Here is a 141,273-nt window from a genome sequence, read left to right on the forward strand (position 1 = left end):
AGAGACATGGGTTTGATTTGGCCGTGAATTGTACCAGCCAGAGCTTGAACACACTCACTCCTTGGCCTCGTTCATCCTCGCCCTCAGTCCTGTGCAGCAATTCTGATAACGATGGCTTCTTCTGACCTGGAGGAGGAGGTCTGCAGGGAGAAGGGCTCCTGCATTCTATGCAAAGCCTAAATGACTCTTTCTGAAGGCAGGTGATGAAATAAGCCCGCCAGCATAAGCAGAGACAAAATAAGCATAACCAGCAAGTGCTCAATGCTCCATAGCCATCCTTATGTCTCTGTCAGCTGTACCTAGCCTGATATTTAGAAAGGTGTGAGGAGCCACATGCACGAATGCCACACTTAGTGTGGTGAACAGTCAGTTGGGTGTGAATTGTAGTTAAAAATTCACATGAACAAAGCAAGTTTCTCAGCATGGCCTTAATTCATCAAGCATGTTGAAATAAGTAAAAATATCTCGAGCTGGCAACCAACCCCAGAACTCATCAGCTTTTGACCAAGCCTGGGAACCAAAATAACAATTCCATGCTTACAGTTTACCCAGAGAGCACCATGCAAGTTTGATCCAACCTGTCTGCAGACAGACACTAAGCAGCCTCTGCTTTCCATCAGAGAAAAACTGCACATTTTTGAGCAAGAGAAATGCCCGAGACGACATGAGATGATCAGCAGCACCAACCAGACATAAACCTCTCCCAGAAACACTAAATTCTCTTCTCCCCACACTCTGGCAGCCAGGACATGGGTGAGTCTAGCAGGAAGACTCAAAGCAAGCACAAGGGTCACTTTAACCCTGGCACAAGCAGAAGCAGGAGCACTCCTGTGGCATGAATGAAAGAGCAGAGGGGCTGCAGAGAGCAGTGGAGCCTGCATTCTGCCAGGGAATCCAGCTAGTTATGGGCTGTTGTCCAATGCCAGAAGCTGCTTTTGGCCTAACAGACGATGCCTATTTTCCAAAAAATGTGTGACAATAGCTTATTATTGGTCTGCTTTCTCCTAACAATAGTAAATTCTCCCTCTTCCTTCTGCTCCTCCCAATATTTGTGCAGCTCTGGTGATTTTATTCTTAAGAATAAAGCCGGTCTAAAGATGATTTCATCTCTGTGTGAAGAGGTGACTCCTACAAGTTGTTGGAGGCTCAGAAAGCACTTTGAGGAATCACTGCTTCCTTTTCCTCCTTTTGATATCAGCTTTTGCCTATGTTTGGGGACGAGATGATGCCTGATACAGACAGGGAGACAACAGGAGAACTGGGGAGGTGACACCTGGTCTGGGGAGGCACCGTGTAATGAGAACCTGAAGGCAATGTTCCTCTAAGTAATAGGATTAGCTTTGTGTGTGTTTGCTCTCTGAGTATGTAGTTGATTCATACGTACACGAGGGTGCTCGTGGCAGCAAGGAGTCTTCAGCTGATATTGCTGGGTGTTTTTGTGATGGGATGTTCTGAAGTCATCATCTTAAATATTCATATCTGGGAATTGCTCCTGACGGTCCTTTGGAGCCTGATCTGAAATGGATTGAAGGGCGGGTGCATATTGTTTTCATAGAGGTACAAAGGAAGAGAATAGAAATAGTGCTAATCTACTCCAAACCCGTCAGATGCTGTAAGTACAGACATTATTGAAGACAGAGAAATTATCTAGCAAGAAAAGCATGCCAGGAATAATTAAGGAAACTGACCCTGTAACCAGCAATCTGAGAGCAAGGAACAATGCAGAGATAAATGGGTGTAATATAAAGGTTTCCGTCAGCCTAAGCTGTTCAAAAGCCTCCAGTGTTCTATGAATGCAGATTAAGTAATGACAGAAAAGTGTCTTTGGAAGCATTATTCCTGAGAGCTTTTTGTGCATTAACTCTGCATCCTTCAGAGCAGATTGCTGCAAGATGTGCCTGCTGATTTCCTCAGCTTCCCCTTGGCTCCCAAAGAGACAATAGACCTGAGTCTTGGGTCACTCCTTCCTGAACTTCAAGCAGACGAAGAGCAGAGACGCTGAGTTTTGTCTCAGCTGTTGCCTCTCATGCAGCAATTTATGCCCAGCTCTGTAAAGCAGATGAGGAGCTGCCTCAGACACAGGTTTCCCAGAACTGCCCTTGGTCTGTGTCATTTTCAGTTGGTGACTTCCATGTCCACCACTTGCAGCACTTCACCGATGGCTTTCCTGATAATTCACGCACGTCCCTGACCAAACTTCATCCTCTACCAAGGTGCAAAATCACATGGATGCTCCTGGCATCCATGGTACAGTGTGGGAATGCTGCATAGATGACGTTGGAAGATGTTCTTCTGGCAAAGTCTGTTTAGAGGGAGGATGTGAAAATTTGCTTTCGCCAGAGCTGAGAGTGAGAGGAAATATCACAATAATTTTTCTGCAGATGAAAATGGTTTTGCAGTGATTTGCAAATGTGGCATAATTAATTCTTCAAATGAGTCTAGAGTTACAATATGTCCAACCTGGCAAACGATGGGACTCTCAGATCTCAGCTGAATCGCAGCTCTTGCCTCCTCACAGTGTTACAGTCTGTGTTTGGGGTCATACTGGTGTTCTCATTGTGTAGTGGGGAGACCCACTGTGATTCTGTGACACACTGAATATTGGTCTCAGGCTTCATCTCTGACCTCACTAACCAGAGGTTTGTGGCAGTGGGTTGAAGCTGCCTTTGCAGGCTAATTGTATTTTCATCTTGTTTGGTAAGGCTGTGGGCAACCAAGACAAGAGCAAAACAATTCAACTGGATAAACACTTTGATCTGAGCCCTTTCTCCCCACCATGAGTGCAGCCATCCTTGCACTGGAAACCCTCTGGAGGCATCCCACTCTTGCACCTCCACCTGCAGGCATGGGAAGCCAGAGCAAGGCTGCAGGATCTCACAGTCTCCCCTGTATGTTTAGTCTGTCTTTAGGGCAGCAGGAATCAGTTAGACATTGCTGATGGGAAGCTCTGACTTGGCTCCAGTTCCTCATTATCCCTGCTAGAGCTCAGGCCAGACGATGTCTGCTCCTGCCCAGCTCCTCATCCCCATGCACAGAGCTCCCTGGAGCAAAAGGGAGCTGGCCCCCAGCTCTACCTCACCCATCCCTCTGAGACCTTGGCCAGCTCTGCCTGCAGCAGCTCTGCAGGGACAAGGCAGGGTGAACCAGGTGCCCGGGAGTTGCAGGGGGCTGTGTACAGGCTGCCACTGCCAGTAAGAACATGACCTGCCACTGGCCCCCCAACAGGGAAAAGCACAAGGCTGGGTTCTGCACCAGAGGAAAAACCAGTTAATTGGGCTGGTCACCTTCTCCCCACCTCCTGGAAATGTATCTAAACATAACAACAGCATGTACTTTCTAATTTGCTGCAATCAGCAGTGAAGATGATGCAGATATTAATCATACCCCATTGAAGGGGATGACAGGGACCCCTCTGAGAAAAGGCAGTGTTCAGCAGCAGGGTATGGGGATCAATAGATCTCTTCTGCAGAAAGTAATAAAAGTGCATGGAAGATGACAGGTTATTCACAAGAAAACAAAGAATGCAGTTTTAAAGCCAGCTGAATAATATTTGACCCCAAACTTCCCATTAATGTCAAGCCAGAGAGCAATAAATGGAACTGAAGTAGGTGCCTGGGAAGGTATGACTGAGGACCTGACCTATGGACCTGCAGAGGACCTTATGGTCCTGCAGAGACAGCTGTGAGGAGGAGGGAGAGCCAAGCCTGTGGCTGGGATATGCAGCAAGGGCATATCCTGTGGGCAGGTCTGGGCAGTTCCCACAGAGCTGAGGTGAGGAGGGCTTGATGGTCTCAGCTTCTGGGCACATCCAAATTGTGGGCAGGGAGCCCCTGGGCTGGATCTGAACTGGCTTCACTTTCTGGCTGCAAGACTTTGGCCAGGTGATTTGAGTGAATTGTTTAAGAGGTTAAAGGTTTCTTTCAAACAGTATTTCTTTATTAATGACCAGAGAACACAGAGAGGACAATGAAAGAACAGTGGGAGCAGTGAGATCACCTTCCCAATGAAGTGAGGTGGTGCCCCCCAGGGCCGCAGGGTCTGGGAGACCCAGCTCAGCTCCTCTTTTTCTGCTGACATGTCTAAGGAAGTGAAATGTCCATTCACACAGCTGAGTGTGCTTCAACTGGTGGTAACATCTGCCCAAGAAAACATACTCCCCTTGGCAAGCAGCCTCATCATTGTACATTGCACGGAGAGGAAAGCAGACAATCTGTGCTGCATCTCTCCTGAGAAGGATCACTTCCCTTGGCAAACCTCTCCACTGCCTCTCTGCAAGCTGCCCTTGGTGGCAGGAGCTGCATCCCACCACACCATGTGCCCAAAGCCACTTCCACACAGTAGGTCCCCCACAGCTGGGGCTCCCCTCTCTCTTGTCTTCCTGACACCCCCGGGGGTGATGACTGATGGTGAGCTGCAGCCCTGAGCCAAGCTGGGCTCCTCTGCCCCACACTCTAGCCCCAGCACCCCTCCTCACCAGCCTCAGCTCTCCATTCAGCCCCATGTTCTGCCCTGCCCTGGGAAGGGAGTGAGAAGGTGAAAGGGGCCTTTCCCCACCATCTGCTCTGCTGCCCTTCTCCTGCAGCTCACTCATTTTCCTATGTGACACAGACATTTCTCATCTTCTATCCTTCTCCTCCCCTCCACTTGCCCAGTCACAACTGAACATGCCTTCTCTACTCCCTGCTTTGCTCTTGCTGCTCTTCTGCCATGCGCCTTTGCTCCTCACACTTGTCTGGTCTCTGAACTAAAGTAAAATGCTTTAATCCTCCTCCTTCTAAAAGAATCCCATCCCTGATCCCATTTGTCTTCCCAGCCATAGTTCATCCTGCTTTCACCTGGAAAATTATTTAACTAGACTGAGCAGGGGCTAAATATAGCTGGTGGTAGCTGACATTGGCCATGCATGCTGAAACTGCTCCCAGCAAAATCCCCAGGGAACAGTTCCCTGATGGCTCTGAGTTCCAACACTTGGCCAGCCACCTTCCCTTCTGCTGGTCACAGAACTGAAACCCAGGTGATTAGGTGAAATGTTATTTTTTTTTTCCACATTTCCAAACCATTTTACACTATTGCTGGAGGTTGTGTTTCTGCTGTCAGTCAGGCATGCTTCTCTGAAGCAAGTCTAATGAAGCCAGCAGTAATCAGGATAAACCCAGGCTTTTGTGTTAGTTTCCCAAGTCAGAAAAAAAAACCCAAACCATAATTCAGCACTAAAAGAAGAAAAAGAATCAGCAAGGCCCCCCCCCCCCCCCGACTTGTTTATGTCATAATTCACTGAGTCCCAGGTGGGCTGAACACTACAAGTCAATGTGCTAAAACACTGTGAGGGGATGAAGGACCAGTTGTTCCCTTGCCCCTCCATCATCATCCCTGTCTGCTCCCTGCATCTACAAAAACCCTTGGCAAAGAGATGTCATTGTTCAACTCCTCCAGGTGCCTTAGGCAGGACCTGAGCAGATCAGGGCTTCCTGCTTTTTGTATGATGAGCCAGAGAAAGCCCAGCAGGATCTTTGTGTGCCCACCGCTGTAGCTAGAATTGGCAGCAAACAACTTCTGTAAAAGCTGCAGCCCATTAATGTCTGATGAGTAACACCAGGCTCAGAAAATGAGGAATGTCCTGAGTGTGCATCTGACATGCTCAGTGGGACAGAGAGCTGATAAGCCAAGCTTTCTGGCAGACACAGATTATTTCTGAAGCTCTGTATTGCCACTCCTTGTGGACAGAGTCAGTGAAACTTCCACTCTTAAAACAGCTGCTGTGTATGGGTTACTAAGGCCTATGGCATGGTTCTTATGTCATTTCATGCTGAAAAGAGATTTTTTGGGTTTGTTATTCTGATGCTTTAGCTCCCAAGGTTTTGTTCCTCTGTATGTTAGGAAGAAGTTCTTCACAGAAAGAGAGATTGGCCATTGGAATGGGCTGCCCACGGAGGTGGTGGAGTCACCATCACTGGAGGTGTTTAGGAAGAGACTGGATGGGGTGCTTGGTGCCATGGTGTAGTTGATTAGATAGTGTTAGATGATGGGTTGGACTCAATGATCTCAAAGGTCTCTTCCAACTTGGTTAATTCTAATTCTAATTCTAATTCTAATTCTAATTCTAATTCTAATTCTAATTCTAATTCTAATTCTAATTCTAATTCTAATTCTAATTCTAATTCTAATTCTAATTCTAATGTGCAGCTTTGGAGCAGCAGCTCATTCCCGGTACTGACCTGACTAAGAGAGAAGACCCCTTCAGCCCTGTATCTTGTGCCAGGAAAGTCAATACTGGTGAAAATCATGGGCTGTGGCAGGAAGGAAGCCTGGGTAAGTCGTCTTCTTGTCACACCCATTCATGAGGCTAATGAAATCTCTGAAGGTAGTGTGTAGTGTTTAAAGGGAATCACACTGGAAAGCTAAGGCTCTTGGCATAGGAGGATGCACATCCAGAGAATGCTCCAGTGACAGCAGTGAGGAGATGGCAGATCCTCACAGTCATGTTATGTGTAATGATCATCACTGAGGGCAGCAAGAGCAAAGCAAGAGAAGAACTCACCTACTGTGTTGGTGGTGGAGTCACCATCCCTGGAGGTGTTCAAGAAGGGATTGGACGTGGCACTTGGTGCCATGGTTTAGTCATGATGTCTGTGGTGACAGGTTGGACTTGATGATCTTTGAGGCATCTTCCAACCTTGGTGATTCTGTGATTCTGTGTGTGTTACTTGGTGAAGGACAAGCAAAATAGCTTATGGGTGATGTGTTTTAAAGTACAAGGAGAGAGACCCATGAGAACCCAGAGATTTGCTCTGGGGGATCTCCGCCCCACCAGCCTCCAGAATAAGGCTCAGATCAAACCCTTGTCTATAAAATAAATGATTATACAGACCATCATGTACCAGACATGAGTACTGCTGATTCTGACACCTGCAGTGTTCTTGCTTTTGGTAGTAATACAACCCAACAGCTTACCAAGACAGAGCAGGGAATGCATAACCCAAGACCTCCTCTGGAGAGCTCAAAGGCTGGCAGTTGCCTTTGGGACCCACAGAGATTGCTGGGCTGTGTGAAGGACTTTTATTCAGGAAGTACAGACAAGGTAATCACAGGACAGAAAGACATATCACAGCTTTGGGCACACTCCCAACCTTTCACAATGTTTCTGGGTAAATTAGAATAACAATGGATTTCCAGGCAGAGGGCTCACAAACTGCTTGGCACCCAGGACTGCACTCCCAGAGAGAAGTCCAATGTTTGGAACCAGAGTGTGTAATTAAAGTGGTTAAACAGCCATTACAGAGGTGTGAACGCTCTGCAGCAATTACACAGCTGTTTGTTCATTAAAGGAAGAATTTAATGCAATTATAATATTTACAATTCTACACACTAAAAACCAAAACAAAATTAGAGGTTTTAGGGGTGGTTCAAACCAGTCCTGTCTGCTCTCCAGATTGGCTTTTAAAAATCAGAGCTTACAGAAAACTTATACTCAGGTCAATGCACTTGGGGCATTACCTGGAACTCTGCCTGGAACTTTCAGGTGGGTGAATCCAGGACTGAAAGCACAGTATCAGAGTATCACAGTATAACTAAGGTTGGAAGAGACCTCGAGGATCATCGAGTCCAACCTATCAACACAGACCCCATGACTAGACCATGGCACCAAGTGCCATGTCCAATCTCCTCTTGAACGCCTCCAGCACCACTGACTGAATGGTCTCTAGTCACCTTTCAAATGGCCAGTGCACTGCAAAAGGCTTGGGATGGGAAGTCAAAGGGGAAGGGACTCTGGGATGGAGTCCTGTGGACACTCAAGACTGTGTCAGCCTGTTCTGTCTAAACCCTCTCCCAGAGGAGCACAGGGCTGGAGTACAGAGCAAGAGGACACAGTCTCAAGCTGCACCAGAGGAGGTTTAGGCTGGATGTTAGGAAGAGGTTCTATACAGAAAGAGTGATTGCCCATTGGAATGTGCTGCCCAGGGAAGTGGTGGAGTCACCATCACTGGAGGTGTTTAGGAAGAGCCTGGATGGGGTGCTATGGTTTAGTTGATTAGATGGTGTTGGATGATAGGTTGGACTCAATGATCTCAAAGGTCTTTTCCAACCTGGTCTGGTCTATTCTATTCTATTCTATTCTATTCTATTCTATTCTATTCTATTCTATTCTATTCTATTCTATTCTATTCTATTCTATTCTATTCTATTCTATTCTAATACAGGACTTATGCTGCTCAAGCTCTTGTCCTCTTGCCTGAGCTCAAAGAGAAGAATTTCTCTTTCTCCTGACATGAGCAGAACTGTTCCCAGGATCATTTTCCACCAGGAGGTTAGACCCAGAGTGCAAAGTGTTGGCACAGAAAGGGAACTCAGAGAAAATGAGCAGCACATTAGAGGTCTGGCTGTGAAGGCGATAGGGAGGCACTTCAGGTGCAACCCCTCCAGATGTGGTTGAAATTTTGCTGAAGGCACAAGCAGTTTGGAACATGCTAAGCTGTGCCCTCATACAGGATCCTACTTTGGTACCAGACACTTTACAAATGGCAAAACATTCATTGCCTGAGCAGGACAGCAAGGTGGAGGAACAACAAGATCCAAGTAAATAAATGGGAAAAGGACAGGTGGCACAGGAGCTAAGCTGTGCAGAAAGGAGACTGAAAGTTGTGCTGCCCATCTGGTGGAACTAACCTTTCAGAGTCACCAGTCTGGCACATGGCCACTGAAGGAGCCCAGGCTTGGAGGAGCTCTCTCTACTCAGAGGTGCTCACAGAACACCAAGGACATCTCTGAGGGTTCTCAGTCTTCTAGCACAGCCCCTCTCAGAGTTAACTGGAGGTAAATGAACACAAGTCCTGGAGCCTGCCTCTGAAACCAGTCAGCACTAACCCAAATCACTGCACAGGGGTGCTGGGAGTAGAACTCCAGCACCTTGGGCAGAGTGGGATTTGGACAGGAATCAGAGCAAACAGTTCCAGCCCCGAGGGTCCGCACCAAGTCAGGGCTAGAGCTGTGTGATAACATTTTCCCAGTGAAGAGTTCCAGACTTTCCTGCAGCTTCAGTTTTCATCCATTTAGACTGGGCACCTTTTCTGTCTGTGAAACCCAGTCTCAAACCCGTGTCTTTAAGCAAATTTTGGAATTTTAAGCTCCCTAAGGAAAGGGTTGCATTGTTTTAATGTGGTCCCCCAATTTTTAGCAACAAACTCACTGCCGTATCCCATCTGAATTTGCAGGCAGTTTCACGGCACCTGAACTTGTATTTCTGTAATTATTGAATTAAAAATGTAGACCAGATGTTACCAGGAGGTGTCAGAATGGTTTAAAAAAATAAAAAACCCACAAGTTTTTAAGAGAGCTTTGTTGATCAAATCTTTGCACCCGCTGCTGAGTGAAGGGGTTGTGTGGAGGCGGAGTGGGGAAGTTTCCCGCACAGAACAGAGACTCTCTGCTGCTCATGCACCAACAGGGTCATTTATTATGTGCTTCGGCTTGTGGGTAAGGAGGATGGTTGTGATCCATTAGCAATGCAGATATCAGCCACTGCAGGGCGAGAGTCAGGCATGGCAGGGAGCTGGCCCTGCACAGCTGGGCAAGTCCTCCTGACAGGAGGGAGGATAATGAAGGCTCAGGCAGGGTCCATAGTATTTATTAGATATGTTCCTGTCTAATGCCTGGAACCTTTAGTTCTGTTTCTATTTTTTTATGCATTGGCTGAACCACTTCTTGTTTTCCAAGCTGGCTTAAAAGCAAGAGAGAAGAAAAGCCTTTCCTGGACACTTCTACTCCTGTTTGCACAGTGAAAGGCATCCAAAGGTCACACTCCATCCTTCCTCATCTGCTGACCTCAGAAATCACCCAGGAGATGCAGACAATAAGCATCAGTGCTTGAAAGGCAAGCACTGTTAAACACCCCTGGCAAAGTGAAGGGACAGAGAGATGTGGATAAATCATCCTGAGTTACTGCCAGCTCTTTACTTTTTTTGGTTTAAAGTGTCTAAGGTGGAATAAAATAAACTATTGCCTGGAGACTGCAGGGTAAACTGAGGAAAAATTGGCACTGCAGCTTGGGCAGTCATGGTATTTAACTTTAATAGTAGTTGCTAATGAAAAAGTGAAATTAACTGCACAGCAAAGGTTGCACTTGACTTAGATGAAGTGGATGCAAATAAAGTGTCTCTAGTACATCACTTGGTCCTGAGTACACAGTAACAGGAAATCAATTAATCTCCACCAACATTTGCTCTTTCTAGTGTGAAACAGTTTTAATTACCTTATTGTGAGTGGCCAGCCACTGCTTTCTCTGGAAGGACCTCACAGATTTAACAAAGCTCCATTCTTACTAAATTTATGCTGGAAAAGTGACAATGACAAATTTCAAGGCTGAATTACTCAGTGTATGTGATCGGTTTATGGAACATCTTCCCCATGCCTGTTATTTAATTCCTGCCCTATTATTTTTCCCCAATTAACCAGGATTCTTCTGGCTTTGAGTCCAGGGGCAAGCATATCACTGTCACTTAGCAATAAAACCATTTGTACACAAGAAAATCACTTTGCTACAGGTCACAGCCCTCTAATATTTGTTTGGTACCATCTACAGCCTTTGAGGTGCTCAAAATAAATCAGAGTCACGCACAGCTGAGGGCAGGTCCCTAACAGCAAATAAAATAGGGTCACAGGGAGTGTCTGCAGCTGTCCCAACTGACCTCCGTGGGGCAGCCGTGCGCTAGGTGTGTGCTGGGGTCCCTGCCAGCTGCCAAAACACTTGTCCCCTTCCAGGCAGCAAATGGGCATATGGAGAAAAAAGGACAAAATTAAGTTTTTGACCTCCTGATATTAAGAAAAATGTCATGGGCCCACATCTGCTTGTTGCTGTTTGAGACCACCTCCCCCAGTCTGAACAATTGCAGCAGGAGATGAGCTGAGCAGGGACAGAAGCTCCCCCTAACTGCACTTATTTTCCATGGTGTTCATTTTCTCCGGACGTTCCAAACATTCCTCGAGGTGAGGAGGAAGTTCTTCACGGAGAGAGTCGTTCGTCATTGGAATGTGCTGCCCAGGGAGGTGGTGGTGTCACCATCCCTGGAGGTGTTCAAGAGGGGATTGGATGTGGCACTTGGTGCCATGGTCTAGTCATGAGGTCTGTGGTGACAGGTTGGACTTGATGATCTTTGAGGCCTCTTCTAATCTTGGTGATACTGTGATACTGTAACATCACTGAGTTTTGTGGTCTCAGACAAGATTTTGGTACAAAATGAGAAGACAAATCCAGTTCCTGCTAGTTGCACTACAGCTCACAAAGTACTAGGCATGGAAGAGCTCTGAGAAGCTCTGAGGAAGAGCATGTGAGCTTGTCCTCTTACCTTTGCAGGTGTGAGATGCCAGCAAAGGCTCAGTGCTTCAGCTGAGGGATGGAGCTGCTGAGCACACCAGAGGCTGTAGCTGCCTGCTGGGCCTTCTAGGCTGCACAGGAATGACATCACAAGAGCACTGGGCAGAAAGGCTGGGTTGAAACTGGTGTTTAAACCTTTGCAGTACTCCTGACTTTCACCTGCATCACCTGTAGGAGCTGTCTTGTTCCCACCTGAGCCAAAGTCTCACCACTGCGAGGGATGGCAGAAACACACAAACCTTTTCTCCAAAGGTAGTTTAATTAGGTGACATTTTAAGTATCAAGCCAGAGGTTTCATGATGACCATGGGAGTACTGCACAGATGTGCTCAGGCATTGTTGAAGCTGCCTTATGCCTTTCTAATGCCATAGAAGTTTCTGTCTGTACAGACAAAGTCCTTCAGCTTTATCTTCCACAGGTTGGGGATGTCTGTGCTGGAAGACAAAACACTGCTTATGAACAGAAGAACTTTGTGGCAGATTCACTAGTCCATTTCTACACTTGTGGCAGAAACATTAAACAAAATACCAAATAATTCAGCCTGTGCACTCATCAGCATCACCCAGTGGGAAGCGTGTGGTTATTTCTGTGTTGTCAGCTAAGAATCAGAGAAGCTGACCTGGGTTCCTCATGCAAGAGAAGACTCTCAGAAGAGATGGGAGAAGCTACAGCAGTGCAGGACAAAATGTATATAGCCTTTCCAGGAGAAAAGTTGGCAATGGCAAAAATCACAAATGGTGAGGTATTGTTCTGAGGAGCCAACTCTATGGCTTTTAGCAGTGACTTGATGTGATGTCTGCAGGTACTGCAGGGTTCAAAGGCTCCATGCAAGTGACAGGAGAGAAAGTCAGTGGTTAAACACCTTACAAAGATGGCTCAGGATGGGGAGATGAAAGCAGGAATTAAAAAAGCCAAACCTTGTGTAAAGGTTAATTAAAATATTAATAATGCAAGCTTTCAATTATTCATGCATAAATAAGATGTTTAATGATAGACATACAGTGAGCATTAGTTCAGTGGACATGACATTGGGATAGAGAAGGAACAAAGGAGAGCTTTGACTCAGAGCAGAAATCATTGGCCCAGGTAATGGTTTGAGAGAGGAAGTGAGGCTGTGAGGTGGGGGGCTGCCAACAAGGGGGTTTCTGCTTGGTCATGTACAGTCCTGTGTGTCTGCAGCAGCCCTCGTGGGCTACATCCAGGCTGAGAAGCCAGGAGAAGTGTTGGGTCATGGTCTGAGTGGACAAGGCAGGGCTGCCCAGGCACAGGGACTGCATCCATCAGCTTCTGTGGCTGTGTCCCCAGGGGCCAGTGACAGTGTGTGGAGCCAGACTGCAGCCTCTGTGGGGCTGGTGGCACTGCTGTGTGGTGAATGCACACTCAAAACAGCCATGTCTCATAGAATCACAAAACCTCATTCCAAAGTAGCATATTTACCACATCTCAGCTGTTCTTCAATTGTTGTCATAAATGATTGTGTTCCCCAATGTTTCTTTTCACTGTTAGCAAAAAAACCCAAACCCCAAATTACTAAGAAAGGCAAGATATGAGGCACCTTCATTTGCTTTGATGGCCACCATATCTGATCTGCTCAGAGGTGACTTAGAGCCTCCTGGCTCTGGACACATACCCTGCACTTCTGACCCAGCTTTCTCTACACCTGCCCTGCTGCAGCATACCTGTGCAAATGCCTTGTTTCTGTGTGGCCATAATTACCTTCTCAGTTGCTCTCTTTAAGCTGTCCTTGACAAGTCATTTATATTTTGCCAGCTTTTATAGTGCAAGAAATTTGGCAGGCAGTTCTCACCTATCCTGCTTGTCTCTTGTCTGGCTGATGATTGATTTCCAGTGGGAGTAAGTTTTGATATCTGAGAAGATCCAGACTATTATTATTGAACATTTGAGCTGTGTAATGGAAGTATCTGTCTGACAAATCCAGAAGGATCTTTGATCGAAAGGATCAAAGGCTCATGGAAATTCTGGATCATGTATAAAACATTGTCCAGTGCATTGTATCTAACATCAGACAGAGAGTGGAGAGAGGCCACAGTGCCAGGAGAGTGCAGCCAGGTTGAGGAAAAAAACAGAGGCATGAATGGAGTACCTCAAAAAACTAAAGAAGAGTATTATATTCTGTGAAGACTGACAGCTACAACAGACAATGGGATGAGAAGGAGCAGTCCTGACCTCTACATCCAGGCAAAATCCCCACTGACAGCAAGGAAAAACGATGGCTCTGATCTGCAGTTGATATTAAGACTTTGGGCAGAGAGAGTGGGATGAATACTGCAGCAAAGGAAAAAAACTCACACAAAACCCAGTGCAGACTGGCAAAGAGGCCAACTCTGCCCCTGTGAATAAACTCAGTCCCCAGCCCCAAGCCTGTGACATTGGTGCTCTGAGCCATCTCATCATTGAGCTGGCCAAGCAAAAGCTGTGGGTGTAGCTGCACGGGGGTGACCTGGGTAGCAGCACACCAAAACAGAAGAGAAATGACCAGAAATCACCTTGTTTCAGGGCTTTGAAGGAGACAGGGACAGCACGTGTGTTACCTGTGATGTGCCACTCCCTGTCTGTACCTGGTGTGGGCTTCTGTGCTCGCAGGTGTTCCTCCTAGCTCCTGTAGTGCACTAGGGCTGGGTGACAGACCTCAGGAGAACCAGCAGTCCCTAGCCTTACCCAATCCCTGCCCAGTGAAGCTGTTCTGTGGTCTGTATCCATCATAGAATCATAGAATTGTTAGGGTTGGAAGGGACCTCAAGGATCATCAAGTTCCAACTGCCCTGCATGGGCAGGGACACCTCACACTAGATCAGGTTGCTTACAGCCACATCCAAACTGGTCTTAAAAACCTCCAGGGATGAGGCTTCTACCACCTCCCTGGGCAACCTGTGCCAGTGTCTCACAAACCTCATGGGGAAGAACTTCTTCCTAACATCCAATCTGAATCTACCCATTTCTAGTTTTTTTTCCATTCCCCCTAGTCCTATCATTATCTGACACCCTAAAAAGTCCCTCCCCAGCTTTCTGGTAGGTCTTCTTCAGATACTGGAAGGCCACAATAAGGTCTCATTGGAGTTGTCTTTTCTCCAGAATGAACATCAGCTGGTCCCATTGGTTTTTGCCTAGAAAGGGGCATCTTGATCACATCTACTGTGTTTCAGGGTATGTGCAAGGCATGGATGGCTGCAGGAGAGGGCATGCTCTCTGCCAGATGTGGGTAGGAGGGCAGAGTAACCAGGAAGCTCCTTCACTGCTCCTTGAGCACAGTGGGTGCTGAGGAATGGGGACAGCACCAACTACTCAAGCCTTCCCAGCCTTGCTGCTCACTGCAGCCAAGATCCAGGAGATCCCATGTCAAGTTTCTGGGGCTGGTGTTCCCTGTCCTAGCACAGGAGCAGCAGCAGCTCCTCAGTCCACAGGAAAAAAAAAAAAAAAGTTTGATAAAGCCCAAGCAAATCCAGATTTTACCTGTTGCTTCTAAAAGGCTGATCTACTGTTTTTCATCCTTGCTAGTTCTCCTTCTCCTCCAAAGTGGCAGAGACCACTCTCGGGAGGGAAGACCTACAGAAAGGCTCAGGACATGCTTCAATATGTTAGAAGGATGGGATGTCATCCAGAAAAACCCAGGCAATCTGGATGGATGGGCCCAGGTTCATAGAATCATAGAATCAATAAAGTTGGAAGAGACCTCAAAGATCATCAAGTCCAACCTGTCACCCAACACCTCATGACTACTAAACCATGGCTTCAAGTGCCAAGTCCAATCCAATCTTGAACACCTCCAGGGATGGTGACTCCACCACCTCCCTGGGCAGCACATTCCAATGGCCAACATATCTCTCTGCGAAGAACTTTCTTCTCACCTCGAGCCTAAACTTCCCCTGGTGTAGTTTGAGACTGTGTCCTCTGTCCTCTTGTTCTGGTGCTGGTTGCCTGGGAGAAGAGACCAACTCCCTCCTGGCTACAACCTCCCTTCAGGTAGTTGTAGACAGCTGTAGACAACCTCCCCTGAGCCTCCTCTTCTCCAGGCTAAACAACCCCAGCTCCCTCAGTCTCTCCTTGTAGGGCTTGTGCTCAAGGCCTCTCCCCAGCCTTGTTGCCCTTCTCTGGACACGTTCAAGTGTCTCAATGTCCTTCTTAAACTGAGGAGCCCAGAACTGGACACAGTACTCAAGGTGTGGCCTAACCAGTGCTGAGTACAGGGGCAGAATGACTTTCCTGCTCCTGCTGGCCACACTATTCCTGATGCAGGCCAGATTTGATTTGGGCTGAATTAACAAGGCAGGAGTTACAGAAATGCAGTTATCTTTATTTTGTCCTGAAAACCCTGCCCCCAGATTAGGTATAAAAACTTATTTGATTTTTACAGGTTCTATTCAGTCACAAATTCTACCAGGATGCTTATGGGCAACTTTAGTACAATTTAGAGAATTCAGAAAATGGAAAAGGCTAAGCCACAAAATAGCTTCACCCCACTTATAATCAGAGGCAAGCCAGGAACCTTAGGGAAAGCTGATGAGAATGCCAGGTTGCACTCACGAGGGTGGAGCAGGAATTTGGTGTCAGTCCCTAGGTATCTCCTGGGTGGCAGGCTCCAGGAACTGCAGATTTTATCATCCAATTTGTGGGTAACGCTGAACAGTCCAAAGGAAAAGGACCTGCCAGAACCGAAGTGTCCATAGACACGGCTGCTATGAGGCAAAACACTGCAAGAAAGCCGCAGGTTTCACGGCTGGCAGGGTTGCTCCACAGCAGGTAGGGAGCAGGACCTCAGGAAGGCAGGGTCCGGGGAGAAGCCAGGTCCAAGTGGAGGGAATAAGATGAAGGCCAGAGCGAGAGCAGGACAGCGAGAGAGAGGGCAGGGGCAGCAGTGACAGTGGCAGCAAGGTGATGGTGAGAGCCCTGATCGCTTTCTGGTCACTCTATTTAAGGCATTTCTAGACAGTGTGTCCAAGGCCAATGTATAGTGGGTATGAAGCACCCCACTTAATCTTAGTTCCCAAAGCCAGCAGACTTCCCCCCACAGGGAAGGAATCTATACCCTGGAGGGAAGAATGGGTGCTAATTACCTGTCCTCAGGCAGTTTCACACCCTGGAAGGCAATTTGGTGCCTTTGTCTTTCCCCATTCAAACTTCCACTGATGGAGGTGGGGGAAGTGGGGTTTGGAGTGCACTGTAACAGTTCAGCATGAGTCCTGCACCTGAGTCAGAATAATCCTCATTATCAATACAGACTGGAGGAATGAGGAGATAGAAAGCAGCCCCACTGAAAAGGACTCGGGAATTCTGGTGGATGAGAAGCTGGACATGAGTCAGCAGTGTGTGTTTGCAGCCCAAAAAGCCAATGGCATCCTGGGTTACATCAAAAGAAGCATGGCCAGAGGATGGAGAGAGAAGATTCTGCCACTTTGCTCTGGTAATACCTCACTTGGAGTACTGTGTCCAGCTCTGGAGCCCTAAACACAGGAAGGATGTGGACCTGATGAAGTGAGTCCAGAGGAAGGCCACAAAAATGATCAGGGGGCTGGAACATTTCTCCTATGAGGACAGGCTGAGGGAGCTGGGGTTGTTCAGCCTGGAGAAGGCTTCAAGGAGACTTAATAGTAGCCTTCCAGTACCTGAAAGGGGACTGCCAGAGGGCTGGAGAGGGACTGTTTCCAAAGGCATGTAGTGATAGGAAAAGTGGCAATGGTTTTAAAATAGAGAAGAGTAGATTTAGATCGGGTGTTAGGAATAAAACCTTGAGGGTGGTGGAAAACTGCAACAGGTTGCCCAGGAAGGTAGTTGAGGCCCCATCCCCGAAGGTATTCAAGGTCAGGCTCAAGAAGCAACCTGATCTAGTGCAAGATGTTTCTGCTCACTGCAGGGGGGTTTAGACTGGATGATTCTATGACATCCCACCCTTTCCTTGGGTGCCTCAGGGAGGGCCTGGGACATCCCACCCTTGCTTCCTGAACCAAGTGGGTGCTTATCTCATGACTGCAAAGACAGCTGCCAGCCCTGCCACCCTGCTCACACATCTCCTGCAGTGCTGAGTGGAAGAATCAGCTTCCTGAGATGCTCTGCACACAGCACCACGTGGGACAGAATCCATATGTCCACGATGATTATCCACCTTCTCTGCATTAAACCAAGAACAACATCTGTCCATGGCAGTGCCTGATATTAATGAGCAGCTGATGTTAATAGCCCTTAGCATGAGCTGGGGACCATTAACTCCTCCAAACGAGGTATTTATTCCCCAGGAAACACGTTGTGCTGAGGCTGTTACCACTTGAGCGTGGCAATGGGCTGACAGCGTGGGAGCTGCTGCTGGGAAGGGATTCTCCTGCTGTCCTGAGCGGAATTTGGACAATGGTCCCTGCCTCTTTGGGATGCACTGCCACCTGGGGCTGGGCCACCTCTGGGTACTTTGTGGGAGGTATTTTGCTCCTTGTGGCTGCAGTATGTGGAGTCAAAATACTCTGTCACATTTAGACTTGCTCCTGTTGCTGTTGTGGCCCGCATAGGCTTTAGTTCAAAGTCCCCCTAGATCTCCTCACACCTACTCTTGTTCAGTCACTTCTGATGGTGTTCAATGTGCACGGATATGCACACATGACAGAGCAGAGGCAGAATCAGAGAATCATAGCATGGTAGGGGTTGGAAAAGACCTCTGGAGATCAAGTCCAAGCCTGCTGCTAATGTAGGTATGCCTATATCAGGTCACACAAAAACATAGGCTAGAATTAATAATTTAATAAATAAGGTTGGAAATGACCTCAAAGATCATCAAGTCCAACCTGTCTTCCAACACCTCATGACTACTAAACCATGGCACCAAGTGCCACATGCAATCCCCTCTTGAACACCTCCAGGGACAGTGACTCCACCACCTCCCTCGGCAGCCCATTCCAATGGCCAACAAATCTCTCTGTGAAGAACTTTCTCCTCACCTTGAGCCTAAACCTCCCCTGGTGCAGTTTGAGACTTTGTCCTCTTGTTCTGGCGGTGGTTGCCTGAGAGAAGAGAACAACCCCCACCTGGCTACAACCTCCCTTCAGGTAGCTGTAGAGAGCAATAAGATCTCCCCTGAGCCTCCTCTTCTCCAGGCTAAACAATCCCAGCTCCCTCAGCCTCTCCTCACAGGGCTTGTGCTCGATTCTATGATGCTATGATTCACATACCCAGGTGGGTTCTGTAAGTCTCCAGAGAAGGAAACTCCACAACATCTCTGGGCAGCCAGCACAGCGTTATTTGTTGCTGTCAGTTGCCAAAACCTGAAAAGGAGCAAGGGAAACAATTATACTGTTGGATTATAATTGCCCAACAACCTGAAGTAACAGTGTAATTGTTGACTCTTAGTAATTGCTTGTGACTCATGGTGGATGAGGTAGAACAGGGACTTTGCAAAAGAGGCATTAGAATAGCTGTAAAAGCCGTGACAGGGGATCTGGGAAAGCCATTATCACAGCAAAGGAGACATGCAGCTGGTGGAGTGTGGCACTTGCTCTTTTAAATTGTGTCCAAACCATGCCATTACTTTTCATAAAAGAGCTGGATTCCAGGTGACAGTTTGCACTTGCTGTGGTTCCAGGTGGTTAGGACACTCCCAGAGCATAACCCTGCTGGATTTATAACATGAAGATTTTCAAGGATCCCTGTGCTCAGAAGCGTGACTCATGGGCAGCAGGCACCCAGTGAGGGGAAGCTGGAGGAGCAGGGTGGTTTGCCAGGAAGCTGGACATGGTCATGCTGTCTGGTGGTGTGGGAGAGGGCTGGGACAGATGGAAGTTCCAGGAATATGGATGAGGGCTGGGACAGGAGGAGGCACTGGGGCTCTTGATGTTACACACTCCCACATCCTCCTCCTGAGGGAGCAGCCCAGATGTCCCCAGCCTTTGGGGGAGAGATGACCCCAGGGGCAGGGAGCTGGTAGAAAAGCAGAGTTGCTTGTGAACGCTTCCACAGTGAACGCAGGTGAACATGCTCTGTGGTAGAGCAGGCCTCCTAACCTCTGACAAGGACATTGGGGTTGGGGAGAAAAGGAAAAAACCTGAGGAATAGCTGCATCTCTGAACCTGCCAGAGGTGAGGCACATCCTGGGTCAAGTTGTCTGCAAATTATACAGTGCATGCTGTTATTTTTGTCCTATTGTCACCCTGAATAATGCAGCACTAAAGCCACAGGGAACTCTTCAAAGTGTTCCTGCTCTCTTGCCAGACTCATTGCTAAACAACTTCTACTGACAGAATTTGAACCTTAGATGGGCTGAAATGTCTGAAGAAACCTGGGGTGCAGAGGCTGCAGGACCCAGATGGCCAGGTCCCCTGCCCAAGGACTCCGCTTGGTCACTGCCACTCCTCCTCTGTGGGGTGCCGCAGGTGGAGGGTGCAGCTGGTGTGGGGTGTTGTTGTTGGAAGGTGACACTGATGTAGGGTGCTGCTGGTGGAGGGTGCTGCTGGTGTGGGGTGTTGTTGTTGGAAGGTGACACTGATGTAGGGTGCTACTGGTGGAAGGTGCTGTTGTGGGGTGCTGCTGGTGGAGGGTGCAGCTGGTGTGGGGTGTTGCTGGTGGAAGGTGACACTGATGTAGGGTGCTACTGGTGGAAGGTGCTGTTGTGGGGTGCTGCTGGTGGAGGGTGCAGCTGGTGCGGGGTGTTGTTGGTGGAAGGTGACACTGATGTAGGGTGCTACTGGTGGAAGGTGCTGTTGTTGTGGGGTGCTGCTGGTGGAGGGTACAGCTGGAGTGGCATGGTGTTGTTGGAGGGTGCTTCTCGTGTGGGATGCTGCTTCACATTGTGTCCCACTGGCTCTGGACCAATGACCACTGACCAGTGATCACCCTGTGGAACCTCTGAGCAGCTCCAAGCAAGCCATGGTGCCTTCCCTGACCCACGATGGGTTACCCCTTTGCTGAAGGATGAACAGCTGGAGCCTCACTGTAAAATGCTGGATATCGGCTTGGGAAAACCAGCCCCATCATGTATGGGGACCGTGAGTGCTTCCTAAACAAGCTGGGCTGCATGTCCGATTCCTTTTATCTGATAAACAGAGTAAAGTAAAGCAAATGCAGCCAATTACAAAGACTTAGCAGGCTTTTAGTTCAGCAGTGCTGAGGCCTGTCCGTTTATCCCTGCATAGAAGGGTTTGCAGTGGTAATTAAGCCTCACTTTGCTATTGTGGCCTGCAACAGGAATGTGTTTCCCTGCCGTTTCCAAACCTTGATGGAGCTCCCCTGTGCTAGTGCCGTGAACATGGTGAGGAATTCACATTGCTTCTCTGATTCGTCGCCATCATTTCTGCTTTCAAACAACTGGTAGACAGCTCAAATCCAGCACGTTTTCCTGGTGGGGTGAGAGGCTTGTAGCATCCAGCACGTCTCTGCTGCTCAGCCAGAGCTGCTGAGGACAAACGGACACCGCAGGGCTTGTTACAGCTGCATAACATGCTGGGAGCAGAATAATTGCCTTCCTTTTGGAAGAGCTGCCACTTTCATTGTGTAGGTGCTTTTATTTCGCTGCCCAGAGCTATCAGTGAGGCTGGTGACTTATATACAACTCCAAATGCAGATTAGGCATTTGTGCAGACAGCAGGATATCTGCACTGGGAATGAGCCCAGAAGCTGACAGAGGCCATCACCTTTCCTGGGCTGGAAGAAGTTCCTGGTGCTGCTGAGGGGGCCATGTGTGCATCCTGGTGGAGCCTAGCTGGATTCTGCCAGGAAATCATGGGCTCCTCCCCTAGTTTTGGCTGGGATAGGGTTAATTTTCTTCCTGGTAGATGGTTCACGGCTGTGTTTGGGATTCAGGATGAGAATAATGTTGATGACATGAGGATGTTCCAGCTGTTGCTGAGCACTGCTTACACAGAGTTAAGGAGTTTTCAGCTTGCTGTTGTGCTTCCTGGGGTTTATTTCTTTCTATCTTTTTGTTATGTTCATCTTTATTACCATTATTATATTTTATTATTGTTGTTGTTATGTTTTATTTCAATTTAGTTATGAAACTGTTCTCATCTCAACCCATGAGTTTTACTTCTTTTATTCGGATTCTCTTCCCCATCCCACTGGGAGGTGGGGAATGAGTAAGCAGCTGCCTGGTGCTTAGCTGCTGGCTGGGGCCAAACCATGACAGCTCTCATGAGGAGGAGGTGTGCTGGAAGTGTGGGGACTCCTGCTCAGCCCAGTGCTGAGGCTGCAGGCTCTGGCCATAGCCCACATTTGGGCTGGAGTGTGGACATCCCTGTGCAGCCCAGGCTCTGTGGAGAGGGGCTATGGGGGGCTCTGCCCATCCCTGCCATGGAGTGGGACACTGGTTTCCCCCACTATCTTTGGCACTTTCAAACCCTGCTCCTGCAGCCTCTAGCTCCTTGCTCTCTGGCCACAAGCATCCCTGAAGCCCACAGGGTTCATGAGAGCCTGGAGCTCAGGCAATGTCTAACCAGGAGCATGAGTGGAAATGCTCTGCTGAGCTGTCCAGGTGCCCAGCTGCAATGGCCTGCCCAGACCTGGGTCAGCCTGCCATTGCACACCCCAGCACAACCTCATGCTTTCTCCTGCCCTTTGAACTAGGGGAGAAGAATCTCAAACATTTCCTGTTGGCTGCAGTCTCCAGACACTGGGTAGGCTTCAAGCGTGTGGCCCATTCACACTGCAGCAACACTGCACTGGTCTCCTCATCCCTGCCCAACAGCAGTCTCCTAAACTGGGTCTTAGAAGCTGGTGAGCCACAGCAAGATAAGGGAACTTCTTCATCGGGAGGGCAGCCTGCACAGTGGGACGTGGTGGAAGCTGCTGTGGGTAAAGACCCTGAAGCAGAAACCCCAAATCTTCCAGAAACCAGCAAACTCTGAGAGTGGGAAGGGGGCTTTGTTTTCCTGCAGCTGATGAGCCTGAGCTTAGAGAGCTGCAGTGTCATGTTCAGGCACAAAGAAGGGTGCTGCAGGAGATCTCATTAGCATACTCTGTCTACTAATCAAGTCAGTGTGAATAATTTTGCTTATGATTGTGTTTGATTGTATTAGTGAATTAGAGATTTGAAAAGTCCTCTGTAAGTCTGCAGAAAGCAGCAGCATTATCCCTGAGCTATTTTTAGAAGCTTCCATAGATAACATACTCTGCTCTGTTAGTGGCTCATTATAACAGGATTTTACTACAGAAAAAGGAAACCTGCCCTGCCCAGGTGGCTGCTGGATGGCTTTGTATGAGGAGCAGGTACATCTCCTGAAACAAAAGCCATTTCACAACCTTGTGCTGTCTGCCACACAGCAGTGGGGATTCCATGCCAAGAGTGTTGCCCCTGCTGCAGCTATAACTCCTGGCAATGCATTGACACAGCAGCCCGACCTGTGCCAGGGCTTAAACCCAGTGCTGATGGCTTCGAGAGACTCTGCCCTGTGGCTGCTCTTTTTCCTGGGTGGGAATTGTGTTCAGGGAAAATCTGCTTTGTTTAACTGGGGTTTGTGAACTGGGTATGTGCTGGAATGAGATATTTGTGTATCCTGGAGATCTTTTATACTCCATGTCTGAAATAAATTTTCATGACAGTTGATACTGCATTGCTTCAACAGAGCATACACAACTGTGTGTCACAGAATCATAGAATCAATAAGGTTGGAAAAGACCTCAAGGATCATCAAGTCCAACCTGTCACCCAGCACCTCATGACTACTAAACCATGGCACCAAGTGCCATGTCCAATCCCCTCTTGAACACCTCCAGGGATGGTGACTCCACCACCTCCCTGGGCAGCACATTCCAATGGCCAAAACCTCTCTCTGTGAAGAACTTTCTCCTCACCTCAAGCCTAAACTTTCCCCCCCCACATTGGGCAGATCTTCTATCACAAAGTGTTGAACATTACAAGAGTTAAGGCAAAAAAAATATACTGTGTTGCTTTAGCTGTGTAATTAACAGAGCCTGCTGTTGATTAGGCTCTGTTAGTCAGTAGCACCCTGTGCCAGAGAGTGGCTTGGGTGCTGTGCAGTGGTGTCAGCGGGAAGTGAGGGCTGTGCAGGTTCTGATCACCATGTGAGGGTTGTGGATTCACAGACCCTCTTCTAGGACCAGGTGAGTAATGCCAGGAAGGAGGCAAAAGCAAAATGTCATGACTTCTGGAGTGATTTCCAACAGTTCAATTAACCCCCGAGCCCTTCCAGACAGCTCCAAAGTTAGAGGAAGCACAGAAGAGCTCCTGCGCTGCCACTGCTGCATCCTCAGGGAAGCTTGTGAGAAATTCCCCTCCCTTTGGCCTTGCCAGGTATTATCACCAGTCGCTGAGAAATACAGACAGTAACTGGGCAAAGAGTAACCCTGCTCTGGCTCTCAGATCACAGTTATACCAACTGCATTTGTGGTTTGGTATTTTTGGATCCCTGAAGTGAAATGGAGCTGGGTTGGAAGGGAGGTTTACTCCTAGTCTGTGTGCTTACTGAAGGAGGAAAAGGCAACTCCTACCTCCATTCTGTTCTGCCTGCAGTGCTGCTAAATAAAACCCAGTGCTGCCACTCGAGTTTTAAAGCTCACAGACAAAACTGCATTTTTAAAATAACACATAACTTGCCTGCACTTACAGTACTCTGAAGTGAACGGGGGATGCTTTCTGCTCCAGTGACAGAGAGTGATTTATCTGTCAAGCCTGAAGTTATAATTACAGGTGAAAACTGTGAATGTGGAAAATAGATTGTCTTTGTCATGCTAAATCTCAGTGACAGACCATCCAGGCCAGAGGTTTTGAGGCCATGACACAGCACAGCTTCAGCCCTTAGCCAGAGCTGTGGGGAAATGCTCACTTTCCAAGTAATTTTGCACTTTTCTACTAGCCCACCTGGTCTGACTCCCAGGGTGTGGGGCTGCAGAGCCCTAGCACGGGCTGGGCATGGCTCCAGCAGTTGCTATCCTCTGCCTATAGACAGCATTGCCACCAAGACCAGGAGAAGATCTGCACCAAGAGGACACAGTCTCAAGCTGCGCCAGGGGAAGTTTAGGCTCGAGGTGAGGAGAAAGTTCTTCACTGAGAGAGTTGTTAACCGTTGGAATGTGCTGCCCAGGGAGGTGGTGGAGTCACACCATCCCTGGAGGTGTTCAAGAGCGGATTGGATGTGGCAATTGGTGCCATGGGTTAGTCATGAGGTCTGTGGTGACAGGTTGGACTTGATGATCTTTGAAGTCTCTTCCAACCTTGGTGATTCTGTGATCTAAAGAGCCAGCCTGTCCTGGGAACAGGTGAGGAAGCCTCCAGGAGCACAGGACAAGCTGCTACTGGGGGTGGTGGAAACAGGGTGCTTCCCAAGAGCTCTGCTCCCTGATAACAGCCAAGTGTTCATGAAGCTACACAGGGAGAAGAAAATTCCATGTACTCAGTAATTCCATAAGCTTCTTGGATATTTCTATAAGATCTATCAGCTGTGCAGGAAGTCATGGCCAGCTATGGATGGGTGAGCTATGTCTCCCACACCACAGCTGCCATGAGCAATCAGGGCCTCATCTGATCCCATCCAGCCCTGGGCCTGTGGCTTCTCCCTGGGGCTGAGCTGGTTCTGAGTTGTGGCCAGTTCAGGGGCCATGGGCTGTGGCCATGCCAGGGAGCAGCAGGAGGAAGCAGGAGGTGATTTTCCTCTTATGAGACTAACAGTGACCACTGCAAAGTGTTCTGCTGCCTGTGGTTTAAAGGACACTGTTCCAGATGAATCACCAAAACAATTTGAGGGGTGGGGAAACATCCTCAATCTGGCAAGAATGAACTGCCTGGAATGCAATAAAATGCTGACTTCAGTCCCTGTCTAGTATGAAGAAAGTTTTTAATCTAGTTGATAAAACAAAAGAGCCTGACTGGAAGGGAAAACAAAATTAGTTGGATTGGCAAGAAGCCACAAGGTTTGAAAGTGCTAGGGATTGACTTTGGGTCACACAGCCAAGGTCAGCAGTACCTGCTCCAGCTAATGCAGTGAATCCCCTGTGGCCAGGTGGGACCTTTTCTAGGAGACACGTGAGAGAAAGCCCAGGCTGTTGTTTCTGCTCTGGGGCATGCTGCACAAGCTGCTCAGTGTGTTATGAAGGAAATCTATCAACCTGATCTGCACAGGGCAGAAGCAGGCTTTCATTCCAGGGCAGGAGCCATGCTGGAGCCTCATGCCAGTCACTGCAAAATGCTGGTGGGATGGTTCCCCTGAACACCATGAAGTCACAGCTTCCTGTGATCCCAGTTTGAATTTATCTTCCACAAGAGTCACCTACAGCTTTTCAAATATCCCCTGGATCTTTGTATCCATTCATTGTAGAAAGGGCTCTGCCACCTTCATACCCAAATGTTAGATGAGCTCCCCCATGAACTCTACCTCTTGGTATCTGTGCTGTTGTTTGTAACAAAGATCACACTCTTTGAAACAAAAGATGGGGTAAATTTCTTCTGTCTGGCCTCTGAGACTCACAGTTTCCTGGGAAATGACCCATCCTGTTGTGCTGGAACAGAGATTGATGATCCGTGACAAGCTGTGCCACGTCCTCAGTGTGCTGCTTCAGTCACAACTTACACAAGGAAGTTCCTGCTGAGTGCACTCCCCAGGCCCTGCGGTGCTGACGTGAGCTTGGAGCGAGCTGCTCCAGATCAGTAACCCCAGGCACCCAGCCCCATCCTGGGACATGGCCCCACAGGGCTCCTGCCTACCACGTGTCCCAGATCTGTCCCAGATCACAGTGCACCACTCCATAAGGGCAATCACTGGCTGACACATGGGTGTGGGGAGAAGGTCTTATTGGTTTAGCTGGGAGCAAAGGCTCACTTCTGAAGGCATTTAGGGACACCTCTGCCTGGGGTGCTGCCTTGTAGGAGCCTTGTGGGTGAAGAGGAAGCCTGAGAAAGAGCGAAAGATGACCTAACTCTTCAGCAGAGCACACAGAGAGAAAACTCCTATTTTTCTCCAGTGAGTCCAAAAGAAGAGCTTATAATAAGATTTTGAGCAAACACTGTTGTTATGGATGTTGACATCAACACTTCCCAGGCGCATGGGAAGAGTGAAAGGAGATAAAATGCAAAATGGTTCTGTAATGGGTGCTGAGCATCTTTGGGGGAGGAGATTTTTCTTTTTTTTGGTGAGGTTTTCAAAGATAACACTGACATTTATCCAAACAGAAGGGGTTTGTTTCCCTTGCAGATAAAATGCTGCAGTCTCCTATAGCGAATTGTCACGTGGGTACTGCTAGCGCAGGTAACGGGATTGCTTCCAGTCATACCAATAGCACCCAGCACGACAGAAGTGTGCTGGAGTTAATTACAGATTTAATAACAGGCAATTATCAACCATTCCATCACCTTCACTATGGCTTATAAGCGGCAGCTTTGCTCGTTCCTTGGGTGGGTGCAGGGAGATGGACTCCGCCTGGCAGCACACCTGCAGCAGCAGGAGCAGCCTGTGCACCTCACTGATCTGTGCCTCGTGTGTTGCCTGAGGGATGGCTGACACCAGCCTGGAAGGGGCCACAGTTGACTGTGTGGTTTGTGGTCCAGGATGAGGCAAACAGTAGCCTTGGCTGCCTAAATGTGCCTGCAGCAGCTGCGGCAGCATTCACACGCCAACCAGCATCAGGAGGGAGGAAGAAACAGGAGGGCTGTGAGATTGAAGGTTGCTCTGTCTTTCAAGAAAGGTACATTAAAGCATCATGTTGAGTAGTGGTGCTGTCCTCACTGAGTCCATCATCAGCTGAATTCTTGGGCCTCACAGCAGTGCCAGGCCAAGGAATTAGTAATTTCATTCCTGTGGCCCATCAAAGAGCTCACGAGACAAGCAACACTCAGAATGGTGCAGTTGTGACAGTTTTTACACCACCACAGCAGTGTCTTAAAACAGTGAAAGCTCAAGTTACCTGTGCTGGCACAAATTGCTCCAATTATCCATGTGATGTCCTGACTTAATGTGAGTTGTATGTCAGGTTGTGTGTCCCTGGGGCTACCCTGGGGCTGGCACCCACAGCTTTGTCTGATGGCAGCCACAGCAGAGTAGAAACAGCCACGTGTCTGTCAGCCTGTGTGCAAGGCTCCAGCTGATGATTCTGTGAATTAATAAGTTTTACTCTGGTTCCCCCACAGAAGGAAGATAAGAAGCCAAAAAACCAAATAGGAAGCACAGCCAGAACAGTAAACATGTTTGCTTTAAGGAGTGGAAGCCATGGTTAAGTTTCTAGACCATGAAGCTACAGGCTTCCTCAAATTAATTTAATTTAATGGTTTACACATTTGTTCTGTGGAGATGTGGGTACTGAAATGTACATCTCCAGAGGGGTGTAGGAAAGATGTGGCAGATACTCCTGTCACCCCTCAGCAGGATACAGATATCAGGTCTGCATCAGAGACAGGTGGAACAGCAATGGATGCTCTGGGCAGTGCCTGGTGCCAGCACCCATAGCTCTGGCCCTGCTGGCAGCCAGCACCACCCTTCCCAGCAGGCCTGGCCAAGCTGCTGCTGTCAGCAGGTGGGGGCTGGAGACTGTAGAGCCTTCCCGAGGAGGGGTCTCCAGAGCGATCTGTGCCCACTGCAGGCATCCCTGCCAAGCCCAGACTCCCACCTTCCCCCTGCTTCTAGCTTTGGCTCCTACCCAGGGCTCCCTGTCCCATCTTCCCCATGCTGCAGATTGCTTTGTACTCGTTTGGCCAGGCCCTGATTCATCTCCTGTCACATATTTTCTCCTGATGTCAGAAGCAAGGCTGCTATTTCTCCGTTCCTCACATCCGCTGCAGCCTGATGGTGTCTGTAAATAACAAATTTGCATAATGAGCAAACCTATTGCACTCTGTGTAGGTGACCTTGTGACTTCAGAGAACGGAATAACCTTTGGAGTGCCGACAAGACGCTGCAGGGACGTCTCACTGCTCCTTCAGATGAGGAGGCACTGGTCACCCACAGCGCTGCAGACGAGACCGGCCGCAGCTCAGGGGGATAAAGCTGCAAATTGGCTACGGGAGCTGTGTGTCCAACTTGTCCTGCCTAACTGATCAGCTGAACACAGAGGCATGAAAGATTGGAGAGAGGAATTTGCTGGACAAAATCACAGCAATCATGGTTGAATAGGGCCTGCCACAGCCCAACCAGTTCTGTTTGATATCCTTGTCGATGATCTGGGTGAGAGGACTGAGGTCCCCTCCGTAAGTTTGTAGATAACACTGAGATGGGAGGGAGTGCTGATCTGCTGGAGGGTGGGAAGGGTCTTCAGAGAATCCTGGGAGACTGGGTAGATGGGCTGAGGTCAGTTGTATGAGGTCCAACGAGGCCAAGTGCTGTAATCTGCACTTGGGTCACAACAACCCCATGAATGCTCCCTGCTTTGGGCAGAGTGGCTAGAAACTGCCTAGTGGAAAAGGGTGTGGTGGTGTTGATCAGCAGCAGCTGAAGATGAGCCAAGATGTGCCCAGAGTGCCAAGAAGGCAAAAGGCATCCTGGCCTGGATTTGGAATAGTGTGACCAGCAGGACCTGCTGCTCCTCAGGGGCTGCTTCAAGCCCTGTTTTCTGCTGACAGCCCCATTCTGACTTGTGCCCAAATCACCTGGCTCACCTTGGCTCAGCTCTGTCCCCTGTGACAGGGCTGGTGGTGTCTTGTAAGGACAGTATGGTTTCTGTGGCATTTCCAGCCCATAAAGTGAGCAATGTAGGGCAGCTGTGGCAGTATGACAGCAAGACAGACCGCTGAACTATCCCAAGGGATAAGAGAGCCTCAGCAGCTCCCACCATAGCAGGATCAGCTGCTGCTGCTGCTTGATGTCCTCCACAAAAGCATGTTTGCTTCTTGTGGACTTAAATGTGCACTTGGAGTAAATGGCTGCAGGCTCATCACTCTAATGCCTTCAATCAGTATCCATCAGCCATCTCCTCAAAGCAGTGGAGCTCACACTCATCACTGATCCTCAGGGGACACTGCCACTTTATTTATTTGACAACTGCCAAAGAGCAGAACTTCAGCTGGGCATTAGCCTAGCAGAGGAGCTGGTGCTGCGACCTGTTCAGCTGGGACATGGCTGGAGCTGCTCCCACGCTAGGCTCATGTCCCTGTGTTCCCATCCCTCAGGACTCACCATTTCCTGACTGGCTCTGGAAAACACCATGAGCTCTGGGGTGAAGATGTGGCATTGTGGCATCTTGGGCAAGCTTACAAGCCAAGCCTTTCAAACACATTGTGAAGGCCAGCAGCCTGTCCCTTCCTCTCTCTGGCAGACCTGCCCTCTTCACAGAAAGCTTCCCAGAGTTTGCTGTCATTTTAGATGTCCCACTTAAGGGCTACTGGTGTATAAATGAGCTTTATGGGACCACGGGCTTCCATCGTGCCCTAACAATGGGAAATGCTGGAGCAAAGAGACATCAGTGTGCTGCTTCTGAACAGCCTTTCCATTTTAAATGCAATCAACAAATTGCTCTTTCCAGTGAAGCAAGAGGGGAGCACTAAGGAAATAGTAAATGTGCATTGCTCATGACACTTAATCCACTGAACCAGCCTGCAATTATTATTAGTTCTGACAAGTCATAAATAATGTAGCAAAAGAAACAGTCCTGATGAGAGGAAAGGGATCCATGTCACTTTTGTTTATCAGCTCTGCCTGAATGAGGAGGAAAATGTTGTCTTTGGCTTGGAGCCTCTCCAAGCTGTGTCTCCCACAGAGGTGCTGATCTGGTCCCTCTGCTCGGGGCTTCACCATGGCTGGGTGGTTGGGCAGAGCAATGGCTGAGGGACCCTCATCCACACCCAGACACAACCTGATTGATTGATTGCCTGCAAGCTGCTAGCACCAGCACTTGAAAGAGAGCACCTGGTCAGGCAGCCCTTGCTCCACTTCAAGACCTGCACCACTTTTCTGGGAGTGGTTACAGAAGGAAAAAACTTCATGTCTAATGATTTCCACAGGTTTACAGGAAGAGTTTCCAAGAAACTGCCTCAGCCCTGAACCAGACAGGCATTTCCCAGACATTCTGGGAAATAATGGGGTGGGTTATGTGCTGGACACTAATGGGAACAGCAAAGCTCTGAGGTCTTATAGTTGTGTAATGCCTAAGAATAGACTAAAGTTCACTCCTTGGGCTTGGCAGAGTTCTGTCAAGGAACCTAAAACCATAAGGAACCTAAGAAGGGAGTCAGAGCATCCACTAACGGAAGTCCTTTTGCAGGTGGGAGGTTTGGAGTCCAGGCCTGTAGATGAACTGTCTCCAGCCCTTGCATCACCAGCAGACCATCATTAGCAAGTGATGACCTCGATTGCATGTAAAACGAACACAGGTTTCCCTGTGAGGACAACGCCCCAAATTCCTTGAACAAGGTGTGAGAGACTAAATCTTGTCTCTCTTGATGTGACTCAACAAAGATAAAATCACCTTTGATGCTTGCCCAGACAACAGCTCATGTGTATTGGGCAGACACTGCTGGAATGGCTCTCTGGAAGGAGCATAGATAAGGATTGCTCAGGAGACTGCAGCTGTCCTGGAAATAGGCAGAGATACTCCCTGGAATATACATACCTAAAAACCGTATAACAGACCTGAGCAACTACTGGCTTGGTGAAAGAAAAACACAGGAGAAGAAAAACACAGAAGAAAAAGACCTGGACAATGCTGCTGATAAGGAAAACACCAGGGCAATGCTGCTCTGAAGAAAAATGGAGAGAATACCAGGACAGAGACATCACCATGTAGCCTGGAAGAACCCTCTCTCCGTGTCCCAAGTTATGCCTGCTGCAACTCATGGAGCTGAAGGGGGTGCTCAGAGGACAGCAATGACCTCTTCTCTACAGCCGAAGATGCAACACCTCTCCTCCACAGACCCAAACTGTCTTGGGGGGTAAGGGGTGTATAATTCCTTTCACTCTTCTCTCTATTCTCTCTCTCCTTCTGATCCACCCACTTTATTTGTATAGTAAATAGCGTCACTATTGATATTTTGGCCTCATTTGTGCCTCTAATTTCATAACATGGGAACATTCAAAAGAACTGAGTCTCTTTCCCTCTCTGGCCTGAGACACAGGGGAACAACCAAATGTTCTCACAGGCTTTTTGAAGAGTTAGGATAAGAATTTGTATGAACAAGGGTAAAGGTAAATAAAAGCATCTGGTAGAAAACGTTCAGGATTTCAAACCAGTCATTCATTTTGGCTTGAAATAGGAGGAAAAGGTTACCTCTTCCCATTCTTTTTACAATGGTTTAATGAATTTCCATGACGAGCCTGCCTCATCTTTATTTTAAGTAATTCCGTAAGTGTAACATCAACGTGGAGAACTGCAAACCCTGTCATGTGTAAAATGTCATTCCTGACACCTATGAATCATGGAATGGCTTGGGTTGGAAAGGACCTTTGAGATCAGATTACTTTTCACTGAGATGATAAAACTTGGGCTGAAAACTTGAGCCACTGGACAAACCTGATGCTTCTCTGGGCTTTGCTGAAAACTGTGGGGCTGGCAGTGAATGATGGCCTGGCCCTCACAGGCTACCTAGAGCAACTTAATTCAGCCATGGGAACCAAAAATATTCTGCAAATTTTAATCTTCTTCAAATCATAGAATCATAAATAGACTGAAAGAATTGGTCTGGAAGAAACCATTAAAGGTCATCTCATCCAGCCCCTAAAATATGTTTCCCCCAAATCATTGTAAACTCCTTATCATTACAACATCAACTCCTGCCTTTATTTCTTGCCTCCTCAGTTTTCCATTTGCTCTCAAGAGCAGGGAATCCCCTGCTGACAGTGAAATGTGGTGAATTAAATTTATCACTTAAAAAAAGAAATCTGTGTTTGAGATAAAGCTGTTAGCTCCAGCTGAAGCAATTCTATAGATTCCTCTTGCATGCAAAGAAATTCAGCCAGGAGATTGTGTCTCTGACTGTGTGAATCTTAAAGGTACCAGCTGATCAGAAGGCTCTAGGGATGTCAGCAGCTCTGATCAGGGCCGCGTGCCAGCTTCCAGTAAGCCCTGCCTGAGCCTGCAGGCACTAGGGAGATGGGATGCCAACCTTGGGACAATCATCCTTTGGCAGTGCCCCTGAAATCCCACCCTCTGGGCTCAACAGGGCAGGGAGGGTCACAGGACATGGCGTTCAGATGGAGCAGATCTGTGGGCACAAGCCTTGATGCATGAAACCCATGCTGTGCCAGCCTGTACCCAGGGTACTCTGACAGGGAGGGTTCAGCCAGAGCAGCTCTGTGGGCACAGGTCTCACCTACATGGGACCCATGCTGCACCATCTTTGTCTCAAGAACGTGTGCAGCTCTTCCTGGACCTGTCTGTCTTCTGCTGCCTGAAGAGAGCTGATTGAGGAAGTGACCACCTTTCTATGTCACAACCACCAACATGTAGCCCTGATAACCTAAAGGTATAAAGCACAATCTGTAGGTAGAAGTTGGATTTTTTTTTGACAGAACCACTAATACCGCTGGTGAAATTTCAGCTCTGAAGAGCTTTTGTTCCTGAAATACTTCTTGTTTTCTTCAGGTGGTGAGATAAAAGATTCTGTCTCTACTGCAATCTTCCTGTGCTTGTACCTGTAGAGCATGGTAGCTATGGCCCTACTGCTGCACCACACGAGACAAATGACATCATTGCTGTCCTCTGAGGGGAAAGAGTGGCTGGTTTGGAATCTCAGTCAGTGGTTTTCAAATCAGTCTCAGGAAGCTACTTATGCAGATGTTAATTTAACAAAAATCCACTGTAAGACAGAAAGGCTTCTGTCCCCTTCCTTTCAGTTTACATAACAACATGGTCAGAGAAAGCTGTGTTACGTCAGCTCTGCCCTGAGCCGTTGGTAGCGTGCGAAGCCTTCCACACACACATTCCCTGGGCTAACTGCGTTTTGAGCTGTTTTTGATAGCAAGCAAGAATAAAGCAGATGAAATGCCATCAATACAGCACATTTCAGGGGTTCTTTCAACATTTACTGAAGCCTTCTTTTGTTCTGCTCCAAGCCAGGAGATACTGAAGGTGAAGGTGGTTGTTACATTGCCTGTGTAGCTCTGCAGAAGCCCCAGGGAGGAGCACAGGCAGCCCTGGCAGGGGCCTCACCTTGCAGAAACAGCATCCATCATGACACAAATGTTATTTTGAGCTTCCAATTGCTGACATAATGAATGGAATACAAAGCACACCCCATGCCAGACGATACATCAAACAGGATCTGATGCATTGCAGACATTGCAGAGACTATTACTGAAGGCAGGCTTGTCCTTCACGTTCTTCTGAACCTCACGGTCCAGTTTGGGAGCTGTGGTGCTGTGCAGTTTTGCCTGTTGAGGTGTCCCCTTTGTGATTTATTGATTTTTTTCCCGGGTTTTATGCATTTATTCAGTCTATACCAAACAGTGGTGGTTATTTATCACTGGACCACATGGCAGTGAACCCCGCTTGGCTGGTGTTCAGCTGTCTGGAGCCACCTCGTTTGTCTTGCATTTGCCTTGAACATAAGTCAGAAGGCACTGTGACTGCTCAGAAATACACCCCATTTCTCTGCAGGATAAGTACATAATTCTGCAAAGCAAACACACAATAAAGTGTAAATTGCATTGGGTTTGAGTGGCCAGGTTTCAGTGGCAGGGGGGGCTGCAGGAAAAAAACAACCCACCACAAAAAGACCGTGGGTGCCTTCAGCGCCCCTGTATCCCACACAGTCCCTTCCTGGTGCTGAGCTCTGGGAGTAGCAGTGGATTCTGTCCAGGAATTGGTGCAAGAAGGATGTGGAAAGGGGCACAGCATTTCTATCTGGGGCTGGCTGGAAGGAAGGAAGGGGAAGACCACAAATACTGTTTGTTTGCCACTGGAGTCTTCCCAAAAGGCCTGGGCCAAGGGCTTTCCCCTGGCTTGTTGGGCATCACTCTTTCACATCACACCCTTCCTGTGCATCTTCTCCATCAGCTGCGTGCCCGAACTGCTATTTCCTCCTGAGGAGATGATGCTGGTCTCTAAGTTTGACTTCCCCACTGAGATGCCAACCCTTTTCAGACACCGAGCTAGCAACCAGCTGGCCAGCCCATAGACTCGTTTTTATGATGCAAATGCGATCCCTCCCCGAGGAACGGGAGCCCTTGAGAGTGGTTATACAAGTCTTAAATTCATTATTAACAACGGAAAGCTGCTAATTGTAGAACTGGAATGTAGAATTTGGTAATTGCTTACTATACAAACACTTTAAGGATTTAAAGAATGTACCTAATTACTGGCTTTTGACAGAAAGCAGGCTTGAAATAAGTCCAGGGCTGGCAAAGTGACTAGCTCAGCATCCTCACAGAGAGTGTTAGCTGAAGTCACAAGCCAAGGCTAAGTGGATCCACCAGAGAGCTGCTACTGAAAGGAGAAATCTTGCTCACCCTCTTCTTCCTCATCCTGCTTCCACTTCTGAGTGTGTTTTCCTGCGTAGCCCTGGAGGCTTTTAGGGACAGGCTGGATGTGGCTGTGAGCAACCTGATCTAGTGTGAGATGTCCCTGCCCGTCGTAGGGGAGTTGGAAAGAGATGATCCTTGAGGTCCCTTCCAACCCCAACAATTCTATGAGTCTGTGACAGTGGAGAGATCATCAATGCTGTTCCTACCTAACCGGGGGGCCACCAGGCCCCCCGGCCTTTGTTGTCACCACGACCATCACCCAGTGTGCACCATGGGCACTCACCAGTGATGAGAGGAGGATCCTCCGGCCCAGATGGGCTCAGCTTAGGGCTTCTGCCTTTCCTGGTGGGGATTAAATAGGGCAGTGGGTGGGGAGGGCCAAGTGGCCACACCTGGGGTGGGAGGAGACTCCAACAGAGCCCAGGTGCTCTGGGATTTGAGGAGAAAAAGGGAGGAAATGGGGCTGGTGAAAGACTTTTTAGGGTGTCAGGTAGTGATAGGACTAGGGGGAGTGGAACAAAAAATAGAAATGGGTAGATTCAGATTGGATGTTAGGAAGAAGTTCTTCCCCATGAGGGTGGTGAGACACTGGCACAGGTTGCCCAGGGAGGTGGTGGAAGCCTTATCCCTGGAGATTTGTAAAACCAGACTGGGTGTGGCTCTGGGCAACCTGTGAGGTGTCACCACCCATGGCGGGGGGTTGGAACTCGGTGATCCTTGAGGTCCCCTCCAACCCCACTAATTCTGTGATGCTATGATTCTAAAACAATTTTGCGGTTTAGGCTGGATGTTAGGAAGAAGTTCTTCACAGAAAGAGTGATTGGCCATTGGAATGGGCTGCCCAGGGAGGTGGTGGAGTCACCATCCCTGGAAGTGTTTAAAAAGAGACTGGATGAGGCACTTAGTGCCATGGTTTAGTTGATTAGGTGGTGTTGGGTGATAGGTTGGACTTGATGATCTCAAAGGTCTTTTCCAACCTGGTTAATTCTGTAATAATTCTGTTGGTGGTGTTGCCAGAAGGCATTTTTTGTACAATTTTCTGGCCTTAGTGGGAGTTTAACTTCAACATTAATCCAAGAGTAGCCTATGATTCTTGTTAATCACATGGAAGCAGCATTGCAGATTATGGAGAAACTGTGTGTGAATTAGCAGTGTGCTGGTTTGGGCTGGGGTCGACTTCAATTTCTTCACAATGTCTTTCACAGTGCTCTGGATCAATGCTGGAAACATTGATGGTGACACAGGGACCTGCTGGTTATTGGACAGTTACAGGGGCTGCTCTGTTAATCCCCTGTCCCACCAGGGAGCTGGCTGGGGGTGCACAGAGAGCTGGGAAAGGGCATAGCCAGGACAGCCCACTCCAGGTGACCCAAGGGATGTCCCTAGGCAATAGGATGGCATGGCCAGTACATAAAATGGAGAGGAGGAGGAGGTGGGGAAGTTCAGAGAGGGAAAGATTGTCCACTGAAGGAAACTCCATTTTGGAGAGAGTGCAAATCTTACAGAAAGCAAAGATTTCCAGACAAAAATAAAGAAAAGGTCTTTGCAAAGCATGTAGAACACGACACATTTGCCTTCCCAAGTCACTGTCACAGCCAATGGAACCCTTCTGTCCTGGGGGAGGATGAGCACCTGCCATGGGAAGTGGTGGGTGAATCCCTGGCTTTGCTTTGCTTGTGTGTGCAGCTTTTGCTTTGCCTGTGAAATGGTTTTGATCTTTACTCACCGCTTCTACCCTCTTAACTCTCTTCCCATCCCATGGGGGTGAATGAGTGAGAGGCTAGGTGGGCTGAGCTGCCCACCACAGGGAAGCCAGGACAGTCAGACAGGTCAAGGCTGGATGCCTACGAATGTCCATCACTGGGCTGCTGGCTGGAGGGGCATGATGCCAGGGCACAAGCTGATTGTGATAATTTTCAGTGTCCTGGCCTTGTCACTGCTCTGAAACTATGGTACCAACAACCATGGGGATGCAGCCTGTCTCTGCTGTTCCTAGGGTGCTATGGCAGGGCTGAGATCCCTCTGGCCCCAGCACAGCCCCTGTCCTATGCAGCCCCTCTGGTGGGGTCTGCAGGAAGTGGCTGGGGGCATGCTGAGCCCCTGCCTGGTGGGGTCTGGCTGGGAGCCATCGCTGCCATGAGCATCATATGGTCCTTGGTATCTCGTGCACGGAGGGAGCAGCAGAGCTGTGTCTGGCCAGGATGGTGGTTTTACACATTTTTCATTAAACCTGTGTTAAATACAGAAATAGTGCAGAAATGAGGCTTGGTATTTCCTGTGTGAGCTCTTCAGCACATTTTGGTGTTTCTCCTGTTTGGAGATAAAATCAAGATCAACAAAACTCTCTGCTGGCTTTCTTCTGGCAATGCACCTAGCTTCACTGAAATGCCATGACAAATTTGCTTTAAAAAACTAATCTAAAATCAGATAGAGTTAATAAAGTCTCTAGAAATGTTTTTCCAGTCAGATGAACAAGGTAAAAGATGATTTCTTTCTTCTTCTTCTGGTTTCCTGAGAAATGTTAATTCATTGGTTTTGTTTCAGTCAGAGCTCTCCTTGAAGTGCAGTTCCCTCGGATGTGACCAGCAACACAATCCCATCCTGGGCTGGGCTGGTGGTTCAGCAGGCTTGTCCTGGAAGTGAAGAGGTATTTGGTAGTCACGCATGGAGCAAATTTTTGGCTCTGCTGCCTGAGAGCCTCTTATCCATAAGTACCTGTTGTTCTCCAGAAGGCAAAAAGCTTTTCTGGCAGCAGGTCCTTTTGCTATGAGGTTTGAAATTGGAGAGGGTAGTGATGAGAGAGAAAGCTGAATGGAGACAATTGTGTCTATTTCTTTATTGCCTATGAGATCTTTCCATTGGAATGAATAAGGATAAAAGCCTCACTTGAATATTAAAAATAAGCCTTTCTGAAACATTGCTGTGCACTGCTTCCTTCTGATTCCTCCACAAAAGGGAGAAGTTGAGTGAAGTTGCCCCAAATGGATGAACAATTTTAAGGGGGAGGAAGGGGGGTGGGGGGGGGGGGGAAGGAAGATTATCCACTGAAGTGAACTACATTTTGGAGAGAGTGAAAATCTCAGAGAAAGCAAAGATCAAAGATTTCCAGAAGAAAAGCAAAAAGAGGTCTTTGCAAAGCATGTAGGACACCACACGAGAGGTCGATGAGCAGCACAGAAGAGTGTAATATGGCCCCAGGGTGTTATGGCTGGGGCAAAGGCTAAAGCAAATCTGCTCAGGCACACAAACTGAGTGGCCAAGTCACTTTGTGGTTACAAGGCTGGCATGGCTGTGGGGCTGAACAGTAGTGCAGACAGCTGATGGGGGGAGGAAATGAGGTCATGGAGGTACAGGCTGTGGAAATGGCTGAGAAGCAGCTCAGACCACTGAGTTTCCTACACACAGAAACCAGGTCTTCATCCCAGGGTACTGCTGTGACAGCCCAGAAATGAGCACTGCAATACCTGTCAAACTAGCAAAGGTATTATTGGGTGGGGGGAAAAAGCTGCACCTGTTTCTGTGTTTTAAGAAATAGGCTGAAGTGAGCTGATACAATAGGAATTGATAGGTTGGTCCTCAGCAGTGTGCAAAGCTGCAGGAGAAACAGAGAAGAAATGACAGATGAAGATAAGGGGTATGGGTATCAGAGAATCACAGGGTAGTTGAACATTCAAGCCAACCAGGTCTGAGAGGCAAATTTCAGCAGAGTTCCCCAGCCAGAAACATTCCTTAATGACTGATTCCCTGAGCAGGATCACTATGAAGCTAGTAATGCAGTGCAAGGGCTTCAGGAAGGAAAATGTTGAGTGAAGCTTAGCAGGATGGAGACACCTGACAAGGGCTGGGCAGGCAAGGAACTGCCTGTGCTGGGAAGGTAGGGCTAGTGTGGGTGAGCTCTTTTGGGGGGACCACGGGGCTACCACACCCAGTTCACAAGAGAAGCTGTCATCAAGAATTGAAATACATGATCAGTGCTTGGTGAGGACAGCAGCAGGGCCAAACTCTCCAGAGATGAAGGTCCTAACAACAGAAAATGGTCTCCATTTGCACTAAAGAATAACAGCAGGAGCAGATGTGAGCCTTGCAGCCTTGCTGTATCTGCAATCTTGATGTTTCTGCTCCCTGTAGCCCTATCTGGTGGACTGGGAGCTAAACTTTGACTCTCTGCTTCTCTGTTGTGCCCACCCAGCACTGAGCCATGGGGACAAGGGCACTTGGAGGCACCTCCACATCCTGCCAGAGTGTGAACAAGAATTGGTGTGACAGTTTCAGGCTGTGCCTTCAAAAAGACCATCACAATTGGGAACACTGAGAGGGACAAAGGCATCTGCAGATTTTACTGTTGTGTGATCAAATGGTGAGCAGCAGAGTGGTCCCTTGGTGGGAGTACAGAGGAAAGTGCTACACCAAGCAAAGAGAGCCTGCTGCAGGTGCTCCTGTGCCACCTTCCTGCAGCACCTGGAAACTGGACCATGGCAGACACCTCTGGGGATATATCTAGAAGAGAAATCTAAGGGAAACTCAAGGGGTCCTCTTCTCAAAGCAGAGGAAAATAGAATGCCCCCTGGACATTCACCAGGGTGGGGTGGTGCAACAGCTTTTGTGGTTCAGTTCTGGGAGTAGGCTAAATGGAGACATATTTACAGTCCTCCTCCTGGACAGCAGAACTGGGTGAGACTGATGCTTTAGTGGGGAGAGACAGGCAGGAGAACAGGTATTTGAGTGGTGCAGGCTGGTGCTCAAGAGAAAGGAGCATGGTGGCAGCTCCAAACCTCACTGGGAGTGGGGCTCAGGCACCTAGCTGTAGGGACCAGACCCTGAGTAGGAGTCAAGGGGCTAACCCTCTGTCTAGGGGTGTGGGGAGCACCTGGCTCTGTGTGCTGGTGGGTGAGGTGTCTGGTTCTTGGGCTCTGTGCCAGCACATTGGGTTCCCTGGGAGCCCCTGATCTTCCCAAACAGCAGCCTGGGCAGGGGGCTATGGGGCTGGATGATTTCCATATCCTGAAATGTGCCCTCATAGCAGCCAGGCAAAGCCTGGAAGCCTTGAGCTTCTCCCTAGACATGGGTAGAGGCTTCTACAAAACCTCTTCCTAGGGGCTGAAGTGACTGAACCCTTGTCACTCCTCAAAAGTACTGGGGTAGCTCTCTGGGCAGTGGGTAGTGTGACTCTAGGAGCAGCTGAAGTGTCCTGGAGCCAGATCTTGCCCTGCAAATGTGACCTATTTCCAGAGGGGCTAAAAATGCAGTGCAGTCTGGCAGTACTGACAGATGGGGAAAGCCATCTGATAACTAATTTCCTCCTATCTGTGGAGTTTCTCAAGTGTTTCAGATGATAAGTCCCTTTCTGGCAGCCACACCTACTCAACCCCTGTGGCAGCATCACTCCTACTTTCACTCCTCAGCTTCCCTTGTATGAATTTCCAGAGCCGGCAGATGTGTGATCTTGCAGGGCAGGACAGCTTGTCAGGGGGTTTTGGCTGGAGATGGCAGTACAGAGCTTGGTATCTCCTGACCCCTTCCATGGCCATTCACAGCACACTAGGAAATGTTGCCCAGTGCCTGAGAAACATTCCACTTTGGGGGCTAGACATTAAAGAAAAGGAGAGGTTAACACCTGCATCTAGAGGCTGGAGTAGGAAACTTAAAAGCAAGATGCACTTTTTTAACACTAAGGATAGCAAGGTATTGGAGCAACTTACCCAGGGGGCTGTTCGAGTTTTGTCTATTGAAGTTGGTTTTCTTTATCTCAGCCTGGGTTCATCTCCAGAAGAACTTCAAACAGCAGCCAAAAGCATGAGCGTGTGGCTTTTGGCCTGTGCTCTGCAGCAGGTCAGGCTGGGGATGGTACACCTGCCTTTTTTCCTTAAGGATTGAAAATCCCTGTTTGCTACTTTTGAAGGGGACCTGGGATGCAGCACTTGAACCTGCTGCAGCTGTCTGAGCGTGGTGGTGTGACGCTCGGAACCAGGCAGGACTGAGCATCCCATCCCTGCAAGGTCACCACCAGCAGAAGCTGTGGAGAAGCTTGTGTTAGCAGTGGGAGGAGTATAAACGGTAATTAACAGTGATGGTTCTTAACCCCTTGTCCCTGATCTCCCTGACTCTTGTAAAGGGAATTATTAGTCAAATACAGTGCCTCTGTGTGAAACAATTATCACTAATTACTATCAAGTCATGGCATTCTGAGGTTTTTAAACACAGCATGGAAATCTTGTGCGATTAGAGAGACAGTCGGGGTGAGGAGCTTTCTAAGGCAACAAGCTAAGTGTTCTCCATGCAGCATTTCCTGAAAACACAAGATGATTCTGTGCCAGTCAGGTGACTTTTAATGCCCTGTAATCTGTGCAAAACATTTACAATAAGGCAGGCTGGCAGGCTGAGACCAGGAACGGGCACAGGTATATGGCAGGCAGCCCAACCTCTCCCCTTGCCCCCTCAAAACCCAAAGTGTGATTCGAATCCCTGTGCCTTGTACCTGTTCAGGCAGCTCCTGCTTGGATTTTGGCTAACCCAGCTCATGTTCAGTCTTCATGGGAACGGGGAGCAGCATCACTGGATCAAAGTGAGGCAGAAAAGGTGGCCAGAATGAGATAAAGGACATCGAGACTCTTGGACATGTCCAGAGAAGGGCAACGAGGCTGGGGAGAGGCCTCGAGCACAAGCCCTATGAGGAGAGGCTGAGGGAGCTGGGGTTGTTTAGCCTGGAGAAGAGGAGGCTCAGGGGAGACCTTATTGCTGTCTACAACTACCTGAAGGGAGGTTGTAGCCAGGTGGGGGTTGGTCTCTTCTCCTAGGCAACCAGCACCAGAATAAGAGGACACAGTCTCAAGCTGCACCAGGGGAAATTTAGGCTCAAGGTTAGGAGAAAGTTCCTCACTGAGAGAGTTGTTAGCGATTGGAATGTGCTGCCCAGGGAGGTGGTGGAGTCACCATCCCTGGAGGTGTTCAAGAGGGGATTGGATGTGGCACTTGGCGCCATAGTCTAGTAGTCATGAGGTCTGTGGTGACAGGTTGGACTTGATGATCTTTGAGGTTTTTTCCAACCTTGTTGATTCTATGATTCTATGACAGGGCTATAATGAAGCTGCTATGCCCTGCAACCAGCATCTTTGAATATCAGGAGTTGAGTGGTTTTGTCAAAACCTGCTAACTTTTGGAAATGGTATCTACCCAACCTCCAAGCTGGAGATCAAGCATTGCCTCACCCAAAAGGCTTTGATACAGATCCAGCAGCAGCCAGGCTCAGGCTTTGTGTGTCCTGGAGTGTTGCAGAGGACAGAGGAGGAAGCATGAGCCCTCTTGTCCTTAGCTTAGGGAACTGTGCTGCTCATAGTTGCAGCAGTTAAGAGTTGTGGGTTGTAAGTTATGGAACCTCATGCCTTGAGCGGTATGTGAATTTACATCAGAGCCAGTCAGGGCAAAGGGCATGATCCCTTGTTTGGTGTGGGTTTTTTTTTTTTTAATTTCTTAATGAGTTCCCAAAATAAAGCTTAATTTACAGAGTATCTTGTCCTGTAAATTGGATAGATGCAAGGGAACTGCGATACAGCACTGCCAGCTCTTCTTATCACATGTGATAAAGCCTGCTCAAGGAGCCGCAGCAGGTCAGGGTTGCTGCTGTGTGTCTTCTGCTCCCACTGTGCAGGACAGCCCAGAGCCAGGGGTCTGATCTGCACAGAGGTGCTGCAGCAGTGCAGGGTCTGCCAATGGGAGAGGAGGGTGAGCACCAGGGGAGCAAGGAAGAGACTTGCACGATGTCTACATCTCTGGGAAGGGTTAAAGCCAAGTCTGATTTGGGACCTCCAACCCAGTTTGTGCAATGAACATAAATGAGAACCAGCTACTGAACGTCAATCCTCCTGCAGAGAAGCCTGTAGCAAGCCACAGTGTGAGCCACAGCATGAGTCCTGCTCCAGGCATGGCCCCATGGCATTGCTGCAGAGCCTGAGACCCTGTTCTCCCCAAACCATATTTCAAGCCAGCCAGGGACTGCTCTGCCTCGGTTGCACTAGGGTGGCAGGAGAAACTGCATGGGAAGGACACAAGTGCTCTCTATGGCAGAGTGATGCATCTGAAAGGCCCTGACAATGTGGTCACTGCACTGAGCAGCCAGAGGAGTGAATCCTAGGCTGGAAACACAGGATCATGGTTAGACTGAGTGACTCAATAGTGCTGGAAATTGCTCAGTCTCTTCCTTATTAGATTTATCTCACAGCTCTTCCTCCTTCCTCTGTAGGGCTCTTTATTCAGAATTTGCTCAAATATTTTCCTTCAGAAGATTTAATATCTCGGAGTGCAAATATCCAAACCCTGTATCATTTTGTAATTTCATACTCCATGGTCCTTTCATATGCATATCACTCATTTGCTACCCCTTTGAAGAATGCAGCTTGAGTAATGGAAGTGAAAGAAAATCCATTCAGTGTTGATTTTAATTGAACACGCTCAGAAGCGGTGGGGCTCCATGCCAGGCTCCAGCTCACTCTCTTTTGAAGAGTTATTGCTAGACTTCTTTTGCCTGCATCTCTCTGGTTTTTTTCCAATTAGCTACTTCCCCAAAATATTATTTACCCTATTATTGTTCCAGCTCTGCTTGTTTGGGATGCTTGTGCCTAATGATCATTGAATCTGCTTTCTCTTCCTGTTCCAGTGGCATATTGCATTCCTTGTCTGGGGAGCAAAACAGCAGCCTGCATCCAGGAGCAATCTTTGCAGTGACAACTGACTCATTTTTGGTGAAGCTTTTTTTCTCTGCTTTTTTTTCCCAGTGTGGTTATGGCCATGGTGAGCTTCTGTAGGCTTTAAAGTGTGATTGCAAAGACTGTAAAGACTGCAAATTATTCCTTCCCCCCCACCCCTTGTGTGCACAAATGATGTTTCTGGTAGCTCTTCATTTTCCCATTCCAGTCAGCTGAACATGAGCCCTCAGCTTGTTGCTTGGATATTAGGGAGGAGATGGGACATGTAGAAGAAAGGAGTGCAGATGGCTTGCATTACTGGATACCCTTCTCCATGCAAGATTTGGCTTCAGGAAAACAAATCAGCAACTGGTAGAAGAGCAAACAATTTTCCAGTCTGTTATGGAAATGAGCTCACACAGCAAGCTTACTAAGGGGAACGGAGCAGGCTGCTGATGTCAACTCTGGTTTCTGCTGAGAAGTCACCAAAGGAGCAAAGGAGGTGTAAATTGCATAAGAAAGGCATGTGAGTAAGGGAGAATTTTCAAAGACCAAAACACACAAACCCAACACAAAGAGCATAAGTGTTAAGGGAAAGTGTTATTAAATACCAAGGGCGCACACACTTAAACAGTTCCAGAAATAGGGAGGAAGAAACTAGCAGTGGAGAGCATCTTTGGCTTGGTTCTTAGGAGGCACACCAGACTTTTACTGGTTGTGACACAAGAGCTTTCCTGGACTAATGTCCTCATACAGTGCAAAATGGTTGCATCTGCTGGACCACTACTGCATGTCCAGCACTGATTTGTCTTAATTCTCCAGCTTGTATCTACAGCCCAAAATGTACTGAAATGTACAAACCATTTTGAAAGCCAGGTATGAGCTGGCATCAATCTTCAAATAACCATGTGGGTCATTTGCCCCAAAGTTTGTCAGTGGTTTTTACCTCTCAAAAGGAAAATCTGTTGAAAGATCAGACAGTGCAATTGCTGCAATAATGAATTACATCATCAACTAGTTGAACTACTTTTTGAATAGATTAATCAGCAGTGTGCCCAGAAGGCCAAAATTATCCTGACCTGGATCTGCAGTAGTGTGGCCAGCAGGACTAAGACAGTGATTGTTCCCCTGTACTCAGCACTAGCAAGGTTACACCTCGAGTACTGGGTTCAGTTTTGGGGCCCTCACAACAAGGACTTTGAAGGGCTGGAGTGTGTCCAGAGAAGAACAAAGAAGCAGCTGAAAGGTCTGGAGAACAGGTCTTCTGAGGAGCAGGTGAGGGAATTGAGGTTGTTGAGCCTGGAGAAAAGGAGGCTGAGGGGAGATCTCTGCTCTCTGCAACTCCCTGAAGGGAGGCTGGAGCCACTTGGGGGTGAGTCTCTTCTCCCAAGGAACAAGTGATAGGACAAGAGGTAATGGTCTCAGGTTGCATCAGGGAAGGTTTAGGTTGGACATTGAAAGAAACTTCTTCCTTGAAGGAGTTCTCCAACACCAGAGCAGACTTTCTAGGGAGGTGGTTGAATCCCCAATCCTGGAGGTCCTTAAAAGACACGGATGAGGTGCTGAGGGATGTGGTTTACCACCAGACACTGTGGAGTTAGACAAAGTTTGGACTTAGTGAACTTATGAGTGTTTTCCAACTTGTGTGATTCTAATGTAACAAGGAGGCACCCCAGCTGTTTGAGGTCTCTTTACTTTGGTTTCACTGGATGCACTGAGTCTACGTGGGGACAAACCTGGCACCAGTCTCCTCTCCTTGTGGTTTGGGGTGCGACGGTACATTCACTGGCAGTGCCAGCAGTAGGGATGACCACAGAGACCTCCAGCAACACCTGAGGAGCAGTAAATCAACCCTTGCTGGTGCTAGCTTTACCCCTCACAATATACCCTGGGTAGAAACAATGCCAGCTCACTTGAAATAAAACCAGAAATAGTGATGAGGAAGGGGCCTCTCCAAAGCACGTTTGCTGGGCCAGGTTTAAGCACTGCTTGCCCTGTACCCCCCAGCTCACAAGGGTGATACATGGGTGCTCCACAGTTTTGGAGCTCAGCATCTGGGGAGGCTTCCACCTACTGCAGACTGGCCACACAGAGCCGTAGTGCCCAGGAACTGGGAGGAACAGGCCCTGCTATTTTTTTGTACAATGCAACAGCTCCCCCATCTTACAGACTAAAGAACTTAAAACACGGAAGAAAAAAAAAATCCCTGGGAAACAGCACCAGGGGAGCTCAACACACTCCACTGCTGCTTCTGGAGGGAGAGCCTTGTGCCTGCAGTGTTCCCTATTCCCAGGTGCTCTGAGGAGAGAACCCACTCCAGACAGCACCACACTTGACATTTTGGTGATTGAGGCACTGAGGTTTCTTCTAGTAAGGATGAGTAAACACTGCAGTTTCCGACTACTCTTTGATGAGATACAACAGTCTGCCCTGGAGAGAAGCACCGACTGCCTCTTGCCTTGGAGCTCCAGTGCGGACAGCACGGAGGCTCTGCTGCACTGCTGTCGCTGTCCTTTAGGGTGTACACGCAGCACGCTGTACTGCCACCTGTCTGAGATGCGTGGTGGGAAAGGGCCACACCGGTGGATGCCAGGCCTCTGCACAGCCATTCCTCACCCCTTACCCCTCCCCCCCACGGAAGAGGTATTTCTCCCTTCTTGACCCATGACAGTGCTCAGGTTTGCTTTTCCATCTTGAGGGTGCTCCCCTCTTCAGCTGCAACTCAAAGGACGGCTCTAGTTCATGAGCTGGGGCCAGGCAGGAGGTCTGAAGCAATGAAGGAAAAGCAGCCCCCTGTGCCCACCAAGGAGGGCAGATGTGTGGGTTTGGAAAGTGAGAGGAGCCAGCTCAGTGGGCACAGCAGCACAAGCAGCCAGCTGCAGTGAGGTGGCACTGTGCCCAGGCCTGAGGTACCTCCTCTGTGAGGTGATTAAGGGGTAGGAAGCGTGCTTAAAAGCAGCTCTATGCATTATTTGTGCAAAGCTCTTTCTTTGGGAAGCTCTCCCTGTTTCAGCCAAAAAAAGAAACTATGAAATCACTTTAAAATGGTGTCTGTACCGAAGGAAAGATTTTAGGTGAAGGTGTTACTCACTCAACCAGGAAAAAGGCGTCAATGATGTGCTTGGAGGCAAGGGTGACACACAACTCCCAGTAAGGCTGGTTAGGGAGGTAATAGGTAAGGTATGTGGGGCTTGAGCCCAGTGTGAGTGAGGGAGCCCCAAGGCAGGGCTAATCTTGGACGGAGTTATGCAGGAGCTCAGCTGAGTAATCCTGAGCATCCTCAGACCTGGGGCCATGCAGGCTGGCACCATCCATGGGGATACACAGCCAGGCATGCTGTGGCTCCCTGGATGCAGACCTTCTGCTTCCCAGGGCACTGAGGTCTCTCCCAGAATAGCCAGGCTGGGGAACATACAAGACCTGCAGCAGTCACATGGTGTCCCTTTGGCCAATGTCCAGAGCCAGACTGCCCAGTAGCATCACCCACTGAGAAGCTGAGCTGAAGGCAAGTCACCAGATAACCATGGGTCCTCCAGACCCAGAGTCTCCAGTAGCTGCAGTGGTTTGCATTCTGCAAGCAGGTCGCAGCCAAGAGCATCTCAATGCTTTTGGGGCTGCACTGCTTCCAAACCAAGACCCCAGCATCAACTCCTGCTGCCCTGGGACAGTGCCCAGAAGGCAGCCCAATTAAGAGGGAGTGGAAGAGACATGGCTGTGAGTACTCTAAATCAGAGTCATCATTGCTTACATCCATGACCTGATGGAACTGTCTGTCCCTCTCACCCATCAGGGAGAGAACTTCTCCAGTACATCCACAGCTCCCCACATGCCCTCATGCTCCAGGGAGCAGCAGGTTTCCCATGGTATGTTAACAAGGCAGTGGCACCATTTCAATGCCAACGCCACATCCAAGGTGGCAAAAAGCTGCTGCAGTCCCCGCTCAGGAAGTGCAGGATATTATTATTGTAGCTGTCTGCAAAGACACATTGTTTCTGGGATGTGCTGCAAGCAGTTCAGAGTGGTCCTGAGCCAGTCCTCATGGGGTATTTGTGCTGGTTGGTAGCAAACTAAGGCATCCTCAGGTATGTAAAAGACTGTCCACTGAGTTTCCTGTGGGCTTTGCCATCTCCCTTTCCCCAGGGAAGCCATACCAGACTCTTGCTTGTTACCCCTGCCAGCCACACAGCTGGTGCCACCATCCCACCATTCATCCTGCTCCCTGGGTAGCAAAGGACAGGGCAGCACATGCTGGCACATGGAGCCTAGGAAGGCTGTCTGGTCTGGGAAACATCAGCTAAGATAACAGACACTGTGGCACAGAGCATCTTTTGCTCTCTCCAGAGGAAAGTACACTGTGGGAGCTGAATCACGGCCGAGCACAAGATCATCTCCAGCTCCTGAGGACAGCTAAGCTACAGCTGTGTGTGAGGGAGAGGAACCTCAGAGCCAACCTTGGCACAATAAGCTTAATGACATGAGTGCTCCCTCAGGACAGCAGGACATTCAGGCTTGTTCCCCACCCTCACCACCACTCCAGCCTCTCTACCCCTGTAATGTAATGTAATCAGCTCTTTGACACAGTAGCTGTGACTGCAGATGAGCACTAACCTAGAAGCCCCAGTCTGGTGGCCAGGCCCTGGGCTGTGCCAGAGGTGGTCAGAAGGGCAGAGGGTGGCTGCTGCTCTGGAAGGCCCCTTTGTCCTTAGACCAGGGTCACAGGCTGCTGCGGAGAACACAAACCCAAACTTCCTTCCCACCTTGGAGTTCGCAAGGAGAGGTCTCCTGGGAGCACTACAGTGTTCCTTTTTCTCACCCATACTGAGACCAGACTTTGCATCCTGGGGCACACACGTCTTCTGCACAGGGTCAGCAGAGAGGCAAGGACTGTCACTGCATCCTTTTCCTGGGATAGGGCTCCCCACACATGTCTCCCAGCAAAGCACCAGTGTATCCCAGCAGCATCCCTTTGAGCAGTCGATGAACTCTTCTCTGTGCCCGATGTGCTTCTCCAGCAGCAGCAGAGATCATCCTGAGTGCTTGGGCTGGCAGATGGGCAGCCCTGGGCAACCCAGAGGGAGGCTGTCCAAGGAGATGGGGCCCATTGCCAAGGTGGGTGCCCACACCTCCCTTAAGGCCAAGGTCCTTCTGCTCCTCTTCAAGGCTTTGCGAGCACCATTCCTCTGCTGCTGATCCTTCCGTATCACCAGCACCTTCCCACAAAGGAGCATCAGAGAAAGGCGCCAGGCAGCATGGAAGGGTCTGTCTCCTTCTCCGGGATCCCTGGGGACAGACAGCGACCTGGACATCTCCACATCTCCCAAAGACTGACCCCAGAGCTGACCCAGCCTTTCTTTTCTGCCGGGATCTTCCTCTTCTGCAAGGCGGGTGTCTGGGGCCAGGTGTCCCAAGGCCGGGCAGGGTGCAGGCAGGGAACGGTCAAAGTGTAAAGCAAGGAGCAGGCAGCTGCCCGCCTCCCGGAGGTGCACGGCAGCCGATCCACTGCCATACAGGGCAGGGACGAGCCCCCTCTCGCTGCCCCGTGTCCGCTCCTGCCGCCGGCGGCTTGGTTCTGCGCTTGCGGGATAAAGAACCAGGTCAAACCCGAGCGCACCGCACCGTCCCCCGTCCGGGGCCGCGTCCCGCCCGCCCCGGCGCTGATCCCCGCGGAGCTCCTGGCGGAGGGACGCTTGGTGAGCCCCGAGGACAGCTCGGTCCCCGTCACCTCAGCCCAGCCCGGGCGTGGCGGGGCAGGCGCAGGTGTGTCCATGCTGATGCCCCTGTCCTTGCTGGTGCCCATGTCGGTTCCCATGCCCGCTTCCCGATCCCCGCCCGGAGGAGCGCAGCCCGACGCCTGCTCCCCGGTGCCGTTGCCCGCCCGGCGGAGCGCAGCCCGGTACCCGGCGCGGCGGGGGGCGGCCCGGCGGCACGTCTGCGCGGCGGCCGGGCGGCTGCGGCTCAGCCGTGCGTGCGGCGGGGCGGGGAGGCGCCGGGCTGCTCCGGCCCGCCCCGGCGCGGGGGAGGCGGCGGCTGCCTCCATGCTGCAGCGAGCGGTGCGGCTGCCCGGGGCCGGGGCTGGGGCCGGGCGGCAGCCGGCGGCGCGGAGAATGGGCGCAGCAGCCGCCGCGGCGGGGCGAGCCGCGGGCACCGAGCATCCCGCCCTGCCCCGCCGCAGCCCCCACCGCCGCCGCGGCCGCTCCCCCGCCTGAGCGCCGGTCGCGGAGCCGTATGGCCCCACCGCTGCCTGCTCCGCTGTAGCCGCCCCCCTGTCCCTAGCACCCCCGTGTCCGTCCGTCCGTTCGTCCGTCCGCCCCTCCGCCGGTCCGCCCGGCGCGCAGGATTCCGCCTTGGCGGCGCGGACCCGGCAGCACTCGCAGCGAGGATTGCCCGGCGCAGGTACACGGCAAGGTCAGCGGCCGGCGGGCGCGGGGCCGGCTGCCCGCGGCGGGGCGATGCGAGCGGGCTCCCGGGGCTGCGCCGCTGCGTGCCCCGCGCCGCGCCCCCGCCTCCCGCCCGCCGCCGCCCGTGCGTGTGTGCATGTGCGCTGCCCGCCGCCCGCCGCGCCGCCGCTCAGCCGCATGGGGCCGTCCGAGCGGGCTGCCCTGCCCGCCCCGGCCGCGGGCCGCCGCCGAGCCGCTCTAGGATGCGGCTGGTGAGCGCCGGCACAGGGCGGAGAGGCGGCCAGCCTGCCCGCCGCCACGGCCCGCAGCCCGCCGCAGCTCGGCCGCACCTGCAGGGGAAGCGCTCCGGACGCCGTCCTTCCCCGGGAGGCGCCAGGTAATGGCGGGGGGAGGGGGGGTGCGTGCCGCGCCCGGCCCCATCTGCATTGCAGCCCGCGGGGCGCGGGGGAGGGGGGGGGCAGGCGGGGGGGCGGCGGGGGTCCCGGGCAGCGCGAGCCGCAGCACCGGCACGGGGGTGGCGGCGGTACCGGGACGCCCCTCCCGGGAGGGCGGCGGCCGCCGGGTGCGCGGAACGGCGCGGAGGCTGCGCGGCGGGGCGGGTGCCCCGCGGACGGGCCGGCCCGCGCTGCCGCTGCTGCCCGCGGGACGGCGCCGGCGGCCGCCCGTACCGGGGGTGCTGCAGGGCCGCGTGTGCCACCGCGGCCGCCGCCCCCCCGTAGCCCTCCTCAGCCGCTGTACTGCCGCCGACCGGGAAGCGCCGGCACGGCCGGGCCGGGTCCGGGGCGGGAGCGCGGCGGGGCCGTCCGCGTCTGTGCAATCTCTGCCCGCGGTGCCGCCCGCGGGGCGAAGAGCGGCCGGCGCTGCCTGTGCCGGGACGATGCCATCCCGGGTCCGGGGCTTTGCGCAGAGTCAGCCTTGGAGCTCCCGCGGGGCCGGGGCCGCGGTCGGCTCCCCGGCGGTGTGGGGTGCGGAGCTGATCCAGGGGGACCGGGCGGTTCGCGGCTCCGCGTCCTGCAGCTCCGGCCCCCCTAGCGGCCGCCCCGACCGGACCCCTGGCCGGACACACGCCTCTCCCCGCTCTTCTGTCTTGGGGAGCTGCTGCGTCCCCGGCATCCCGCGATGGGGTGCGCGGCTCTCCCTTCCTTCCTCCTGCCGGTAGCGAGCACTCAGCAGGAAGCCAAATGTAGGACAAGATGAGCCGCCTTTTCCTGCGGGAAGGTTCCCGTTTAGGGGCGATGGCAATGCCTGTGGCGGAGCTGGAAAGCCTCGCAGCCATGTTGATGTCGGGAGCACGCCGACGGCCTGACTCCCGGCCGCGGAGTGGGTACGGCCCGGCTCGGGGTGCCCGGGCTCGTCTGGGCTGCAGGCACCACGGACAGCTCCTCGGCGCTGCTGCCTGCGAGGCACAGGGTCTGCCGTGGGAGCCAGCGTGAGCAGTGCCCGCCCTTGCTGCCAGCTGTGGCACTGTCAGCCGTGGTGCCACCCTGCACCTCTTCCTTCTTCCCAAGTCGTGTCTCTGGGACAGGGGCTGCTCTTCACCATGCTGTGCGTCCAGAGCAGAGCGTTGTATAGGTCTCAGCTGTGGCTATGAATGTGACCTCGCCAACTGCCCAGACACGGGTGGGAAACTGGAGACCAGCAGTCCAGCCCTTGGTGGCCTCCAGCTAGCTGTCACAGAGCTGGACAGGCCAGGAGCCCCTGTGCCTTGGTCATCATGCTGGCAAGAGTGACTCTTCTCACGCATGCTCACCCTTCATGTGTTCCTTCAGCAGCATGTTGTTGGCTCCTTCCTTCTGAGCATCCTCGGGTGGGAACTGGTGTGGCCAGGCCTGCTCAGGTCAGCCCATCCAAGCCAGCAGACTAGTGGGGATGAGGTGGATCTATACTGGGTCTCTGGACCTGTTTTGGTCACCATTTGGGGCTGTGGGTGTCTGACTGTGTGGAGGGCTTTGCCTGGCTCTGGCAGCACCCATCCTATCTATGGAGGTGTCCAGGAGCACAGTCTAGAGCCACCCAAGTGGGTAGGATGTGCTGGACCAGTTATGCTGTCATATGGTGGGCTGTGCATGGGCTTTACCTAAGTGCCAGCCCCAGGTGCTTCATGGTGCCACCACAGTGTGTCCTAGCAGTGGAGCTGTGATGGTGGTCTCCAGAACAGGCTCCAGTGACCTTACTGCTGATCCAGCAGTTGTGTTTGGTGCTACACAAAAGCCATAGCAGAGGCTGAGTGTTCTCAGTGCCTAACACCTTCCCCATCTCCATTTCTAAGTATACACTGCACTCAGGGGATTGTGCATTTGTTTAAATGCATAATAAATGCATTTAAATGCGTAAGGCTGTATCAAAATACGTTCTGGAGCTTGCCAGCTAGGCCTCGAGTTGCAAGGCTCACTAAGAATCTTCTCCTGGCGCATTAGCTTGCCTTTCTGCTTTCAGAAAGAGCAATGTCCAATGTCCATGGCCAAGTGGTGGCCAGTGACAAGTGGAGTCCCTCAGGGATCAGTTCTGGGACCAGTCTTGTTTAACATCTTTGCTGGCGACATGGACAGTGGCATTGAGCCACCCTCAGCAAGTTCTCTGGCAACACCAAACTGTGTGGTGCAGCAGACACGGTGGAAGGAAGGGATCCATCCAGAGGGACTTTAACAGGGTGGAAAGGTGGGCCCATGACAACCTCATGAGGTTCAACAAGATCGAATGCAAGGTCCTGCATCTGGGTCAGGGCAATCCCAAGCATTGATATAGGCTGGGCAGTGACTTGAGAGCAGCCCTGAAGAAAAGGACTTGGGGGTACTGGTGGATGAGAAGCTCAACATGAGCCACCAGTGTGCACTTGCAACCCAGAAAGCCAATCACATCCTGGGCTGCAATCAAGAGAAGCACAGCCAGCAGGTCGAGGGAGGTGATTCTCCCCCTCTACTCCGCTCTGGTGAGACCTTACCTGGAGTACTGCATCCAGTTCTGGAGCCCCTATTACAGGAAGGACCTGGACATGCTGGAGCACATCCAGAGAAAGGTCACAAGGATGATCAGAGGGCTGGAGTTCCTCTCCTATGAGGACAGACTGAGAGAGTTGGGGCTGTTCAGTCTGGAGAAGAGAAGGCTCTGAGGAGACCTTATTGTGGCCTTCCAGTATCTGAAGGGGGCCACAAGAAGGCTGGGGAGGGACTTCTCAGGATATCAGGTAATGATAGGACTAGGGGGAATGGAACAAAACTAGAAATGGGTAGATTCAGATTGGATATTAGGAAGAAGTTCTTTCCCATGAGGGTGGTGAGACACTGGAACAGATTGCCCAGGTAGGTGGTAGAAACCTCATCCCTGGAGGTGTTTAAGACCAGGCTGGATGTGGCTCTGAGCAACCTGATCAGGTGTGGGGTGTCCCTGCCCATGGCAGGGGGGTTGGAACTAGATGATCCTTGAAGTCCCTTTCAACCCTAACAATTCTATGAGTCTATGACTGACTGGTTTGATCATGGCAGTGCAGTCAGTGGAAGTAAACCATTCATGCTTCAGGTGTCTACTGTGAGCTCACAGCCAAATGGGTTCACCTGTTCACCAGACCACATGCAGAGGTGGACTCCAAACTGTCCTGTCCCAGTGAGAGCTGGTGGGCTGAGGGCTGCTGCCTTGGTCCAAGCAGAAGGTCTGGGCTCAGTGGTGGAGCTTTCTAGGGGCTTGGTTTGAACAACTTGTACAACTTGTTGTCTGGAGAGACTCCTGTTTGCCACCAAAGGCATGAGTGTTGACAAACTGGGGGCAAAGACCATCACAGATGGGTAAGGGATAGATGCCTAGCCCAGGAACCAAGTGGATGGGTGTAGGGGCCAAAACGAGGGAACCTAAGAAGAAACATGACAGAGTGGCATGGCAAGAAGGAACCAGATCTTCCCCAAACAGATCTCCTGTGGGCCACTGCCACTGCAATGGCTCAGTGTGGTTTCTGCCCCAGAGCCAAGGAGATGCAGTGGCCAGGCTTGGCAAGCAAGGGTTCCTGCAAGTACTGTGTGAAGATGGAGCACCCTGAGGTGTCTGCAGGGTTTGTCTGCACCTGTGGCATGTGGAGATGTTTCAGGCATTGGAGAGCTAATGGCTTTCCATTGCTTATCAATACTGCTCTGCTTTCAGATGTGGTACCAGGCTGGTTTTACAGACCCAGCTTTTGAATATTCTCTGAGCAAGCAGCAGCTCCAGAAGATCGTTCTAATGGCTTTGCTATTAGTGGGCTGCAGAACCCTGGCCAAGTGGCAGAGGCTCCTCTAAGTGCTGCTGAAGCGTTCTGGGCCAGGCATACTCCATGCATTAGGGAAGATTTGTACTCCCCTGACCAGACAGTGCTGAGTGTTGTCTATTTATACCCAGCTAAATATATCCTTTGCAGTCGTCAGACTTTTCTAGCTAGTAGTAAAATTACTTTTCAACATCTTGCTATTAAAATGTGCTTTCTGACACTATTTGGTGAGTTTTGTGCTAAGAGCCAAGTCTCTGTGTGTTTTAAATAAAACCTGTTCTTGAGGCAGCTACCTGAAATGCTTTGGACGTAAAAGCATGTTGTCCATATACATAGATGGGCATCAGGGAGAAATGTGGTTGAACAGAAGCATGGAGACGTGACCAAGCCTGGAAAGCCAAACCCACACCAGGGTCAGGCTTTGTTGCTTGTGAGTGAACCATTCTTTCTACAAGTGTATGTCAAGTAATCATGTATGTTGCAACACAACAGAAACATTTGCTTCTAGTTAGTCAGATACACTTTCTGGTGCCCCCAGATTTGAGCTGGCAGGTGTCTTTGATTTGGGTTCTCCTGCCATGCAGCCCATTCGGGAGGACCTCTGAGGTGAGACTCACCCTGTGGTGGAAGCGGGGATGAGAGAGGAGGGAGCATTCTTCTTCATGGATGAATCAGTGGGCCATTCCCATAGAGCTGTGGGTCTTGCTGGGGAACTGCTCCTGGGGGAGCTGGTTTAAGCAGGAGCTCACTGTGTGCTGGAATGGTAATGGCTTTGGACATGGCGTTACTGACCCGGGGTGAAAGATGCTGCCTGAATTCTAGGTGATCATAAGCATTCCCACATACCCCTGCTGCAGAGGAGCAAGCCTGTATCTGTGCCTGCATTTCTCTGGGGCTAGTGAAGGCTTGAGCTCCTGAGAAGGTATGGAGACCTCTGAGGTGTTCCCAGGTAACAAACAGAGTCCCTCACTGGGCTCTGGTGGTGATAGGAGTAGCAAGCTGGCCTGCAGCCTGTCCTGAGATAGCAATGACAATTGTTTTGTTTTTTCTGGCAGCTCTGTGAGAGTTCTTGGAGGACTGAGGCTACAGAGGAAGGAAAGGGGTTGGTATTCCCAGGGGAAGAGCGGTGAGGAGAGGTCTCTCAGAGGAGCTCCTAGAGCTGGGCGGCTGTATGCCTGAGGTAGCCCAAGGACAGGTGCAGTGCACCCAGGTTACACTTTTGGCCCCTTGGTCTGAGCTCCATGAACCAGAGGTACATGGCACAGTGGCATGATGTGGTGCCAGGAGCTGTGCCCTGCCAGGGACTGTTGGCATGGGTTTACGTGGCAGCTGCTTTCACAGCTGCATTGTGCCATTATTTGGTTTGGTGTGGTGTGGTGTGGGGGACTCTGCAGTGCCTCAAGGGCTCCTGCTCGTGTGTCCCGTCCTGGCTGGCCTCTCTGTCCAGCCTTGGGGCAGCTGGCTGGGGTGCAGGCTGGGCGGCTGCTCTCGTGTCCCTGTGCAATAAATAGCTCTACAAAGAATATTTGCCCTGGGCAGGCTGAGCAGTGCAGAAGGTAGTTTGTCAGCTGGCTTATGCGTGCCATCTTGGGAATCTCCATGAATGCCTCTCTATTTGTGTAGCGTGTGGCCAGCACTGATTCTGCTTGAGGCTGCGAAACCCCTGTCCAAACCCCTGTGCTTCTGAGGTTGCTCCTTTAGATGAAGTTTCTCACTAGGACCTGTCGCTTGACAAAGCATTTCCATGCAACATGTGATCAGCTAGCTTTTCTTTAAGGAGGTATAGGGGTTTTTCTGTTCCATTGGAGATTTTGCTTAGGCTTCTCTGTCAAGATCACGTTGGACTTCTTTTGGATTGGAGACAGAGGAGACTCTTCAGTTTACATGGCCTCAGTGTTACTATGTTGCCAGATACCTGATACCCCCCTGGGTATTTATTTCTGTCCCTTTGTTCTGCCTGGTCTCTGTGCTTGGCCAAGGGGGAGAGAGAAGCAAAAGGCCTGAGCTTGACCCAGGAACTCACAGCAGTGAGCTGGGGCAGCCATGTGCCTCCCACAGCAGAAGGACTGACTATAAAGCAGACGTGCAAGGAAAAACACATGCAAGGAAGAAAAAGCAGGGTAGAAAAAGTCACACCCAGAGAAAGTCCCCAGATCTGTTTTCAATACGCTGGTGACAATGTTGCTGCTCCCAGGATTTGAGAAGGTATTTCTTTAACAGCAGTAAGAAGTGGTGCAATGCTGTGCATCAAGGAAAGTGTGTCCAGCAGGTTGAGGGAGGTTCTTCTCCCCCTCTGCTCTGCCCTGGTGAGACCATAGCGGGAATATTGTGTCCAGTTTTGGGCTGTCCAAAAGAGACAGGGATCTACTGGAGACAGTCCAATGGAGAGCTATGAGGATGACTGGGGGACTTGAGCATCTCTCCTGTGAAGACAGACAGAAAACTGGGACTGTTCAGTCTTGAGAAGAGAAGGCTGAGAGGGGGATCTTACTAATGTCCATAAATATCTGAGGGGTGTGTGTCAAGATGAAGGTGCTGGTCTCTTTTTTGTGGACAAAGAACAATGGGTATAAGCTGGAACACAGGAAGCTGCACCTCAATATGAGACAAAGTTTCTTTGGCGCTGGAGCCCTGGAACAGGCTGCCCAGAAAGGTTGTGGAGTCTCCTTCTCTGGAGACTTTCAAAACCTGTATGGGTGCATTCCTGTGTGACCAGCCCTAGGTGATCCTGCTTTAGCAGTGGGGTTGGACTTGTTCTCCAGAGTTCCCTTCCACCCCCTACTATTCTATGATTCTGGGAACACAGGGATGTCCTGATGCAGGTGGGTGAGATGTGGGTTCAGCTCCTCAGGGTAGTTCCCCAGGGTTTTAGCCAGAGTTAGGAGCAGACCCCTTGGTGAAGCCTGTGCCCAGCAAGGAGAGGCATGTACAGCTGACAGCCCTGCTGGAGTGCGGTGAGCCCTGGTGTTTGTGTTTGCACCGTAGCGCTCTTCAGTGCTCCATGCAGAACCTGGCTGGTGGGGCTCCGTGGGGGCGGGTCTGAACAAGGCGAGAGGGGTTTGTTACCCTCTCAGCTGTGATTCGAAGGCTCTGCTGGGTACTGCCGTGTCACAGGCAGCCTCTCCTCTGCCGTGGTTTAGCGCCACCGTGCCTTACGTAGCTGTTTGCTGGGGGCAGTCTGCTCAGGGCTCCTCCAACGCCACAGCCCTGCATCTCCGCCCCACCGGAGCCTGACTGGAGCAGTGCCGATCTGCTGGGGCAGGACCAGGCTCCAAGCTGCAACTCCTGACAGGCCAGATGAGCCTCAGCCAGGGCTGTGGCTGCTTTGGGGATGACTGACTGCTCTGCAGGCATGCTGCTGGGGGTCTGCAGGCCAGTGGCAGCCTGGTCAGGGGAGTGGCAGGGCCCTGAATTCCACTGGCTTTGGAATTAAAAGCTGCAGAGCAATGGTTCTTCTCCTGGCAGCATAAAGCAGTCCTTTGGGGTTTGTTTTTTAATAGTTCAATAGTTTAATAAAAACTTGAGCACTGTAGGGCGTAGCTCCTGTACCTCCAGTGCTGGCTGTAGTATAGCACTTCCACTGGAGGTGTTTCAAACTGGTGCAGGAGCTGAGAGTATGGCTCCTTGTCTCACTGCGTCCTTGGTGAGGGCCCAGCTCATGGGCAGTATGGTCCTCCCAGTCTGGCCTGTAACATGCTTCTGTGAACTTGAGTCTGTAAGGGAGTGATGCCTCTGCAGTGGAGGGACTCTCGGAGAGCCTTGGGGTGTTCTGGGCTCAGTGCCCTCTCAGCTGTGTTATTGCCCTGCTGTCTGGAGGAGTGGTGCTGCCAAGGATGTGTGGGACCTTCTCTGACATCACTCATTGTGGAGGTGCTCCTGGAAGCAGTGGAAGAGTTGTGCTTGCTGTAAAACACTTGGCTCTTCAAAATTCCACAGAAAGACATAAAACATTGGCAGTGCCTGGTGCCTCTGTGGGGCAGGAGGTTTGTGGTGAAGTACATCTCCGCAAGGGCTGCCAGCTTAGGAGAAAGTTTCTTTGTGGGATGTGTGATGGTGTTCAGTGACTGTTGGTCATTAATGTAGAGTCTGGAGGCATCTTGCTATGGTCCCCAGCCTGAGCAGGAGCAGGGTGGTGCAGTGCACTGGCACATGCCCTGAGTGGTGATTGTGGCTGGCCTGCCCTGATGGACAGAACATTAAGGGGCTGGAGCACGTCCAGAGAAGGGCAACAAACCTAGTGAAGGGTCTGGAGAACAGGTCTGGTGAGGAGGCACTGAGGGAAATGGGGTTATTCAGCTTGGAGGAGAGGAGGCTGAGGGGAGACCTTCTGGCTTTCTACAACTCCCCAAAAGGAGGTTGGAGCCAGGTGGGGGTTGTTCTCTTCTTCCTCATAACAAGCTATTAGACAAGAGGAAAGGGCCTTAGATTACGCTGGGGAGGTTTAGGCTGGACATAAGGAGCAATTTCTTCCCCAAAAGGGTTGTCAAGGTCTGACTCAGGCTGCCCAGGGCAGTGGTGGAATCCCCATCTCTGGAGAGGTTTCAAAGACTTGGAGGTGTGGTGCTGAGGGACATAGTTTGGTGGTGACCTGGCTGTGCTGGGTTAAAGGTTGGACTCCATCTTAAAGGTTTGTAAAAACAAAACTATGATTCCAACCAATTTCCAACCAGTTCCATGATTCTATGACTGCTCATCATGGGTGGGCACCCTCCTGGCTCTGCCCAGTGCTTGCCCCATTGCTCCTGTCCTGGGCATGCCAAGAGGGGCCCAGGGGTGTGGGTGTCAGAGGGGACACAGCCAGGATTGCTGAAGGCAGACCTGGCTGCTGCCCACCTCTGCTTCTCCCCTCCAGAAGCCCCTGGAGCTGCAGGGTGTCAGTGTTCTTGGGGCAGAGGTGGCCTCTGTGTTCATCTGCTGTGACACCTAGCCATGTGTCCAAGGCATGCGTCGGGGCTGGGGATTCCCTGGGTGTTGAGTTGTGGTGCTGTGCTGTTCTCTCCCGGGCACCCCAGGCAGAGCCTGGGTGCTGGGCTGCAGGTGAGTGAGCAGAGCACACCTCAGAGCTGCTCCTGCTCCACCAGCCTGACCTGTGAACATTTTGATGCAGTGCTGGATACGGCAGGTTGCTTCCCCCAAGGCTCACATTTCTGTTGTGTTCATTATTGCCCATTACTGCCCTGGGTCAGACACTGCTGCTCAACTTGTTTTATTTAAGAAACATTCTACAAGCACCTTCTGAGGGCTGAGGTGATTCCCACGTCCTTCCCTGCTCAGAGAAGGAGAACAGGATAAATACTGCTGGAAAAGCCAGGGGAGGTCAGCAGGGGTGGCTGTAGCTGCCTGCCAGCTCCCAGCGACGATTGTATTCATTTCTGAGGGCGGAAATTAGGGGGATAGTTTTAAACTGAGCTTTTCTGGCGTGGCACCGTGCAGCACGCAGAGATGAGCGAGAGATAAGCTGCTTAGGTAAATGCCCTTTGCTTGCGTGCGGCCGGGCCGCGTGATGCACGGCAGCTCTGCCCAGGCACCGCAGCCCGTGCTGCTCACCGGCGCTGGCATTGTCTTCTGCAGCCTCGCTGGGGGCTACAGAGAGCTGAGCTGAATAAGCTCAATTTCTCCTAAGCAGTGTTAAAGGAGCCTGCCTGATCCCCTATGCCTGGTTTTAAATGGCATCCGGAGAGCTCAAATAACAATGAGGGACAGAACTGTGGCCAGCAAGATGCGAGGCTGGGAATGCCGTGCAGAGGTTGGAGCCCCTCATCACCAGCTGAAATTAAGGCCATGTGTGGAATCGGGTACCCAAAGGGTTCCCCCATGGCCAGTGGTGTGTTTTGAGTTCTGTTGAGGGGTGAGCAGAGGTGAAGGACAGGAGAGGAGAATGAAGGGCAACAGTATTGCAGTTATCACACAGATCAGAATCAGCGGTACCCTGAAGGCAGGGTGAGTTCCTCCTGTAGTGCTGGACACAACAAACCCAGCCCAGGCATCTTCCTGCAACAGGACATGTGTTCTCCAGGGAGTGGATGGCACCTGGCACAGCATGGCATGGTAAAGGGCAGCATGGCAAACAGCTGGCATGTGGGGGTGCCAGCTGAGCCACATTGCCCTGTCCCTTCCTCAGCCTCTGCTTTGGCCAGCGGTGTGAAGGTTGAAAGCAGTGCTGAGTGATCTCCAGTGTTCTCTGGAGAGATTCCAAATCCACCTGGACATTGTGATCCTGGGCAACCTGCTGTGGGTGATCCTGCTTTAGCAGGAGTGTTGGATTGGATGACACTGAAAGATCCCTCTCAACCCCCACCACTCTTCTGTGTTTCTGTGATCCAGATGTGAAAGTGGGGTTTTTACGCTAGAGGAGTGGCCCTAAGCTGATGTTTGTGTGCGCAGTGTGTCATGGGGCAGAATACCAGGGTTCTGCTAAGCATGGTCATCCCTCTGCCAGGGCTCTGCTGCCTTTTCAAAGCATGCTATACTTCATGGACATAGCCTTGGTTTAGGTTTGCATTAGCAAGTTGTGTGGTGCAGCAGGAGAGCATTTTTTGGGTGAGATGGTGGGGTGGTGAGTGCCTGCTGTCCTCACTGTGTGTGTTTGGGGAGTTAGGTGAGATTTGTATTGGTGAGATCTGATGGACTGAGTGTGGATCCAGGAGGATGCAGCTTCCACTGACTCCATTTGGCCTGGAAGGACGCCCATGTCCATGCTCTGGGACAGCTCCATGGTGTGCAGTGCAGCAGTGGAGTTACACTGGGGTGGGCAGATGGCCTGTGATGGAGGTTCATCATGCTGGGGGAGAGGGTCTGCCTTGCCTGCTTAGTGGTGCCTGTGCGGCCCATGGCAGCAGTGCTGGTGCTGGGTGGCAAGGAGCAGAGCAGAGCAGGTGGGTGCTGGGTGGTGAGGAGCAGAGCCAAGTTTCAGGTTGTGCCACCCCTTATCTCTGCAGCTCAGCACTGCCATGCTTGGGGCACCCTGATGGATTTGTGACACTCCCTGTGGGACGTGTGCTCAAACCAATTAAGGGATTACATGGCTGTAATGTGGAGAGGGCTCTTTGTTTATTAAGCCACGCAGGTACAATTCAATTAGTGACAGCCTGACCTGCTGATGTCACCACATGGACGCCAGCCAGGCCTGAGTGCCCAGCTGGTGCTGTCTGCTCCACGCATTGCATATCACTGCCCAAGGGAGCCAGGGCTGGGGAGACCTATCAGATACCCTCCTCGAATATCTGCCCTGGCAGCTCCAGCTCCTAGCAGGAGGTGAGCCCAGTTAAGGCTTTGATCTGGTCCTGTCCCATTTCCCCGGCCCTTTGCTCCTTGCCCTCCTGGGGGCTGCCCCAGACATGGGGGCAGCAGAGATAGAGAGCCATGGTTGTATCCAGAGGGTAGTGGTCAGTGGCTTGAAGGCCAGATGGAGATCAGTGACAAGTGGAGTCCTTCAGGGGTCCATACTGGGACCAGTACTGCTTAATATTTTATCAGTGGTACAGACAGTGAGATCGAGTGCACCAACAGCAAGTTTGCAGAGGACACCAAGCTGAGCAGGGCTGTCGATATGCTAGAGGGATGGGATGTCATCCAGATGGAGCTGGACAAGCTCTAGCACTGGGCCCAGGTAAACCTCATGAGGTTCAGCAAGACCAAATGCAGGGTCCTGCACCTGGGTCAAAATGATCCTCATTATTGATTCAGGCTGAGGGGCAAAGTGATAGAAAGCAGCCCTGCAGAAAAGGACTTGGGAGTTCTGGTGGATGAGAAGCTGGACATGAGTCAGTAGTGTGTGCTTGCAGCCCAGAAAGCCAATGGTGTCCTGGGCTGCATCAAAAGAAATGTGGCCAGCAGGTCCAGGGAGGTGATTCTGCCTCTTTGCTTTAGTAAGACCTCACCTGGAGTCCTGTATCCAGCTCTAGTGCCCTCCACACAAGAAGGACAGGAACCTGATGGAGTGGGTCCAGAGGAGGGCCATGAAAATGATCAGGGGGCTGGAACAGGACAGGCTGAGGGAGCTTGGGCTATTCAGCCTGGAGAAGAGAAGGCCCTGGGGAAACCTAATAGTGGCCTTCCAGTACCTGGAGGGGGCCTGCAAGAAGGCTGGAGAGGGACTGTTTCCAAAGGCCTGTAGTGATAGGAAAAGGTGCAATGGTTTTGAAATTAGAGAAGAGTAGATTTAGATTGGGTGTTAGGAGCAAGTTCTTTACCATGAGGGTGGTGGAAAACTGCAATAGGTTGCTGAGGGAGGTATTTGAGACCCCATCCTTGGAGATATTCAAGGTCAGGCTTGACAAGGCTCTCATCTAGCAGAGGATGTCCCTGCTCACTGCAGGGGGGTTGGACTAGATAACCTTTGGAGGTCCCTTCCAACCCAACCTATTCTATGATTCTCCAGCTTCTCCCCATAGGGAGGTGTTTCAGCCCTCTGATCATCTTTGTGGCCTCCTCTGGACCTGCTCCAGTGAGTCCATGTCTTTCCTGTGTTAAGGGCTCCAGAGCTGGATTTCTTCCATGATCTTCCCAGGCACAGAGGTGAGGCTGACAGGTTAGTGGTCTCCTAGGTCTTCCTTTCTACCCTTTTCAAAAATAGGTTAAAAATAAGATAGTTGTGACAATGTCTCACCCATCACCTCAACCTCCTGCAGTCTCTGGTGCTGCTGGGATGGGGAACCCCAGGTTATCATAGAATCATAGAATTGTTAGGCTTGGAAGGAACCTCTAGTTCCATGGGCAGGGACACCTCACACTAGATCAGGTTGCTCAGAGCCACATCCAGCCTGGTCTTAAAAACCTCCAGGGATGAGGCTTCTACCACCTCCCTGGGCAACCTGTGCCAGTGTCTCACCACCTTCATGGGGAAGAACTTCTTCCTAATATCCAATCTGAATCTACCCATTTCTAGTTTTGTTCCATTCCCCCTAGTCCTATCATTACCTGACAGCCTAAAAGGTCCCTCCTCAGCCTTCTTGTGGCCCCCTTCAAATACTGGAAGGCCACAATAAGGTCTTCTCAGAGCCTTCTCTTCTGCAGACTGAATAGCCCCAACTCCTTCAGTCTGTCCTCATAGGAGAGGTGCTCCAGCCCTCTGATCATCTTTGTGGCCCTTCTCTGGACACGTTCCAGCCTGTCCAGTGCCTGTGGCCCTGGTGCCTTCACTGGGAAGACGAGCTGCAGATGGAACTGCTCCAGCATGGGCTGTGCATACATGGAGTGGCCGAGTGGAGAGCAGGGCCTACCCCTCGTGGTCTTCCAGAGCACAGATGTGCAGCCCCTGCAGCTGTGCAGCTTTGCTGGAGTACCTGTCCTGAGTTCCTGATCAGCACCAGTTAAACCAGCAAGTTTTATTAGGGCTTTTACCACCCTGTTCCTTTGTGAGGTGATTCCAAGACAAGGTGGGTATTTAATGTTCATCATGGCTCAGAGTGTACTGTGCCACCAGTCTCCAAAGTGTGGTCTGCCTGAGGGCATGGCATGTACCCTTTGTACCCCCATACGACTGACTATGGCTGACTGGCTCCCTATCCCACTCCTGGCTCAGACTCTGCTGTTGGTGCTGCACCATGTTTGGCCTGTGGCACCAAATGTGGGCTTGGGAGGCACTGCTTGAGTGCCACTGTGTGGATGGAGATATAAACAGGGACTAGAACATCTGTTCCCTCTGGTGGGGTCATAAATGTGGGGAACCCTTCAGGTCTGGGCTGTGTGATTACATCCCAGCAGTCCAGGGAAGGCAGAGGGCTGTGGATGTGTCTCTCCATGATTGTGTGGTCCTGCTCCTGGAAGGGGAGTTCAGAGGTGTGTGTTTGTGGGTTGTGGCACCAGGGCAATGAGCTAGGTGGGAAAGGGAAGAAATCCTTTCCATGAGTAACATTGTACAGGAGTAACTTAAGACTGAAGCTAAAGACAGGGAGACGTGGTGCTTAGAGATGTAGTTTATCACCAGCCTTGGTAAAGCTAGAGAATTGTTGGACTCCATGATCTTCAAGATCCCAAAAGGTTCTATGATTCTGATTATGTGGATCTGGAGATGTTTAAATCTTGGTGAGAGGTGATTTGCCCCCAGGCAAGAGACATAATGTGAAGCTTGGGCTGCACAACTCCAGTAGCTGGAGCTACGTGGGTGTGAAAGATGTCTCCAGACTACTGGAGCTTTCCAGAAAGGCCAGTAGGTTTCTCTGTTCAAAACACTGAATGCTGGCTAGAAGCATGCTCTGGTTTTCCATGCAATCCCATGCCAAAATTCCACTTGTTGTGTGGGACAGACCAGGGGAGAATTGTCTCTGAGAACTTGTAAGCCCTGGGATAGCTTGCTCTTGTTTTGTGGCACCTCCATTCTGCGTGGTGCTTTGTGGGGAGTTTGCTTGTCTGCCAGTTCCTGCTGGTCAGAGGGAGAACCCAAACTGCAGCAGCCTGGCAGTTGTCTGTGCAGTGACCCCAGCATGGGAGGGAGAGGAGGTTCCAGCAAGAAAGTGTCCCCATGCCAAAAAAGGGGAAGGCAGGGGTGGGCAAGAGGGCAGTGATGGAATGATGAAATGAGAGGAAATGGCCTAAAATTGTGCCTGGGGAGGACATTAGGAAGAGTTTATGTCCTGCAAGAGTGGTCAGGCATTGGAACAGGCTGCCCAAGGAGGTGGTGGAGTCACCATCCCTGGATGTATTCAAGAAATGTGTGGACATGGCACTTGGGGACGTGGTTTAATGGCCATGGTGGTGTTGGGTTAAGGCACTTGATGATCTTAAAGGGCTTTTCCAACCCAAGCAATTCTAGCATTCTATGAGTGGGTTAGAGTGGCTGGGGATGCTTTGGAGGGGGAGCTGCCCTGGGCCCCACTGCCCTCCTGGCTGCTGCCCTGGCTGCAGAGAGAGGATGCCAGCCTTTATTTCCACCCCATCAGGCTGTGGGATGTGAGCTGGTGAGATCCTGCCTCTCCTTGTGGGCAACCCATGGCAGGAGAGAAGCCTGTACTTTTTTGGGGGAAATTACTGCTGATCTCCCAGTTGCTGTGAGGCTGTTCTGTGGTTACCATGGCAACCAGGCTTCAAAGACGAGGGGTTAAAATGCAGGTTTCCCAACTTCGGTATGGCAGAGGAGATGTCCTTTTGGTGCCTTTTCCCGGGAAGATGGGGATTGCGGGGAGGAGGATGGGTGCAGGAGGGGACAGCCTTCCTGGGACTGACATCTGCCACACTAGCTAACGTTGTAAAGCTCCCAGGTGCTCCTTCTCTCCATGAAACGCAAGCAGCTCCTTCAAATCCTTTCCAAAATTACAAGATTTGAGCCCATTTCCTTGGAAGGCCGAAGTGAAAGCTTGGGCTCTGCATGGTCAATCAGCCTGGCAGCATTCCTGTGGTGCTTGGTGTAAGTTCCATGTGCTGCCAGTGATTAGCTCTCCTCACATCCTTCCTTTTGCCATCCTTGTTTTCATTTTCCTCTGCCCTGCTGCTGCTTCCACAGCATGCAGCTGGGTGAGCCTGTGATTGGACATGGGCTTGTTACCATGAAGAAGTCTTTGCACCAGTATGGGACCCTTGTGTTGCAGCAGTTAGTAGCCAAGATGGTGGTGTATGAAGGAGTGAGTGATGGGGGATGGAGGTGGGAGACTGGCTACCAGCTAGTGAGGGGGAGGACAATGGAGGGAAGTTAGTTCCCCAGCAAATGAGGACAGGAATGAGAGCAGCAGCCTCCTTATGTCCCTGAGTTGGTTTAGCACTGATGTTCTCACTCTTGCCTGGCACAGCTTCTCTCTGGGTTATTGGAGCTGCGCTGGTCCCATCTGCTTGTGTGCAGTTACCTGTATGTGCCCAGTCCCTGTGCTTCAGCCCCTTGCTCCCTGTGCCCATTCTGTGGAGCCAGAGACTCACACACATGGGGCAGGGGGCTTCTGCCTGACCATACACTATGGGTTGGTGAGCTGAGCCTGGCTCCAGCTCCCTGCCTCCCACCAGTAGGCTTCTGTGCCAGGGGCTGCCTCATGGGGTGCATCACCCTCTGGGACAAAAGCTGTGTGCCTCCCCTCCTGCACCTGTCACCCTTGGGGACCTCAAAACTGGGGCCAGTTCCTGGGGAGAGCAGTCCCACCAGGCAACCAGAGAGCAGCCCTGCATCTGCTGTAGGAGGGGAGCATGGCCTGGCACTTGTGGTTCAGCTGGCCTGGCACTCAAGGTTCAGCAAGTTAATCCATCTGAGGCTTTGGGCGAGGAGAGGGTACATGGGGTCCTGGAGGGTGAGTAGGATCTCAGAGGCAGAGCAGGATTTCAGCTGGTGAGCAGGATCCTAGCTGAGGTGGCAGGGGATGGCCAAGGCCTGGGCTACCTCATGTGGATGAGCTGTGCTGGTGATGCTCCATGATGCTCCCGCTCCTCTTGGCTTGCACAAACTCCTCCTTCCTGGCGCTCTCACAGAATCCCAGCGTGGTTGGGGTTGGAAAGCACCTCTGGAGATCATCCAGTCCAACCCCTGTGGGGGTCATCCACAGCACCTTGCCCACGATCCCATTGTCTAGGTGAGTTTGGAATCTCTCCAGAGGAGATAGCACCACCGATCAGAGCAGTCTGCTCCAGCGCTCTGGCACCCTCAAAGGGTGAAGGATCTCAGACCAGGTTTATCCATGTTATCAACCTGGGGCAGGTGGCTGGAGTAGATTTCAGGCATTCACTTCCTTCCTCTCCTTCAGCTCAAAGGGAGCAGTTTTGTGCTCTAAAGTTCTCACTCCTGAGCAGGGCTCTTATTGTCCTGGGCAGTGCTCCTGGCAGCTCTCCTGCCTGCTCCTTCTAACAGCCTCCTTGTGGCTGCTCCTCTCCCAGCTCCTGCGTAGCACTGCTGGAGTTTGGGCAGCAATGGACCTGTTGCTGATGCCTCCAGGTCACAGCTGTCAGCATAAGAGGGTGGTTCTGGGTTGCTGCTGTCTGGTGTTGGTCCTTGGCCCATCCATCACTGTCAAAACTGAGCAGGTCCTTGTGCTGGAGCAGGGACATGCCACCACATACCTGTGGTGTCCAGATGTCACCCCATGAGCGGGCTGAGCTGTTGCTGCTGCTTTTGGTGGGGTTCGGTTCTGAGACCACTGTGGCTGCTCTTGGTGATGGTTGGGAGATGCTGGTCTGTTGCTACTGGATGTTTATGTGTTTCCATGGATGTTTCATTATGATTTTCAATGACTACAGAATCAGAATACATCTTGTTGGAAGAGACCTGGAAGCTCATCCGGTCCAACCTTTGACCCAGTACTGGAGGGTCAGCATTAAACCATGTCCCTAAGCACCAGGTCCACATGCTGCTTGAACACCCTGAGGGATGGTGACTCCACTATTGCCCTGGACAGACCATTCTAATGTTTTATAATCTTTTCAGTGAAGAAGCATTTCCTAATATCCGTCCTGAACCACCTCTGGCACAGCTTGTAACCATTTCCTCTACTTCTGTCATTTGTCATCAAGACAAGACTAGATAAAATCAAACCCAAGGGTCAGCTCATGCCCTATTGTGTTTCTGATCCAGCATTGCTCAGCCTGGGCAACTCCATCCTTATGGTGGATCTTGGCTTGGGAGAAGTTTGTAACTGGCAGGTGCTGCTGGCGCTGTGAGAAGGGTGCTGGGTGGTTCCCTGGAGTGGTGGAGTGCTGGAGAGAAGGTGCTGATCCAGCATCCCATATTGGGAAGGGCGTGGACACTGAAAGGAGAAAGCAGTAGGCAAGATGAAGAGAGTGACCTTCTCACTCTCTGCAACTCCCTGAAAGGAGGTTTGAGCCAGGCAGGGGGCAGTCTCTTCTCCCAAGAGGCAAGTGATAGGACAAGAGGAAGTGGCCTCAAGTTGCCTCGAGGAGGTTTAGGTTGGATATGAGGAACAACATCTTCCCCAAAAGGATTGTCAGGGCCTGGCTCAGGCTGCCCAGGGCAGTGGTGGAGTCCACATCCCTGTAGGAAATGAAAAGCTGTGTAGATGTGTTGCTGAGGGACATGGTTTAGTGGTGGCCTGGCAGTACTGGGTTAAGGGTTGGACTTGATGATCTTAGATGTGCTTTCCAACTAAAATGTTTCTATGAGTCTGTGAAGGCAGTGGTGGGAAGAGGCAGACAGTCCTTCAGCAAAGCCAAGTGGGGCTGTTTCAGGAGCACACTGGGTCATTTCAGACTGGTGAGGTTTGTCCCCACCTGGCTGAGCATGGCTGATGCCCAGCTGGAGCCTGGTACCACGGGGTGGCAGAGGCTATGCAGTGGTGGGTCAGTGTTTGACCCTGGACAGCTGAGGAGCAGTGAGGGACCTGGGCCTTGGCCACCAGCCTCTGGTTTGTCCCATTTGGAATGGCAGCTCCTGGTCAATCCTGATGTGACAGCCAGTCTCCTCTGTGGTGCCATGCCAGTGTCAGCCACTGTCTCCAGCCAGTTCCAGTATTAATGGCCAGCTGGTGAAGACTTCAACACAGTGGTGGGGCTCAAGGCAAGGCTGGTGTGCAGGAGGGGAGCAGGTGGGGTGGCTCTTTCCCCATTATTAATTATGGAGCTACACAAGAGGGCCAGACAGAGATGCAAAAGGGAGAAGTTTGATGTCAAAGCTGGAAATGAAAAAAACCTAAAGTTTTGAATCCCTTAAAATAGAACATTGTTGTCAGTGAGAGGGTTTCTATTAAAGAAATTCAATTAGCATCACTCCTTTGCAGCAGAAATTAAGCTCATGAGGAAGTATTTGCATATTCAGAGCTTTGGGTGCCACAGAAAGGGGAAGCTGCTCTTGCCTTTCTGTTGCTTTCTTTGGTGTAATTAGACTTAGAGAAGAACCAGCAGCCAGCAGCAGAAGTGGAAGTGGTGGCAAATGATTGTGGTACCTTTATGGTGGCAGAGGTTTGTGTCCCTGCCGTGGAGGAGCTGGGCTTCCAGTTAAACTTTTCTGTCCAAGAAAGCTGTTTTCTGGAATACAGAATGCTCTGCTTGAACGTGTCCAGAGAAAGGCAATGAGGCTGGGGAAAGGCCTTGAGGACAAGCCCTACAAGGAGAGACTGAGGGAGCTGGGATTGTTTAGCCTGGTGAAGAGGAGGCTCAGGGGTGACCTCATTGCTCTCTACAACTACCTGAAAGGTGGTTGTAGCCAGGAAGGGGTTGGTCTCTTCTTTCTAGCAACAAGCACCAGAACAAGAGGACACAGTCTCAAGCTGCACCAGGGGAAATTTAGGCTTGAGGTGAGGAGAAAGTTCTTCACTGAGAGAGTTGTTAGCCATTGGAATGTGCTGCCCAGGGAGGTGGTGGAGTCACCCTCCCTGGAGGTGTTCAAGAGGGGATTGGATGTGGCACTTGGTGCCATGGTCTAGTCATGAGGTCTGTGGTGACAGGTTGGACTTGATGATCTTTGAGGTCTTTTCCAACCTTGGTGATACTGTGATACCGATACTGTGATGCTGATACTGTGATACTGTGAGTGGTTTACAGCAAGGACAGGGGCTGGGATGAGGTGCCCCAGGATGGTGGGTGCTGCAGGACCTGGCCACCACTCTCTGTGGATGCTGGGGATGGCTGAGCTCTTCCATTTCTGCTGCTGAGGACACTGCTGTGCTGAACTCTGCCTGTCCAGAGTGGGACAGAGGTTAAAAAAAACTCATGGCAAGATCTCCTGTTGTCATCCTTGTCCCACTATGTGCAGTTGGGCCACATTCTGCTGCTGCTGCAAGCACAAACAGGTGAAAAACTGAAAAATCAATCCCAGCAAAGGCTGTCCCATCAGCCCTCTTGATTGCCAGCAACAACACAGGATCAGAAAGGATCATTTTTCATCCCAAACCCTGCAGGAGGTCCCTCTAGGTGGAGCTGGCTCTTCCCAGTCCCTTGGTAGTGGGGTATTCATCTGCCAGCAGGAGGATGCTGTCAGTGCTGCACCAGGGACAAGCAGTCCCATTTGGGTTTATCTGTCCCTTTCTCTTGCTCCCTGATGTAAATCTACTGGTCTCTGAGGTACAGGAGCAAGGTCTGGAATCATAGAATGATTTGGGTTGGAAGGGACTTTAAAGATCATCTATTTCCAAACCCCACCCATGGGCTGGGACACCTTCCACTAGATAAAGTTGCTCAAGGCCCCATCCAGCCTGGCCTTGACACCTTCAGGGAGGATGCATCCACAACCTCCCTGGGCAACCTGTTCCAGTGTAAAGAATTTCATCCTAATCTGCTGTCTCAATCTCCCCTCTTCCAGCTCGCTCAAAACCATTGCCCCTCATCCTATCACTAGAAGTCCTTGTGAATAGTCCCACCCCAGCTTTCCTGTAGGTACTGGAATGCCAGTCTAAGGGCTCCCTGGAGCATGCTAGGAAGAACTAGATGAATGGACATCAAGGCTGGGTGCTGCTCCCTGTGCTGGTGGCACCTGGAGCCACATGCAGCCTGCATGGCCAATGGGTGATGGTCAGTGGGTGATGGACTCCCTGGTATGTCCTCCTCCTCTTCCTCCCTCTTGTTTAGCTCCTTTCTGAGGGGCCTGCTGGGGTGGGTGAGGAGGATGTGGCAAGAACCGCATCACAGAGTGGTGCATCCCTAGCAGCCTGGGAGTGAAGTGATGCATTTGTAATGAGGGCCTTCTGGGGAGAGCCCAGAACCTCCTTTGATTCCTGTGCATAATTTAAGGGTAACTCAATTAGCCTCGGTAAAGTCATGCTAATTTACCTGAGGTGAAAGTTTGAGGTTTCTTGTTTCTACAAGCATTTTCCTGCATTGTGCTGCTCCTTCTCCTTTGTGAAAAGGGAGCTGTGTAGTTTTCCTGATATTAATTAAGATAAGAGGGAATTAAACCTAAATCTGTTCGGTGGAAAATAAATCAGTTCAGAACACGCCCAAACTCCAGATTAAAATCCCTGGTTGATGGTGGAGCCCAGGCATTCTGAGCAGAAGGGTTCCTGTGGTGATGCAGCCAGGAATACAGCTTGTGGAACTGCTTGGGAGCTACAGGGGATCCATTCCCATTTGTCTCTGAAATGGAAAGTGGGGAAGGCTCATGCAAGAAGTAAATGCCCAGAGAGTTGGTGGAGTCTTCATCTCTGGAGACAGTGCAAACCCTCGTGTATGTGTTCCTGTGTGACCTTTATGTGAGCCTGCCTTGGCTGGGGGGTTGGACTTGATGATCTCCAGAGGTCACTTCCAACCCCTACCATTCAGTGTAAGATGCATCGGAGCGCGGCCATGCTGTGACTGATCGAGTTGGATGATGTCTGTGCTGAGAGGCTGCTGATGTCCTGCTGTGATGGTCCCTTGTGTGACAGAGCTAGGGGGGGTCAGGGCAGCCCCTCGCTGCACCAGTGACAGAACAAGAGGACACAGTCTCAAGCTGCACCAGGGGAGGTTTAGGCTGGATATTAGGAAGAAGTTCTTCACAGAAAGAGTGATTGCCCATTGGAATGTGCTTCCCAGGGAGGTGGTGGAGTCACCATCACTGGAGGTGTTTAAAAAAAGACTGGATGAGGCACTTAGTGCCATGGTTTAGTTGATTAGATGGTATTGGGTGAAAGGTTTGACTTGATGATCTCTAAGGTCTTTTCCAAACTGGCTAAGTCTGTGATTCTGTGATTCTCTCCAGGAGTCTCCCCCTGTGGGTGCACATTGCAGGGTGGTGGACACGGGATGCCTTAGCTGGCGAGAGGTAAAGGTGCCAGCTCTGCTCCCAGGGAGCTAGGGGGTCTTGGGCAGCTTGGGCAGAGAAGTGAGCGGTGCCCAAGGAGGTGCTCCTTTTGGAGATTAGTGAAGGGTTTTGTTCTGAGCTGGCAACCTGCAGCTTGCAGAACAGTCCTGGCTGGTTTTGTTCACACCTGGTGTAATACAAGAGCTGCCTTTCACCATTGGTCAGGAGTGTACCTTGCTGAACCTCTGAGCAGTGGAAATGCAGATTGGGCAAGTGTAGAGTTTTGCACCTGGGAAAGAACAACCCCATGTATCAGTATAGGCTGAGGACTGACCTCTGTTGGAGAGCAGTGAAGGGGAAAAACACCTGGGGGTTCTAGTAGATGGAAGGTTGACCATGAGCCAGCAATGTGCTCTTGTGGCCAAGAAGGCCAATGCCATCCTGGGGTGTATTAGAAGGGGTGTGGTCAGTAGGTTGAGAGAGTTTCTCCTTCCTGTCTACTCTGCCCTGGTGAGGCCACATCCAGTTCTGGGCCTCTCAGTTCAAGTAGGACAGGGAACTGCTTGTGAGAGTCCAGCACAGAGCCACAAAAATGATCAAGAGAGTGGAATATCTTCCTTATGAGGAGAGACTGAGAGAGCTGGGGCTCTTTAGCTAGGAGAGGAAACTGAGGGGTGACCTCATTCATGTTCATAAATACATAAAGGGTGAGTTCCAAGAGGATGGAGCCAGGCTCTTCTTGGTGATGCCCAATGACAGGACAAGGAGCAATGGGTGGAAGCTGAGGCATAGGAAGTTCCATGGAAACATAAGGAAATTTTTTTTTCACTGTGAGGGAACACTGGAACAGGCTGCCCAGAGGGGTTGTGGAGTCTCCCTCTCTGGAGATACTCAAATCCTGTCTGGATGTGTTCCTGTGTGATCTGGTATAGGTAATCCTGCTCTGGCAGGAGGGGTTGGACTAGATCATCTTTTGAGGTCCCTTCCAACCCCTAACATTCTGTGATGCTGTGGGAAGGTGTGGGAAAGGTCATCTACATCTTCCAATATCTGTCTTCTCCAAGGCATCATCTAGACTGTGCTTTTGCTAAGAAAGGTCAGACCAGAGGATCCCTGAGGCCACTCCCAACCTGGTATTCTGTGATTCTGTGAAACTCACCACAGGCTGTGGGGCATGTGCTGCAGTGCTTACAGGCTGGCATGGTCTGTGCAGCCACTGCACAGGCTCCTGCACAGCTGGCCACAGGGAGATGATGGCATAAAACCAAGGCTTGCAGGTATGCAGCCCTTGGGAAGCATTGCTGAGGGCTCCAGCCAGGAGTGGCCTCAGCCTGTGGTACGAGTGAGCTTGGAGAGGTGTAGGTGTCCATCTCTCAGCGTTCCTCTCCCGAGTTCAAGAGCAGTCTTGCAGCAGCAGCACGATTGATCAATCTTTGAAGCAGCAATTAAAATCTAAACTTCTTTGCCAGAGCCTTAAGTATGTCTCTTATCTGAAATGCTCAGCCACATCGCTGAGTTAAGAACATTAGGACCAAGAGAGCCATTAAGTGATCTGGCGCAGGAGATAGCTATAAACCCTGCCGGCTGATGGGATCCCGCCCTGCAGGTTTGGCGCTCTCTTCTTTAAGCACCAAAAGGTAGAACAGGAGGGAAAAGACCTTTCAGAATGACTCCTCTGGGCTAGCAGTTCTCAAAGCAGCTAAGGTTTTCTTCTTTCTCCAAAAAAATCCATGGAAGATGGTTTTGAACTTGTCCAGCCAAAGGGAAACCCACTCTGTTTGTGTTGGTTTTACTTCCTCTGTCCTACGAGATGTTTGATCTGGAAAGAGACAAAAAGGCACAGCATTGTTCTGTCAGCCCTTCCCTGATTAATTAGAGTGATCTGTGATAATTACATTTGGAAAGTGTTCAGAGCTGTAGCTGAGGGATGAGGTGAGGTCATAAAGATAAGCACCGTATGGCTTTGCTGTGAACCAGCGGCGCTCAGCAGCCCAGCCTCTTTGGGCTCCTCCACGGAAGCAGCCTCACGTGGAGCTGCAGGCCGGGTTTGCTGGCCAAAGCTGGGGGCTTCATGACTGGAACATGCCTGTGTCACGCTCCCCTGAGTAGCCCAAACAGTGGGGCTTGCACCAGAGGGTGGGGGGATGGCCAATTAGCATGGGAGACAGTGAGGCACCTGCTTACTCCATGACTTGTTTAAAGGCTGATCCAGGGTAACTGTCCAGGAGCTGGGGGTCTTTTGGGGTGCTGGTGGAGCTGGGGTGTGGGAGGGGTATGGATGGACCTGTAGTGCGTATAGGATACTGGAAGACCAGGATGCTGGTGGGGTGCCAGAGGACTGAGGTATTTCCAGGGTGCTGGAGGACTGGGGTGCTGGTAGTGTACTGGAAGACTCGGGTGCATTCAAGGTGTTGGTAGTGCTGGAGTGCTGCTGGGATGCCACAGGAACCAGGGTGCTTTTGGCATGCTGAAGCAGCTCAGGTGCTTTCAGGCTGCCAGAGGATCTGGGGTGCTGGTGAAATGTTGAGGACTGTGATGCTTTTGGAGTGTCAGAGGAGCTGGAATGTTGTCAGGGTGCCCAAGGAGCTGGAGTGCTGGTGGGGTGTTGGAGGAGTGAAGTGCTATTGGGATGCCAGTAAGCTGGGGTGGTGGAGGACCAGGATGAGGCACCAGAGGAGCCAGGGTGCTTTTGGGATTCCAGCAGGACCCTGCTGCCCCATGCCTTGGTGATGCAGGGGGCTGGCAGGTGCAGGCTTATGCCCAGGCTGAAGTGAGCTACCCTTTTGTGAGCCCCATTTCTGCCAAACTAGCCTTGGCCTGGCTCCCCAGGAAAGTCTCTTCACACTGAGGATCATTTTTGTGCCTGAATTTCTGCCTTCTGAGGGCAGTGGAAGTTCTCTAATTAAAATGTTAAACATCCTTGAGCCAGAAACCAGCTGCAGCAGGAGAATTTGAGACAACGGAAAGCCTGGCATGGACTGGACCTGAGTGTGGGCAAAGGGAGAAACACTACCCAGGGTGATGCAGGAGAGAAGGAAGCTCTCAGGAGTTGTTTCTGTTTGCCATTAGCAGGAACGCAGGGAGGTGCTTTCTGCTTCTGCAGGAGCTCAGGAAAAGGTTAAAGTGTGACAGCTGAAGGCAGGCAGTGTAACAGTGGCAGGACTCGGTAACTGCTACCCAGGAGTATTAAAATAATTGGGCGAGGAGCTCCCTGAGACTGCACCGGTTTATTTTTAACACATCCTGGACCTGTGGGTGACCCAGAGGAATGGGAGAAGGCTAATAGGGATTGATGGAAAAATTAAATGTGATGAAGTCCTGGGGAGGTTGTGCTGTTGGCTCCTCCTGGGACGGGGCCTCTCCTCTCCTGCCAGCTTCCACCTGCTTGCACTCCTCTTTGGGGAAAGCTCTGGCTTCTCACAAGGACATCCCTGGCAGCTGGAGGTGCTCTGGAGGTGATCCCCGTGCCACGGTGCTCTTTTGGAGCTCTCGTTGACCAGCCCAGCACCCAGTTCCTCTCCAGGATTGTCCCTGAGGCTTCAGTCTCATGGCTTCCCTTTCCACATCAGGACAGGAGTTGTCCCTTCTCCTGTCTTGTTCCAGAGCCTGTCTCTCAGCAGTCTGTGTTCCCCAGGCATAGTGATTGTCCCTCTGGTCTCCATAGTGTCCTGAGCCATGCTCTGGGCACAGAGTCTGTAACCAGCCCATGTCTCAACATCATTTCCTTTCCCTGTTAAGCCCAGTTCAATGCTACTCTATTGTGACAAGTATTGTAGGGACCATTTCCAGTTGTCAGTCACAGAAAATCCCGCCCACTCACTCCAGGTCCATGTCAGGTGCAGTTGCTCCAGCCCTGGTAGCCTTCACAGAAAGCTCCTTGTGGCTGTTGCTCTTTGGAGAGCTGCAGTTGTGTGGCTGATGGCAGCAGAGGCTGTGTGGTGGTACTCAGTCCTTGAGTGCTGGTCCTGTTCCAGCCCTGTGGGCTGCCACACCAAACAACTTCTGGTGTCCCTCTTCAGCTGGTGCCTGTTTGGGGTGACAGTGTGATGGTGTCATCACAGGTACTGACCTGGCTTAGCAACACCCCTAAGCAAAAGGTACATCTGAGGCTGGTTCAGTGTTCTGGTTCCCACATGTCCTGGTCTCTGCTCATGGATGTTCTTTCCAGTGCACAGGCTTCTGCAGATTCTGCAGCCTCCAACCTGCCCAAGGCAGCTGGCCTTACACATTTGGTTTAATGGCCATGGTGGTGTTGGGTTGATGGTTGGACTCAATGATCTTAGAGGTCTTTTCCAACTGAAACAATGTTATGATTCTATGATATGTGTAGACCTCATGTAGTCTCTGGAGCAGGTTTGGCATCGTTCTTCTGTCACCTCTGAACAAGAAGCTGGCAGTTACAGGAGAGCTAATGAGAACAGGCTGGGTGTGGGGTGTCCTGGCTGAGTGATTTCTGCAGTGTGGCATCTGCTCTGTCCTCTGCAAAGTCACTCTTCACTTTCTCTGGGAGGGTCAGCTCCCTGATCATGGAACCCAGCAGAGAAACAATGAGCTATGTTGCGTGTTGCCTGAGGCAGCGACTTACCAGGTGCCACCAGGATGGGGCAGCTGAGAGTGGTCAGCCATTGCAGGCTGTGCAGCCAGAGCTGGTGCATGTCGCCATGTGCAAGCTCTCCCTGACAGACCTGGCCCAGCATCCCTGTGCCCAAGCATCCCTGCAGCCAAGCATCCCTGTGCCTGAGCACATCTGCATCTGAGCATCCTTGTGCCTGAGCATCCCTGTGCCTGAGCAAACCTGCATCTGAACATCACTATGGCTGAGCATCCCTGTGCCTGAGCACACCTGCATCTGAGCATCCCTGTGCCTGTGCACACCTGCATCTGAACATCCCTGTGGCTAAGCATCCCTGTGCCTGAGCACACCTGCATCTGAACATCCCTGTGGCTGAGCATCCCTGTGCCTGAGCACACCTGCATCTGAACATCCCTGTGGCTGAGCATCCCTGTGCCTGAGCACACCTGCATCTGAGCATCCCTGTGCCTGAGCACACCTGCATCTGAACATCCCTGTGGCTGAGCATCCCTGTGCCTGAGCACACTTGCATCTGAACATCCCTGTGGCTGAGCATCCCTGTGCCTGAGCACACCTGCATCTGAGCATCCCTGTGCCTGAGCACACCTGCATCTGAACATCCCTGTGGCTGAGCATCCCTGTGCCTGAGCACACCTGCATCTGAACATCCTTGTGCCTGAGCATCCCTGTGCCTGAGCACACCTGCATCTGAACATCCCTGTGGCTGAGCATCCCTGTGCCTGAGCACACCTGCATCTGAGCATCCCTGTGCCTGAGCACACCTGCATCTGAACATCCCTGTGGCTGAGCATCCCTGTGCCTGAGCACACCTGCATCTGAACATCCTTGTGCCTGAGCATCCCTGTGCCTGAGCACACCTGCATCTGAACATCCCTGTGGCTGAGCATCCCTGTGCCTGAGCACACCTGCATCTGAGCATCCCTGTGCCTGAGCACACCTGCATCTGAACAGCCTTGTGGCTGAGCATCCCTGTGCCTGAGCACACCTGCATCTCAACATCCCTGTGCCTGAGCATCTCTGTGCCTGATCACCCCAGTGCCTGGGTATCCCTGCAGCTCAGCACCCCTATGCTCACCCATCCTTCCTCTGGCAGGCAGCACCAGGCAGTGGCTGGTGCTCAGCACCTCTGCCTGTCCAAGTCTTTCATTTTGCCTTCCCCCCAGCTCCACCAGCGATCCCTGGCTTGCTGGCTGTCCTCCTTGCAGAGCTTGGCTAACATCTCCTGCAGCTGATCTTTCCTTCCCTCTGTTGTTTCTCCCTATATCAGGAAACCATAAATATGTATTTTGGAGCCGTCAAGCGTTTCTCCAGGCGTGCAGAGTGCGTTCCTCCTGACAAAAATCCCAGCAGCAGATTTTCAGCCAAAGGGAAGGTTGCAAAAATAGTTTCTCCCTTATGGCACATCGAAAGTTTCTCTTTAAGGCAAATTTGCCCAACCCTGACAGATGTATCTGAAGTTTAAAAAATATATGGGTCCCAGCATTTCACTCAGACTGCCATCCCTGGGAGGGGAGGGAAAACTCCTTCCAGCATGCCCATTGATTTCCCATGGATCTGAGCTCTGCCTGGGATCCATTGGCGTCCGCTGCAGCTGCGTGGGTGTGGGCAGTGAGTTTGTGTTTGCGTGGATGGTAGTGCTGTGCCAGCCTTGCTCCATGGCCCAGCTCCAGCATGCAACCCAAGGGATGCTGAGGGTTCTGCCTCTGTGTCTTGCAGACAGCTGGGCATCAACTGCCTGCTGTGATCCTGAGCCTCTCCTGTGCACGCACCTTGGGGACATGGGGTAAAGCACGTCTTGGCTCTTCAATGGGGGTTACACTACCTCTATTTGCTACCTGACCTTCAGCCAAGGGGAGGCAGCCACCACTCCCAGCCTCCTGCTGTGTCTCAGGGTCTCCATCAAACAGGGGTGCTAGGATGGGATGTGCACTGCCTCTCTTGCATCACATGCATGGGAGCCTGTCCTGGGGGCTGGTTGCAGCTCTCCCCTCCATCCTAGAACTGTCCCATGGCTGCTAAACATAAACTGTGTGTGGTGATGGTGCCATTTGAGCAACCTGGTCTAGCGGGAAGTGTCCTTGCCCCTGGCAGGGGGTTGGAGCTAGATCTTCAAGGTCTTTTCCAATCCAAACCATTCTGTGAGTCATGGTGTCACATGGTTGTCAGATGCTGAGTGATTGCCAAGTTGAGTTGTGGGGTGCTCCTGCATCCTAGGAACTAATCCATCTCCTGGAACAGCTTGGAATTTACTTCACAGTCAGTCAGAGCCTCTGCCAGGGACTCACCTCCTGGGGCAGTCACCTCAGACTTTCCCCTTGAGGAGCTTCCTTCCATGGGTTGTGCAGTGCTGAGGCCACAGCATCATGGCTCGAGGCAACCAACAGCTGGAGAATCAGCAGCAGTTCCCAGGGAAGCAGGTCCTGGCAGGTGCTCTGCATTCTACTGGATCCCAGCCCTCACATGTGGATGTCCAGCAGGAGTGGGAGCATCACTCCCAGTGCTGTAGCTCCTGTCCCCACAGTCTCCCTTCTCTAGCTTCACTTCTGATTACACAGTTCCTCCTGACCCTTAGTGCCATCTAGCCTATTGCTCCCCAAGAGGGGCCCTGGGATGGGACCCTAACAACATGCTCAGCATTGTCTGAGGGTGCACTGGGGTGGTTGGGGATGGCTGTGGGGGGCTATGGGGCTAATCAACCTGCTTGGGGCACTACACCAGCACTGCTGCCCTGCTTCATTGTGCTCTTCTGAGCCGTGGCTTAAATAAGGCTGGGGGAAGGTGTTGTCACCACCTCAGAGCTCTGGGGGTTTAGTGTGAAGCATGTGCTGGGGGCTGGCACAGCTGCAGGTCCCCTGGGCAGCAAGGTGGGCTTGGGCTGAGGCTTGGGCTCCTCAGTGTTCAGAAAAACTTTCTGCATTGACCTATTCCCCAAGGCAGCCTCAACTTTGAACTGTGCTTGAGTTGGCTTTGCCTCCAGGATGGCAAGGAATTTGGGAGCCCCAGGAGCTGCCTGGGAGCTGGGGGAGGGATGGAGACTGGAGAGGAGTGGAGGTGTGTGGGAGTTGGGGAGGAGTGGAGGCTGGGGAGGAGTGGAGGTGTGTGGGAGTTGGGGAGGGGTGGAGGCTGGGGAGGAATGGAGGTGTGGGGGAGTTGGGGTGGGATGGAGGCGGGGGAGGAATGGTGGTGTGTGGGAGTTGGGGTGGGATGGAGGCTGGGGAGGAATGGAGGTGTGGGGGAGTTGGGGTGGGATGGAGGCTGGGGAGGAGTGGAGGTGTGTGGGAGTTAGGGTGGGATGGAGGCTGGGGAGGAATGGAGGTGTGGGGGAGTTGGGGTGGGATGGAGGCTGGGGGGGAGTGGAGGTGTGTGGGAGTTGGGGTGGGATGGAGGCTGGGGGGGAGTGGAGGTGTGTGGGAGTTGGGGAGGGGTGGAGGCTGGGGGGGAGTGGAGGTGTGTGGGAGTTGGGGAGGGGTGGAGGCTGGGGAGGAATGGAGGTGTGGGGGAGTTGGGGTGGGATGGAGGCTGGGGGGGAGTGGAGGTGTGTGGGAGTTGGGGTGGGATGGAGGCTGGGGAGGAATGGAGGTGTGGGGGAGTTGGGGTGGGATGGAGGCTGGGGAGGAATGGAGGTGTGTGGGAGTTGGGGTGGGATGGAGGCTGGGGGGGAGTGGAGGTGTGTGGGAGTTGGGGAGGGGTGGAGGCTGGGGAGGAATGGAGATGTGGGGGAGTTGGGGTGGGATGGAGGCTGGGGAGGAATGGAGGTGTGTGGGAGTTGGGGTGAGATGGAGGCTGGGGGGGAGTGGAGGTGTGTGGGAGTTGGGGAGGGGTGGAGTCTGGGGAGGAGTGGAGGTGTGTGGGAGTTGGGGTGGGATGGAGGCTGGGGAGGAATGGAGATGTGGGGGAGTTGGGGTGGGATGGAGGCTGGGGAGGAGTGGAGGTGTGTGGGAGTTGGGGTGGGATGGAGGCTGTGGAGGAATGGAGGTGTGTGGAAGTTGGGGTGGGATGGAGGCTGTGGAGGAATGGAGGTGTGTGGAAGTTGGGGTGGGATGGAGGCTGGGGAGGAATGGAGGTGTGTGGAAGTTGGGGTGGGATGGAGGCTGGGGAGGAGTGGAGGTGTGGGGGAGTTGGGGAGGGGTGGAGGCTGGGAAGGAGTGGAGGTGTGTGGAAGTTGGGGTGGGATGGAGGCTGGAGCAGTGCGAGGGCTCTGGAGGCTCTGGAGCAGGGAAGGCAGTGGCAGAGCACAGCACCCTGGGAGCTGCCTGCCAGGAGAGGTCCCTCCCAGACTCCCTGCTCCATGAGCCCCCTGGGCTGTGCCAGGGCCAGTCCCTGGCCAGCAGACCCCTCCCCGTGCAGGGCCCTGCCTGGCTGCCAGAGGAGATAAGGAGGCGGGTTCATTAGGTAGCGAGGCGCTAACAGCAGTTGAGAAGAGATGAACTTGCTGGATGCCCCTCAGTTTGAATTTATTAAAACTCCTTTCTGTATGGCCTATTAATTTTTGATGACTTCAGATAAATTACACTCAGCCTGAAAATAAAATTAAAATAAGTGCATATAAATCATTTACTATTCTTGGCTTCTGCGAAACAAATTTCCATTTCAGCTCTTGTTGTCCTTCTTTCATTACATGTGTTCTGCTGGAGTACATCGTCTGTTATTGTGATGGAAATGTTTTATCTCCTTGAGATTCCCTGCTTGTGTCTACAGAGCATTGAGGCTTCTGTGGACACAGAATCACAGAGGTGTTTCGGTTGGAAAAGACCTTTAAGAGTGAGTCCACTGCCAGGTCACTGCTAAATTGTGTCCCTCAGCACTGTGTCTTCATGGGTTTGAAGCCCCTCCAGGGATGGGGACTCCACCATTGTGCTGGGCACAGGCTGGGGGCAGGAGTTGTCTGCTGGAGGGGAGTTGTCTGCTGGAGGGGAGTTGATCTGCTAGAGGGTAGAGAGGCTTTGCAGAGGGACCTTAGCAGGCTGGACAGATGGGCAGAATCCAAGGGCATGAGATTGAACACATCCAAGTGCCGGGTTCTGCACATTGGCCACAACAACCCCATGCAGTGCTACAGGCTGGGGTCAGAGTGGCTGGAGAGCAGCCAGGCAGAGAGGGACCTGGGGGTGCTGGTCGATGGTAGGCTGAACATGAGCCTCCAGTGTGCCCAGGCAGCCAAGAGGGCCAATGGCATCCTGGCCTGCATCCAGAACAGTGTGGCCAGCAGGAGCAGGGAGGTCATTCTGCCCTGTACTCAGCACTGGTTAGGCCACACCTCGAGTACTGTGTCCAGTTCTGGGCCCCGCAGTTTAGGAAGGATGTTGACTTGCTGGAGTGTGTCCAGAGAAGGGCAACGAAGTTAGTGAGGGGCTTGGAACACAAGCCCTATGAGGAGAGGCTGAGGGAGCTGGGGCTGCTTAGCCTGGAGAAGAGGAGACTCAGGGGAGACCTTATTGCTCTCTACAACTACCTGAAGGGAGATTGTAGCCAGGTGGATGTTGGTCTGTTCTCCCAGGCAGCCAGCACCAGAACAAGAGGACACAGTCTCAGGCTGTGCCAGGGGAGGTTCAGGTTGGATGTTAGGAAGAAGTTCTATACAGAGAGAGTGATTGCCCATTGGAATGGGATGCCCGAGGAGGTGGTGGAGTCACCGTCATTGGAGGTGTTCAGGAGGAGACTCGATGGGGTGCTTGGTACCATGGGTTAGTTGATTAGGTGGTGTTGGATTGGTTGATAGGTTGGACGCGATGATCTTGAAGGTCTCTTCCAACCTGGTCTATTCTATTCTATTCTATTCTATTCTATTCTATTCTATTCTATTCTATTCTATTCTATTCTATTCTATTCTATTCTATTCTATTCTATTCTATTCTACTCTACTCTACTCTACTCTACTCTACTCTACTCTACTCTACTCTATTCTATATCATTCCAGTAGCCAATCTGCCCACATCTGATTTACCCTTTCTCAGGTCACACCTTAGTATGAAATAGGTGCTCTGGAGACAGAGGTCTGCAATTTGTACTTGCTATAATTTGACATTAAATTCAATTTCAGAATCCAGAACCACAGAATTCTTTGGGTTGGAAGAGACCTTTATCCTTGCCATGGGCAGGGACGCCTCCCACTAGACCAGGTTGCTCAAAGACCCATCCAGCCTGGCTTATGAACAGCCTCAGGCTTGGTGCCTCCACAGCTTCTCTGGGCAGCCTGTTCCAGTGCCTCACCACCTTAATGGGGAAGAACTTCCTCTAAATGTCCAATCTAAATCAAGCTTCTTCCAGTTTGAAGCCATTACCCCTCACCCTGTCACTCCATGCCTTTGTACAAAGTCCCTCCCCAGCTGTCCTGTAGTGCCCCTTCAAATACTGGAAGGCTACTCTAAGGTCTCCCTGGAGCTTTCTCTTCTCCATGCTGAACAGCCCCAACACTTTCAGCCTGTCCTTACAGCAGAGGGTTTCCAGCCCTCCTATCATTGCTGTGGCCTTCTCCTACTCCAACAGCTCCATGTCTGTCCTGTGCTGGGGACTCCAGAGGTGTCCCCAGCACTGCAGCTGTGGATGTCAGCAGAGCACAGCAGAGGGGCAGAATACCTTCCCTGATCCTGCTGCCCATGCTGCTAGAGACCAGCCTAGGACATGGCTGGCTCTGGGCTGCAAGTGACCATTGCTGGCTCACACAGAGGCTCTCATCACCCAGCATCCCCAAGTCCTTCTCAGCAATGTTCTCCATCCATTCTCCACCCAGCCTTATTTGTGCTTGGGATTGCCCTGACCCAGGAGTAGGACTTTGCACTTGGCTTTGTTGAGCCTCATGAAGCTGGCACAGACCCACCTCACCAGCCTGTCCAGGCCCCTCTGATTGGATCCCTTCCCTCCAGCGCAGCTTGGCGTAGTCAGCAAACTTGCTGGGCATGCCTCCATCCCACTGCCTATCTTGCTGACAAAGAACTTGAAATCCAATGTTCGAAATCCAACTGTTCTGTGAGTGAGGTGATGCTCAGGTGGGTGCAGAGGCTGCCCTGATGCTCCCCGTCTGGTGCTGGCTGGTTGAGGTTAGGAGATGTTTATGTAAGGGAAGGGTAACTGAGGGGAGGCTTGGCCTCAGCTCATCCCTCCATGAGTGCAAGCTGTTACTGCTGGGACAGTAAGTGTCCTTCTGGAGTAAATTGTCCTTGGTTTGCTTTGCATTTGTGTTTGCAGGCAGTGCAGGAGTGGTGCCATGGAGAAAATGAGTTGTCCTGCTGAAGAGGCCTCCAGGCTGGGTGGGCTTGCAGATGTGCTTGTGAGGAACACCTGAGTTTTACACTGCACTGATGCAGCAGATCTGTCCCCCTGCTCCCCTGGACAGAATTATCCCTCTGCTCGCTGGTCCCTCCTGTGTTTGGGGGGCAGGGGGGAGGATTTGCCCCCAGCACTCTGTACAGAGTGCCCCTTGCTCCTGGACAGTCTGTCAGGGAATGTGGGTGTTGGTGACTCCAAGATGAATCTGGAGCTTTGGGCAGATGTTTGCTGTGGTGTTCTCAGGAGCAGATCCCCACAGCTGGAGCTCTCTGCTGGGAAGCAGAGCATAAGAATCTCCATCCAAACATGAGAAGGAACTTGAATTTGAATATGATGGAGCACTGGGACAGGCTGCCCAGAGTGGTTTTGGAATTTTCATCTCTGGAGACTTTCAAAACCCACCTGGCTGTGTTCCTGTGTGACCTGCCCTAGGTGACCCTGCCTTGGCAGGGGGGGTTGGACTGGATGATCTCCAGAGGTCCCTTCCAGCCCCTACCAGTCTGTGATTCTGTGATCTTTGGTTTGTGCTCATCTCTGCCTTGCCATGGCTTTTCATGAGGAACATTGTCCAGGCTGGTGGGGCAGATCCTGTGGGTGGCTGCTCCCAGCTGTGCAGGCGTGCCCATATTGTGCCCCTCTTCCTTTGTGAGGCCCCATTGCCCAGACCTCCTGGTACTAGTAGATGTTGTTCTGGTCTGGAATGGTAGAGTCTCTTCTATGTGCCTGCTTGCAGCCATGGGTGCCAGGGGTTGGCAGGGTGCTTCAGGTGTCACTGTGCAGGGCTATTGTCAGGATCCGATCATGGGTGGAATCGTCCTTCTGGATGATGTTCCTGCTGAGCTTCCTGCCCACCTGTGTTTGGAAGGAAAGAAGGCCATTGTGATGTCCCTCATTTCGGGATATGTGGATTCATAGTCCCTTTTGCTACCCTAGGCCCATGTGAGTAGGGACTAAAATCTCCCTCCTGACACCTTTGAAGGTCCATGGTTGGATCCCCATGTGTGTTCACGTGCTACTGGGCATTTCTCCACCTTACCTCTGGCTGTGGCACTGTGCCATGCACTGGGGATGGAGCAAAAACCTTTGAGCCAGGTGGCAGAACCGAGCTTCAGCCTCCAAACCATGGGTGGGGAGGAAGGTAAAGCATGCCCAGGCACTGACTGCCAATGTGCCAGGCCACAGGGGCATGCTGAGCTGGATGAAGCTGGGTGATGTCACGGCACCTTGTCTGCCTCAGCTCAGTGTAACGTTTAGGGCTTTCAGAATTGTCTAAGCTCAACTCTGAGGTGGTGTTTGAGCTTCTCAGATCCTGCTGCCTGGGAGCCTCTGTCCTATGGATGCTTTGTGCTCCTACTGCCTTCATTCCCAGCCTGAGGTGACAGGGAGCTGTAGATGTTGATGTTGGTGGTGGGGTGGAGGTGATTGCTCTTCCCATGGGTCAGCCCCATGCAGCACAACAGCCGAGGGCAGCACTGGTCACTACTGCCTGCCTGGCACCAGGGGTACCCTGGGCAGATGGGAAGGCTGCTCAGGCAGGAGACCTGCCAGTGGGCATGAGTGTAGGATCACATAAAGGATGTGGCTGGGGGACAAAAAGCTTCTTGAAAGAGTCCAGCGCAGAGCCACGAGGATGATTAAGGGAGTGGAAGATCTTCTGTACAAGGAGAGCCTGAGGGAGCTGGGGCTCTTTAGCTTAGAGAAGAGGAGACTGAGAGGTGACCTCATCAATGTTTATGAATATGTAAAGGGTGAGTCCCGAGAGGATGAAGCCAGGCTCTTCTTAGTGGCTCCCAATGACAGGACAAGGGGCAATGGGTTGAAGTTGAGGCATAGGAAGTTTCATGCAAATATGAGGAATTTTTTTTTTCCCTTTGAGGGTGGCAGAGCACTGGAACAGGCTGCCCAGGGGAGTTGTGGAGTCTCCCTCTCTGGAGATATTCAAAACTCACCTGTATGAGTTCCTGTGTGGTCTGGTGTAGATAATACTGCTCTGGCAGGGGGGCTTGGATTAGATGATCTTTTGAGGTCCCTTCCAGCCCCTGAAATTCTGTGATTTTGTGATTCTGTGATGACTGCTTGGTCCTGCTGGAGCATCTACTGCCCTTGTCAGCCCCACTGCTCCCTGGAGGGGCAGCAGGAGCCAGCAGGGGCAGCTCGAGCAGCTGGTACTGGCTGGGTGCTGCAGGCATTCAACAGGAATAATGAAAGGGTGAGATTCCTCAGGGTGTGACTTGCTGGCAGGTGGGTCTGCCTTGTACAATGGCAGGGTTTGCTAAAAGGAAGGAGATTTTCCTCATGGGAGAAATGGATTTGGGAAAGGTCACTTGCTGTCCATTGCTGTCGTGCCGAGGAAGCCACCGTACCACAACAGTGGTGGCCAAGCTTGGGAGAGGTGGTGACACACTGGGCTAGGCAGGACCTCAGGGTGTTCCTGGGAAGAAGCTGGATTTAGATGAGACATGAGAAAGAAATTCTTTGCCATGAGGGTGGTGAGGCACTGGGGCAGGTTGCCCACAGAAGCTGTGGAAGCTCCAAGCTGAGGTGTTTAAAGCCAGGCTGGATGAGGCCTTGGGCAAGCTGGTCTAGTGGGAGGTGTCCCTGCCCATGGCAAGGGGTTGGAACTGGCTGAGCTTTAAGGTCCATTCCAACCCAAACCATTCTGTAATTCTCTTATTCTGTGATCCCCATGGAGCTTTGTGAAAGAAAGCAAGCCAGATCAATGTATTTTGAGGATTTTTTGGGATACATTTTCTACGGAATTCTGTAACCTGGGATTAAAACTCCAGCGAAGCAGATCCACAGCTTTGGCAGAAGTCTGCTCTCCCAAGAATAGTTCTAACATTTTGATTTCATCAACTCCTCGTTCTGAGGAAGATCCTTGTGACAGTGCTGGTGAGCTGGGCTGTCAGGCTCTCCCTCATTTTTCCCTTATTTTCATGAGTTTATAGCAGTGTCACTCATCAGGTTTGGGCTGAAGTGCTGGGTATGGATTGCTCCCCTAGCTGCTCCCCTAGTTTTCTGGACATGTGGAATCACAGAGTAGTTCAGGTTGGGGCCTTTGGAGATACTCTCCTAATATGATGAAGTGCCTTTCAGCAGTTTCTGAGATGACTTTCACTTATTTTTTAGTAGAAACCAAACTGGTGACTTCCTTTGGGGAGGACTTTGCCATCTTTCTTGCCTCATGCCCATTAGGAATCCATGGCAGGACTTTGCCAGGAGGCAGAGGTTCACTGGTGTGCTGCAGGGGCAGGGGGAGTATCCATAGCTCGAGATCCTGTGTGTGGAATGGGGATGGCATCACTTTCCCTCTTGGGGCAGCTGATAAAACAGGTGAGTGGTGTTGGGTATCATTCAGACAAGCCAAGGAGAAGATAAGAGCTTTCCACAGAGCAAGGTGCGAGCAGGACACAAATCCTGATGCTGTAAGTGAACAATCCAGATAGAATGTTTGATGGCAATGGTCAGGTGGGCACTGCCCATCCTGATTCCTTGTCAGGAGGGATCTGTCAGCAGGCACCAGGAGTGCCTGTGGTGGGTTGTCAGCCTGGGTGGTGGCATGGTCTCCAGCCTGATTCCTGGGATGAGCACATCTGACCCTGCACCCCTGCTCCAGCCCACATTTGCTGGGCTCTGGGATTGGGGAAGGTATTCCTAAAACAGCTACCCTGTGCTGAACTTCCAAACCCACCTCTCCTTTAAATGACAGTAAAAAGGGAAAGCTGGAAGGGCTTATTCTAGTCTTCAGGCTGAGGTGATGGCAGGGGAGCCTGTGCCCCTTGCCCAGCCATGGTGCTGCCAGCTCTGCTGCCCAGGAGGGGTGAGTGGCAGCTGCTGGGCCAGAGGTGCTGGGCTGGGCCAGCCTCCCCGCCTTTGGTTTCTCACCATTGGAAATGCTCCATGTTTCAGGGATCTCTTGGCTCTCTGCACCCTCTGCAGCAGCTAGCCAGGGAACTCGGGTACTCAGGGTGCTCCTGTGAGGAGGTGACTGTGTGCCCACAGCCAGTGCCCCACCACCCAGCTGCATCTGATGCCTCTGTCTGGGCAGGCTCCATGCCAGGAATGGTCTAGGGTGCCTGCAGTGGCCCCGAGGAACCTCTTAACCTCTTTCTCTCACAGCAGGGCTTGCCACTGGCTCCTCCTGGTCAGAGCACTGCTGCAAGGGCACAGGGTGCAAGCCATGCTGTCCAGAGAGTGTGAGGTGGACATCAGAGGGGTGAGTGCAGCACCTCTGGCAGCCCCAGTGGCTGAGAAGTCTCCAGGCAAATCTCTTCATGTGCGTGTGCTGGTTTGGGTGCTGCAAAAACATTTGGTTCTGAAAATGCCACAATATTCCAGTTCAGGAAAAACATTTTGCTAAGTGTGAAGCTGTTTTGCTTAAACAACTGCTGAGGTTGTGCTCTTGGGCTCGCTCGCCCTGTGTCAGCGGCGCAGTTGGTGCTGGTGTGGTCTGACCCAGCTGGCACCCCAGCACCAGGCAGCTGCTCGCTCAGTGGGGTGGGGAGAGGGAGAAGTAAAATATGTGGGTTGAGATAAAGGCAGTTTAGCAGGATGGAAAGGGTAGGAAAATAGTAATAACTATAATACTAAATAATTAATAATAATAATAATAATAATAATAATAATAATAATAATAATAATGATAATCATGGCATGGCATTTGAACACAGGAAGCAAGTGATGCACAATGCAGCTGCTCAACACTCACCCAGCAACGCTGAACTTGTTCCCAAACAGCGGCTCCTGGACAACCTCCCTCCTAAGTTCATATACTAGCCATGGTCCCCTGTGGTCTGGGACATCCCTTGGGTCAGTTGGGGTCAGCTGTCCCAGCTGTGTCCCTTCCCAGCTCTCTGTGCACCCCCCAGCCTGTTGCTGCTGGGGCAAGTGAGGAGCAGAAAATCCTCTACTTAGGCCAAATACTGGTCAGCAACAACTGAACCATCCCTGGGTGGTTTTATCCCAAATCCCAAACACAGCCCTGAGCCATCTTCTGTCCCCACAGAAACCAGGCCAGCATTTAGCTTATTTGTCCACTCTTTTGGATGGCAATACCTCAGGAGTCAGAAGATGCCACAGCTTGATGTTTGCTTCCTGAGATGGTATCTAGGATGGGTTTTGGTCTGATGATGGTACCTGGGATAGGTTTTGGTGTGGTGATGATGGCACCTGGGATCGGTTTTGGTGTGATATCTGCTGAGCTCCAGCCCAAGATGGGATGTACCAGGGGGGAGGGAGGGGGAGTGGAGTTGTGCTGTAGCATGCCCCCAGCCCAGGAATTCCTGATACACATTATATAAAGTGTGCCCTGGGCAGATGGACACTCTGTGTGTGTGGGCCCAGCTGTAATGGCAGAGCTGTGGCAGGCAGAATATCCAGCAGGCAGCCCTGGCTGCTGCTGTCGTGTTGGTGCTCGCTGCCTCCAACAGGTGCCAAGGGGTGATGGTGCAGAGGGGTGATGGATGGTGCTGGAGGTAAAGCTGTTGCTTGCTGGTGGTTACTGGTATAGAGCTGCCCTGGGCAGTTGGCTTGTCCTGGGGAGGGAATGCTGCTGCTGGAGCATGAGGATGGATTGCTAGGGATTTCTATTTCAAGAAGAAGGGGGAAGAGCACTAGAAGAAGCCAGGCCAGATTCTCAGCTGTGCTGGCTTGAGCCCCGGCTACAGCCACAGCTCACCGTGTTTGGCACTGGGCAGAATAGAGAAGGAATCTCTCCCTGAAGCAGTAGAAGTGAGAAACCTGGAGATGAGATGCCCCAGTGATCTGATTTGGTTCTAGCAAAGCCCATGTTCCCCATTGGCTGTACCAGCTCTCACCAGCTGACTTTTCAGCAACTGAACATTAGAAACCACCAGTGTCTTGGTCCCTCCTCAGCCCCTGCTGCTCTGTGGCCAGGTTGGAAGCAGATGGATAAGCTGAGGCCACCTATGGGCTTGAGCACAGGGAGCTCACTCCAGCCATAGTGCTTCAGGGAGGGATCTCTGTGTGCTCGTGGGACAGTGTTGGAAAAGTGGACAAGTGTAATGGGTTGGGGCAGGCCCCCCCCCCCCACGCGCAGAAATAACGACTCGGACAAACGGATTGCAAAGGTGATGGAAAGTTTAAATAGAACAGTGAGTGCGTGCAGGAAAAAAACTAAAAATACAGTGACAAGAGAGAGAAACCCAAAAACAGACCCAGAGAAACCCATCCCTACCTGAGGGTACACCCAAGACCCTCAGGGCTCCTTCTTCCCCCTCCCATTGCTAGGCCAGTCTCAGCTGTCCAGATCTGAGACTGCCCATCCCCCCGTGGCCTTGGGCCTAGCCAGGCCCAAAGCCAGGAGATCTCTCCCCCATGTTACCGGCTGATGGAGGAGGAAGAAAAGAGGAAGTGCCAGACCCCGCCGCGAAACTTATAGTGGTGCAAGGGATCATGGTAGGAAATAACCTAATTTCCTGTGTCCACCCACTGGGCTGGACTTCTGGACACAGGAAGCAGCCCTGTAGCAGAGGGCACCCAGCCCAAACTACGACAACAAGGCATCAGTGGCCAGGTGCTGCAGGAGCTCTCCCATGGGTGAGTGTGCCAGCCTGGGTGCCATGGCTTGGCAGGATGGATTGGGCTGTGCTCCAGGCTCCATCCCACAGGATGGGAGCTGTGCCTAGGGCTCCTGCTGTGTGTCATGGGCTGAGTTGAATCTGCTGCTGATACTCAATACCATGCTGCATCATGCCAGCTTTAAAATGAAAGTGCTGGCTGGAGGAAAGTATCATGGGGCTCAAAGTTCAGATTGTAACATGAGAGGCTTCCTGTTCCCAGCTGCTGCTTTTGGGTCCTGGGTTTGGGATGTTGGTCCTTTCTGCTGGGGGAGACTGCAGGTCAGGGGAGGTCACCAGCTTCTGCTTCTGCATTTTGCTGCACTGTTCTGCAGTAGGCTGAGGAATTGTGCACCTTACCATAATACTCTCTTTACCTCAACCCAGAGGATTTTTTGTGTTTAGTTTCCCTGCTGTCTGTGTGTAGAGAGGGGGCTTGTGAGAGTGTGCTATGGTAACCCAGGACAGAAGATCAGGGTCAACAGCCAAGGCAGATGTCCACTGGCACTTCTTACTGCTGGTGCTGGGATGGTCACAGAAGGGTGTGGAGCAGCCAAACACATGGGCAAGGTAGTTTTCCAGGGAGCTGTGGGCACGGTGGCTGCAGCCCAGGGGCATCCACGAGGAGGCAGGAATTTGCAGGGAAGTTGGTGCCCTCAATGCATTACTGCTCTGTGTCACACAGGTGAGGTTCTGACACAGCACACTGTGACACAACACTCCGGTTTTGGGGTTGTGAGGAGATCAGCAGATAGGTCAGTATGAGAGTCAGTGGGTGAGTTGTGTTTGAGGGTCACAAACAGTTGAAGGCAACAGAGCTGCTTATGGAACAGCAGAGCTGTGGGGGACACAAAGCCAAGCTGCTGCATCGCCTCAGTCCTCTTCTGGCACATGACAGCTTGGCTGTCTCCAGGGCAGATGGACAAGTGAAGAGTGTGTGAAATTAGCAGCAATAATGAGTTTAGTGTCTCCTGAATGCAGTTCAAGACAGCCTTTTTCCTACCACAGCAACCTCTTGAGGCTGCTCCACAGTCAGGTGTTTCTCCAAGTGGCTGCTGAACCCCCAGAACAGCCCAGATTCCCCTCATATCTGTGTCAGCCCACTTGTCTGCACAGGTGCTTGTGGCTCAATTATTCTGGTGGCCCTTCAGCATAGACCTCAAACCTCTCAGTGAAAGGTTTACATCTAGAGAATGTGGTGGGATGCCTCTTCCCATCACTAACTAGTAGCTAGCTCCTGCCTGAAGGTGCTTTTGACCCTTCTTGAGCTCCCCATCAGTTTGCCCCACCCTTCCCCTGGGAATGTCCAGCTTCCAGTCCCCTCAGCCCAGCTTCCACACCCCACCCCCCCTCAGCCCAGCTTCCAGTCCCCTCAGCCCAGCTTCCAGTCCCCTCAGCCCAGCTTCCAGCCCTCCCCAGCCCAGTTTCCAGCCCACACAGTCCTGTTTCCAGCTTACCCAGCCCTGCTTCCAGCCCACCCAACCCTGCTTCCAGCCCTCTGCCTGCTCCTGTCAGGGCTGCTGCTGGGTCCTGTTGCCAGGTGCCCCCCACCTGCTGCTGCCCCGCTTTCTGCAAGCTCTGGAGAAGGGGTGCACCTCCCTTGGCAGCAGCTTGGCTGTCAGATGTTGGCTGGGTGTGTGAGGAGGTCTAGGGCTCGCTGCTAGCAGTTCTGCTTTCTTTGGAAATCTCTTTAATTAAAACAATTGTCATTGCTGACTGTAATCCTGCCAGTTTAGGGTGCCTTGCAGGCAGAGAGATGCCTGCCAGTGTGCTCTGCTTTGCAGTCCTATTATTATGGCCTCAGACTGGGGACAGTGAGAGCAGCAGGTGAAACTGTGTCCCCATGCCAGGCTGTGCCTCCTTATTTACGGGGGGATGGAACCCCTGAAGCACCCAGACCATCCCTGCACAGCACCAGCCCTGCCCTAGGAAGCCCTAGAGCAAGCACCACCTGATGTCCTGCAGCTCTTGTGTGTGTCCAGAGGTTAGAGGAGTGCAGCTGTGTTTGCAGCAGTGTTTGAAGCCCTTTATCAAAGGCTGGGCTGCAGAATCTCCTCCTTATTGAATGGTGACTGACCTATCCAGTCCTACAGTGGGTGCTGCTAGCACCAAAGAACCAAAACAGCACATCCTCCACCCAAAGAAGGGGGGCAGGCGGCCTTGCAGTTGAGGGCATCTTGCTGCCTGTAGCAGGAGACAGAATCACAGAATCATTTTGGCTGGAGAATATCAAAGGTCTTCAAGATCATGGAATCCAACCATTGTCTAACTCTGCCAAGGCTGATGCTAAACCATGTCCCTCAGCACCACATCTCTGCTCTTTTAAACACCCCCAGAGATGGGGATTCAATCACCTTCCTGGGGAGCCTGTTTCAGTGTTGGAGAGATCTTTCAGAGCAGAATTTTCCTCTCATGTCCAACCTAAACCTTCCCTGGTGCAACTCAGGGCCATTTCCTCTCTTCTTACCACTTGTTGATTGGGAGAGACCAACCCCCACCTGGCTCCAGCCTCCTTTCAGGCAGCTGTAGATAGCCAGAAGGTGTTGCTTCCACTGGCATGGGAGGCTTGTGGCTGGTGGAGCCCTTCACACACACTGCGTGGGCAAGAGGCCATGGTTCTGAACTGTATGCTTGTGGTCCTGCCTGGTAGTCCTGGGCCTGTGCTGGATGCCCTGAGTGGCCAGCACAGCCCCCAGGGAAGCCCCTGGGTGTTTGTTTGAATTGAATTGTCTCTTTCTCTTGCGTACTTGGTTTGTGATTCATCAAAATGCTTGGAGGTGTTTGCAAACGTTGACCTTTGGGAAACTGAAGCTCTTTGCTGTCTGCTCCAGGAGCTGCAGCAGCTGGCACGGTGTACATCCCAGCACCTTCATTTAACTGCACCCGTTTCAGCATGGATGCAGGGTGCCTTTGGTGACTGGTGCTTTTCTGACTGACTCTTTCTCCAGCTCAGGCTATGTCCCTGTGCTGGGATGGCTGATTTGGAGCTGCTGGGACTTGGGTCAGCTCTTCAGTTTTCACATCTGTGTGACAATGAAAAATAGGAAGAGAGATGAAGTGCTCATCCATGGGCTAGCCTGCCTCCTCTGGGGAACAATGCCCATGGGCTGGGACCTGCCATGCTTGGCTGGTATCTGTGCCCAGCCTGGACTAGATGATCTGTTGGCTATGCTGGCCTGCTCTTTGTCAGTGATGTGCCAGGGACAGCCCAGGGCCAGGGTGCTTGTTCTGCAGGTAGTCTGGAGAGGAGAAGTTGGCCAGGGTCTGCTGCTCTGTGTGAGGGTGCCCTCCACTTGTCCCCAGCCTTAGTTGTCAGGGGTGCCCTGGTCTTGGCTACAGCTGCATGCCAGACAGCTCCTGGTGGGGATGGCCTCCTGCTCCCTCCTGCTGCAGGGCTGAACCTGCAGCTTCCTCCTCTGCCTGGGGCTGACCTTGCCTGTGGCTGCAGGCTGCAGCCATGGAGGGTTGTGGAGTGCTGGTAGAGGACAAGAAGGCAGACCAGGAATCCATGTTTGTTGTGGTTATAATCCATGTGGTTGATGGTTGCATAGTTTTCTCCACGACCTCTCCATGAGCACCTTCTACCCTTGAGGAACTTATTGCCTCCTCCTAATTCATTGCCATTGGCAGGTGTGCATGGTGTGCACTCACTCCCCTGTCCAAGTCACTGATAGAAACACTGGAGAGGACTAGCTCTGATCTGAGTCCTGGGGAACACTTAGTGACTGGCCACCAGCCAGGTCTTGCCCCATTGTCTGCAGCTCTCTGACCCTGACCCTAATGTCTGGTTTCACCTATCACGTTGTCCAGCTCTTGATGTGGGCTAGGCATTCTGTCCAGAGGCTGCTGTCAGTAGCACTGATCCCCCAGGGATCAGTGCTGGGCCCCATCCTCTTTAACATCTTTATTGATGATCTGGATGAGGGCATTGAGTCTATCATCAGTAAATTTGCTGATGACACCAAGCTGGGGACAGGAGTTGATCTGCTAGAGGGTAGAGAGGCTTTGCAGAGAGACCTCGACAGGCTGGACAGATGGGCAGAGTCCAACAGCATGAGATTTAACACATCCAAGTGCCGGGTTCTGCACATTGGCCACAACAACCCCATGCAGAGCTACAGGCTGGGGTCAGAGTGGCTGGAGAGCAGCCAGGCAGAGAGGGACCTGGGGGTGCTGGTTGATGGTAGGCTGAACATGAGCCTGCAGTGTGCCCAGGCAGCCAAGAGGGCCAATGGCATCCTGGCCTGCATTAAGAACAGTGTGGCCAGCAGGAGCAGGGAGGTCATTCTGCCCCTGTACACTGCACTGGTTAGGCCACACCTCGAGTACTGTGTCCAGTTCTGGGCCCCTCAGTTTAGGAAGGATGTTGACTTGCTGGAACGAGTCCAGAGAAGGGCAACGAAGTTAGTGAGGGGCTTGGAACACAAGCCCTATGAGGAGAGACTGAGGGAGCTGGGGCTGCTTAGCCTGGAGAGGAGGAGACTCAGGGGTGACCTTATTGCTCTCTACAACTACCTGAAGGGGGGTTGTAAACAGGCAGAGGTTGGTCTGTTCTCCCAGGCAGCCAGCACCAGAACAAGAGGACACAGTCTCAGGCTGCGCCAGGGGAAGTTCAGGCTGGAGGTCAGGAGGAAGTTTTACACAGAGAGAGTGATTGCCCATTGGAATGGGCTGCCTGGGGAGGTGGTGGAGTCGCCGTCACTGGAGGTGTTCAGGAGGAGACTTGACAGGGTGCTTGGTTACATGGGTTAGTTGATTGGGTGGTGTTGGGTGATAGGTTGGACGTGATGATCTTGAAGGTCTCTTCCAACCTGGTTTATTCTATTCTATTCTATTCTAAAAGCTCTCCTAAAATAACCCCCCACATCCACTGGTGGGAGACCTCGCCACAATATTGCCGTTCCAGCTATGGCTTAGGTCTCTGTCTCCTTAGGTTGCCGTTTCATGTAGCAGTATTTCCAAGCTGGAAGGGTGCCTTGCTGGTTTGTATCTAATCTCCTGTAGCTCTTCAGATGAACTTGGCTCGGTCCAAGCTCATGACTTTAATCACAGCTACAAATCTAAATTAGTGGAATTAAGCTAGCAAATCTAAATGAGTGGGGTGTCGCCAGCCAGGACTGTCTGGGGATCACAGTGGCCATGGTGCAGATGCCCTGAGCTGCTGAGTCCGTTTGGATCTGGTATGTGCCAGATATAGAACAAAAAGGTCCTGTCTGCAAAGGATGGGGTCCAGCCCATGATGTGGCTGCAGCCACTGGATTGGAAGGTGGCCAGATGGGTGTCACCACTGGTGTTTGAGGTTGGACCTGCTATTCTTCCCTGCCATGCTGACTCTGCTACTTGATTTCACTAGTCTCCAAGTCCATTCCACCTGCAGGACCACCCCAACCTGCAGTGCTGGCATGGGCTGGACAAACTGAGTCCAAAAAAACACCTTTGAAGGCTGACCAGGAAGTTTGCTTTCTGCTACAAAAAAATGGCAGCGGGAACAGTGATGGTTATAGCAGTGGGTCCCAGCACAGAGGTTGTGACAGGCTGTGCCTGCAGCAGTGGACTCAGCTGGAGGCCACAGTACCACACTCAATGCTTTATCCAGCTCAAGGATCTGAGTCAGTAGTCATGGAGTCATAGAATGCTTTGGGTTGGAAAGGACTTTTAAAGGTCATCCAGTCCATCCCCGCTGCAGTCATCAGGGACATCTTCAACTAGGGCAGGTTACTCAGAGCCCCAAACAACCTGGTTTGGATGGGTTCCAGTGATGGGGCATATCCCACCTCTCTGGGCAACCTGGGACAGGCTCTCACCACCCTCAGTGTCAAACATTTCTCCCTTCTCTTCAATCTGAATCTCCATCTTTGAGTTTAAATCATCACCCCTTGTCCTGTCACAACAGGCACTTCTCAAAAGTCTGTTCCTAGCTTTCTGATGGGCCCCTTAAAGCACTGAAAGGCAACTGAAAGGTCTCCCTCGAGCCTTCTCTTCTCCAGGCTGAACAACTCCACCTCTCTCAGCCTGGCCTCACAGCAGAGGGGTTCAACCCTTGGATGAAATGGATGGACGGTGCTGAAGACCAGGGTTTTCAGGGGGTATTTTCACTCATCCTTTTAGAGCTCATTGGCTCCTCTTGGTTTGCACAGCACTGAGGATGGACATGCATGGACTGGACTGGCAGGAGCAGTAGTCATTGTTCTGACGTTATCTTTCTTTAAATATCAACAGTGATTCAGGACTCTTGTTTATGGCTAGCTGTGGAACTTTTATTTTAGTTCAGATGAGCTTCGTTAGCAGGTTTCTGGGGCAATGGCGCCTCTGCGTAACCGGCCTGTGCCATGTCACCAGTCCAGAGGGAGCCGAGTGCTTCACTTCTGACGTGGGGGCCCTCCAGGCATCGCTGCTGGTGACTGCACAGGTGCTGGTGACTGCACAGGTCCCCTCTCAGACCTGAGGGGCTCCGCTCCACAGGCCTCTCCTTCTTCCCCCAGCTGCTCCCCGGAGGGCGGCCGCCATCCCACGCCGCGGGGAGCAGCCGCCATCCTGCGCATCTCTCTGCGCTGTCACTGATGGATGATTTCATTTAGCTGGTGTGGGCGCTGCTGTTATCTCCCTGGTTTCCATACTCCGTGAGGATCCTGGATCTGGCAAGGCAGGAGATAAGGCTAATTGAAGTGTCAGGGAGAGGAGTGCAGCGCTGCTGGCTGTGGCAGCCGGGAAAACAGCGAGGAGCTAAAATTAGCACCTGTTCCATTTTTATTTAGATCTGTGTTGTTGTGGGGGCTTTTCTTGGTGCCTTTTTGTGTGTGTGTGTGTGTTTTATTTGCATTTTTGGGGTTTGAATGACATAAAATTAGCTCCGTCTGAGTCTGTTCTGAAAATAGCATTAAGAGCTTACACGTTGGAGGAGATGGCCATAAACCCATTGAATTGCCATGATTTAGAGGCTGCTGAGAGTTGTAGCTTAGAAGTGGAGCACACATGGAAACATCCCCCCTTTTGCAACACAGAAATGGCAGAGTGACATCAGGCTGTGGGGTCAGGAGCACCTCTTGGAAAACTGAGTGCCTGAGGGCGAGGTGGGTGGCACAGTGGAGACCAGTTGTGTGTGTGGGGAGGGGGCAAAGACATTGCTGATGCCACGTGGCATGTTCACACTTCCAGTGGCTGAAGTGTCTGGGTGTCCCTGTGTGTGTGTACGCAAACACCTGCCTCTCAGTTGTTCTTCTGGAATCATAGAATCACAGAATGGTTTGGCTCGGAAGGGACCTCCAAGTTCCAACGGCCTGCTATGGTCATGGACATTTTCCACTAGGCAGGTTTCTCCAGGCCCTGGTCCAACCTGGTCTTAAAAACTCCAAGGAGGGGGCAGGAAGGTAGCATAGCAGCTCTTGTGTCAAGATATGTAGGATGGTAAAGAGAAGATGAGGGTGATGCACCGCTACATGCACCTTAGTTTCATGGTTTAAACACAGACAGTTTGTCTTTGCTTTTCTATGACATCATCAGCGTATTGTGCAGAGACTAACAGACATTTGCTGTCCCTTGCAGGCTCTTGAACCTGATCTACAATGGAAAAACTGCTTTTGTTTCTGCTGTTCATTGGCATGGCGGTGAGAGCTCAGATCTGCCCCAAGCGCTGTGTCTGTCAGATTTTGTCTCCGAACCTTGCCACCCTTTGTGCCAAGAAAGGGCTCTTATTTGTTCCTCCCAACATTGACAGGAGGACCGTGGAGTTACGGCTGGCAGACAACTTTGTCACAAACATTAAAAGGAAAGACTTTGCCAACATGACCAGCCTGGTGGACCTGACGCTGTCCAGGAATACAATCAGTTTTATTACCCCTCACGCGTTTGCCGACTTGCGCAATTTGCGGGCTTTGCATTTGAACAGCAACCGATTGACTAAGATCACTAACGATATGTTCAGTGGGCTCTCCAACCTTCACCACTTGATACTTAACAACAACCAGCTGACTTTGATTTCTTCCACAGCTTTCGATGACGTTTTAGCTCTTGAGGAATTGGATTTGTCTTACAACAACCTGGAAACCATCCCCTGGGATGCAGTGGAGAAGATGGTTAGCTTGCACACACTGAGTCTAGACCACAACATGATCGACCACATTCCTAAGGGGACCTTCTCCCACCTCCACAAGATGACCAGGTTGGATGTCACATCTAACAAATTGCAGAAGCTACCACCTGATCCTCTCTTCCAGCGAGCTCAGGTACTGGCAACCTCAGGAATTATCAGCCCTTCGACCTTTGCATTGAGCTTTGGTGGGAACCCTTTGCATTGCAACTGTGAGCTCTTGTGGCTGAGGCGTCTTTCGAGGGAGGATGACCTGGAGACCTGTGCTTCTCCCACGCTGCTGTCCGGCCGGTACTTCTGGTCGATCCCCGAGGAGGAGTTCCTGTGTGAGCCTCCTCTCATCACCCGGCACACCCATGAGCTGCGGGTGCTGGAGGGCCAGCGGGCAGCACTGCGGTGCAAGGCCCGCGGGGACCCCGAGCCAGCCATCCATTGGATTTCACCCGAGGGCAAACTGATCTCCAATGCGACCAGGTCTGTGGTATACGACAACGGGACGCTCGACATCCTTATAACCACAGTGAAGGACACGGGCTCCTTCACCTGCATTGCTTCCAACCCTGCTGGGGAGGCCACACAGACGGTGGACCTGCACATCATCAAGCTCCCCCACTTGCTGAACAGCACCAACCACATCCATGAGCCTGATCCTGGCTCCTCGGATATCTCCACTTCCACCAAGTCAGGCTCCAATGCGAGCAGCAGCAACGGGGATACTAAAGTCAGCCAAGAGAAGAAGGTGGTGGTTGCAGAAGCAACGTCCTCAACTGCTCTGCTGAAGTTCAACTTTCAGAGGAACATCCCTGGGATACGGATGTTCCAGATCCAGTACAACGGTACTTATGATGACTCCCTTGTTTACAGGTAAGGCAGCCCCAGGATGCTGGTGCAGGGTCCTGCAGGCAGCTCAGGGCTCAGATGCTGCCTGGGCAGCCCCAGCAGGGCCCTGCCCTGGCAGCATATGTTGGGAGCCACGGGAGAGCCATGTGCAGCCTCCAAGACTGTGTCTGGCTCTGTGAACCACTTTTCCATGCTGTCATCGTATGGGGTTTTTCGCTCTGTGATGAACGCAGTGGCTATTTTATCATAATAGTAGGCTTTCAGCATGCACAAAAACATCCATGAAGCACCAGAGAGACCATTTGTGCAGTGCAGCACCTGAGTGCTTTTTCAGTGGGGAATCAGAGAATGGTTTGGGTTGGAAAGGGACTTTCAAGATCATCTAGTTCCAACCTCCCTGCTGTGGGCAAGTACACCTTCCACTAAACCAGGTTGCTCAAAGCCCCATCCAGCCTGGCCGTGAACATAAACCAGCAGTGTGCCCAGGTGGCCAAGAAGGCCAGCGGCATCCTGGCCAATATCAGGAATAGAGTGGCCAGCAGGAGCAGAGAGGTCATTCTGCCCCTGGACTCAGCACTGGTTGGACACACCTTGAGTTCTGTGTCCAGTTCTGGGCCCCTCAGTTTAGGAAAGATGTTGAGTTGCTGGAACATGTCCAGAGAAAGGCAATAAAGTTGGGGAGGGGTTTGGAGAACAAGCCCTATCAGAGGAGGCTGAGGCAGCTGGGGTTGTTTAGCCTGGAGAAGAGGAGGCTCAGGGGAGACCTCGTTGTTGTCTACAACTACCTGAAGGGAGGTTGTAGCCAGGTGGGGGTTTGTCTCTTCTCCCAGGCAACCAGCACCAGAACAAGAGGACACAGTCTCAAGCTGCACCAGGGGAGGTTTAGGCTGGATGTTAGGAAGAAATTCTTCACAGGAAGAGAGATTTGCCATCAGAATGGGCTGCCCAGAGAGGTGGTGGAGTCACCATCACTGGAAGTGTTTAAGAAGAGACTGGATGAGGCACTTGGTGCCATGGTTTAGTTGATTAGATGGTGTTGGGTGATAGGTTGGACTCGATGATCTCAAAGGTCTTTTCCAACCTGGTTAATTCTGTATTCTGTAATTCCGTGTGAAGCTCTGCCACACCCAGGTGTGCTGTGGGGCTTGCTGGTGACTCTGCCACCCCACTGCAGGTGTCAACAGGAGCAGAGGAGCTGAGCTCCGGTGGTGTTCATCACAACTGGGGCTGTAGCAGCACACGGTGGGGAGGTGCATGTGGGTCTACCAGGTTCATTCACACTGATCTCCTTCTCCCCCAGAATGATACCTCCCACAAGCAAAACCTTCCTGGTCAACAACCTGGCCGCCGGGACTGCCTACGACCTGTGCGTGCTGGCCATCTATGACGACGGGATCACCTCGCTCACGGCCACCAGAGTGGTGGGCTGCACCCAGTTCACCACTGAGCAGGACTACGTGCGCTGCCACTTCATGCAGTCCCAGTTCCTGGGGGGGACCATGATCATCATCATCGGTGGGATCATCGTGGCCTCGGTGCTTGTGTTCATCATCATCCTCATGATCCGCTACAAGGTGTGTAACAACAACGGGCAGCAGAAGGCCACCAAGGTCAGCAACGTGTACTCGCAGACCAACGGGGCGCAGATCCAGGGCTGCAGCGGGGCGCTGTCGCAGTCGGCGTCCAAGCAGGCCGTGGGGCACGAAGAGGGCATCCAGTGCCGCAAGGCCAGCAGCGACGGCATGGCACAGTCGCCAGAGAGCGGCCCCGGCCAGGACTCGGCCACCACTACCTCCGCCCTGCCTCCCGCCTGGACTGCCAGCGCGGTGGGGCCCCCGAAGCAGAAGCGCAAGCCGGGGCCCAAGGCCGGCGGCGAGGCGCCGGGCGAGGCCACGGGCAGCACCGAGGCCCAGAACAGTAACAGGAACAACTCCACTGCCCTGCAGCTGGCAGGCTGTGCCCCTGTGCCCGCCACCACCCCCTACAAAAGAGCACAATCCAAGCCAAGTAAGTTCCTCACACTGCCGGCCGACGCCACCCGTGCCAAGCGGCGGCTCTCGCTGGGCGGGCAGCTGATGGAGCCCGGCTGCCCCGGCAGCGCCCGCAGCGCGGCCGGGCTGCGCTCCAAACGCAGCCTGTCCATGAACGGGATGCTGCTCCAGGCAGACAGCTCCGGTGTGGAGAGTGGAAAAGCAACTTTCTCCAGTTCTGAGTGGATATTGGAAAGCACTGTGTGACCTGCTTTTTTTTTCTTTTTCTTTTTCTTTCTTTTTTTTCCCCCTCCTTTTTTTTCTTTTTTTTTTTTTTAAAAAACTTTGGTTTAGTTATCATTTTTGATGAAAAACCGAGACGCCAAACGTGTGTGTGAAACTCCCTCTGCCCAGGGGAAGGGGTCTGGAGGTCCGCTGCTGTCCTGCTGATTGATGGCTTGTTCGTGTGGGGTTCTGTGTAAAGCCACCCAGAGCACACAGGGTTCATTCGGTTCTCCTTTGAGTTCGTTTAGTATCGAAGCCGAAGGCAACGTTCAGAATTCAAAACAAAACAAAACAAAACAAAAAAGAGAAAGATTAAGGGGTTAAAAAAAAAATTAAAAAAAAAAGAAAAAAGAAAAAAGAAAAAAGAAAAAAAAGCATGAAACAGCACCAGTGCCTTCCCTACTCTAGGACTGGCTTCCTGGTTCTGCAGTCGCAGAAAAGAAGAGAGTTTTCACAGAAAAAAAGCCTTTTATAAAGGAAATGAAATTTCCTCCGAGCTAACAAATAACCACTTCTGGATCAATCAGTAAAATGCTATTTTTTAAACTGCCCAGACTGTACATTTCTTTTCCAGACAATGGTTGTTGCCTTTGTTTCTAGGCAGATGCTGTCCAGAACAACAGCCTGTCGTGTTACCTGGTGTACGAGAAGCCCTTCCCTTGTTGCCAGCCTCTCCAAGAGGAGGGCATCAGGGCAAGGAGTCCCTCTGCTCCCTCTGGGGTCTGGCTCGCTGGGTGCTGGTCTACCCAAGTATTCTGGGGTATTGGGTCTGGTGGTGGCCTTCCACTCACAGCACCCAGTCCAAGAGCCCAGGGTGCCACAGCAATGGCTGTGCCTGGTGCCAGCACTGGAGAAACACACTGTGTTCAACAGCAGCCATTGGGCAGGAGCCTGTCCCATGTTCCCTGCTCTGGTTCCTGCCTCGCAGTCAGTGCCACGGGGGCTGTCCCATGTCCCCATCCCATCAGAACAGAGGTGGAAACATGAGCAGGGGGAGCTGATGGGAAAGGTAGGAGCAGCCCTGCGGCCCAGCTGCAGTGGCGGTCATCTCTGTAGGGCTGGGAACCTCCTGCAGGGCAGGGAGCCGTGGCTTGGTCAGTGGTGCAGAGCAGAGTGCATTGGGGTGCAGGGTCGGCACATCAACCCCGGTGCTGCAGGGCAGGTCTGCACAGGCAGGTCCAAAGCCATTCAGGAACTCATAGTGATGGTTGATTGGGGTGATGATGGCCATCTCCTCTCTTAGACTGTTGAGGCATGCTTCTTGTGAACTCTTTTAAGATTTGTTCAATTTCTCCTTAAGCCCTGTGCACAGTAAAGGATCTGGGAGATGGTCTTGTTGATAACCTGCTGTTGGGCTGCAGTGCCTGTGGGACAGAGCAAGTTCAGGCCACTGAGTAAGGATGTAGCACGTGGCACTAAGTGACAGTCATGGGAAACCCTGTGTTGGGAGGATGGTCAGACCTGCTCCTGCTGCTCTGTTCCTTCTAAAGAAAAGGCATCAATTAGTATTAATTATAGTCACATGGCCGTGATGTTTAAATTAGAGACAGCTTAGCTCTGCACTTATTGCATTCTCAGGTGCCAACTAACAGACTTGATGCGGGCTTGGTGGCCGCTCAAGTGACAGAAGAGTTACATTTTACACCCTCTGCTTCTTCTCGAGGGCAACATAACTGCAGCAGATGCCCAAAGATACCCTAGCTCTAACCAGGCCAGCAGGCCAGCCCAAGAGCCGTCATGGCAGGGGATGTCTGGTGCAGGGAGCATTTCATGGTAGGGAGTGTCTTGTGGCAGGGCGCATCTCATGACTGGGGACAAACTGAGGGAGCTGGGGCTATTCAGTCTGGAGAAGAGAAGGCTTTGAGGAGACCTTATTGTGGCCTTCCAGTATCTTAAGGGGGCTACAAGAATGCTGGGGAAGGAGTTTTTTAGGGTGTCAGGTAGTGATAGGACTAGGGGGAACGGAACAAAACTAGAAACGGGTAGATTCAGATTGGATGTTGAGAAGAAGTTCTTCCCCATGAGGGTGGTGAGACACTGGAACAGGTTGCCCGGGGAAGTGGTAGAAGCTCCATCCCTGGAAGTTTTTAAGGCCAGGCAACCTGATGCAGTGTGAGGTGTCTCTGCCCATGGCAGGGGGGTTGGAATGCGATGATCCTTGAGGTCCCTTCCAACCCTAACAATTCTGATTCTATGACACCTCATGGTAGGGAATCCCATGGCAGGGACTGGCTTGGGGAAGGGCATGTCTCATGGCGAGGAACTTCTGGTGGTAGGGATTGTCTTGTGGCAGGGCACATTTCCTGTAGCCTCACAAGTCTCTGCCCCTGAGTCTTTGCGCCTTGGGGCTGACACACACTGGGTGACCTCAGCCGTTGCTCTCAGCCGTCCTGGATGGTTCTCCGTGGTTTGTCTGCCTGTCCTGGGAAACCAGGGTCTGGTGTGGGTAGTGTAAAGGATGTAAATAAAAAGAGGATTTTACTAGTTTAGAAAGCTGTTTTCCTTCCCTTGGGAAATCTGGAGACCAAAAAGGAAATGAAAACCTCAAAATTATAAAGCCTGCTTCCTGCTGGGAAAGTTAGAAATGAAATAAATAAACCAAGCTCTCCTTAGCTTACTCTGAAGTCCACCTTCTTGTTGAGGGGCTGTACACAGAAGTCAGCTACAAAGCAGGGCATGGTCACAAGCAGTGGTGTGTGCCCAGGGTCTGGTGGTCTTACAGTGAAGGTGCTGCTGAGTGCAGGAGGCACATGCCCCAGTGAGGAGCTGCTGGCTGCAGACAGCATCTTCACCCAGTGCTGGGCTATGGGAGAGCTCCGGAGGGTTTCTGTGAGGTGTTTGAGTCGTGCACTGTAAAAACATCAAATGAAAATGCTTTGTGTGTTGTCTACAACTGGGTGTAAATGTGTCTGATGTTTTGTGAGAGTGCTAAAGCATTCACAGCTTCCTGTGACTTGAGGAGGGTTATTTTCATGGGTTTAATTTTTTATTTTTTTTTTTTACTCAAAGGAATCATCTTCTAAAGGCTGGAGCTGAGTGTTCTGTCCTCAGTGCATCTGTATAAGCAGCTTAGAAGGACCATATGTCCCTGCCTTTGATCTGCTTCTCTGCTAACAGCGTAGGAGTGGTTGGACCTGGGCAACAGAGGGTTCCCCTTGTGGAGATTCCTCTCTCGGGCGGAGAGGAGAGTCCCTTGGGCATGCCCTGGGCAGGACATCTGCCATTCCCACCAGAGTAACTGCAGCAGGGCATTTCACTTTATCCAGGCTCGATTCACAGTGAGGAAATCCTTGTGGAGGAAGAAATTCTCTGTCCTTTCTGTTCTGCAAAACCAGAGGCTGCCAGGTTGGAGGCAGAAGAAGTGCTGAGCTGTTCTGTGACCAGGGTGATGCTGGCCTGTTGCTGCCCAGAGCGCGGCAATGCAGCATTGCTCACTCTTTCAAAACCAGAGTGTGGGTTCAGCTGATCCAAGCAGGGTGTTCCCCAGGGCAGGTGGTGGTGCTGACACATTTATCAGTCTGGGGGTGTTGGGGACAAGGGGTGCAGCCTGCAGATGGGAGTTTGCAGAGACTTGGACCCGTGGGTGCAGACCTGTTCCCGGGACATCCTCCAGCCTGTGGGTCTGCGCCCTGTGATGCTCCTGAAAAATCAACTGACCAAGGTTTTAGCCATGAGCTGGTGTCTTTCCGTGGGCACCAGAGGAGGAGAGACAACTCCAGATATGTTCACTCTCATTAAAGTTGCTGGCACACGCTTCCTGCTCATGTTTCCCGCATCCTTTCCTCCGGGTGTGCGTGCGCTGTCAACAGTGGGCTGGGACCAGCCACCTCTGGTTGGAGAAGCAGGGCTCTGCTGGGTGAAAAGTGTATCCTGTTGGTTGTTTTCTGGCTGCCTGTGTTCTTTACCATGAGTACCTGGCACTGCTCCATTCTGGGTGCCCACCTGGCTTCATTTCTGCCACCCTGTTCCTGCGTGGCCAGCCCTGCCATAGTCATGTGAGCTGGAGCATGGTGGCTGTGTGTCCGGTGCCTGGGAGAGGGGACATGGCTCCTGGGCACATGCTGCTCTGCCTGGGAAGGGCCTGGCAGCAGGATATCCACTGCCCACACTGTCACGAGGTGCTCGCTGCTGGGGCACACTGTCCACCCAAGGGATCCTGCCAAGGTCCTAGTCTCATCCCTGCTGCAGAACTGCTGGAGGCTTGAGGCTGGCTGCCAGCAGTGCAGGGATGCTTCTGCCTCCTAGAGACCATGAAACCCCCACTGCCCCCCCTGCTCAGTGCTTTGGGACTGCACAAAATGGCTTCTAGTAACTCCTCAGTCACCTGAATGTGGTTGCTGAGCCAGAGGCACATCTGGCATCAAGCATCCTGGACCAGCAGAGTCACACTGAGCCATGACAGCAAATAGTCCCCATCTTGGGAAGGTGTGGCATGGCCCTTCCTGTGCTACTGCAAACCAGAGCCACAGCAGAGATGCTGCTTGGAGAGGGAGCAGGACTCCTCCCCCAATGACTGCTTCAGCCAGCAGAAGTCATGGTCACAGCTGCTCTTGCCTGCTATTGCTCCTCTTGCCTCTTCTGGAGAGGACCTGGCATCTCTGTGGTGGAGATGGGAGCATGGAGTGGGAGCATCCATCAGTGTGGCAGCAGCTCAGGAGCCTTTGCTGTCCTCTTCTAAGGTGCTGCGTGCAAGCAGGGGGGTGCTGCTACTCTCTCATGGCAGCAGTGGCCACAGCCATGAGACTGCCCAGTACTGTCCCCTATAAGCTGGCAAAGTTCTGCTTTAAAAGAAGCAAAATGTGGCAAAGTCAGTGGGCTCCTGCTCACAGAAATTGTACTTGCTTTTGTAGATGTGCTCCTCTGAGCCTTGCTGCATGCCAGGCTGTCTGCACCTGGCACCAGAGCTTGTGCTGGTGGGGCTGGGTATGGAACCCACCACAGCTCTGCCCAGCTGGGAGTTCCAGGCAGCAGTGCTGGTTCTATCTGCAAGTCCTTCTGTGGTGCTACACCCACAGCTGCTCTTGTTGTCCTCAGAGACAGATTGTCCCTCTGGTCATCAGGCACATGGGCAGGTACAGCGTGCTTGGCACTGAATACCAAATTAAATCAGCTCTATAAATAGAGTCCACTTGTGCTGCCCTGAGTGATGCCCACGGTGTGGGAGCTCAGGGCAGGACAACTCAACACCAGCAATCAGCATGCTTTCTCTTCAGTGATTTTTCTTTTGGTGAAAACTCCACAGAGACCAGTGCCAGCCCCCTGTGCATTCCCTGCTCACTCCTGGTGTTTCCAGTTCTGTGCAGAGCTCTGAAACTGCAAGGAGCTGGAATCCCTGCCATGGAAAAAGGCTCAGGTCAGAGAGGGCAGGAGCAAAGCTAGGAACTGGAAAACTCTGATTCTGGAGCAAGGACCTTAAGTAGTTCTGGTTTGGGCTTTCAGGAGGGGGATTTGTTAGTTTGATTTTCCCTTGAGCGACAGCACCGCTGTGCCAGCCCTTCCAACTGCTGCTAGAGCTGGTGGTATCTCTGGCCAGTGATGGTACTGGCTAGTGGTGGCTCTGGCTGGTGGTGGCTCTGGGTGGCGGTGGCACCGGATGGTGATGGCACTGGCTGGGAGTGTTTCGGCTAGCGATACCACGGTCTGGTGCTGGAGCTGGATAGTGGTGGTTCCGGTCAAGTGCAGGCTGGGGATGCCAGGCGCCGTTAACCCTTTCTGCTGTTGGCTGCCACGCTTCTCCTGCCACATCCCAGCCTCGTGGTGCTGGTGACACTGGAGCCAGTGGGGTGCTTGGGCTGAGAACAGGCTCTGTTAGCCCACTCCCCACCCGGGCAGCTCTGCGGGCGGCCGTCGGTGTGGTGCGACGCTCGGGCTGGCCCCGCAAAGCGCCTCCTGGTGCCACCCACCCAGTGGCAGCTCATTGGCTGCGGGGAAGGGCCATGTCCCGCCGCTCGTCCCCTCACTGTCCCTGTTTTGTCTCTTTGCACAGAAGCCGGGGCCAGCCCGCAGGATGCCTGCCCTCCTCCGCCGCCCGACGGCGCTGGCACCGACGCTCTCGGCCGGCAGAAAGCCATTCGGTTCCAGCTCGCCGCAGACTGACGCGTGGCACCGTGCGCACCGGGAGCCGCCGAGCCCGGCGGTGCCGTTGGATAAACTTCCCTCCCCTCTTCACAGGTCACCCGTCTGCCATCTGCCACATTCGGTCCAAATTCCTGGTTGTTGTTTTTTTTTCCCCCCTGTTGTCCCAAGGTTTTTATAAACTCAGCGACAAGGACTCTGGTGGCAGCAGCTGCAGGCCCCAGTCGTGGTCGGTGTCGCCGGTGGTGAGCTCACAGACTGTAAACATGGTAGCTTCTATCACCTGAACAAATAAATGTTTTACTACGATGGCCTGGGCATAATGCTTCATCTGGAGGGCCCAGCGATGCCTGCTGCTGCTCTCCGCATCCAGGGCTCCATACTGCTGCTGGTCCTTGTGCCCAGCAGGCAATGGTGTGAGGTCACGCATGCCTCTGCAGCCTGAGTGGGCAAACTGGGGGCTGGGGCTGCCAAACACAGGACTGGGGCTCTGCTGAGCAGTGAGTTGTGCCTGGTCGTGGTCCCAGCCTGTGGCAATCGGTGCCACCTGCCTGGGGTAACTGGCAGCAATACCACAGGAGATATGCCTGGTTTTGCCCTTTGGTGCTGGGTGAGAATCACAGAAGGGGTTTGGGTTGGAAGGGACCTTAAAGATCATCTAGTTTTAACCTCCCAGCCATGGGCAGGGACACCTTCCACTAGACCAGGTTGCTCAGGGCCGCATCCAGCCTGTGTGAGAACATCTGCCCCTGCCCGCTACAGGGAAAGACCTGGGGGCACCAGGCCTGCTGTCCCTGCCTGTCTCATGGCCAGGCTGCCCCCTCTCTGTGCCAGGCAGAGAAGCTGGGACATGGTGGGTTATAGTAGCACTGTGTGCCAGGATTGCCACAGCAAAGCACTGAGCACTGGGGTGCCACTAGCTCTTGGGCCATGTCAGCCCTAATGTGGGATTGATTGGGGTGGGGAGGCAGCTCTGGACCTCTTGCACAGCTGCATCAGTCTCTTGGCCAGGCTGCCAGCCCAGCATGACAGCGGGTCTCCCTGTCATGCCTGCTTCTCAAATAAGACTAAGGGTTTTTCTTTTCTTCCTCCTCAAGAAGCCCATCTGGCTCACAGAGACAATTACAGCTCACGTGAAGCTCCAGTGCATCAGCCAGCTTCAGAGGAGCTGCTGAAGAGCAGGGAACAGCCAGCAGAAGTAATTATTGCAGTGGGAATGGTGTAAAGGGCAGGAGATGGAGATGCCCAAGCAGATCTGGTTCTCCCAGTCTGACTGCTCCTCATGGGGGCAAACTGGTCCCAATGGGACCGTCATTGGGATGATGGACCTCAGCCTGGGCAGCCCATACCAGCAGAGACCAGCACCTCTCCAGGACAAGGCAGTCCATGCGAGAAGAGTTGGGCATGAGCCAGGAGCCTAACCCTTTAGTTTCCTCTTGTGCTTTCTCCTCTGATGGCTGCAGAGCTTAATGTGGCAGCTGGGGTTCACCTTACAATGATGGGGACCTTGAGCTTGGCAACGGGGACCCCAAGCTCACTAGTGGAGCCTGGCCCCACAGGGCCACCAGGGATAAGTGGTCCATGCTTCATCCAGCACACGAGGATGCCATGTCAGGGGAGAATTTGAGGGGAACCCCCCTGATTTTGATCAAGAGCTGGACTTATGGATCTAACTCTTGCAAAGCATGAGCAGGGATCCATCTGGCTCTGCACATGACCTGGGTCTGATGTGGATTATAACAGCAGCACCTATTGCTTTTCCGTTCCTTCACTGTGTGGTGCAGCTGGGGTTTGAATGCTGGAAGAGGATGTGCCCCAAAGAATCTATGTCTCCATAAAATGTTCAGTGGCAGCTGAGCCTTCAAAACTCATTTCCTCCCACTGCAGAGTGGGGTGACTTCTCTGGTGGCATTCCAGGGCTACTGGCCTTTTTCAGAGCAAGTAGATGGCACTCAGGCCTGCAGAGCCGCCAGGCAGAGCGGATCTGTCACCTGGAGGTGTGAGCTGCTGGAGGAACCTTGAGGCTGCTGCTTGCTTTTGCCACCCCGTGTTAGCCTGTGCAGCTGCTGAAGCCTCCTTGATGCACCAAGCTCCCAGTTCCTGCTGCATGGCCTGTGGCAGATCTTGGGGGTCTGTCTCACTTAATGCCACGTTGTCACCTCACTCAATAGCTCCAATTTCAGCCTTTCATGCACACAGCAGAGCTGCTTTTCCCTTGCTGCTTCCTTTCCACAACCCTTTAATTAATTGGCAAGCTAAGTTCTACCTGTCAGCCCCATCTTGGTGGGAAACGTAGCTTTAACTGTGGTGGAGCTTGCTGATACTGTGAACCAAACTGTGGAGGAAAACCCTGGAGCAGAGCATGCCAGCTGTAGCCTGTCAGGAATAGTCCCATTGGTGGGACCACCAAGGGGGCTGCTTCTCCTAGGGTAGCTTTTGTTGCATTTCATCCATACACCGAGAGTTTAGAGGAGTATCATCATATCGATAATGACCTATTAGGGAGACCCAGAACTTGGGCACTTACTGAAGATTCATGCAAATTATCTCAGATAATAAAGCTGGAGGAAATTCTGGCTTACAAACAGCATTTTCTTAGCTCCTGGTGGTGCTGCACCTGATGATACATCCATATGTCAGCATCTTCTGCCCAGTCCGGGACAAGAGGTGTTCCTGTAATGCTTTTTCTGTGATTGACTCCATGGGTCTGACACCATTCGGTGCTCAAGATCTCATCTCAGGTGCTCACCAAAGTAAATGAATGGCTGAATGCTTTACTTAGTAGGTGGAGAAAGGTCAGGAAATGGTGTTTATAGGCACTGAGGTGCTGGTGGCAAGGCAGTGGTCCAGGACAAGTAGATGGAGACGAAGCACGCACACTTCATCCCAGCAGCCTTCTGGGGAGCTCAGGCTCCTGGGCAGCCCAACATAGACTCTTAGAATCATAGAATCAATAAGGTTGGAAGAGACCTCAAGGATCATCAAGTACAACCTGTCACCCAAGACCTCATGACTACTAAACCATGGCACCAAGTTCCACGTCCAGTCCCCTCTTGAACACCCCCAGGGATGGTGACTCCACCACCTCCCTGGGCAGCACATTCCAATGGCTAACAACTCTCTCTGTGAAGAACTTTCTCCTCACCTCCAGCCTAAACTTCCCCTGGCACAGCTTGAGACTGTGTCCTCTTGTTCTGGTGCTGATTGCCTGGGAGAAGAGACCAACCCCCTTCTGGCTACAACCACCCTTCAGGTAGTTGTAGACAGCAATAAGGTCTCCCCTGAGCCTCCTCTTCTCCAGGCTAAACAACCCCATCTCCCCTCTTCGTTGTGGAGAGACCAGATGTTGCAGTGGGCAGTCAGCTCTTGCAGCCCCACAATGTGTGAGGGAGATCTAGCTGGGAATTTCCCTTTGAGCCTTGTTTTCACAGAAATACAGATATTTCCTGGTCATTTTTGTCTACAAATTAGCTTTTGGACACAAGATCTGAGGTGGGCTGGTAGACACAAGGTGGTGGTTGTCATAACAGGCTTCTAGAAGAGTCCTACCAAACATTAACAAATGTGTGAGACAAAGAGGATGTCACTGTGCTGCTGTCCCTGCCTTGCTGCAGACACTTCACTGGTGACATGACAACCCCTTTCCCAGTTCCATGGGAAATGCTTTTGCCCTTTGGAATAATTTCAGGATGCTGCATCCACAGCTGTGCCCATGCTCGTGCTTCTCAGCTCCTAAATGGTCATTCTCTTCTCTGTGGTTAAGTAGTCATCATTTGGGACTTTTCATCCCTAAAAACTGTCTGGCCTTTAAAGTCCTAAAACCCTGCTGATCTGCAAAATAGGTGGAATCTGACCTGTGCCCTGCCTGATGTCTTGCCACTGTCTGTCTCTGAGGACAAATGTGCTGGCAGTGGGTAATTCACTGCTGAGGCTGAACCTTTCCTGAACCTCAGTGAGATAAACAGGGAGTTTGGGTTTCAGCATTTTGTGCAGCCTCTGGAGAAGGCCAGGGAGAGGTGGGAGCTGTGTGTCCTGTATTGCCACACCAGCTGCTGACCCAAGGGTTGGGCAAAAAGGGTGTGGAGAGCAAAGGGCAAGAAAGTGGAGAGAAAAGCCTATAAGACCTCTGCCCGTGGAGGTTTTTGAGACCCCACAGAGCAAAGGTGTGAGCGACTTGGTTTGAGCCCAAAGCTGGTCCCATGCTGGGCAGGGGCAGAGACCTCTTTGGGTGTCCCATCCCACCTGGACAATTCTGCATTTCAGTGCAGGACCAAGGGGGTGGTCCTGACCAAAGGTAATGCCTATGCTGGGTTAGATCACTTCACTTTCCAGGGAACAATCCTGCCTGGGTCAGGGGGTCACATCACCCTGTGTTGACTTGGACTGATGGGTTGGGGGTTACACAGACACCCACAGAGGAGATGACAACACAGCTCTTCAGGAATGGCACCTCCCCCTGCTTTCATCTCTCTGTCCACATCAGTTGCTTCAACATTTGGGCTGTCAGTTGTGTGGTTTTCTTAAATGGGCAGGTGTAGCACTGGTGAGTTTCTCATACCAGCTTGTCATCAGGCTTGGCATTGGCACCACTTGGTAGCTGTTCATGGTGCACCCACAGCTCACTCGCAGAGAAGAGGTGAGTCAAGGTGAACACCACTTCAGGTAAACCCCTGGTATCTTCCTGTGCTGTAGATCTGTGCTGGTGTATCTCTGGCCTCTTCTACAGAAACATTGGTAAGGGTCTCTTTCACACACAGGCCAGCAGAAGTCTTTGCCAGCACCAGTATGATGGCTGCCTTGGGGCACGGGGCTGGAGGAGGGCCAGAAGCCTCTCCCAGCCTGGCACAGCCTCAGGGGATTTTTTGGAAGACCTTCCAAGGCCCTGTCCAGGTTCAGTGTGAGTCTGGACAGGAATCAGTGGCAAAGTGAGTGCAGCATCCCCAGCAGCACCTGCCTTTCCAAAGTCCCCCTGGGGTGCTTGCTCTATCTTCAGGGGTTTCACTCAGACTGTGATTTTTCCCAGATGATGGAGCCCAAACTGCTGCAGCTGGAGAGAGGGGGGTGGTGGAAACCAGCTGTGCCACTGCCAGCCTGCAGCCCAACCCACTGTTGGGTGTGAGTGCCCCAGCTGAAGCTGGGAGGGAGTCTGGATGAGTGATAGGTTGGAGGATTCTGCAGTGGGCAATTTACAGAGGGTGGTGGAGCAGCCTGACCCCCACGAAAGGAGCCTGCCTGCCTTCCTGGGATGAGAAGGAGGAAACACCATCCCAGAGCCCCTCCTGGGCAGCCTCTTCCTCAGTGGTGGGTGATGAAGACTCTGCCCAAGTGCTGCTGGTGCCAGAGGAAGGAAGGCAGGCCCAGAGCCTTTGGTGTCTCTGACTTGTGCCACACTGCACAAGTGGGCAGGAACCTGTGCCCAGGCCAGTATTGGTGCTTTGGAAGGGTTTGTGTGAGCAGCTTCTTTCCAGCAGCTCTGTGACCCCCAAGCCCAGCTCTGGCAGGTGCAGCTGCCTCAGGTCCTGCTTGCACTCATGGCCAGAGACCGGCTCAATGGAGAGCCATCCCCGTTCCCTCCTGCTAGCAGCTCCTACCAGCACCTCCTGCCCTCCCTGGGTTTTCATCCAAGTGGAGCCTTGGCCAGTGGTGCTGGGGGGCTGTGCCCTGGCTTCAGGGATCCCCAGCATTTGATGACTCCTTATGCCACATGGCTGATCCCTGCCAGGCTGACTGCTCTGCTCTGCTCATGCAGTGTGCAAAAGCCACTCTGCTGTCACTAGCTCAGATGCACACAACTTCTGGACTTTGGTGTCCTAACAGATTGTGGGAAGCTGAAGATGCACATCAGTGACGTTCCTGCATGGGCATCAGGGCTCCTGGCTCTGCTAAGTGGCAATTTCAGGTACTTAGAGAGAAATGGTGCTGTGCAAGAGAAGCAGCTCCATCTGCCTGGGCCTCACCCTCAGGTGAGGTGAGGTGGGCTCCACTCCTTTGTGTGATGGAATGGTCCAAGCCTGTTGAGTTTTTGCTTCTGTTGCTGTGAAAAAGCAGGACTCCTGATAACCTACGTCTGCTGCTGGCCAAGTGAACCCAGCCCACTGAGCTGTCTCCTTGGCTGTAGAAGAGAGGCTGAAGGATTGTTCTCCTCTTTGTTGGTTTGATTTTACATTTGTGAGGGTGTGAAGGGTGGCAGTGCAGGGGGCCTGTGCACAATAGGATCATGGGGATGGTGTGAGGAGGGGCCCAGCCAGGCAAGCATATCTCTGGGTGCTGGCCTGGAGGCATCAGCTCCTGTGTTTCCTCCCCCCTCTCATACCTACATCAAGCTATCTGCAAGCCCCAGCACAGCCCATGGCTTCTCAGCAGAGTTCCCAGGCTGGGTGGGTGTGCAATGCTCTGGGCTTCCCTCCAAACCCTGCAGCCTTCACAGCCCCCTCACAGGAGAAATTTCTTTCCCCTACAAGTAAGTTGTTGTGACTTTCACCAAAACCAGAGGAAATTTTAAAATCAAATATGTCTTTAGCATTTCTGTCAGGTTGAAACCAGTTCTGACAGGTAGGCGGAAGGAGAACACTTCGAAGAACATTTATCTTGCAATTACATCAAAATACCTTCTGGAAAGCAAGAAGCTTTCTCAGAAGACTTCTAAGCTCTGACCTGGGGTTTAGACTGACCTGGAGCAACCTGTTCATGTGGAAGGTGTTCCTATCCATGGCAAGGGTTTGGAACTAGACAATCTTTAAGGTCCCTTCCAACCCAACCCATTCCATGACTGTATGCTAAACTAAGGTCTAAAAAGTGCTGCAGGTGAAGAGGGGAGGCTTTTCTTCTGCATTGAGGGCATGGTGGGTTTGGTGTGGTTCACCTGTGGGGTCAGACCTGCCAGCTCTTCCATCAAATGCCTCGAGACAGAAGGAAACACCAATTTTTGTGATGCTGAAAGGAGAAATTGGTAGGTGGAAATATTCAGAAATCACCTTGCAGAAGAAAATGGGTTCCTCGCTGGGAGGGATCTGTCTGAGGTGTCCTGGCTGCTCTGGAGGGAATGCGGCTGTGAGGCGCAGCCAGCAGATCTCAGCAGGCTCTGCTCATGCGGTGTGAGAGCTCCTGATGTCAAACTGCCCCTGCTACCTGTCCCCATCCAAACTCACCACACAGATGTGGTTGTGGATCGGTTGTTCTTCCTGGATCAGTGAGAAGCCAAGGTCAATGTGTGTTTATTCCATGTTGGGTCTCAGACACAAATCTGTGTATCACACACCCAATGTGTTCTTTTGCTGGCCGCCCAGACATGTAGGCTTCAGCTGCTCCTGAACTAATTAATGCACAGCCATTAGCACCAACTGTGTGTGCCTAGCCCTGTCAGCAGCACTGCTGTGTGAGGAGGGGCTGTGACCCAGCAGGAGCAGCATGTGGCATCTTCATCCTGCCACGCTCTCCATTGCTGGAAGCCCCTCAGCTGCTGGGAAGCTGGAGGGAAGCCAGTGTTGGAACCTAATGTTTTATTCCTTTCCAGCAGGCCTTGTGCTTCCCAGTGCATGGATGGGCACTCACCTGAGCCTCAAACCTATTCTGACCATGGCTGCTCCTGCTCAGCCTGCAGCCAGGCAGGATGCAGAGCCCCACAGCCCAGGAGTGCTTCCATGGTCACACTCAGCACCTGGGACTATGTGGCTATCAAATATCATACCACAGAATCACAGATGTATTGGGGCTAGAATAGACCTCTGAGATCATCAGGTCCAGCCTATGACTCACCACCACCACACTGACTAGACCATGTCATTAAGTGCCACATGCAATCTTTCCTTAAACACCTCCAGGGATGGCAACCCCACCACCTCCCTGGGCAGTCCATTCCAGTGTCCAATTACCCTTTCCATGAGGAAGTGCTTCCTAACATCCTACCTAAACCTCCCCTGGCACAGCTTCAGGCCATGCCCTCTTGTCTTGTTACAAGTTGCCCGGAAGAAGAGCCTGAGCCCCACTTCACTACAACTTCCCTTCAGGTAGTTGTAGAGTGTAATAAGGTTCCCCCTGAATCTCCTCTTCTCCAGGCTGAACACCCCCAGCTCCCTCAGCCTCTCCTCATAAGACTTTCCCTCCAGTCCCTTCACCAGTCTTGTTGCTCTCCTCTGGACCCCACTGCACTCACTATTTTTTGTTGGGTTTGAAGGGACCTTTGAAGGTCATCTAGACCAACCCTGGGCAGCTAGCAGGTACATCCTCAACTAGACCAGGATAGCCTCATCCAACCTGGCATTCAACACTCCCAGAGATGAAGCATCCATGACATCCCTGGGCAACCTGTTCCAGTACTTCACCACCCTCACAGTCATGAACTTCTTCCTAAAGCTACCCTTTTCCAGTTGAAGGGTGTTGGCCCTTGTCTCATCATCACGTGCCCCTGTAAAAAGTCCCCCTCCATCTCTCCTGCATCTCCCTTCCAGTACTGTCAGGCTGCTCTAACGAATGCTCAAAGTCTCCAAATGTGTTTGAGGGGCAAAAGAGGAGTGGTGGCTGAAAAAGGAAAGCAATAACCTACTTGGTGTTGGTGATGGATGGGGAAGCACATTGTGGGTTTGCAGAGCAGGGGGCCTGGAGCAGAGAACTGAGAATTGCTGAGATGGTGGGGCTGGATGCCTGAGCCACCTCTCTCTGGAGGACTGTGAGGTCTTTAGGGGACTTCTTCCAGAGCAGACACTTCTGCAAGGGTCTGCAGCTCTTCAAGGCTCTGCACAGGTCCTGCCTGGGCAGGGATCTCTGAGGCCATTTCCTGTGGTTTCATCTTTCTGCAGTAAGAAGAACTTCCCTTTAAACAGGAGCCTTCTGCTTTTGGAAGGAAACCAAACAAACGGAGGACTTCTTCCTCCTCCCCTGTTCACAGCCCCTTGCACTTGCCTTTGCTGCTCTTAAGCAGCGATTTTGCCCAGCATGCCAAATGAGGAGCACGTCAGTGGATGAAGCCTCTTGTCACACTGTGCCACCCACAGTTTCCTTGAAGTGGATCCAGGGGAAGAGTCTGAAATCCCACTGGAAGTCCCTTTTGAAGGAATGTATGGGAAAAGGGAGTTCAGCTACTGAGAGAATAGTGGTTTTCAGAAGACAAGGTAGACATTTATGGAGCAGTAAAACAAGAGACCCCAGTACACAGGGCTCCTGTTGCTGAGCAACACACTGCCCTGTGGTTAAAAAGGCTTCCCTTTGTCCCGTCTCACCACTCCAGCTGCAATGTCTCACCTTGGGCTGGCTTGCAAGATGCTGGAGTGGGTCTAGAGAAGGGCAATGAAGCTAGCAAAGGGTCTAGAGCATAGGTCTGGTGAAGAGTGGCTGAGGGACCTGAGGTTGTTTAGTCTGGAGAAGAGAGCCTGAGGGGAGACCTCATTGCACTCTACAGCTCCCTGAAAGGAGATTTAAGCCAGGCGAGGGTTGGTCTCTTGTCCCAAACAACAAGTGACAGGACAAGAGGAAATGGCCTCAAGTTGCACCAGGGGAGGTTTAGGTTGGACATGAAGAACAATGTCTTCTCCGAAATGGTTGTCAAGTCCTGGAACAGGCTGCCCAGGGCAGTGGTGATGGGATGAGGGGTAAGGGCTTCAAGCTAGAGAAGAGCAGATTTAGACTGGATGTTAAGAATATGTTTTGCACCATGAGGGTAGTCGAACACTGGAACAGGTTGCCCAGGGCAGTGGTGGAAGGCTTTCACAACTGTGGAGATGTGCTGAGGGACATGGTTTAGTGGCAGCCTGGCAGTGCTGGGTTGATGGTTGGGCTTGATGATCTTAAAGGTCAGAAACACTGCAAAGACTGGGCTTGCGTCTTGGGGCCCCTTTCTAGACATATTTCACTGTACCAACAAGGAGGTGAGTGCCTGTGATGCTCCACTATGGAACTCTGTGGGAATGGCAGTGGTCACCATGCAGGTGGCTTTCAACTCATGTGACTTCTTCAGGCTGAAGGCTCTGAAGTTTGTATCTCTACTGTGGCAGAATCATGCTGGGCTGTGTGAATGTGGTTCCCCCACATTTCACTTGCTCATGTGTTTAGGTACCACCCCAGAAGCCACTCTGCTTGCTGTGCTGTCTGTCCTCCCAACGTTGCTGAGCCTGGGAGGAGCCTACTCGACTTGCTTCCATGCAGTTGTTCTCCCCACTTGGTTCTGACCTCAGAAACAACTGTGAAGAAGAATCAAGTGTCTGGAATAAGCTCTAATTTGAGACATTATCCAAAGGCATTTGCAACTATAGAGCCGTTTTGGTTGGAAAAGACCTTTGAGATCATCAAGTCCAACCATTAATCCTTCAGGCATTTGCCTTCTGCTTTGCATGAAGTGTGTCTGTGGCATGAAGCACGAGCAGTGCTGTCACTTGGGATGAAGCAGTTATTGCCATGCAGAGCAGCTCTGAGCATGTGGAGACAGCAGTGACTGCTGAGTGGGTGCTCAGTCATGATGGGTTGCTTTTGCTCAACAGATTTCAGAGTGAAGCTGCCCAGGATTTCTATTTTAACAAGCTCCCTCCTTCCCCCCAGACACTTTGTTCAGGAGAATCCCAAATGGTTCCTCATCTCCCTGCAGGAAGCAGGGTCCAGCTCCAGCAGTGACTCTGTCCTGGGTAGGCACTTCCAGCCCTGGGATCCGTGTCCTCGGTGCCTTCCATCTGCTCAGTGCACCCAGCTCAGCTGGCTGAGGAGGGGGGCTCCATTTGGAAGACCAAACCCCTGCAATGCCTTAAAAGAAAGAGTGTAATTTTAAAGCAGAGGACTGAGCTGAGCTGATCAGGGGCTTGCAGAGGGCTGCATGTTGTAATTTTTATGTGGAGGAGCTAGGGATGCAGTGAAAAAGGTGGTGCTTTTTTCTGTTAGCTTCCAACCTTGCATGGTCAAATAGTAAAACCCATCCCACCTCTGATGCAGGCAAAAGCTCTTCAATTTCCAGACACAAACTTGTGCTTTAAAGGGAGAAAAAGCAACAGAGTAGGCTCTGTACCCTTGAGGTACATCAAATCTCCATCTCCCTGGGGATGTGGGATCCACGGGTGCTCTGCAGCACAGCAAAGCTCTCAGGGCACCTGATGGCCTGGCAGTACCCAAGGGAAGGGAGGAAGGGCTGTGCAGAGTGGGATGTCTCAGCTCTGCTCTCCTTACCCTGCTGAGGCCCAGCCCCAGATGTGCAGGGCATCTGACTGGCTGTACTGGGTGGGGACAAGGCTGAACCATGCTGGATCCCTGCCTTGGAGCATCCTTGGAGCAGGGCCACAAGCAGGTGCTTCTGAACCAGGCAGCACCTCTTTTCACTGAGGGAGGACATGATGAGGAGTGTACCCACCCACTACCACCATCTCTGAGCATCAAGCTGCTGCTTGGCCCTGCCAACACCCTGCAGAGCAAGGGCCAGGTGTCTCCCTTGTTCCCTTCTCACTGATAGCTTCATGAAGGCGGCCATGGTGCAGACTGTGGCTGTTCATATCCAGCCTCTTCCCTTCTCCCTCAGCTGCCAGCCCATGCCTGAGGCAACAAAACCACTTCAGGTGAAATAGGGTAGGCAGGAGCAGCTGGTGGCTTTCTGTTGTTCCAGATCATCTCTGTGGTGAGCTAACTACTTGATGAGGAAAAAAAACAAGCTGTTGTCTTTAGCAGCTCTCACATCTTATCTTGCGTGGTTTTCCTTTTCCCTCCCCAAAATGTGCTTTAGTTTCTTCACTTTGGTATCTCTTCTTCTGCTTTAAATGTATCTCAGCATCATTCCTCCTTACTCAGAATCAATGAGGCACCGAAAAGGGACACTTACATGAGAAGCACTTTGTGTATTTTAGAAGTGGGCTTGGAGCCTTTCCCACAGTGGCCTCAGCTATTTCAAAGGTGGGATAACCAGCTGTTTTATTTTTTCTCAGGAACTTACTTTCCTGCCCCTTTGCTGGCTCGAACCTCTGCAGCTCTCTGGTGTTCCCCTCTGCTGCTCTCACTGACAGCAAACTCCTCACAAACACATTTTCCCATCACAACCTGTTAGGAAAATCAATCTCCACTGACAGGCTTTTTTCTGTGGGGGCATTTGCCCTCAGCATCTTCAGCTGGACTGAAGGGAGATATGCCCCCAGCACCTCTGCTGGTGACAGGAGACTCAAACTGGGCAGAAATGGTGATGGATGGAGAGACAGAGTCCTCTGGGCATGGAATCTGCACTCTCAGTTTTATGCATCAGAACTGTAAGGTGGGACCCAAGTGCCAGGCATGGGCATTCCTCAGTGTGAGCCCCAGGCACAAGTTGGTGCTGCTGGAGGAGCAGGGCAGGGGCCAGCATCCTGCCCTGGTGCTGAGGACCCTGTGGGCAGAGCTGTGTGGGGCAGAGAGCAGGTGAAACCAAACAGTGTGGACTGGGAGGAAGGTGCCTGGTCATGTCAGACACTTGACCCACTTGAGCCTCAGCCAGGAGTTTTCTGGTGACTTGCACATCTCCTGGCTCACACCCAGCACCATCCTGTTCCACACCCAGCCCATCTGCAGACCAGATGACTTCCCACCAGCTGCTCCTGATCATCTGGGGAAGGTACCAGCTTACTCTGATGAAGGGAACAAGCCAGGTCCCCATGGGCTAGACCTGCTGTCCTGCACAGGCTTAGCTCCATGTGCTGCATTTGAGTCTGAGAAATGAACCTTGTGCTGTGAGCTGCCAAAGCCCAGGTGAGCAGAGTAGCTGTTGCATCTCCTGCACTATGATACCACATGAAAAACAGCATTTGACTGCTGCTGGTTGAGCTGTGGCTGCCATCAGGTTATTGGCTGATATGAGACCTTGTGTGGGGTTTAATGGAAAGTTCTTCTGGGCTTATGTCCTGATTCAGGCTGAGCAGAGCTGGGTCTTGTCAGTGCTGTGAGTTCCCAGATCAGTGTCTGCTCACTGAGACACTTTCTGAAGTTCAGGGCAGGTTTGTCCAGCCAGGGGCTGCTTCTAGCAGGAAGAAGCTGATGGGGAGAGCTCTTCAAAAGGGCTGGGCTTCACAAGAGCTCTGCCTGACACTTGCTCCTTTGCACTCCAAGGGCACTGCCACAGCTTGTGCCCCACCTCGGGGGGGCAGGAATTCAGAAGTGGCACCCGTGGAGAGGAGTGGCCAAGACAGGTGACCCTCAACTGCCCAACAAGGGATTGCATCCCATGGATGGCATCTTCAGAAGCAAGCTGAGTGATCCCTGGGGCCAAGCCTCTTCTTCCCTGGCCACTGTCCCAGGAAGACTCTGTCCCTTCTGCCTTCCATCCCGATCCCTGTGCTCCTGAATCTACTCCCAGAACTCAGCTCCTGAATCCAGTTCCCATCTGCTGCTGAGTCCAGTCTGGGACTTGCCCAGTGCCTGCCCCCAGCATCAGTGGTGCCAATGGTGCCATCATTACCTTCAGGGATTGGCTTGGCTCTTGGTTTGTGTCTCTGTGTCTCTGTTCCATGGAATTATTCTTTCCACCCCAGTTGGTTGAGTTTCTTTCCACCTCATCAGTCTCTTTCCCTTCTTTCCTTTCTCTTCCCTTTGGACAGGCAAAGGGCTTCATGGAGAGCCTCTGGCCCTCCTCTGGTGGCCAGCCCAACTTTGACAAGAGTCTGTGATGGATTGTGTTAACATTTTGCTTTTAGTTCTCTTCATAAACTTTCATACTGCTCATCACAGATACTTTGCTTAAAAAAACACTAGAAATGCTGTGTTCCTGGCTGTTTACAAGTAAAGTTGGACTGAAAACGTTTCCTGACCTTGGAAGGGTGAAAAAAGCCCCAGAGGCAGGCGGATGCCTCCATGTGATGTTTGAGAAAGTCATAAATCCAAGCTGGGATGAAAAGTAATTTAGTCATCCCTTTGGAGTTACTTTCCATCAGAAAATCCTTACAGAATATCAAATGTGGATCCCGTGGCTTTGACAGGGATGGCAGCAGACAGCCTGCATGTCTGAGCAGACAGCATTTACATTCATACCCCCTGCCGGCGTCGGCCGGTGAGGAGCCTGCAGCCCAGCTCCTCACTGCAGCCCAGCTCTTCACTGCAGCCTAGCTCTGGGCAGCTTCCTCCGGGCAGCTCCGAAGGCTCTGCTGAGGACACAACAAGCTGGTTGGCACAGTCTGCTCTCTGAAGTGCTGCTGCCAAAGCAGCTGGGTGGAAACTGTGAGCATGTTGCATTAAAATATTTCTAAATCAAAGGAAACTATTAATTAGCCCAACAATTAGCTGAGATGTGAGATAGAATCATAGAACTGTTTTGGTTGGAAAAGACCTCTAAGATCATCGAGTCCAACTATCATTGCAGTGCTGCATGCTCATCTGAGCAGTTTTCTGCACTGCTATTTGCTCCTCTAGCAACACCTGGCTGGTTGTTTCAAGCCTGACACAACATCAGTGGTGAACCAGTCCCAGAGGGCAGGGTGCTGGTGGGTGCCTGTCACACCACCATGTCCAAATGGGGTGCTCAGCTCTTTCCAGAGGCCCTGGTTAGAGGTAAGCAGGGAGCAAAAAATATGGGACGGAGGTGTTGTACAGGGCTCTGTGCTGTCTGGGACCTCCAGCCATTGTTCTGCTGCTGTTTCCTCCCATCATATGATCTTTCCCATCATAGAATCATAGAACCATAGAATCATAGAACCAATAAGGTTGGAAGAGACCTCAAAGATCATCAAGTCCAACCTGTCACCCAAGACCTCATGATTACTAAATGATGGCACAAAGTGCCACGTCCAATCCCCTCTTGAACACCTCCAGGGATGGTGACTGCAGAACCATAGGATTGTACCAGTTGGAAGAGATTTTTGAGATCATCAAGTCCAACTGTCAACCTAAGACCTCATATCCCATTGTATAACAGCTCAGCTTTTCTTGATGCTTTTCCTCACCAAATGTCATAGGATGTTTTGGGTGGGAAGAGACCTCTAAAGCTCTTCCAGTCCAACCCCCTGCAGTCAGCAGGAACATCTGCAACTAGTGCAGATTGCTTAAAGCCCCAAACAACTTGACCTGCAATGGGTCAAGGGATAGGGCATCTCCTTCTTCTCTGGACAACCTGACCCAGGGTCTCGCTACGCTCAGCATCATTCTGAATCTCCCTCTTTTAGTTCAAACCTTCACCCCTTATCCTGTCACAACAGGCCCTTCTCAAAAGCCTGTTCCCAGTTTTCAGAATTGGCCCCTTGAAACACTGAGAGGCCACAAGTTTAGTTTCCTTGTTAGTTTTAATTCTGCTATTGCTAAAGATCTGCCCAGGGCTCTGTATGTACAGATGGTCTCAGGCCCTGCACTGGTGGGGTGGGACAGTGTCAGTGTGTTTGCCCCAGGACAGCAGCTGGCCCGTGGTGGGGCGCACGTTGCCTGGGTTTCTTTTGGCTGTGCTTTAACTGCTCTTGTGCTAACAAGAAGCTGGGCTGCTTGGTGTGAGCCATCTGTGATCCCACCACTAATGAAGCTGTGATGGGGTCCAATGCAGGAGGGTGCTGGCAGCCTGGGATGGGGTCTGCTAAGAGCAGAGCCCAGGGCTGGGGAGCTCCTGCTTGGGAAGCACCAAGGAATTCACCCAGTGAGGCTTTTGCCGTATTTGTGATGAATTTTTAAACCATGATTAGACAATTTGGAGTCTGTTAGTGAGTGCTTCTGGAGCTGGGCTAATAATAACTGCTCCTCATTTTTTGATTAGGCTGGGAAAAATGTTAATTAGTCCAGCAGTAAATTCCTGCGCCTGAGTCCTGCGCTGCCTGCTGCCCCTAACAAGGTCTGGAGCAGAACAAATGAAGTGTGAGTACTTTTATGGCCCCCATAATGCTGCCTCTGAGGTGTCTCAGGTTCCACTGGGTGATCCCTGCTAATTGTCCTTGAGTTCATTAAAGGGAAAAACTCTGCTGCTGCACCAGCTGGCTGAGATGTGGAGAGAGGGAAAGTGAGCGTCCGATGGCCAGGACCTCACTGCAGGCTTGTGTGTACAGTGTCTTGGTGCTGAGGCAAGAGTTGTCTTTAACTGTGTCATCTGCCTGCAGTGGGGCTTGTCTTCTGAACTTCTCATGGGAGAAAGTTCAACATCTTCATCAGCAACCTGGATGCAGGGGCAGAGAGGGCCCTCAGCCATTTCGCTCAGGACACTAAGCTGGGAGCAATGGCTTACATCCCATCAGGCTGTGCTGTCTTCCAGCGAGATCTGGCCAGGCTGGGCAGCTGCGCAGAGGGGAACCTCATGAAGCTTAACAAGGACAAGTGTAGGGTCCTGCACCTAGGGAGGATTAACCCCCTGCACCAGTATGGATGAGAGGCAGACCTGCTGGGAATCAGCTGTTGGGAGAGAGACTTGGGGATGCTGGCAGATGACAAGTTCACTATGAGCCAGTAACATGTCCTCATGGCCAAGAAGGCCAATGGTCTCCCAGACCACATGAAAAAGAGTGTGGCCAGCAGGCCAAGGGAGGTTCTTCTTCCCCTCTGCTCTGTCTTAGAGTGGCCATATCTGGAGTCCTGGGTCCAGTTCTGGACTCCCCAGTTTGAGAGGAACAGGGAACTACTGGAGATAGTTCAGTGAAGGCTCCAAAGATGCTGAGGAGCCTCGAGCATCACTGTGAAGAGGAAAGGCTGAGAGCACTGGGGCTATCTAGCTGCAGAAGAGGAGCCCCAGGGAGGATCTTCTGAATCCTCAGAAAGAGCTAAGGGGCCTGTGAGGGACAAGAGGATGAGGCCAGACTCTTCTCAGTGGTGGCCCAGTGACAGGACAAGGAGCAATGGGCACAAACTGGAACCCAGGAGTTTTCATCTGAAGATGAGGAGGAACTTGTTTGTTGTGAGGGTGCTGGAGCCCTGGAGCAGGCTGCCCAGAGAGTTTGTGGAGTCTCCTTCTCTGGAGAGATTCAAGATCCACCTGGCCATTGTGATTCTGGGCAAGCTGCTGTGGGTGAGTTAGACTGGGTGATCTCCAGAGGTCCCTTTTGAGCCCCACCATGCTAGGATTCTGTGAGAAAGGTAACTCTGTATTTCCTGACTGCTGGATTAGTGTTTGAGCTGGTGAGGCTGAAGAATGTCTGAACAAAGACCAAGCCCTCCTGGGCACAGGAGAGAGCATCCAATCATCCTTTGAAGGGCAGCTGCCTCCAGTCCACAACTGGAGTGGTGTGTAACTTTGGTGCGTAACTCACAAGCCATTCCCTGGGATTGTTTTGTAAACTCGTGGAAGCGATCAGCTTGCATGGTTATAAACAGACATGGAGAGCATCAACAGAAAATGGTTATTTACAGAGGCTGGTGGCAGCTGTGCTTCCTCTCAGGATGCATCTCCTGTGAAATGGCTTCATATTTTCGTCTTGGTGGCATTTCAGTGAAGAGAAGATTTAAAGTACAGCTTATTTTAAGCATATGAATAATCACTCTCCCTCTCTGGTTTAACTTATGTAATGGCTGAGGGCTTAGAGAACTTAGAGAACTCATCTTGCTGCAGGAATTTTCCTCTTTGGCTGTTTCTGTTGGAGGTTTTTGGTAGGAAAGCAGGTGCAGAGCCGAGTGCATGCATGGAACAGCCACAGAGCTGATGTGCAAACCCTTCACAGCTTCCCACAGATATTGATGGAAAATCTGTGATCGGGCTGCTCCAAACTGTTGGGCATATGGATCTGTGCTGTTCCTCTCCAGAGGGAGCACTAGGGATGGCACAGTGAGTCAAACACACTGGCATCTGGAAGCAGCAGAATTCTGGTCCTTGGAAGAGTGACAATTAATGAATTTGTGGCGTCGTTGGTGGAAACCCCCACTGAGGGAGGTAGTCAGTGAGGTGTGGGAGACTGGTGGGTCTCTTCTCTTGGTGGTGGCATTGCTTGTGTCATTGGGGTGCTGGGCATGGCACAGCAGGACCATGGCCATGGGGACAGGCAGCTGTATCACTCATGGAGAGCATCCCCGTGCCATCAGAAGTGTCACAGTACAGTGCATGAAGCAGCAGGACCATGGGGACAGGGAGCATGCCCAAGGAGAAGGCTGATGGCTTGCAGCTCATTTCTGTGGCTGTGGGACTCTGGCTTCTGTGGGGAAAGAAACTGCTGATGGAACTTAGAAGGGGGCCTGAGAAACACTCCCAGTCAAGCACACAAAACAGCCATTGCCCTGTGGGTGCCTTTGGGCATGTGGGGAAGAGACCAGGCAAAAAGAACTCATCTCCAGCTAGAGTCTGAATGAAACGTTGCTAATTTCCAGAGGTGTTTTAGCTGAAGCAGAGATGAAGGAGTAACAAACCACAGTGATTGGAAGGGTTCCTGCCTGCTGCTGCCATGCCCAGCAAAATGATGCAACAGGGAGGCCATTTGGTAGGGTCATAGCATGGTGATGCTGGGACAGTGGGGAGGTTAACTTTTTTGTAAGTAAGGGAAAGGCCTAACTCCTTGGCTTTTCAGATGAGCAGGAAGAACTAGCCTGCCTCGAGCAACACAAAACCAGAGAAGCCCTTGTGCCTAGTGCAGTGCTCTTAGGAAGAGGGACCTCAGAGATGAGCTTGTCTGTGCACAGGACTTTGGTCTCCAGCTGGCACTTCAGTAAGGCTCTCTCCTGAAAGGGTTTTCAGTGCAGTCCAGCATATATGAAAAGAAATTCATAGATTCATAGAATAGTGCAGGTGGGAAGGGACCTTAAAGGTCATCTAGTTCCAACCCCTCTGCCATGGGCAGGGACACCTTCCACTATCCCAAGTTGCTCAAAGCCTCATCCAACCTGGCCTTGAACCTCCCTGAGCAACCTGTTCCAGTGTCTCAACACCCTCAGTGTAAATAATGTCTTCCTAATATCCATTCTAAATCTACCCTTCTCAAGCTGGGGAGAGGGTGCTCCAGTGCTGGTTGCACCACACCATGGGATATGCTTGTGCATCCCAAGCTGGGAAGGAGTCCTCAGGCCCTGGGTGCACCATGCAGTGGGGGTCTTCCAGGGCTGACGTGCCTGTGCAGTTGCCAGCTGCAGACCAGAGGATCAACCTGAAGCAGAGATGCAGCTTCCTGGTCCAGATGGCCAGAGGTGGGAATAAAAGGAGGGGATGCTGCCCCATTTCTCATGTCCTGAGCTGGTCCTTCCTGGACAGGCTGCAGTGCATTCCCCAGTTCTGTGCTCTAAACCTCAGGAGGACAGGGTTTGCCCATGAGGCTCCTAATTCCTGCAGCAGGGACGATACCATCCCGTTTCCATCAGTGGGCACAAAAGGCTTCAAGCTATGGCTTAACTGGAGCACCTCCTCAAATGGAGGGAAAAAAACCCCTCCTCTGAGTGTGAAAACACCAAGTGCTGATCAAGTGATCCTGGCCCACTTCAGAGGATTTGTTTGATCCTTTTCTAAGTGGCTTAGTCTCCTTTACACTGAATATACAAAATCTTTTCTTATATCCAATTAAGGTTTCTCCCAGGTATGGGTAGCACTCCAGTCCCTGTTCAAAGGAGCTCCTCTGCCTGCTGCAGGAGAGCTTGGTGCGGAGCGAGCTGCTGCTCAAAGGCACGGGGAGGGTGGGAAGCGCCTCGCTTGTTTTTCTGGTCAATTTGTCAGTTTGAGCAGAGATTTCACAGAGCCACAAACACTAAATAATTGGCTTCACTGCATTTTCTGCATGAGTACCTGGGAGCTGCTGTGCTGGAGAGGAGCTGGGTCTGCTGGGGTGATGCTGCAGGTGAGCAGTGAGTGGCCCTGGGGCAGGATCACGGAGTCACAGAATTATTTCGGTTGGAAAAGACATTTAAGATTGCTGAGCCCAGCTGAGGAACCTGCTCTTTCCTCCTGCTGCCTCACTGGAGGGATGCTGGGGAGAGCAGTGTGGTTTGCCTTCCAGCTGTCAGTGACTTAGAATCATAGAATGTATTGGATTGGAAGGGACCTTCAAGATCATGTAGTTCCAACCCCCTTGTCATGGGTAGGTACATCACCCACTAGACCAGGTTGCTCAAGGCCCTGTCCAAGCTGGCCTTGAACACCTCTAGGGAGGGGGCATTCACTTCTCTGGGCAACTTGTTTCAGTGTCTCACCACCCTTACTGTGGAGAATTTCTTCCTAATATCCAGTCTAAACTGGGTGTGAAGAGCCTGGGAAATTGCCTTGGCAGGACTGCTCATGCTATCCTGTCGCCTGTCCCCTCAACATCTTCAGGGGAGTGACAGCCACATCACCCCTGTGAGGCTGCTGCATTTGGGTGCAGCCACCGGGGACTGGCCCCTTGTCCTCATCATCTGTGACACACCTCTTGGTGGGGGAAAGGGAATCACTGATGTGCTTAAAGGGCACTTTGCAGAGCAATTCCTTCCCTTGGAGCAGCCCAAGTGACACAAACCCTGTCTGCACTATTTTTAACCCTTCTGCTGCTGTAGCCCCCATGCAGTGGGAGCAGAGAGATGAGCTATCTCCTGCAGCATCTTCAGTTGTCTCCGCTTCTGTGTCTGGTCAGTTATCACTCAGCAATGCCTCTGAAGGGATTCTGTTTGTGCAGGTGTCACTGAAGATTAAGTTTCAGGCACCAAGTCTATTATTTGGAGCTTGTGCTTCCCCTGTTCCCTGGAAGAAACTTGGCTCAGCTGTCAGAGCCTTGGAGAGGTTTGCAAAGCTGGCAGCTTGAAATACAAACATCTCTCAACAGCTCCTGTAATCCAGCAGAAATAAAGCCTAGCAAAAGCCAGCTGGTGGGAGCTCAAACCCAACAAACTTGGGCTAGGCACAGGCCTTGGTGGTGGCTTTATTCAGTTTTGGGCCCTGCACTCCAAGGCCATTGAGATGGTGGGATGTCTCCTGGAAGGGCAAAAAAGCTGGTGAAGGGTCTGGAGAAGAGGTCTGGTGAGACAGCAAATGAGGAAACTGGGGTTGTTCAGTCTGGAGAAATGGAGGCTGGGGAGAGACCTTCTGGCTCTCTACAGATCCCTGAAGGGAGGCTGTAGCCAAGTGGGTCTTGATCTCTTCACCCTAGCAACAAGTGGTAGGATGAGAGGAAATGGCCTCAAGTCTCGCCAGGGCAGGTTTAGGTTGGGCATTAGAAGAAAATTCTTCCATGAAAGGGTTCTGCAACACTGGAACAGAGTCCCTGGGGAGGTAGTTGAATACTCATCCCTGGAGGTTTTTCAAAGAGACAGAGTTGTGGTGCTGAAGGACATGATTTAACAGCAGCCTAGGTAGAGATAGAGAATGGTTGGACTCGGTCTTCAAGTTTTTTTCCAGCCAAAGCAGCTTCATTTTTGTGACCTTTTGAGCAGGGAGGTTGCAGAAGCAGCAGACCTCTCATCACTTTTAAGTACTTTCTCCTTGTAAAACAATTCAACTAAATCTTTGCTTTCTGTTTTAAATTAAATCAAGAGCAGTGTGGCCAGCAGGTCAAGGGAGGTGATTCTCCCCCTCTACTACAGCTCTAGTGAGACCCCACCTGGAGTACTGTGTCCAGTTCTGGAGCTCCTATTACAAGAGGGATATGGATGTGCTGGAAGGTGTCCAGAGAAGTGCCACAAGGATGATCAGAGGGCTGGAGCAACTCTCCTATGAGGACAGACTGAAGGAGTTGGGGCTGTTCAACCTGGAGAAGAGAAGGCTCTGAGGTGACCTAATGGTGGCCTTCCAGTATCTGAAGGGGGCCTACAAGAAGGCTGGGAAGGGACTTCTCAGGATCTCAGGTAGTGATAGGACTAGGGGGAATGGAATGAAGGTGGAGGTGGGGAGATTCGGGGTGGATGTGAGGAGGAGGTTCTTCCCCATGAGAGTGGTGAAGCCCTGGAATGGGTTGTCCAGGGAGGTGGTTGAGGCCCCATCCCTGGAGGTGTTTAAGAGCAGGCTGGATGAGGCTCTGGCCAGGCTGATCTAGTGTGGGGTGTCCCTGCCCATGTCAGGGGGGTTGGAATTAGATGATCCTTGTGGTCCCTTCCAACCCTGTCTGATACTATGATACTATGATACAATGAAATCACAGAATTGTGCCAGTTGGAAAAGGCTTCTAAGATCTTGGAGTCCAACCATCAGCCTAACGCTGCCGTGGCCACTAAATAGTTATGGCGAGTCCCCCCCAATTCCCTATGGATTTTCTGTATGGCCAGCCTGACAGATCTGCATTTGTCACCACCATCAGATCCTGCTTTGTCCCTGCTTGCATCTCCAGATCTCCTTGGCTTGCCCTTCACGCAGCAGCCATAGCTGTGCCATGACATGATGAGGACCTGAGCTCGCCGAGCCGTGCAGAGAGGTCACATTTATTGCTGGTGCTTTATTTGTGCTACCTCATGATGCATTTTTTTCCCCTTGGAGGAAATCCATAACGAAGTAGTGATTTCTCCTTGCTCTGGGGATTCAGATCTGCTTTGGCTCGTGATTCTTCCCGGACTGTTCATTTTGTACCTCGGAGAAGCCTCCACCTGACATACCAAGGCAGAGTAGATGTCCTTCATCTTGTCTTTCTAATTCTTCTTCTTCTTTTTTTTCTTTCCCCCCTTCCCTCCCCCTTTAATTCATGAACTAGGGCAGTGGTGCACAAGCCCTCTCTGGCTTTGGGCAGCTGATCTTGCTGAATTTCCACCACCTCAGCAAGCGCTGCTAAAGCAGTGGTGAGGATCAGCAAAACCGACAGCATCTTCTGGCCACTTCTGTCATTAGCTAATTGCTCTCCTCTGTCTCCCTGTTCAGCCAGACCCAGTTGGGCCTCCAGGGAGTTGCTCTTCCAGGCCTTTTCAGCCTCTTCTCCATCCCTGTGTGTGGCTCTTGAGCAGGCCACAATCCCAATTTTCTTAACCGTAAACTCTGCAGCTCAGACCTGCTGCTCCCTGCTTCCTGCTACCAAACCCTACTCCCATGGTTTTGTTGTCCCCCTGTGCCCCATGTGTCTCTTACCTAGCTGTTGTTACTATCCTCAAGGGCTTGGAAGCAGGCTGCTGGGACTTGCAAGTGTGCAAGAAATGGATTTATTGGGCCATTAAAGAACAAAGATGGCTGGTGCTGAGGTGGCCAGCAGTGGTCAGCATGAGAGGGCAGAGCACCAAGAGATGCTGAGAGTTGTGGTTTGTGTCCCTGCTGGGCTGGTGCCAGGCAGGCATCTGCAGCTGTGTGCTGCTGCTCAGCCAGCTGGGCAGTGCCCAGGCTCTGCTCCCCCACGCTAAGGCGGTGGGGCTTATCACAGAATTGTTTTTGTTGGTGGGGCATATCATGGAATCACAGAATTGTTTTGATTGGAAGAGAACTGTAAGATTATTGAATCCAACCACTAACCCAGCACTGCCAGGTCACCACCAAACCATGCCCCTCAGCACCACTTTCCATGGCTTTGAAACCCCTCCAGGGATGGGGACTTCACCATGGCCCTGGGCAGCCTGTTCCAGGGCTTGACATCCCTTTTCGGGAAGAAATTGTTCCTCATGTCTAACCTAAACCTCCCCTAGGGTAACTTCAGGCCACTTCTTCTTGTTCTATAACTTCTTCCTTGGGAGAAGAGAGCAACCCCCACCTGGCTCCCACCTCCTTTCAGGGAGTTGTAGAGAGCCAGAAGGTGTCCCCTCAGCCTCCGCCTCTCCAGGCTCAATAAACCCCAGTTCTCTCATATGCTCTACACCAGACCTGTTCTCCAGACCCTTCATCAGCTTTGTTGCCCTTCACTGGACCTACCCCAGCACCTCAATGTCCTTCTTGGAGTGACATGATCAAACTGGTGTCTCTTATTTGGTATGATTCATGACTGGGGTATTTCACTCCTGCCTTTGGTTTTGCTTTAGCCTCATGGCATAAGGCCACAGAAATGTCTTTGCAGTGAAGGGCAGGGAAGGTCACATGGCTGTACCTCCAGAAATGGGGCAGGGGCTGCTGCTTTTCCAGATGTGCAGGAAAAATTACTTGGGCTGTGTGGTCTGTGTTGCAGCTGGGTTCTGGTTTAGGTCTGCAAAAACAAGCAGAGCATGACCACAAAAGTGAGTGTCCGTCCTGGTAGGATTCAGGTGGTTTTTGCCATGGAGATCCAGAAGATCCCTTGGTGGTGCCCAAAACTATTTAAAGAAGCATGACCTGTTCTAGCCTCTGCTGGGTTGCTCAGCTCATGACTAAGTGTTTGCCCATCAAGTCACTTTTAGCAGCCTCACAGTCTCCTCCTCTTACAAGCCCTTTGATGGAAACTGCTCACAGCAAAGCCCATGGTGCTATGTGGAGAACACCACAGCACCAGCTTTCTGCAGCAATTAGTGTGTGCTTAATGGAGAAATGGTGCTTGCCACCAAAGCCAGAGCTAGGAATGCTGCAGGACTGCCAGACACCAGTGTGCCTACAAGGCATCATGATGCCAAAATCTAAGCAAGCAGGTGGCTTCCCTCATGCTAGAATGGTGTTTTCTGTCATTTACAGTGGAGACCATACAGGGTTTATTGACTGCCTTAGACTGGCTGTTGCCCTCCTCCTCTGGAGGCAGGAGATTGCTTCTGTGTTATGTGGGGAGCACACAGGATGGTGTGTGTGCCATCAGCTGCCCCAGACAACACAGCTTGATGCCTCTGGTCCTGCCTGGGGGTAGAGTGCTGGATGGCAGCACCTGGCCCCACGGGGTCCCTCACCAAGGCTCCTGGCAGTACTGTGTGTTGAGGTACACCTTGCTCATGTGTCCCTTTAAGCTGGGCTGGGACTTGTTCTTAACTCTGTTATCCTTTTGCTGCAGCTTTGAAATAATTCACACTTCTTCTGAGAGCAGAGGCTTCTAGGAGCATTTACCATCTGCTACCACTTACCACATTAATCATAGTCCAAGGAACAAACTCGTTTTGACTCGAGGTTTCCTGAGTAACTGGATTTCTCCATTTCAGATGCTATTATTGATAACTCTGAAGGCTTGCTGGATGCCGTATGTTCTTGTCACTGCTCGGCTGGAAGAAAGCAAACAAAAATAATCTGGAAACAAAGCTTGGAGGCTTCTGCCTTTGCACTGTGGCTTGGAAAACATCGCCTCTGCCTTTCTGACACCGCCGCAATCCAGGCGTTCGGGACCCCAAGTGGAAAGCGCACCTCTGGCGGTGTTTTAATATTGATGGGCAGAACCGTGATTCATCAACATCAAACTGTTTAGTTCATTAGCCCCAACAACTCCTGTGCAGCCTGGGAATAGGTTTGAAAGAGCCTGAGATGGGGCCAGGCATTAATTATGCAGTTGTGGCACAAATTAATAACCTCATGTAGCAGAGAGATCCCTGTGCATTAACGCTTCAGAACCTGCCTCCTGCCCTTGCTGTCCTCTTCTGAAGTGGATGGAGGTGCTCTGCTTTTAAAGCAGCTTTTCTCTGTGGTGGGCTGAGCCAAGGATGAAAGAGCGACACAGCAGACCTGTGGTTTGGGTGAAGTGTTTGGGTTTTATTTCTCTCTCTGTGTGATTCTCGTGGACAGCTGGCAGTGTGGATCCTCACCAACGGTTGTGTGCCATCTGAGGCTTTTACTGCCCTTGGAAACGTTTGCCTTGACCACACGACTGTGCTAACACTTGTCTCTCTCTCTCTCTCCTGACTGAAATGCTACCACCTGAAAGTAAAACAAAGGAGCACTGGAAACCACAGGATGTGAAGAGAGGGTGGGAGGTGGCTGGTTATGAGGCTGAGGGACTTGTGCTGTGGAATGTGTAATTCATGGAAACAGAGCGGCCTGGGTGGGAGGGACCTTTAAAGGTCATCTAGCCTACATACCCTAAAGTAAGTAGGGTCATGTGTAAACAGATCAGGTTGCTCAGAACTTTGTCCAACCCAACCTGGAATGTTTCCAGGGTTGGGACATCTACTTGTTCCTGTCCTTGGCTCCGAGCTTGTCTGTGTAAGGGTTATTCTGGATGATAGAATCATGGAATAGCTTGGGTTGGAAGGGACCTCCAAGATTGTCTAGTTCCAACCCCTTCCCCCCTGCCTTCCCCTCCTGCAGAGATACCTTCCACTGGACCATATTGCTGAAATCCCCATCCAGCCTGCCTTTGGTTCTTCAGCTGGGGACAAAGAGCAGGTTGTGGATGCCCCCTCCTTGAAGGTGTTCTAGGACAGGTTGGATGAGGCCTTGAGGAACCTTGTCTAGTGGAAGGTGTCCCTGCCCATAGCAGGGGGTTTGGAACTAGATGATCTTTAAGGTCCCTTCAAACCATGCTGTGATTCTGCAAGAAAAGCCATGCTGTGCCTGACTTCCTCTCTGTAAGGCTGGAACAGACCTGTGGGGACACAGACTGTTTTAGAGTGAGCTTACATCATGGCTGTTGTAGTGAGTGGGAAGAATCATGGATTTTCCAGCAGGCCCCTCATGCTTCCAGTTCATAGATTCCAGGGGAGCACCTCACAGTCTGAGTGGGCAGGTGGGATTTTGCAGACAGAGAGGAGCCTGCAGACCTGCTTCCATGGCACTGAAGCATGGGGCTGTCTTCCCAGGAAGGAGCCAGACATTGCAAAACACTTTGGAATGGTGGGGAAACACTGTCTGTCCCCAGGACAGAAGCTGTGCTTTCATCTTTGCCGTGGTGCTGATGTTTCACTGTTAATTGCTCTGCAATGTGGCGATCTCCATAGCAAAGCATGAAAATAATCTGGATTGTCCTGCAGATATGAAAGCTGCTGGATGTTCTCACAGCCAGAGCTCGAGTTGAAAGCCAGAAAGAGCTATTCTAGGGCCTGAGCAAAGGCAGCTGTCTCCTAGGGTGTAGCACACACAAAATTAGGCTGGAGGATTCCAGCAGCGGAAAAGCTCTTAGAGAAAAACGCTCTGTAAGGCTGCAGGATGTCTGGGGGCCAAAAGCCCTCACCCTGCCCCTGGAGGTCTGAGAAGAAAGCTGAGCCCCAAGGGGCGCAGGAACCCTTAACTTCACACTAGCCCATTCAAAAGCTACAGTGGGTGGATGCCAAACTGGGAGGAAATGGAAGTGGGAGGATTTCAGACCAAAGATCTCACACTCCATCGTGCCATGCAGAAAACAGATTGGTTTAGGTGAGAGTGAAGCCAGAGCCAGACATCACATTTGGCTGCAGCAACTTCTTCAAGACTGTTTTCCTGAATGAGGGATGGTGGTGGTAATGCTCCTGCTTCTTGGCTGTTTCCTACAGCTGGCAGAGGTTTCATCTGCTGCCAGCCGTGTTTCTAAACCCTTGCAATCTGCTTCTGCAGCTCCCTCAGGCAGCGTGTATGGAAACACTGGAACTGCGCCGTGCTGCTCTGCTGTTTCTGACGAGTGATTGATCAGTGCCTGTTGAATCAGCGTGTTCTGCTCCTGGACAGAGAGCTGCCCTTCTATCAAACAGCTTCTGCTTTCCCCCAGATAATCTTTTCAGTGAGATTTGCAGTTCTGACTCTATAGTACAAAGACTAGAAGAGGCCTTTTCCCCCCAAACACCTGAGAATGCATACCGGTATGAGCACCTCTCCTCCTCTGCAGCCATGGTCTGTACCCCCTCCATGACATTCCATCAGCACACACCCATCTGAATCCCACCATCAGTTGTGCAGCGGCACACAACTGGTCATCATCTGGCCTGTGCTACTTTGGTAGTGCTGCTTTCCTGCTCCACAAGATCATTCTGTAAAGAAAGAAAGAAACAAAATTCTTTACAGTGAGGGTGGTGAGACACTGGAACAGGTTGCCTGGGGAGGTTGTGGATGTTCCCTCCCTGGAAGCGTTCAAGGCCAGCTTGGATGAGGCCTTGAGCAACCTGTTCTAGTGGAAGGTGTCCCTGCCCGTAGCAGGGGGAGTGGAACACAATGATCTTTAAGGTCCCTGCCACCCCAAGCCATTCTTTTGTTCTATGATCCTGGGAAAGCTCTGTGACTTCCACAATGGGAGATCATCCCCTCTGGGACAAGGGGCAAAAAGATGGTTGAGCTTAGAGCTGAGAGTCCACTGTTTCTGTTGCCATGGGCAGAGGAACTCCTGATCTGTTTGTTTTTGCAGGGTGATTTGAGGGGTGAGTGGGGGATTTTGCCAGGTGAAGGATGTCCCTCTGCTGCTCTTCTAAGCCCTCAGACAAGCTGGTTGCTGAATGAGTGCCTGGGTCTATCCCATGAGTTAAACTTGGTGAAACTGCTCCTTGTCAGAGTTAGAGAAGAGCTGCTCGCAATTCAGGATGAAGGACCACATGTGCTCCTGGCAAGGCCAAAAGCAGACAGATGTGTCTTTACAGATGCCTTGATCATATTGGTGTCCTCTGTCAAAGGCCAGAGAGGAACATGGGTGGATACAAAGATAGCACTGACAGTGTGTGTCTAAGCTCAGATGAAAAGACTGAACTGGCCTCGGGCTGATCACAGTGTGTCTGGAGGTGGTTCAGGAGATGGAGCTGAGGAACAAGGCACACGAACGTTGGACAGAGCTCATTACACAGAGGAAATATTCTGGTATTTAGATGCAGTTGAAAAGGGCAGCAGGAAAGAGGCAAAGGCTGTGTCTTCGTGTTCAAAGGTGCAATTAAGTAGCCCTGGCCTCGGGTCGCAGCTGTCTCTGTTTCTCCTGTGCTCCCATACAGCAGTGGGGTCATTTCTGATGGTCTCTGGCTTTTTTTCCTTTTCTTTGGCTGCTGTTTACAGCAGGTTGTGGAGGCTGAGGTCTCTGCAGGGCAGGTAGGAGGCAGGATGAGTTCTCTGACTGCCTGTATGAAGGCAGGCTCTGTCCCTGCTCCAGCTGCCATTGTCTGTGACTGAGCTGTGGGGTCAGCACAGTCACCTTTGTGTAAGGTAGCAGGACTCATTGGGTGAGAAAATGCCTCACCAGTGACAGACCTGCAAGGGCCCTCGGGTTACAAGATGATTGCACTGACTGGAAAGAGCTGGGAAGCTCCTGCTGTGTGCTGTTATCTCAGGGCTCTGAGTGGGGAGACAAGGTGTGGATGAAGGGAGGGAGTGGACTGAAGCTTGAGGAAGGGGAGATTTGGACTGGTCCAGTGGGAGATGTCCCTATTTGTGGCAGGGGGTTCAGAAATCAAAGATATTCAAGGTCCCTTCCAAGCTCAACCCAGCCTATGAATCTATGAAGGCAATGGAGGGCTCCTCTGTGTGCAGAGCTGGGGGCTGCAGGACTGATGTCATCCCTGTCTACAGCTCTGTGTAGCTTTGCAGCTCCCACCAGCCCTGTGCGGCTGCCTGACCTGCACCCTGCTCAACCCCTGCTGCTGTGGGAGCTGTGGAGGACAAGAAGAGCAATTCTGGAGGGACCTGCAGACACAGTGCTGGACACAGAGGACAGTGCTAGTTTCCCCTCTGCTCTGTGAGGCAGTGCCTTTGCCTGCTGTGGTGAAGCTGGGGATCTCCTGGGTGAGACGATGGCGTGACAGGAATAGTGAACTGCCTCCTTGGGGACCAAGATCTGCAGATGCTGCTGGTGCAATGGCTGAGCCTGCTCCCCCCAGCCCATAATGCATCAATGGCTTAAGGAAAACAACATCTTGATTTCAGAAAATGTGATCTAAAGCTGTGGTAATTTCAGCAGTGAGTGGCTCAGCTCATACAAATGCACACAAAAGAGAAATTTCTGCCTTTGTGATTCAGATCAGATATTGGGAAGAAATTCTTCCCCATGAGGGTGGCAAGGTACTGGAACAGGTTGCCCAGGCAATCTGTAGGGGCTCCAAAGCCAGGCTGGACAGGGCCTTGAGCAACATAGTCTAATGGGAAGTGTCTCTGCCATGGCAGGGGGTTGGAACTAGAGGATCTTTAAGGTCCCTTCTAACCTAAACCATCCTGTGATTTGTGCCTCCTGTGTGTGGTGATAGGAAGGAAGCAGCAATGATGCTTTGACTGGTTGATAGCAGAAGACACCTGCTATAGATGCTATCAATTAAACAACATGGGAGAAGAGGACCAAAACCCCAGGCTGTGGGGAAATGGGTTCCTCTCAATCCAATCCTCCCTTCTAGGAGATTAGAATTCTGCATTTAAGCCACATCTCATTCCAGCTGTTGTCTGGTAAACCCCAACCCTTAGTTTCTATTTTAAGTGCTGTTCAGGCGCTCCTCTCAGAGGGGAGATGGAAGCAGTCTTACTGCTCCTGCTGAGCAGGGGTCCCAAGGCAGCTCAAGGCTTTGGGTTGCACACCCACAGCTAATTCTTCACCTTCCTCCAGAGAAAATGTTTCTCCACTCATCTCATTCAGGGAGAACAAATTGAACTTGTTCTGAGCAGTTGTGTGAGACTTCATCTCCATCTTGACATGGCCAGGCTGGATTTCATTCTCTCCATGAAAACAGTCAGTGCAGGGTTCCAGGGTAGGAGTGAGACATGGTTCAGGACTATTACTTGTCTCTGCTACAAACAAAGAGAAAGTGCCCGTGTCAGCAAGACCTTCAATCAGTTTTGCCCAGGGTAAAGTGCTGGAGAAAATACCATGTGAAAAGGGCTCTAACGATGCAGGACTCCAGAACTTCCAACAGCCCCATCTCTTGGGTCCTAGCTCAGGCACTGAGGCTCAGGGCAAGACTTTTCCATCTAGATGTTTGAAGATGGTGCAGTGGCTCTGTGTCATAGGAGACCCAGCTGGATGCAGTGCTTCCTGGCAAGATGCCACAGGCAGTTTCTGTTCCCAGAGGAAACAGAAGTCTTAATTTTTGGTGTTCTGCAGTGCACCACTGCCTGCATCGTGGCAGTGATGTCAAACATTCCTTTGGGAACTACCTATTCCTTTGTGTTTCCTGGTGTCAGTCTCGGGTGCTCCGCTGGTATTGTGACAGTGAGATGTGCTGTCAACAGCTGCTGCACTGTGCCTTGTAGGTGAGGAGGGAAGGGGGCTCAGGAGAAGACAGCAGCAGAACTCATCCTGCAGGTGGATGAATGCAGTTTGGAACAGAGGAGTTTGTTTTCAGGGTGGGATGTAGGGATGGGATTTTTGGTGTGCAGATGCTCTTATCTGTATGCATTCTGCTCATGTTCTGCTGAGAGGCAGGAGATGAAAGACAAAACAGGCAGAAATGGGCTATTGCATCCTGCAAAATGAGTCAGAAAGTCTCAGAGCAGCAGAAGGTTCAGGGTGGTACATGACAGTTTAAACTTCCCCAACAAGGGCCTGAATTGTTTTGTTTCTGTTTGGGAAAGCAGCAGTAAGACCAAGAGAGACTGCTCTGAGCCAAGAAGATGTTTACAAATCCCCCTGCAACAACCAGATCAATAAATCCATACCTTCTGCTCCTGCTTACCAGAGTCAGGAGAGCCACAAACAGTGGTTGGGTGCTGGAGGTGTTTGTGGAGGGGATGGGAGGGGCAGGTGTTTGTTGTTGCTTTGTTTTTTCCCTTTCTTTCTTTTCCTCTTTCTCTGGATTTTGTCTCACTGTGTGAGGAAGGTGTTTGTTTAAGAAGAAATGGATTTGGTGAGAGCACAGGCTTCCCACAGGATGGCTCCTGTGGGAAGGGAGGTGTTGACAGAGCCAGGAAGACAAAGACAGGAGTGGTGAGTGGGGTTGAGTTTCAAAGAGCAGTGGAGAGCTCTGGACTTAGCTGGTATATTTCCATCACTTTGGGGAGCATGTGGCTGGAGTGACTTATAGGTGGTCTGCACTGCCCTAGTGAAGGGTTTTATGTTCTCCCTGGGAGAATCACAGAATTGTTTCAGTTGGAGTAGACCTCTAAGGTCATTGAGTCCAATCATAGAATCAAGCAAGTTGGAAGAGACCTCCAAGATCATCCAGTCCAACCTATCACCCAGCCCAATCCAATCACTAAGTGCCTCATCCAGTCTTTTCTTGAAGATCTCCAGAGACTCCACCACCTCCCTGGGCAGCCCATTCCAACGGCCAATCACTTTCTCTGTGAAGAACATCTTCCTAATGTCCAGCCTGAACCTCCCCTGGAACAACTTGAGACTGTGTCCCCTTGTTCTGTTGCTGGTTGCCTAGGAGAACAGACCAACTGCCCCATTATAGGTTGGACACAATGATCTTGAAGGTCTCTTCCAACCTGGTCTATTCCATTCCATTCCATTCCATTCCATTCCATTCCATTCCATTCCATTCCATTCCATTCCATTCCATTCCATTCCATTCCATTCCATTCCATTCCATTCCATCATTAACCCAACAGCCCCATGGCCATTAAACCATATCCCAAAGTGCCATGTCCATGTGTTTTGTGAACACCTCCAGGGACGGTGATACCACTGCCTCCCTGGGCAGCATGACCAGTCCTGTGCTGGAAGGGTAAACAAGGGAAAACTGGACACTCCAGTTTGGGTAAGTGACTAATTATAGCTTCTAGATTTAATTATCAACAGCAAACTCTTAAATACCCACAACAGCCCAGCCAACCTCCGCCTTCCTCGTGTTTGATGTGCTGGGCATAAATATTCAGCTGGGTCTCTCAAGAAAACATGAGGTTTTACACGAGAACAACTGTCCCTGATGAGCAGGATTTATAGCTCCAAAATGGTCTGGTTTCATAATTTGCAAAAGCTTTAACCTTTCAAGCATTTCCAAACCTATTTTAGCATGCAGGGAGTAGTGATGCAGAGACATTAACATTGAAACTTTGTGTGTCTCCAGTGAATATTCTCACCACAAGAAGCACAACGTATCCCTTTTCTTACTTAATTTTCCAATATTTCAATGCTGTTTGCCTCCATGAAAGAGGAAAAAGCGGAGAAGAATGTATTCTTATCAAATTAACAAATATTGCAAAGCTTTAGATAGCAATTAGGATGAATAATTTAATGTGTGGATATCGGTGCATGACAACCCTGCTTTTCATCCACCGGCTCACCAGCTTGTGATGGGAACCTGAGGCAGATATTTTGAAGCAGTGAAGGTCATTTAAATAAATACAGATTCAGAGTTCCTTTCAGTCTTCAGGTGGTTCCATTAATGGCTGGATACAGCAAACAAGCCAATGGAAGCAAGAGCAGGTGGAATGAATCGCGTGGCAGTTCTTGACAACCTAATGTCCTCAGCACCAGCTTTGTGAGAGGAGATCACACTTTCAGCTTGGCACCCAGCCTCAGAAGATGAAGACAGTCCTAGCTCCCCCTTAGAATCATTCATGCCTGTGATTCTTGCTTGTGAGGCACCATCTGCACACCTCCACCAAAGGAACATAGAATCATAGAATCAATAGGTTGGAAAAGACCTCAAGGATCATCAAGTACAACCTGTCACCCAAGACTTCATGACTACTAAACCATGGCACCAAGTACCACATCCAATCCCTTTTGAACACCTCCAGGGAGTGTGACTCCACCACCTCCCTGGGCAGCACATTCCAATGGCTAACAACTCTCTCTGTGAAGAACTTTCTCCTCACCTCAAGGCTAAACTTCCCCTGGAGTAGCTTGAGACTGTGGCCTCTTGTTCTGGTGCTGATTGCCTGGAAGAAGAGACCAACCTCCTCCTGCTACAACCACCTTTCAGGTAATTGTAGAGAGCAATAAGGTCTCCCTGAGCTTCCTCTTTTTCCAGGCTAAACAATCCCAGCTCCCTCAGACTCTCCTCATAGGGCTTGTGCTTGAGGCCTCTCCCCAGCCTCGTTGCCCTTCTCTGGACATGTTCAAGTGTCTCAATGTCCTTCTTAAACTGAGTGGCCCAGAACTGGACACAGGACTCAAGGCGTGGCCTAACCAGTGCAGAGTACAGGGCACAATGACTTCCCTGCTTCTGCTGGCCACACTATTCTTGATGCATGCCAGGATGCCATTGGCCTTCTTGGCCACTTGGGCACACTACTGGCTCATGTTCAGTCAGCTGTCAACCAACACCCCCAGGTCCCTTTCTTTTTTGCAGCATGGGACCCCAGCATGGGGTTGCTGTGACCAAGGTGCAGCACATGGCACTTGGACTTGTTGAATGCCATCATGTTGGACTCTGCCCATTTGTCCAGACGGTCAAGGTCCCTCTGGGGAACCCTTCTACCATCTAACAGATCAACACCTGCTCCCAACTTGGTGTCATCTGCAAATTTACTGATGACGAACTCAATCCCCTCATCCAGGTCATTGATGAAGATATTAAACAGGATGAATGGGATCACATCCACCTTGATTGCCATTCCTCTCTACAGACTGCAGAACCTGTCTCTAGCCTATATAGGGCAGCCAGCCTTGGGGCCCATGCCCGGGGAGGTGGTGGAATCGC

At 51.7% G+C, this 141,273-nt stretch overlaps 1 protein-coding gene across 4 annotated transcripts; it reads left to right on the forward strand.

Moving 5' to 3' along the window:
• Positions 1 to 49,996: 49,996 nt before the first annotated feature.
• Positions 49,997 to 107,580, forward strand: LOC137456755 (leucine-rich repeat and fibronectin type-III domain-containing protein 5). 4 transcript variants are annotated; one of them, XM_068168358.1, is made up of 4 exons: positions 49,998 to 50,144; positions 97,558 to 98,965; positions 100,242 to 100,515; positions 107,183 to 107,580. In XM_068168358.1, exons 2-4 carry the CDS (start codon positions 97,578 to 97,580, stop codon positions 107,450 to 107,452), a joined length of 1,932 nt encoding a protein of 643 aa, XP_068024459.1. In that variant the 5' UTR covers positions 49,998 to 50,144; positions 97,558 to 97,577; the 3' UTR covers positions 107,453 to 107,580. The 4 variants fall into 4 exon arrangements, with proteins under 4 accessions (XP_068024456.1, XP_068024459.1, XP_068024458.1 ...); XM_068168357.1 differs by having other exon boundaries at positions 50,000 to 50,144; positions 100,242 to 100,948; positions 107,183 to 107,391; XM_068168355.1 differs by lacking the exon at positions 107,183 to 107,580 and having other exon boundaries at positions 49,997 to 50,144; positions 100,242 to 105,651.
• The last annotated feature ends 33,693 nt before the right edge of the window (positions 107,581 to 141,273 follow it).

Source organism: Melanerpes formicivorus, unplaced genomic scaffold, assembly GCF_026170545.1.
Source record: "Melanerpes formicivorus ecotype bairdi unplaced genomic scaffold, bMelFor1.0.p_v2 SCAF_136, whole genome shotgun sequence".
NCBI lineage: Eukaryota > Metazoa > Chordata > Aves > Piciformes > Picidae > Melanerpes > Melanerpes formicivorus.

What these genes read in the sequence shown, in the direction of transcription:
- LOC137456755 (XM_068168355.1), top strand. Translation starts at nt 97,578, where the DNA reads ATGGAAAAACTGCTTTTGTTTCTGCTGTTCATTGGCATGGCGGTGAGA. An exon ending in GATGACTCCCTTGTTTACAG is followed by an intron (nt 98,966 to 100,241) that starts GTAAGGCAGCCC and finishes CTTCTCCCCCAG; the next exon opens with AATGATACCTCCCACAAGCA.